A 115,000-nucleotide genomic window follows, 5' to 3' on the forward strand; every position below is an offset into this window, starting at 1 on the left:
AGCAGCAGGGAAGAGGGAAAAAGGAAAGACGGGGTGGGCGGGGAGAAAAAGAAGGGTGAAGAACGCAAGAGGGGGCAAGGCAAAATAGGGAGAGAAGGCAGGTCCCATTCTCACCAGCATTGGTGGGTGGGGTTCCCTTTCACCAACGCTTTCCCCTGGGCTCTCCTGCTTTGCGGCTGGGCAGAACACTGTGCACAGCTGGCCCCTGGCTCTCCTGCTGTGCAATAGAACAGCGCATCCCGGGGACCCACCAATTTTGTAAAAGTGAGTCCCAGCACTCTTTTGGTGTGAAGGCTGCTGGCACCGGGTGTGAAATGGAAGGAGGAAGGCTGCTGGTGCTGGGTGTGAAATATGGGGAGGACGCTGTGTGTGCAGGCTGCTAGCACCAGGTAGGAGATGAATGGAGGGGGCGGGCAGGGTGCAGGCGCCGGGTGTTGGATGGAGGAGGAGCTGTTGGGTGTCCAGGGAGAGTGAGAAGCGGATGGGGGTGTGCCGCCGGGTGAGAACGGGAGTGCCACACAGGGCAAGAACCAGGCGGTTTGGGGAGAAGCTTGCCACCGGGTGAGGACCATGGGGTGAGAAACAGGAAGCAAGAAGTGGTGGGGGGTGCCCACCGGTTGAGAAGCTGGGGGGGTGCCAGCCAGACAGGTGAGAAGTGGGGGTTGGTGGGAAGCAGGGAGTGCAAGGGGGGTAGTGTTCCCTCTAGAAATGAGAGCGGGCAGGGCGCCGCAGCGCAAGGGGGGCAGACCGGGCTCGTCGACGGCACAATTGTGGGCGGTCCCGGGCCGCGACGTCGCAAAAAGGGGCGTGCCCGGGCCACAATGTCGCAAAAAGGGGCGGGCCCGGGCCGCGACGTCGCAAAAAGGGGCGGGCCCGGCCGGCGCCATCACTAAAGGAGGCAGGGCTGGCACCACCGAAGTTACCGTGCTGCCGGGGAGGCGCTGGGAATCGCTGTCTAAGGCGGCGCTGCGCTTCCCCGTGCACACAGCCAGGGCAGGCACCACGCTGTTTTAGCGGGGCGCTGCTAGCAGGGCAGGGCGCATTTTGCCCTGTAAAAATCGGGCAGGGCGCAGCGCCCCGCTAAAACAGCCTAGCGGGAACACTAGGGGGTATGCCGCCGAGTAGGTAAGCAGGCAGGGGGTTTGAGATGCCCGCCGGGCGGGAGCGGGTGAAGCACGGGAGGGTGGTGGGGTGACCGCCAGACAGGTGAAAAGCAGGGGGGGGGGGGGGATGTGGGTGGTGAGAAGCAAGAGGTTCCACAGGGTAAGAACAGGGTGCGGGGGGTGTCACCGTGCAGGTGAGAGGCAAGAGGGATGCCTGGGTAAGTACGGTAGAAGCAGAGGGGGGATGCCACTGGAGGGGAGATAAGCAGGGGGTTTGGGGTGCCTGGGTAAGAAGGGAGGGGTTGCCGTCATATGGGTGAGAATCGCGGGGGGTAGCCGCGGGCTAGGAGATGCTGTCGGGCGAGAAGAGGGGAGTTGGTATGCCAGGTAAGAAGAGGGGAGGGGGTGCCCGTCGGGTCAGAAGAAGAGGGTGCCATAGGATAAGAATGGGGGGGCGTGGGGGGTGCTGCCCGGGGAGAAGCTGGTGGGGTGCCAACCGGACAGGAGAGAGGAAAGGGGGGGGGGGGAGAGCCCCTGGCTGAGAAGCAGGGAGGATGACAGGGTAAGGGGGGTGTCGCAGGGGGTGAGAAGCGCGTGGAGGGGGGTTAAAGCGTAGAGGTAGTCCCGCCAGGGGTGTTTTGATAAGTGCAGGGGGTGGCGGGGTGAGAAGGGCGGGGTACCATTCGGGAGCGTTGAGAAGCGCGGGGGGTACCCTTGGGCAAGAAGCAGGAAGGGGCCATGCCAGGTAAGAAAGGGGGGGGGGGGGGTGCCCTTCGGGCGGGAAGAAGGGGGTTCCACAGGGTAAAAAGGGGGTATGCTGCTGGGTTAAAAGCTGGTGGGGTGCTGCCAGCCGGACAGTATGGAGGCCACGTTGGAGCCCCCGTGCGATGCCCACCAGGTGGGTGAGAAGCAAGGAGGAGGGAGCACCTGGGTAAGTAAGGTAGAAGCAGTGAGGGGATGCCACTGGATGGGCGAGAAGCAGGGGGTTTGGGGTGGCTGGGTAAGTAGGGGGAGTGTGCTGCCAGGCAAGCGCGGGGGGTGTTGCCGGATGGGTGAGAAGCGTGTGGGGGGCAGTATGGGGGTATTTTGTGCAGGAGAGGGCAGTATGTGCAAGGGGGACAGTGCGTGCAAGGGGGACAGTGTGGGGTATTATGAGCAGAGGGGACAGTGTGGGGTATCATGCGCAGAGTGGACAGTGTGGGGTATCATGCGCAGAGGGGACAGTGTGGGGTATCATGCGCAGAGGGGACAGTGTGGGGTATCATGCGCAGAGGGGACAGTGGGGGGGGGCAGTATGCGCAGAGGGGACAGTGGGGGAGCAGTATGCGCAGAGGGGACAGTGGGGGGGGGGCAGTATGTGCAGAGGGGACAGTGGGGGGTGGTGTGCGGGGGGCGTCAGGCGGGAAGAAGGGGTCGCCACAGGGTAAGAAGGGGGATGTGTGCTGCCAGGTGAGGTGCTAGTGGGGATGCTGTCAGATGGGAACGAAGCAGAGGATTTGTGGGGTGCCTGGGTAAGTAAAGGGGGGGGGGGGGGTGCCGCCACATGGGCGAGAAGCTGGTGGGGTGCCAACCAGACAGGAGAGAGGTTAAGGGGGGGGGGGGGGGGCAAACCCCGGTCCAGTAAGAAGCAGGGAGGATGACCAGGTAAGTGGGGGGGGGGGGGGGGGCACAGGGGGTGAGAAGCGCATGGGAGTAGCCCCATCAGGGGTGTTTTGAGAAGTGTGGGGGCATTTTGAGCAGTGGGTGTAGTATGCGCAAGGGGGGCAGTATGGGGGTATTTTGTGCAGGAGAGGGCAGTATGTGCAAGGGGGACAGTGTGTGCAAGGGGGACAGTGTGTGCAAGGGGGACAGTGTGGGGTATCATGCGCAGAGGGGACAGTGGGGGGGCAGTATGCGCAGAGGGGACAGTGGGGGGGGCAGTATGCGCAGAGGGGACAGTGGGGGGTCAGTATGCGCAGAGGGGACAGTGTGGGGTATTATGCGCAGAGGGGACAGTGTGGGGTATTATGCGCAGAGGGGACAGTGTGGGGTATTATGCGCAGAGGGGACAGTGGGGGGTATCATGCGCAGAGGGGACAGTGGGGGGTATCATGCGCAGAGGGGACAGTGGGGTGTATCATGCGCAGAGGGGACAGTGGGGGGTATCATGCGCAGAGGGGACAGTGGGGGGGCAGTATGCGCAGAGGGGACAGTGGGGGGGCAGTATGCGCAGAGGGGACAGTGTGGGGTATTATGCGCAAAGGGGACAGTGTGGGGTATTATGCGCAGAGGGGACAGTGTGGGGTCAGTATGCGCAGAGGGGACAGTGTGGGGTCAGTATGCGCAGAGGGGACAGTGTGGGGTCAGTATGCGCAGAGGGGACAGTGTGGGGTCAGTATGCGCAGAGGGGACAGTGTGGGGTCAGTATGCGCAGAGGGGACAGTGTGGGGTCAGTATGCGCAGAGGGGACAGTGTGGGGTCATTATGCGCATAGGGGACAGTGTGGGGTATTATGCGCAGGGGGGAACAGTGTGGGGTATTATGCGCAGAGGGGACAGTGTGGGGTCATTATGCGCAGAGGGGACAGTGTGGGGTATTATGCGCAGGGGGGAACAGTGTGGGGTATTATGCGCAGAGGGGACAGTGTGGGGTATTATGCGCAGAGGGGACAGTGTGGGGGCAGTATGCGCAGAGGGGACAGTGTGGGGTATTATGCGCAGAGGGGACAGTGTGGGATATTATGCGCCGAGGGGACAGTGTGGGGTATTATGCGCAGAGGGGACAGTGTGGGGTATTATGCGCAGAGGGGACAGCGTGGGGTATTATGCGCAGAGGAGACAGCGCGGGGTATTATGCGCAGAGGGGACAGCGCGGGGTATTATGCGCAGAGGGGACAGCGCGGGGTATTATGCGCAGAGGAGACAGCGCGGGGTATTATGCGCAGAGGGGACAGCGCGGGGTATTATGCGCAGAGGGGACAGCGTGGGGTATTATGCGCAGAGGGGACAGCGTGGGTATTTTGCGCAGAGGGGACAGCGTGGGGTATTTTGCGCAGAGGGGACAGCGTGGGGTATTTTGCGCAGAGGGGACAGCGTGGGGTATTTTGCGCAGAGGGGACAGCGTGGGGTATTTTGCGCAGAGGGGACAGCGTGGGGTATTTTGCGCAGAGGGGACAGCGTGGGGTATTTTGCGCAGAGGGGACAGCGTGGGGTATTTTGCGCAGAGGGGACAGCGTGGGGTATTATGCGCAGAGGAGACAGTGTGGGGTATTATGGGCAGAGGAGACAGCGTGGGGTATTATGGGCAGAGGGGACAGCGTGGGGTATTATGGGCAGAGGGGACAGCGTGGGGTATTATGGGCAGAGGGGACAGCGTGGGGTATTATGGGCAGAGGGGACAGCGTGGGGTATTATGCGCAGAGGGGACAGCGTGGGGGCAGTATGCGCAGAGGGGACAGCGTGGGGTCAGTATGCGCAGAGGGGACAGCGTGGGGTCAGTATGCGCAGAGGGGACAGCGTGGGGTCAGTATGCGCAGAGGGGACAGCGTGGGGTCAGTATGCGCAGAGGGGACAGCGTGGGGTCAGTATGCGCAGAGGGGACAGCGTGAGGGCAGTATGCGCAGAGGGGACAGCGTGGGGTCAGTATGCGCAGAGGGGACAGCGTGGGGTCAGTATGCGCAGAGGGGACAGCGTGGGGTCAGTATGCGCAGAGGGGACAGCGTGGGGTCAGTATGCGCAGAGGGGACAGCGTGGGGTCAGTATGCGCAGAGGGGACAGCGTGGGGTCAGTATGCGCAGAGGGGACAGCGTGGGGTCAGTATGCGCAGAGGGGACAGCGTGGGGTCAGTATGCGCAGAGGGGACAGCGTGGGGTCAGTATGCGCAGAGGGGACAGCGTGGGGTCAGTATGCGCAGAGGGGACAGCGTGGGGTCAGTATGCGCAGAGGGGACAGCGTGGGGTCAGTATGCGCAGAGGGGACAGCGTGGGGTCAGTATGCGCAGAGGGGACAGTGTGGGGTCAGTATGCGCAGAGGGGACAGTGTGGGGTCAGTATGCGCAGAGGGGACAGTGTGGGGTCAGTATGCGCAGAGGGGACAGTGTGGGGTATTATGCGCAGAGGGGACAGTGTGGGGTATTATGCGCAGAGGGGACAGTGTGGGGTATTATGCGCAGAGGGGACAGTGCGGGGTATTATGCGCAGAGGGGACAGTGGGGGGTATCATGCGCAGAGGGGACAGTGGGGGGTATCATGCGCAGAGGGGACAGTGGGGTGTATCATGCGCAGAGGGGACAGTGGGGGGTATCATGCGCAGAGGGGACAGTGGGGGGGCAGTATGCGCAGAGGGGACAGTGGGGGGGCAGTATGCGCAGAGGGGACAGTGTGGGGTATTATGCGCAAAGGGGACAGTGTGGGGTATTATGTGCAGAGGGGACAGTGTGGGGTCAATATGCGCAGAGGGGACAGTGTGGGGTCAGTATGCGCAGAGGGGACAGTGTGGGGTCAGTATGCGCAGAGGGGACAGTGTGGGGTCAGTATGCGCAGAGGGGACAGTGTGGGGTCAGTATGCGCAGAGGGGACAGTGTGGGGTCAGTATGCGCAGAGGGGACAGTGTGGGGTCAGTATGCGCAGAGGGGACAGTGTGGGGTATTATGCGCAGAGGGGACAGTGTGGGGTATTATGCGCAGAGGGGACAGTGTGGGGTATTATGCGCAGAGGGGACAGTGCGGGGTATTATGCGCAGAGGGGACAGTGCAGGGTATTATGCGCAGAGGGGACAGTGCGGGGTATTATGCGCAGAGGAGACAGTGCGGGGTATTATGCGCAGAGGAGACAGTGCGGGGTATTATGCGCAGAGGGGACAGTGCGGGGTATTATGCGCAGAGGGGACAGTGTGGGGTCAGTATGCGCAGAGGGGACAGTGTGGGGTCAGTATGCGCAGAGGGGACAGTGTGGGGTCAGTATGCGCAGAGGGACAGTGTGGGGTCAGTATGCGCAGAGGGGACAGTGTGGGGTCAGTATGCGCAGAGGGGACAGTGTGGGGTCATTATGCGCATAGGGGACAGTGTGGGGTATTATGCGCAGGGGGGAACAGTGTGGGGTATTATGCGCAGAGGGGACAGTGTGGGGTCATTATGCGCAGAGGGGACAGTGTGGGGTATTATGCGCAGGGGGGAACAGTGTGGGGTATTATGCGCAGAGGGGACAGTGTGGGGTATTATGCGCAGAGGGGACAGTGTGGGGGCAGTATGCGCAGAGGGGACAGTGTGGGGTATTATGCGCAGAGGGGACAGTGTGGGATATTATGCGCCGAGGGGACAGTGTGGGGTATTATGCGCAGAGGGGACAGTGTGGGGTATTATGCGCAGAGGGGACAGCGTGGGGTATTATGCGCAGAGGAGACAGCGCGGGGTATTATGCGCAGAGGGGACAGCGCGGGGTATTATGCGCAGAGGGGACAGCGCGGGGTATTATGCGCAGAGGGGACAGCGTGGGGTATTTTGCGCAGAGGGGACAGCGTGGGGTATTTTGCGCAGAGGGGACAGCGTGGGGTATTTTGCGCAGAGGGGACAGCGTGGGGTATTTTGCGCAGAGGGGACAGCGTGGGGTATTTTGCGCAGAGGGGACAGCGTGGGGTATTTTGCGCAGAGGGGACAGCGTGGGGTATTTTGCGCAGAGGGGACAGCGTGGGGTATTTTGCGCAGAGGGGACAGCGTGGGGTATTATGCGCAGAGGAGACAGTGTGGGGTATTATGGGCAGAGGAGACAGCGTGGGGTATTATGGGCAGAGGGGACAGCGTGGGGTATTATGGGCAGAGGGGACAGCGTGGGGTATTATGGGCAGAGGGGACAGCGTGGGGTATTATGGGCAGAGGGGACAGCGTGGGGTATTATGCGCAGAGGGGACAGCGTGGGGGCAGTATGCGCAGAGGGGACAGCGTGGGGTCAGTATGCGCAGAGGGGACAGCGTGGGGTCAGTATGCGCAGAGGGGACAGCGTGGGGTCAGTATGCGCAGAGGGGACAGCGTGGGGTCAGTATGCGCAGAGGGGACAGCGTGGGGTCAGTATGCGCAGAGGGGACAGCGTGAGGTCAGTATGCGCAGAGGGGACAGCGTGAGGGCAGTATGCGCAGAGGGGACAGCGTGGGGTCAGTATGCGCAGAGGGGACAGCGTGGGGTCAGTATGCGCAGAGGGGACAGCGTGGGGTCAGTATGCGCAGAGGGGACAGCGTGGGGTCAGTATGCGCAGAGGGGACAGCGTGGGGTCAGTATGCGCAGAGGGGACAGCGTGGGGTCAGTATGCGCAGAGGGGACAGCGTGGGGTCAGTATGCGCAGAGGGGACAGCGTGGGGTCAGTATGCGCAGAGGGGACAGCGTGGGGTCAGTATGCGCAGAGGGGACAGCGTGGGGTCAGTATGCGCAGAGGGGACAGCGTGGGGTCAGTATGCGCAGAGGGGACAGCGTGGGGTCAGTATGCGCAGAGGGGACAGTGTGGGGTCAGTATGCGCAGAGGGGACAGCGTGGGGGCAGTATGCGCAGAGGGGACAGTGTGGGGTCAGTATGCGCAGAGGGGACAGTGTGGGGTCAGTATGCGCAGAGGGGACAGTGTGGGGTATTATGCGCAGGGGGGAACAGTGTGGGGTATTATGCGCAGAGGGGACAGTGTGGGGTATTATGCGCAGAGGGGACAGTGTGGGGACAGCGTGGGGTCAGTATGCGCAGAGGGGACAGCGTGGGGTCAGTATGCGCAGAGGGGACAGCGTGGGGTCAGTATGCGCAGAGGGGACAGCGTGGGGTCAGTATGCGCAGAGGGGACAGCGTGGGGTCAGTATGCGCAGAGGGGACAGCGTGGGGTCAGTATGCGCAGAGGGGACAGCGTGGGGTCAGTATGCGCAGAGGGGACAGCGTGGGGTCAGTATGCGCAGAGGGGACAGCGTGGGGTCAGTATGCGCAGAGGGGACAGCGTGGGGTCAGTATGCGCAGAGGGGACAGCGTGGGGTCAGTATGCGCAGAGGGGACAGTGTGGGGTCAGTATGCGCAGAGGGGACAGCGTGGGGGCAGTATGCGCAGAGGGGACAGTGTGGGGTCAGTATGCGCAGAGGGGACAGTGTGGGGTCAGTATGCGCAGAGGGGACAGTGTGGGGTATTATGCGCAGGGGGGAACAGTGTGGGGTATTATGCGCAGAGGGGACAGTGTGGGGTATTATGCGCAGAGGGGACAGTGTGGGGATAGTGTGGGGTATTATGCGCAGGGGGGAACAGTGTGGGGTATTATGCGCAGAGGGGACAGCGTGGGGGCAGTATGCGCAGAGGGGACAGCGTGGGGGCAGTATGCGCAGAGGGGACAGTGTGGGGTCAGTATGCGCAGAGGGGACAGTGTGGGGTCAGTATGCGCAGAGGGGACAGTGTGGGGTCAGTATGCGCAGAGGGGACAGTGTGGGGTCAGTATGCGCAGAGGGGACAGTGTGGGGTCAGTATGCGCAGAGGGGACAGTGTGGGGTATTATGCGCAGAGGAGACAGTGTGGGGTATTATGGGCAGAGGGGACAGCGTGGGGTATTATGCGCAGAGGGGACAGCGTGGGGGCAGTATGCGCAGAGGGGACAGTGTGGGGTCAGTATGCGCAGAGGGGACAGTGTGGGGTCAGTATGCGCAGAGGGGACAGTGTGGGGTCAGTATGCGCAGAGGGGACAGTGTGGGGTCATTATGCGCAGAGGGGACAGTGTGGGGTATTATGCGCAGGGGGGAACAGTGTGGGGTATTATGCGCAAAGGGGACAGTGTGGGGTATTATGCGCAGAGGGGACAGTGTGGGGGCAGTATGCGCAGAGGGGACAGTGTGGGGTATTATGCGCAGAGGGGACAGCGTGGGGGCAGTATGCGCAGAGGGGACAGTGTGGGGTCAGTATGCGCAGAGGGGACAGCGTGGGGTCAGTATGCGCAGAGGGGACAGCGTGGGGGCAGTATGCGCAGAGGGGACAGTGTGGGGTCAGTATGCGCAGAGGGGACAGTGTGGGGTCAGTATGCGCAGAGGGGACAGTGTGGGGTCAGTATGCGCAGAGGGGACAGTGTGGGGTCAGTATGCGCAGAGGGGACAGTGTGGGGTCAGTATGCGCAGAGGGGACAGTGTGGGGTCATTATGCGCAGAGGGGACAGTGTGGGGTATTATGCGCAGGGGGAACAGTGTGGGGTATTATGCGCAGAGGGGACAGTGTGGGGTATTATGCGCAGAGGGGACAGTGTGGGGATAGTGTGGGGTATTATGCGCAGGGGGGAACAGTGTGGGGTATTATGCGCAGAGGGGACAGCGTGGGGGCAGTATGCGCAGAGGGGACAGTGTGGGGTCAGTATGCGCAGAGGGGACAGTGTGGGGTCAGTATGCGCAGAGGGGACAGTGTGGGGTCAGTATGCGCAGAGGGGACAGTGTGGGGTCAGTATGCGCAGAGGGGACAGTGTGGGGTCATTATGCGCAGAGGGGACAGTGTGGGGTATTATGCGCAGGGGGGAACAGTGTGGGGTATTATGCGCAGAGGGGACAGTGTGGGGTATTATGCGCAGAGGGGACAGTGTGGGGGCAGTATGCGCAGAGGGGACAGTGTGGGGTATTATGCGCAGAGGGGACAGTGTGGGGTATTATGCGCCAAGGGGACAGTGTGGGGTATTATGCGCAGAGGAGACAGTGTGGGGTATTATGCGCAGAGGGGACAGTGTGGGGACAGTATGCGCAGAGGGGACAGTGTGGGGTATTATGCGCAGAGGGGACAGTGTGGGGGCAGTATGCGCAGAGGGGACAGTGTGGGGGCAGTATGCGCAGAGGGGACAGTGTGGGGGCAGTATGCGCAGAGGGGACAGTGTGGGGGCAGTATGGGCAGAGGGGACAGTGTGGGGTATTATGCGCAGAGGGGACAGTGTGGGGGCAGTATGCGCAGAGGGGACAGTGTGGGGGCAGTATGGGCAGAGGGGACAGTGTGGGGGCAGTATGCGCAGAGGGGACAGTGTGGGGTCAGTATGCGCAGGGGGGACAGTGTGGGGTCAGTGGTGGTAAGAACGGGGGTCGTGGGGGATGCCCACTGGGCTTGTGAGAGTGGAGGGGGTGCCGCTGGGTGTATGTGTACCTGATACGTGGGATGTCTCACACCCAGTCTGCAGCACATGCTGCTCAGAGCTCCTGCCTGCAGGAAAGGAAGGAGGAAATGGAGCTCAGTGTACTGACTCCGCCCACTGATGACCACGGGTCACGTGGGTGTGACGTCATCACAGGTCCTTTAGCCCACTATAATTTAGCATCTACCGTGTCATCACATGAGATTGAATCGATGGAAGACACTCTGTAATAAAGTACAGTAGTACACATGCAATGAGCTGGGCATCGCATAGTGACCGAGGGTTATGTCTCCAGACATGTGGGGTAAGTACAGGAGGTGTGAGTGACGTGTGAAAAGGGGGTACAGGATGAGCTGTGAGTGGCATGGTGGGAGTGGCAGGAGGAGCTGTGAGTGGCACAGGAGGAGCTGTGAGTGGCACAGGAGGAGGTGTGAGTGACGTGTGAAAAGGGGGTACAGGATGAAGTGTGAGTGGCATGGTGGGGGTAGCAGGAGGAGCTGTGAGTGGCACAGGAGGAGGTGTGAGTGGCATGGTAAGGGTAGCAGGAGGAGCTGTGAGTGGCACAGGAGGAGGTGTGAGTGGCATGGTGGGGGTGGCAGGATGAACTGTGAGTGGTACAGGAGGAGGTGTGAGTGGCATGGTGGGGGTAGCAGGAGGAGCTGTGAGTGGCACAGGAGGAGGTGTGAGTGGCATGGTGGGGTGGCAGGATGAGCTGTGAGTGGCATGGTGGGGGTGGCAGGATGAGCTGTGAGTGGCACAGGAGGAGGTGTGAGTGGCATGATGGGGGTGGCAGGATGAGCTGTGAGTGGCACAGGAGGAGGTGTTAGTGGCATGGTGGGGGTGGCAGGATGAACTGTGAGTGGCACAGGAGGAGGTGTGAGTGGCATGGTGGGGGTGGCAGGATGAACTGTGAGTGGCACAGGAGGAGGTGTGAGTGGCATTTTGGGGGTGGCAGGATGAGCTGTGAGTGGCACAGGAGTAGGTGTGAGTGGCATAGTGGGGGGGCAGGATGAGCTGTGAGTGGCACAGGTGTGAGTGGCATGGTGGGAGGAGCTGTGAGTGGCACAGGAGGAGGTGTGAGTGGCATGGTGGGGGTGGCAGGATAAGCTGTGAGTGGCACAGGATGAGGTGTGAGTGCCATGGTGCAAGTGGTAGGATGAGCTGTGAGTGGCACAGGAGGAGGTGTGAGTGGCATGGTGGGAGTGGCAGGATGAGCTATGAGTGGCACAGGAGGAGGTGTGAGTGGCATGGTGGGGGTGGTGGGAGGAGCTGTGAGTGGCACATGGGTTGGGCACAGGAGGTGTGAGTGGCACATGGGTTGGTCACAGGAGGTGTTAGTGGCATGGTGGGGGTGGTAGGATGAGCTGTGAGTGGCACAGGAGTAGGTGTGAGTGGCATGGTGGGGGTGGCAGGATGAGCTGTGAGTGGCATGGTGGGGGTGGCAGGGTGAGCTGTGAGTGGCATGGTGGGGGTGGCAGGATGATCTGTGAGTGGCACAGGAGGAGGTGTGAGTGGCATGGTGGGGGTGGCAGGGTGAGCTGTGAGTGGCATGGTGGGGGTGGCAGGATGATCTGTGAGTGGCACAGGAGGAGGTGTGAGTGGCATGGTGGGGGTGGCAGGATGAGCTGTGAGTGGCACAGGAGGAGGTGTGAGTGGCATGGTGGGGGTGGCAGGATGAGCTGTGATTGGCACAGGAGGAGGTGTAAGTGGCATGGTGGGGGTGGCGGGGGGCACACAGTTGGTCCTCACATCCTAATTTCTTTGGAATGTTGGGCCTCCTGAAGACATTTCCTAGGGTCTCACGATGCATGCAGGGTGCAGGAATCACAGGGCTTCGTATAATGCTGCAATACCTGCGCTCAGGTGTACAGGCAGTCACACTCACAGGCACCAGTTATAGTACCTCTATTAGGCTCTGCAGGGGCAGCTGCTGCAGGAGAGGAGTGCTCGGGGTGATGGAGCAAACAGGCTGGTGTCTCTTACACGTCCATGTATTACCGAGACTGTGTGGCCCTGATGTAGGTTACAGGGCCCCACATGGGACACTAAGTGTATACAGATGCCCATCATTGCCTCATGTGTATACCAGGCAGCTGCTACATCTTACATGATGCATACAGTGCCCCTGGGTCATGTGTCAGGTACCCCGTGGGTACAGGGACCAGGGATAGGTAATGTTTATCATACTTACCCTCTGGTATTAGGAACATGCCAGTCACACTGCATGTAACACATCACGCATAGAACATGTGCTGCTCCTAGTGTGTGGGGTCACTGGGACCAACAGCTTCCATCTGTACCACAGTATGGTTAGAGCCAGCGGGGCCCCAGGCAGGATAGTAATTTGGGCCCACTCTACCCTTCCTCTGTGTGACAGGGAATATACATAAACAGCTCTGAGTAATGTAGGGTACACACCACGACGACGACCCGCTCACGATGCACATTGTGAGCGGGTCGTCAGTGTTTCTTCAGACCCGCTCACGATGATGCGGGGGGGGGGGCACGACCCGCTCACGATGTGCACCGTGAGCGGGTCCGATCCAATGGCGACCCGCACCCGGCAGTATGGTCGTTATTCAGATCCTACCTGCAGCAGGTAGGATCTGAATAACGACCGACCGACCCGCGGGACCGCGCATCGGATCGGTATCGGTCCACACCAGGACAGAAAAGGGCCCAATCACCACACAATCTACATCCAATTGGTCGGAATTGGATCTAGATTGTGGGGATCGGGCCCTAGTCGTCCTGGTGTGTACCAGGCATTATCCAGGCCCCTCAGAAACTTAGGCTTCCTCTTGGCTGATCCAGCTCTGATCCCTATAGTTAGTACATAGACATGCTGTAGTAGGGATTCCTGACACCAGTAACATGTGGATTGTGGTGTTCCCATCGCCATGTCAGCTACTGTGGACTATATTAATAGTGTAATAAACCAATCTGACAGTATCCATACTCACCGCTTCAGTCTGTTACTCCACACAATGGGTACATGTGCCATCTTCTCATCATTAGGTCTACATGCATTAAGGTCGACATGGGTTAGGTCGACTGGGTCATTAGGTCAACATGGGAAAGGTTGACAGTAAAAAGGTCGACATGGGTTTAAAAAAAAAAAAAAATTCAGCCGACAGGCGGAATTTCATGCTCTACCATCCAGTAGGGCGTGGTGGGAGAATAAAATAGCGTAGCGAGCCATTCGAGGGGACGCGGTGCTACGTTTCAGTGCCCATGTCGACTGTGTCGAAATTCGGGACAATTTTTAAAAAAAAAACCCATGTGAACCTCCCCATGTCAACATAATGCTTGTGTCAACCTAATGACCCTGTCGACCTTCAGTCATGTCCACCTTAATGCATGTCGACCTAATGACTGTCAACATGCTGGAGACCTAATGATCCATTACCCCTCAGTCCATCTACCTCCAATGCCAAGAACTGAGTGACCGGTAACTGCCATGTTCCGTGCATGTAAGCCACAGCACCAGTGTAAAGGGAATCGGGACATCTGTCAGAATGAACATAGGTCTACAGTCATTAGGTCGACCCCACTAGGTCGACTGGCAGGAAGGTCGACCTGACTTAAGGTCGACATGGGCCAAGGTCGACATGACTTAAGGTCGAATTTGCATAAAGGTCGACATGAGGAAGGTCGACTGGTCATAAGGTCGACATGGGTTTTTCACTGTTTTTTGATCCGAATGTCGACACAGTCGGCAATGAGAATCGGACCCTCGCATCGCTCGCTGCACTCGCCTTGCTTCGGGCACGGTGCCTCGCTGCGCTCGGCACACTATTTTATTCTCCCACCACGCCCTAGTGGATGGTAGGGCATGAAATACCGCCTGTCGGCACATGTCGGCTCAAAAAACAGTGAAAAACCCATGTCGACCTTATGACCAGTCGACCTTCCTCATGTCGACCTTTATGCAAATTCGACCTTAAGTCATGTCGACCTTGGCCCATGTCGACCTTAAGTCAGGTCGACCTTCCTCCCAGTCGACCTAGTGGGGTCGACCTCATGACTGTAGACCTAAGTTCATTCTAATAGATGACCGCATCCCGTGTAAAGGTATGTACACACGGGGGCGATATTGGCTTAAATCGCTGGCAATATGGTCGCTGAGCGACCATATTGCCAGTGATTTGAAGTGCTGCTGGCGATAAATCGCCAGCTGCGTGCTCCCGTGTGAACTCCCTAATGGTCGCTGCGACCAGCGGCTTCCACCGGCGTTGTGCAGGAGGTCAGCGCCGGGGAGATCAGCGGCAGAAGGGCTCCCTCCCTCCTCCCTTCGCATCCCTCCCCCTTCCAAGTGACAGCAGCAGCGTCTGCTCACTCACTCCTCCCTTCGGGTCTCTCTCCCCCCCGCCCAGTGACTGTAGCAGTGTCTCCTTCTCATCGCTGATGAAAAGGAGACACTGATCAATATGATTGCTGGCGATAGATTGCTAGCAATAAATCGCCAGCAATCATATCCTTTAAGGTACACACCTTAAGGGTTTAGGTAATACTTAAATCAACTCTAGTCCTTCCCACTACTGGCATCTAAGAAGTTCAGCAGCGATCATCTGTATTAAGTACAATGGGGATGTCTTCCTCATAGACCTCTGTGTGAGAGACAGTCCCGATGGCGGGATGGGATACAGATAACGCATGTTCCGCCACAAGCTGCGGTGTACGGGTAGGAATTCGCTAACATTTATTAAACATTGGAGAGAGATAAAGTACTAACCAACCAGATCCTAACATTTTTATCAAACACAGATTGTAACATGGAAGATAGCAGCTGATTGGCTGGTACTTGAAGTCTTTCCAAGCTTTGATCTGCTCTATAGATAGAAATGAGATCCTTTCTGGATACAGAACAGTTGTACTCCCCCTAGCACAAAATCATACGAACGGCCAATGTGACCCCAATACTGGGGGCAGAGATAGTATTACTGCCTATTCTCTTTTAATTGAATTCTCAGGATCAGAGATACCGGACCTTATTCAGATCTGATCGCAGTACAAATTTGGGTACTCTTTACCTAGCACGGCGCCCACGATGTCCATCGCGGTCATCGGGGGTAAAAAATCGCGGCCATCGCATGCACTAAAAAAACGGGTGCGACGCGATGCCCGCGATTTCCCATAGGGATCAATGTTAAAAGTGTGATTGGACGCGATTTTACTGTTCAATGCCTCAATGCCCGCGATTTTTCCATAGGAAACAATGTTAAATGGGCTACAGAGCCCTAATAGTCCCCCTGAAGTCTGAAATGGCCCCCACAATTGTTAACGCCACCCCACGATCAACGTGAACCCAAAGCGTGGCGAGCGCAGCGAGCCCGCGAGGGGCGGGCGGTATGCGTCCTCCGACCTTTTCATACCCCCACTATCCACGTCGGCGTGGAGTTGAGAATAGAATAGTGCGGCGAGCGCAGCGAGCCCGAAGCGTGGCGAGCGCAGCGAGGGGACGCGGATACCTGTGAAGCCCGCGAAGGGACGCGTTTACCTGTGAAGGTATCCGCGTCCCCTCGCTGCGCTCGCCACGCTTCGGGCTCGGTGGCTCGCTGCGCTCGCCACACTATTCTATTCTCAACTCCACGCCGACGTGGATAGTGGGGGTATGAAAAGGTCGGAGGACGCGTACGGCCGCCGCTCGCCACGCTTCGGGTTCACGTTGATCGTGGGGTGGCGTTAACAATTGTGGGAGCCATTTCAGACTTCAGGGGGACTATTTGGGCTCTGTGGCCCATTTAACATTGTTTCCTGTGGAAAAATCGCGGGCATTGAGGCATTGAACAGTAAAATCGCGTCCAATCACACTTTTAACATTATTCCCTATGGGAAATCGCGGCCATCGCGTCGCACCCATTTTTTAGTGCATTTGATGGCCGCGATGGGCGCCGTGCTAGGTAAAGAGTACCCAAATTTGTTCTCAAAATGGGCAAAACCATGTGCACTGCATGTGGGGCAGATGTAACATGTGCAGAGAGTTACATTTGGGTGGGGTGTGTTGAAGCTGAAATCTAAGTTGCAGTGTAAAAACAATGCAGCCAGTATTTACCCTGCACAGAAACAAAATAACTCACCCAAATCTAACTCTCTCTGCACATGTTACATCTGCCCCACCTGCAGTGCACATGGTTTTGCCCATTTGGAGAACAAATTTGTACTGCGATCAGATCTGAATAAGGGCCACTATGTGTGTGTTAACGCATAATGGCCATTATTCTGGTTAACGCGTAAAGGCAAATTACATCTCAAATGGACAAAACCATGTGCACTGCAGGGGGAGCAGATGTAACATGTACAGGATGGGGGGGGGGGAATTTACATTCATACATAAAATAAATTATATATAAACACGTGGATGGTAATTATGACTTGGGACACATGATTCCATGGGAAAAGGTTGTTGTGTTCCCCATAGAAAGAGGTCACCCCCTTGTTCTGTGCTGGTGCCATACAGTGAGGGTAACAGAAGTGGAACGAGAACAGTTGGACACAACAGACCACTGTGTATCATCCAAAAGGCCACAAACAGTAAAGAAGGACGGTGTTTAAGGCAGATGTTTCCAAACAACATTATTGCAATCCAGGTTTTTAGGATATTCCTGCATGAGCACAGACGAGAAACAATGTGATATAATCTTCTGGACTTAAGCACCGATAGCCTTAAAACCTGAACTGTAAGGGTGAGCTTCTGCAAAGCTGTTCTTAAGAAGACTGGAGGTGGGAGCACTGCCCTACTCCCACAGGTGACATTTAACAATCCCTGCTACGTTGGCCCTTATTCTGATTCACTCAGAGGCAAATTCCTTCTCATATAGACAAAACCATGTGCACTGCAGGGGGGCAGATGTAACATGTGCAGAGATAATTAGATTTGGGTGTGGTTTTACTTCAAAGTGAGCTCTATATTGCAGTGTAAAAATAAAGCAGTCAGTATTTACCCTGCACAGAAACAAAATAACTTGCCCAAATCTAATTCTCTCTGCGCGTTTCATCTGCCCCACCTGCAGTGCACATGGTTTTGTCCATTTGAGAAGGAATTTGCCTCTGCGAGGCAATCAGAATAAGGGCCGTTGTGTGGAGACCGAACAGCATTACAGCACATAAATAAAAATAGCATGCCCCTCCTCAGAATAAAATTCCTGATTTTTTGACACCAAATGTAAAAAACAAAACACTTTATTTTAAAAGTTCACATTCCACTTCACCATAAAAAGATAGCGATTGCTACTCGGTGAATCATGGTGAAAAAACCTTGAAATGTATTCGCCATGTGGTCATTGAATAGGGTGATTCACCGTTTTAGTCAGAAATTCGCCAAACAGCACAAATTCGCCATAAAAACATGGCGAATCAGGCTCATTGAATACCACCCACTGTGTTATAGCACCTAACTTTTCCACTCTTTAGAAGGTTTTTGTACATCTCTCCCAGTGTCCCGACAGGACAGCCATCACTTGTAGGGACACTGGAAGCGCAGGCCGAGCACAGCTAGCAAGAGCTAATCTATAGTCTCCTGTAGAGAGTCTGTTCTTCAGAAAATCAATTAGAACCACGTTTGTATACTGCACACATGAGAAACCTTCCCTGGTGAATATACTGTATTATCAGCCAGAAATAAAGGTTACAATCTAGTAATTTATAGAAAAAATATCAGAAGCTTTTATTTAGCAGGATATAGGGAATAACACAACTCCCGTGCTCGGACAGACCGATCGCCAGCTGTTAGCACAAGGTGGTTTTCTGTAGGACGATTGTTTTATATGAAGATTTCCCACATTGCACTTCTTCTGTGCGTGCGTCCGCTGACCGGAAAGCCTGTAAAACTTCTGCAGCGATGATAGACCCCAGCCGACACAGTGTGAGCCACGGATGTCTGTGGAAGAACAGTAAGAGGCCACTGACCACACCCACTCGTCATGCCACGTGTAGATCACCAGTCTGTCCTAACATGTTACATGTACACTCCAGGAAAGCTAAATTAGTCAATATCTATGCCCACAGACAACACTAGAATCCTCCGATGTAAAAAAATTAAATAAAATTAAATTATCTTCTATTTTTTATTTATTTGACATTTTCCATGCATAATAATTTCAGATCCTGACCGACCAGAATTTCGGCCTCTCAACATATTTTGCTTTGTTCTGCAGTGTATGGGAACAAAAATATATAATCTGCGCAGAAGGGGGCAAACACAAGCCTGCAGGGGATCCGTGGCCAAACCCCGGACCAATCAGTTGTAACCTCAAACATTACAAAAAAACCCTGTACATAAAACGGTCACAAACATAAATATTACACAAAGCTCCCAGACGGAGCCTTCACAGTAGTCCATGAGACGAACTCTAATACTGGAATGCAAGGCCGCAACTCCTACCCGCAGTCCCAGCTCAAGGCGGCACAGTCCAGCATAGCCCTACTTCCAACTCAAGCTTCACAGGATTATCCTCAGTGCCGCTGGCGTCAATGACCAGTCAACGTGTTAGTGTGCAAAACACATCCCCGGGTCTCCTTAGAAAAAAATGGAGCAAACACAAGCGCTCCGAGATTGAAGTCATCGCTCTGGGTCCGGCTCGTACTGCGAAATTCGGATCTTCTCGCAACAGTGTTTTTTGTGAGCGGGCCAGTCTTTTTGTTGGCACTGGGTACCACAGTATCTTGCGAGTTGGCACCTGCCACATATGTTAAATTCACGTAACTGGAAGACAAGATAGAGACGGATGAGTACATTGAAAGGAGCTCCCCCACCACCACCCTTTCTCCGTAACATACGGTGATCGTGTGCCTGATCCAAGACAACAGTAAGACAGAGGTCCGCTTTCAGACAAGGCCCCCCCTCTTTATCAAATGCTCTCCGTATACTACGAGGCTCATCGGTGTTACCTGAAACGGAGCCATGTCTGGGAGCAGGTGTAGGGAGAGAGCCCTCCGTGATGGTGGACCTGTCCCAGGTATTCGCTCTGCTAGAACGTAATTGCACAGCAGATGCAGCACCTGAATGATTGGATGATGTAACTGTCCAATCAGGAGACACATTCGCTATACACCTCCAGGCTGGGCAGTTCCAATCTCTTGCCCAGTACCCGTGCCATCTATAAGAATAAAAAGGTTTATAATCTCTAGTATTTGAGGGGTACTGAATTGCCAGTCACATTCCAGCCGAAAAATGTGCAGGATTTCTGCACAAACAACACGAAAACTAACTTTGCAGCCACAAATGAGACACAGACACTTTGCAGCAAACTGAACAAGAATATGGATTAGTGCCAGGGTCTGACTAATGCCCCTTTCACATCACGGAAATAACCCAGGTTTTTGCCGGGTTGAGGTCCGGTGTGAAAGCACCAAACCTAATAACCTGGGTTGACCAACCTGGCAATTTGACCCGCGTTATAAAGAAGGGTTAAACCCAGGTCACCCTCTGTATAATGTGGGATCCAAAGTCCGAGACGGTTTTACCATGTGAAAGACAGAGGTAACCAAACCTCAAGGTCCAGGTTTCCGAGATAACCAAGTTTGGGGACAGGTAACTAATTAGTACCCCAAATAATTGAATAATCTATGCTCAGCCATGAGTAAACTGAAAACCTGGACCGTATAGCCCCATACACACTAAGCGAAATAGTAATATATGGTACTCTTTACCTAGAACGGCGCCCATCGCGACCATCGAATGCACTAAAAAACGGGTGCGATGCCCGCGATTTCCCATAGGGATCAATGTTAAAAGTGAGATTGGACGCGATTTTAGTGATCAATGCCCGCGATTTTTCCATAGGAAACAATGTTAAATGGGCCACAGAGCCCAAATAGTCACCCTAAAGTCTGAAATGGCCCCCACAATTGTTAACGCCACCCCACGATCAACGTGAACCCGAAGCGTGGCGAGCGCAGCGAGCCCGCGAGGGGCGGCGGTACGCGTCCTCCTACCTTTTCATACCCCCACTATCCACGTCGGCGTGGAGTTGAGAATAGAATAGTGTGGCGAGCGCACGCGGATACCTTCACAGGTATCCGCGTCCCCTCGTGGGGCTCGCTGCGCTCGCCACGCTTCGGGCTCGGTGGCTCGCTGCGCTCGCCACACTATTCTATTCTCAACTCCACGCCGACGTGGATAGTGGGGGTATGAAAAGGTCGGAGGACGCGTACCGCTGCACTCGCCACGCTTCGGGTTCACGTTGATCGTGGGGTGGCGTTAAAAATTGTGGGGGCCATTTAAGACTTCAGGGGGACTATTAGGGCTCTGTGGCCCATTTAACATTGTTTCCTATGTAAAAATCGCGGGCATTTAACACTAAAATCGCGTCCAATCTCACTTTTAACATTGATCCCTATGGGAAAATCGCGGGCATCGCGTCGCACCCGTTTTTTATGTGCATGCGATGGCCGCAATTTTTTACCCCCGACGCCCGCGATGCCAATCGCGGGCGCCGTTCTAGGTAAAGAGTACCTAATATATCACTCAGAAGGGCCGTAGTGTGTACACTGACTCATTAACGTCGCGTGCTCCCACCCATCATTAACAACCACTGGGCTAAGATAAAAAAATGTAAGCTCTAAAAAGGCCCATCTGACCGCCCCAACACCCGCATTTCCCAGAAGGCCCACATCCTGAAAAGCTGGCTTCACTATCCCGTGATGGCGTCTAGCGCGGCACAACTCTCTACGCACCTGTTTCTCTATCATCGTACAGGGAGGGTAATGACATTCATAGTAGGTGCAGGAATTCTCTTCTTCTCTGACAACCTCTCCATTGGCGTTATAGCAGCGAGTGACGTTCAGCAACGGAAACAAGTCTTCTATAGGATCTGTGGGAAGCTGCTGTATCGCCAGCCAGTATAAGGACTGCTCCCTAAAACACAAAGAGACAAATCTATAACCACGTATTCCCTCGTCCAGTGCATGGGAAGATCTTCTGATGGGACTATGCACTCCGGTACCCGCCATGTCTAACTTGACACATGAAGGAGACCGCGTTAGGTCATGTGAGGCCACATTTTCAGAAGGGATTGGAAGCCTGCGGTTATGCGGCCTCGTTTTTCATAGCACTGATCTGGCACATGCAACCCCTCAGTGTGCCGGTGCAGTATGCTACCCCTATCTCATTATTACCTTTGTTTGCTAGACACCTCTTCTACCTCAGGTCGCCAGCCCCAAGGAACCACTTGTAGATTATCCAATCGGTTGTCAACCGTAATGCCGTTTAAATGTAACACCTGGAATCCCGATGCAATCCCGCCTTTGTGCCGCTGCCTGGAAAATAGATCACCATGTTAAGTATTGAGCTCTGCTTTTGAAAATACCTGAAGCTCTACACTGCACCGATGGGAGGCAGATTCTAAACAGTGAGACCGGCAATAAAACAGGTAACAGCATACTGCGCTGCAGGGGGGCAGGGCTACCAGCCAGCTGTACCAGACCACCCAGCAAGTCACATGTTCCAGAGCACAATGGTGATGCATTGTAAATGGCAGGCAGATGTTTTACCACATAGCCATGAAACGAAGCAACAGATTACAGCACCAATATAATTCTGCAAATCTATGGACCAAGAACTTTAACTGTTATATGATGTTCCCTGCACAGACAGTGGCATCATACAAACAGGTCACTCGTAAAAGTGGTCTGCAATTAATATATAGATACGGTCGGACAGGACTGATCACTAGAACCACACAAGTAGCAGGTTCTGAATGCTTACCATAATAATTCATGAAGCAGACGCCCAGACCCTCTTCCTTTATACTTGTCAAATGCGTAAGCAAATATCTTTGCACCGTTGCCGTCCGCATCCACTTCCATGCGAGCCTGAAACGTTAAAGCGCGTTAGGGTCAGTGACAGATCGCTACGAGGCGCCGTTATGTTGGTGCACTTCTCACTAACCGCTGATTGTCATTTATAAATCAATACAGAAAACAGTACAGAACCTAGTTTCCACCAGCACAACAGCGCCAACACGCAATAGACATTGAATGTACAGATATGACACATGTATAAGTAAACACTCGTGTGCTTTCAACAAATGTCCGTAAAGGGAATTGTGCAGAATGGCGCTCGGTTGTGCCATTGGCTGAGGTTCTCCTCATTATAATGTGTACCCAGCGTTAGTCGTGGTTACTGCAGATGGGGAAATGACTGCAGCCAATGGGGGTGGACATCACAGGCTAGAATTCAGCGGTTCAGCGTTATCTATGTCATCGTGTCTGTGTGCAACATTGCAGAGCTATAATGGCATAAACGCATTGGTCGCCACCCTACGGTTTACTAACAGAGGAAACCCCAGAGGGTATCAATCATTGGGTACCAATGGAAATGTTCATTTGTTTTATTTACTCATCTCCATAAATGACACTACTTCCCATGAAAACGCCCTTTTACGCATTTCTCCAGGATTTAGGGCAGTGATGATTAACTGACACTCCAGCTGTTGTTGAACTAACATCCCAGCATGTCCTGCATCAGTTTTCCTATTTGGCCATGCTAAAACTGACGCAGGGCATGCTGGGAGATAATGGGTTATTCTGTATTTCAGAATATTTTTTATAAATAAATGAGATTTATGTTGTACAAACACATGAAATACATATTATATTTGTGCATGGAACAAGGTTTGTGTACAATATCAGGCACTACATTTGAATGCCTAGCAATCATTTTCCTGCACATATGTAGTGCCAGTTACAGATCATGTCCCAAGTAGGTAAAAAAAAATGGTGGAGCCATCATGACTACAGCATAACCCAGGGCTGGGCAATTGCGGCCCTCCAGATGTTGATGAACTACACATACCAGCATGCCTTACTTCAGTTTTAGCATGGCCACATAGCAAAACTAATGCAAAGCATCCTGGGATGTGTAGTTCATCAACATCTGGAGGGCCGCAATTGCCCAGCCCCGGCATAACCCATGGTAAGCAGGGATACACTCTGGCCACTGGCTACGTTTGGTTTGTATCTTGAATTCCCAGCTGCCTGTCACAGATGCCAGCGCTGCCAGTATGTTGGCACAGGAATAGTTACAATGGAAGGAAAACCATACTTACTTCGAACGAGTAGTTGTCCACCAGCGGGATGTCTTGCTCATCGATTAGTGTATACTTTATCTACAAGGGAAAAACAGAGATGTTTTTTAGACAAACCCTATAATGTGATGACCAATGGGGGATACACAACCTAATTGTGGTTTACAAACGACTGAACCATTTAGACTTCTATGAAGAGTCCCTTAAGAAAGACAAGGAGATGTAAGGGGGGGTACACACCAGAACGATTAGGGCTCAATTCCATCAATCTGGATCCAATTCCGACCGATTGGATGCAGATTGTATGTAGATTGGGCATGTTTAGGTCCAATTTCGATCCGATTCTAATCCGATGCGCGTCCCCGCTGTCGTTTGGTCGTTTTACAGATCCTACCTGCTGCAGTGAGGATCTGTAAAAGATCCATTCAACTGGATACAGACTCAGATCGGATTGGGATCAGATTGGATGCAGATCGTTAGCAGATTGTGTGGCTCCAACAGATCGTGCGAGCATCACACAATCTGCTAACGATCTACTAACAATCAGGATCGTTCTGGTGTGTACCAGGCCTAAGTGTATGGCACACCCATGTGCAGGAGTGCTGTTCGGACCTTGCACAACCACAAGCCGAGCACCACCCAGTAACGCTGCTAATTCCACCCTGGAGGCAGCGGAGGTTCCAGCATGAGAAAGTCATACACACTATAGGAAAGCCACAGCACGGATTATATGCATAGCAATATAATCCAGTCTGTTATCACACAGCACAAAGCAGCCATACCCTGCTGGCTAATCCACACTACACAAACATGACATTCACCAGCAGTATCTGAGCTGCCAGGAAGCCCCCTGCTATAAGGATACGCAAAGCTGGAAGCAGCCCTGATACAGAACGGCATCATCAGGCAATAACAGAGGCACAAAGAGGTCCAGCCAAGCTCATCCGGCTCTGCCCTATCCTATGGCGGAGCGACCAACAGCTTGGCAAACTTAGGGGCTCATTTATCAATGAGTGTATGATAAATAGTGCCCCAGCCAATCGGCTTCTGTTGTACGTTTGACAAGTGACAGTTGGGAGCTGATAGGCAACAAGTTCCATCGCTCGATTAATTGGCGCCTAAGCCGGCAGGAACTGAGGTGTACATTTACATAATTGGATTGGTGGCTACCAGCAAAATGGCCTCGTTTCGTTTTTAGAAGCTTTAGCAAATGTACCACTAAGTGTATGGATGGATAGGCAGAGTGCCCCCTGGTGGCAATGGGATGGAAGAGGCCATAATTCCTGACACTACAGAGTACAGGTAGAAGGCAGAGCGCCAATGGGGAAGGAGGGTAGAGTACAGGTAGAAGGCGGGGTACCCCAGGGGGCGGGGCACAGTACAGGGCGCCCCCCGAGTGGCGGGGCACAGTACAGGGCACCCCACCCCCGGCGGGGCACAGTACAGGGCATCCCCCCTTCCCCGGGTGGCGGGGCACAGTACAGGGCACCCCCCCCGGGTGGCGGGTCACAGTACAGGGCACCCCCCCCCCGGGTGGCGGGTCACAGTACAGGGCACCCCCCCCCCGGGTGGCGGGTCACAGTACAGGGCACCCCCCCCAGGTGGCGGGTCACAGTACAGGGCACCCCCCCCGGGTGTCGGGTCACAGTACAGGGCACCCCCCCCCCCGGGTGTCGGGTCACAGTACAGGGCACCCCCCCACCCGGGTGGCGGGTCACAGTACAGGGCCCCCCCCCCCACCCGGGTGGCGGGTCACAGTACAGGGCACCCCCCCCGGGTGGCTGGGGCACAGTACAGGGCACCCCCCCCCCCGGGTGGCGGGGCACAGTACAGGGCACCCCCCCCCCCGGGTGGCGGGGCACAGTACAGGGCACCCCCCCCGGGTGGCTGGGGCACAGTACAGGGCACCCCCCCCCCGGGTGGCGGGGCACAGTACAGGGCACCCCCCCCCCCGGGTGGCGGGGCACAGTACAGGGTGCCCCCATGTCCACCTTTTGACTTGTTGACCAAATGCTTGTGTCAACCTTCCAACCCAGTTGACCATTGCCATGTCGACCCAATGACCCATGGCGGGGTACAGTACAGGGCGCCCCCATGTCGACCTAATGCTTGTGTCAACTTTTCAACCCAGTTGACCATAGCCACCTTGACCCATACCGGGTGGTGGGGTACAGTACAGGGAGGGGTAGCAGTGTATTGCACAGGGCGCCCCCGGGTGGCGGGGCACAGTACATGGAGGCGCGCCCACGGGTGGCAGGGCACATTACAGTTCAGGGTGCCCAATTGTGACGGGACACACTACACGCGTTTAGGGGGACACAGCCATGCCGGGCAGGAGGCGGGACTCGGGTGCTCCGCCCAGCCAAGGGCGTGGCTGTGGACATACGTACTCCCGTGCTCTACACCGATCGTACAGGTACCTCATAGAAGCGCCTGTCTGGATGTATACGGGGCCCCGGGACCGGTCCTCACCTTTCCGGCCACCCGGCCCAGCCGCACGATGCCCAGCTTGAAGTCAGTCATGGCGGGAAGGGAGACACCGCGCCTGTCAGCAAGAGAGCCTTCTTTTCAGGTCCCGGCAGCTCTCCACCGGGCGTCACGTGGCCTCTTCCCCTCCGCGGGGTCTCAGCGGAGCGCGGGGGGATCCGCGGAACCGACCACCCCGAGCTCGCGCCGCCACACGCGGTAGACCAGGCAGGGGATGCCACGCGCCGCCTCTCCTCCCCCCGCCGCGCGCTCGGGCTACACCCATAATGGGCGGGGGCCGGGAGCCTGGAGAGCCGAATAGCCAATCCTCGTTGACAACGGGCGCCGGGCTGCTGCGTGCAGCCGGTACACGCCGACCAATCAGAACGGGTAGAGGGCGTGACAGAGTCGCCTCTCTCTGACGCTGAAGGGCGCGAGCCAGCATGTAGGCGGTCCTAATGACGTCAGTTTCGCGGGAACCGCTCTGCTCGCACGGTGACGTCAGGGCAGCTAGCGGACAGGTGACAGGATTTAAAGGGCCGGAGTCCGAGTCAGGTGCCAGACCATGGGGCGTAACCGTGTCTTACACTTACACAGTGTGCCTAGAACCATGGCATATATATAATGGAATGTGCCCAGTGCCAGGGTAGGTGGAGGCTGGCAATGGCATATATAATGCAGTAAACCAGTGCCAGGGCAGGCTGAGCCTGGCATATATAATACAGTGTGCCAGGGGAGGCTGAACATGACATATACAATACAGTGTTCCCAGTGGCAGGAAGGCTGCACTTGGCATATATATATAATATAGTGTGCCAGCCCAGGGCAGACATGAGCCACCCTGCTAATTTGTAACCCAGCAAAAGATGAGATAGGCCAATGGTGTGAATACATTGTATAGCCAATGTTGTTCAGGGAGTTTTTGGATGATGCTACTTATGTACACCATACAGTAAGTGTGCCATGCAGTGTTTTTTTTGTTTTGTTTTTTTAATGATTTTTATTAAAGTATTTCTATTACTTAGACATAAAATGTGAACATTACAAAGTATTATGTATACCAATCAGCAGTGGCGTAACTAGATACATGTGGGCCCCATAGCAAAAGTTTGTAAGGGCCCCTATTTATCAACTAATGCTGAAAAATGTATACAGCACATGATACTTTGACAGGAAAAGTGGGCCCCTCTTAGCTCTGGGCCCCATAGCAGCTGCACCCCCTGCACCTATGGTAGTTACGCCCTTGCCAATCAGTGCCATGCAGTGCTTACGCAGTCATGTAAGAGTGCCATGCAGTGACTGCATGGAGGGAGAATCTTTTTGCAATCGCCGATCCATTCGCAAATATCGGAAACGCCATCTTAGACGTTGCCATCAGTCACACAATCGAAACTTGCAGAAGCACTATGGATGGTTCAGTTTCCCACTCTCGCTACGACATCGTATGCCTATCTCTCCCGGGTGTGAGGTAGGTTGCTCGCCCATAGATGGTAAATGGCTTTAGGATCGGAAGCTAGGGTTGGAAGCACTGGAACCATAAAAGAACTCCACAGCACCGACGCGTTTCGGACCAGCAAGGTCCTTTTTCAACCTTGAAAAAGGACCTTGCTGGTCTGAAACGCGTCGGTGCTGTGGAGTTCTTTTATGGTTCCAGTGCTTCCAACCCTAGCTTCCGATCCTAAAGCCATTTACCATCTATGGGCGAGCAACCTACCTCACACCCGGGAGAGATAGGTATGGTGAAGGAGTAAAGGGGGAAGTGGCACGTGGATACCTTTCTTTTTAATATATTCGTTTTTTATCTGCATTTATTGGATCTTGGAATAAAACCCTGTTTTTCACTCGAATCAACACTGGTGTGAGATTCCATTGCTGTCATCCAGAGGTCCCAGGAGAGAAAGAAATCTTTACATGAATCTAGGGCCCAGTGCCAAGGTGAGCTCTTACTTTATGGGAATGTCTGGTGTGAACTGAAAAGAAAGAAACCTTTATGGGAACATAGGGCCTGTCATTCAGGTCAGTAAAGAGAAAACACGGTTTATCTAGAGGAAAGAAAGATTCATCCAGATTTTCTAAAACCTTTGTCTCTACCTTTATTATTTTATGTGTGGTATCCATCTTGGATCGACATCCTGACCAAGGAAAGGAAGGGACAGAACACCATTTTGTTTCCTGACAGCGCACTGTTGTCCACCATTTGTGTATTTTATATGATGTGCAGTGCTAGCCACCTCCCACTAATTGCCCAGGACACTCCCACTGACTGGTCCAACTATATGCTGTGCAGTGCTACCTCCCACTAGCTGCCCAGGACACTCCATAAAACACCCACTGACTGGTCGAACTATATGATTTTCATTGCTAGCCACCTCCCACTCACTTTCCAGGACACTCCCATATCACGTCCACTGACTTTATCCAACAATGGGGGTTATTTTGGTTCACTCTTTCTAACAAATTACTTCTTAGACTTAGAAGGACAAAACCATATGCACTGCAGGTGGGGCAGATGTAACATGAGCAGAGAGAATTAGATTTGGGTGGGGTTTTACTTCAAAGTGATATCTCTAATGCAGTGTAAAAATAAAGCAGTCAGTATTTTCCCTGAACAGAAACAAAATAACTCACCCAAATCTAATTCTGTATGCACGTTACATCTACAAGGAATTTGTCAGAAAGAGTGAACCAAAATAACCCCCAATATTTTCAGTGCTAGCCACCTTACACTCACTGCCCAGGACATTCCCGACTGGTCCAACTATATGATGTGTAGTGCTAGCCACCCCCCACTTACTGCTCAGGACACTCCCACTGACTGGTCTAACTGTATCAGGGATGGGAAACCTTCAGCCCTCCAGCTGTTGTTGAACTACACATCCCAGCATGCTATGCAACAGTTGTAGCATGGCCACATAACAAAACTGTAACAGAGCATGCTGGGATGTGTAGTTCTACAACAGCTGGTGGGCAGAAGGTTCCCCTTCCCTGAACTATGATGTGTAGTGCTAGCCACCTCCCACTCATGTTCAGGACACTCCCATAACAGGGCCACTGAGTGGTCCAACTATATGTGTACTGCTAGCCACCTCCCACTCATTGCCCAGGACACACTCACTGACTGAACCAGCCAGAGGCAGAACTGCCAATGGTGCAGAGCACCGGGGCCTCTGAGGACTAAGGAACCCACTGTTTTTTCCCGTCACTCCCTGATGTGTTGCATAGTGATCTTGGGTTGGGGTGAAGAAGTTGGAGCCCAAATTATAAATTTGCATCCAAACACACAATTTCTGATACCGAGTTCAACTATATGTGCATTTCTAGCCACCTCCCACTCACTACCCAGGCCACTCCCATCACTCGTCCAATGACTGGTCCAACTATACGTGCAGTTCTAGCCACCCCAGGACACTACAATAGCACGCCCACCTTAGCAAATATAAATCGCCACAAATTATTCCCACACCGCTGGCAGGAAGGACTTCTTTGTGGAGATTAACAGGGATTATTTGTCTGTCATTACATGGAGTAGGACCATATTAAAGGGATGGGGGTAACACGGACAGCCATCCTGGGGCTCCCACATTAGGGGGCTGTCCATCATGCTCTGTCAAGGTCTTCCAGCATCTCAAAAGTTCATTAGCAGCGGCTGCGAGAATCTCCAGATTTGTTGTGATTGGCAGTCCCCATGGATTAGAGGTCAGTTCTCCCCTGGTAATTCAGAATGCACCAGTCACCCAGATGCTGCTGACCCAGCAGGAATATCCTGCATAGCCCACTGATGTATACAGCCATACAGACTGCTGAGTACAGTGTTACTAACAGAGCCCCTGCCAGGCATAGCCCCATAAACCCTTATACCAGTTTGCACAATTCTGTATACACTGAATGATTTGTGCAACATGAAACCATCCCCCAGGGTGGTAACTACGAGAGGCACCTGAAATCACAGCCAGGAGCCGATTGGATGGATCAATGTATCATACTCTCTCTCTCTTAAAGAGTTTTTATCACTGGTTGATAAATAGGTCACAAATCATCAAGCACCGGGAAATCCAAATGATCAAGTATGCACCAAAGTCTCTATAGCTGGCCATGGATTGGAAAGGACCCCCAGAACCTTCCCGGGCAGCAGGATCACATGCAGTATTGCGGATGTGCTTCTTCTGCATGTGATCATAGCCAAGCCTGCAAAAGGGTTATTCTCAAGACGAGAAAGAGGAAAGGGTTGTCACTGGTGTGGTGCACCTGGAGGAATTTATTACAGTAAAATTTAACCTTTATTGATCATTTTTTAAAAATGCGAAATATAAGAACACACATAAGACAAAGAAATATAGATGTGATTGACAAAGATAGAACGGGTGTGTTTAAAATTCGGTGGCTTCCTGGCAATGGATATGTAATTGAAGTTGGTATCAGTATAATTTTATTATTCTTTACACAGGTATAATATTGACACCATGATGAAAGGAAATCGTTCTTGTACTGGTATTGTACTCAAAATGGTGTTACAACGTATTCAAGCTGCTACCTCTATTCTTGTACTGCTGTAGCACCAATCAATGAAATGTGGACTGTTTGTCCTCAGACTATTATGCTGAGATTGCAACAATGTATCTGCTGCAATTATGTCTCTTAAAAGTAGTGACACTTGTGGCGACCCCCAATATATTGGGGAGTGTAACAATTGCAAAGGATGATGTAATGGCTTGTTATAGAAATGCCATGATATTCAAAACACTATCCTTATGCGTTATATAGGCAATCTGGAGGAATGACAGCACGGTTTATAATAATAAAACCGTATTATTCAGGATTGTATTTTAGAGTGCTATACACATCCTGTTAGTACATACAGATTGTTATACAGTGTTTTGAGTGCTGAGAGATCCACTAATGTGTCTCAGGGTCACTCCCCCCCGATTCAGGACTTATTTCAAAAATGATTTAAAGATGTTAATCAAGTTAGTGCTCAGAGAGACACAGAAAATCCCTATTGTAATCACAGCTCTGTGGCTGTATAGGGACAATTTCTATAGAATGCAAGGTCACATACTTTCAGAGGCATAGACCTTATAGGGTAGGTATATACAGTGAGTGCTGCTACAGACACTTATTAACTCGTGGTATGCACTCTCTCCACCAGGTGCTCTATAGATACATTGAGTCAGTGGTGGTACGAGTGGTGCAGCTGATACCCTATGTAGGGATTTTTAGGAACCTGTGGAGAAATACAGTTCAAAATGCATTCCTATCAATATGCGTTGCCTGTCAGCGCACCACTAGCCGGCGCACGCTTCGCATTTAGCTTTTTCAAGGCCTTGAAAAAGCTAAATGCAAAGCGTGCGCCGGCTAGAGGGGAGCAGGCGGTGATCCTCTTCATGGGGAGCAGTGGGGCAGGCAGCGGGGGTACTGAGCGCTGACCTGGCCGGGCGGTGTGGTCAGTAGCAGCGCTCATCAGGGGGACGCCGGAGCGGGTCCTGGCGGTTTTACTAGCTGGCGGCGCCGGTGTGTGATGACCTGGCCGGGCACTGATCATTCACAGATATCATTCAGCAGCACTGCGGGTCGGACGGGGCCGGGCAGTGGCGGACTGGCAGGTATTCGATTTTTAAACCACCTGTCAAATGACTAGCCGTTCGCTGATTGGCTGAGAGCTCTTAGCCAATCAGGGAATGGCTAGTCATTTGACAGTTGTTTTAAAAATCGAATACCCGCCACTGCACTGCCCCGTCCATCCCGCAGCGCTGCTGAATGATATCTGTGAATGATCACAGCGCCCGGCCAGGTCATCACACACCGGTGCCGCCAGCTAGTTAAACCGTCATGACCCGCTGCCCGCGTCCCCCTGATGAGCGCTGCTGCTAACCACACCGCCCGCCCAGGTCAGCACTCACCGGCGCCGCCAGCTAACAGGGAGGTCGGACATGATCTTATCTGCTGGCTGACCGTCCGACCTCCCTGATCCGATGCGCACGGGCCCGCGCATCGGATCAGATGTCACACTCCTGCGATTTTGGGCCGATTTCACCCGCGGTTATGGGCCCAAAATCGCATAGTGTATGAGGGCCTTTAGACCATGTCAAAAAACAATATTATTGGAAACACCCCAAATATACATGTAAAAACAATGCAAATCAGGAAAGGGACCTTACACAGACAAATTTGATAACTGGATGGACAATGACCTGGGTGTGTTTGGATTCAGATAACCCACACAGATGAAATGGTCCAGGACGTCCCACTCAAGAGGATGAAGAGTAAGATCCTCCTTTCAATGTATGTCAATCCTCACGGGATCTTTTTCAAGGGGTTTTATTGTGATTATTGGGGGCAGGTGATCCTCTTGTTAGGTTTTTGAGTTAACCAGAGCAGCTGCACAAGAAAGTGAATGAGGTATACTACATTCTAGTAGACACTCTGCCTGCAGTTCATGGATCCTCAAGCCCTGATGAGATACACAGGAGACCACACATTGCAGCCGATTTAAATCTCACGCAAGTTATCACTGCAATTGCAGGAAGAGCGACTAAATTGCATAGGAATCATTGATATTAATGAAGGAGAGCATTTATTAAAGTTGGAAGAGCTAAAGTTAGGAGAGAAGGAACCAGCCAATACACTCGTCAAGTTCAGACAACCTGTAACATGATTGGCTGCTTTTTTCTCACAATTTTAATATCTCCCTCTCAGAGTTGTGTTTAATCCAGTTTAGGAACAGCTGAGGTAAGGCACACACAGAACATCAGAAACAATTCTGACAGGTCTGAGCTACAAAGCAAAAGTAATATGGGTCAACTGAGAGATGTACCAAGGCTTGAGAAAGCGGTGTATACAATAGCAAAACATGCCGGTTGTGAGGTGCAAGTTTGCCATTTTGAGACAGTCATCACCCATCCTTGGACTTTCAGCCCCTCAGCCAAACCTTTATTTATTCACCAGGTTTACACCTAACTATAACCCCCCCCTCACAGAACTGGTTTTAAGTTTCCCCACCCAGCCTCAGTGTCCAAAGCTTGGACAACCTAACACCATATACACAACACCCAGCGAGAGTCTTGTGTGTCTAGGTATAAAGGGGATGCAAACTTGCAGCTGTGGAACTACACATCCCAGCTTACCCTGCCATTGCTGCACTGCACACGTTCTTTAGTCCCACATGTGGTCTATTATTCCAGAACAGGATTACCAGTGTGTACATTACCCTCCCATTAAAGTAAGCCTGCACATGGAAGGTACCAATGCTGAAGTCCCATTGTTATCGGCCTCTAATGGAAACTACTATGAGCAGGAACATAACAGCGCCCCCACCTGATCCGAAATTGTAACTCCTGTGCAGTTTATAGAAAAGTGATGGCTAACTTTGACACTCCAGCTGTTACACATCTGTATCAGTTTTCACATGGCCAAATAGTAAAACTGATCCAGAGCATGCTGGGATGTGTAGTTCAACAGCTGGAGTGTCAAAGTTAGCCATCACTGGCTTAGGGCACAGATTATCCAGACCTGATTTAATTCATGCTACACATCAGTGCACTCCCCCTGCAGGACAAAAACACAAAACACTTCTGTCAATTCAACTTTTATTGAATATTTTAGTCCTCTTCATAGCAGGTTTAGCTCTGTGGAGAGAGATAGACACCAGTTAAGCACAGACTGAGGACAAGATCTCAGCCTCAAGTATACACAGTACTTACTGCTGGGCATTCCACCGCGCCGCTGTTAATATCTTCAATGATATCATGTGGGTGTCTGCCATCTACATTGCAGCCAACCGAGTGAGCTGTGCCCAGGATCTCCTTAATGGTCCCTGTGGGAGCAAAATGCAGATTAACCCCCAAGTCTATATTACCTGGCGGAGTGCTGCAGAGCTGCTCTGCACTAAAGGCTATGCAAGGTCTCACCTGAGAGTTCCCTGGCCAGGGATCGGTGCCTCATCTGACGGGCAATGCTGATGATCTCATCCATGGTGATGTTCCCGTTGTGTTTGACTGAGTGAATGGAACAGAATGAGACGGTTAGTACGGTCTAGGACTCACGTCACTGAATCTGTCTCCAGTCTATCGGCACAGGGTGACTCACGGGAAGAGTGAACCTGTTTCCTAAGACGGAGTCTGCTCTCAGCGCACCACTGGAATATACGCAGTCACGTCAGACTGTTATAGTGGCGGGTGGCTGCTCCCGACTCGTCCCCTATCTCCACGAACGGGAGCGATGGGGATACTTACTATTTTTAACCTTCTTCCTGTCGCGAGGAGGCTCCTTCAGGGCCTTGATGATCAGCGCAGAAGCAGATGGAACAACTTCAATCTGTAAAAGTAGAAGGATTTAGTGTATATTCAAGCAGCGTCCGTCCCCTCCAGACATCCACACCGTGGTAGTCATGTCCCCAGCCTTTCGGCACAGACCCGGTCATGTGAGGACAGAGCCTGTTTCCTAAGATGGGTTTTGCTCTTAGCGCACCACTGGATTACACCAGGCCATGGACAGACCAGTATAGTGGCGGGTGGCTAATAATCTCTACCTCCGTATTAAGAACCAACCTCCTATATCCTCCCACTGAAGCATATACAGTTAATGTATACCCCATTTCCACTGAAGGGACACTTCTCAAAACTTGAAGCTGCTTCTGGGTATCACTTTATCTAGAACAGCGATGGGGAACCTTCAGCTCTCCAACTACACATCCCAGAATGCTTTGCTACAATTTTAGTATGGCCAAATAGCAAAACTGTAGAAGTGCATGCTGGAATGTGTAGTTCAGCAACAGCTGGAGGGCATGAAGGATAAGGGCGACTATCTGCCTATGTCTCAAAGGTTACGTGTTCTCTCCAGCACCTCCCGAGGCATTACCTGAGCATTCCTGTTCTGGATGGTCAACTTGACGGTGATCCTCAGACCCTTCCAGTCACCGGTGGCCTTGGCAATGTCATCACCAACTTTTTTGGGAGACTAAAATAGAAATAAAATTCATTCAGTCATTTGCTATTTCTTTATAGTGGTTACAAGAGTAATACATCCCACCATGAGAATGTTCAAAGGGAAGACAGCCAAGAGGGGCGACAGACAGTTGTACAATGCTGTAGGACAGGGATTGGGAACCTTCGGCCCTGCAGCTGTTGAACTACACATCCCAGCATGCCTTGCTATTTGGCAATCCTTAAGACTGTCGCAGGGCATGTTGGGATGTGTAGTTTGACAACAGCCGGAGGGCCGAAAGTTCCCCATCCCTGCTGCAGGAGAACCAGGAATGTTAATACCCCATTGTCTATTTCTAGACATCTAAACCAGAGTGGGACAGCAGGTAAGAACCACAAGGCCCAGCTTCACACTAAGGTTATTGTTGGGAGTCGATAAACGAGAGATAAGCAAATTCAGTTTCAAGTCAGGTTTATTTGGTTCTGATGGCCATTTTGGATTTTTCTGATTGGCTATCGGCTGTCACGTGTTTTGGCTAGCCAATATGAACCTGGGAGGACCCACACAAGCAGAAAATACAAACTCACAGATCAGGCCATGGCGGGAACCAAACTAGTGGCCTCACCGCTGTGAGGCAGTAATGCTAACCATTACACCGTCCGTGCTGCCCCGTATATAGAACACATGGTGGGAATAGAACCCATGACCTCACCGCTGTGAGGCAGTAATGCTAACCATTACACCGTCCGTGCTGCCCCATATATAGAACACATGGTGGGAATAGAACCCATGACCTCAGTGCTGTGAGGCAGTAATGCTAACCATTACACCGTCCGTGCTGCGCAATTCTTACACACTGGATTGTTAGTGTTTAGGACCAAGGATATTAACAGATTGAGCACAGGTGACCATAAGCACCTAAACCATTTTCATTTAACCTGTGCTCAAGCATGGATATACTGTTTACTTGCCCTTTTGAGACGCACCACAAGCCCGCTACACCATAGGGCAATGAGCACTTCTAGGCTAATCGGGCATTCACGGACTAGGTGAAGGGGCAAATAGAGCCGCCTTTTGCAGCTATTTAGATACTGGTTTAACAATTTATTGGCTACACCCATAGCTGAATGCCCAATATATCATGGCTAATATAAATCTATACACTATATAAGCATAGTAAAAGCAGTATCGGTTGGGTAAGAGAACCCACAGTCATGTCCCCAGCCTTTCGGCACAGACCCAGTCACATGAGGACAGAGCCTGTTTCCTAAGATGGGTTTTGCTGTCAGCACACCACTGGATTACACCAGGCCACAGACAGACCAGTATAGTGGCGGGTGGCTATTCCCTTCCATTGTCGACCTCATAACATACATGTATACAGTACAGCCCTGACACCAGCTGCCGCAGGACGTATTCTGCTGGGTACACAAACTATTATGCTCTGGGACCCAATCATACAATACAAGTGACAGGACCACACAGCAAGTTACTGCAGAATGGCCGCCACACGTGGTCAGCAAACTGCACATGCAGAGGGACAACCCAAGTGACTGATGGTCAATGGCCATCTCTACATTGGCAATGATTCATAATCAACGGTTTATGGCTGATATCAAACACTTGCCATCAATGGGGGGGGGGGGGGGGGGGGAGCAGATATTTCCCTATCAATGTTACACTAACTAAATCCTTTTTCACAAGTGTCATGAAATAGAGCCCACTTTTGTGATTTCCTGCCCCCGAGGTCTTATTGGCCCATAGAACCAATCAGTCAAAAAACCCTATGGGATCATTGGTTGGTGAAATCATCAATACACATTGGCACCAACACAAAGATAACCACAATACTGAAGTGTCTGCACAGTTTCATTATTGGTAGAAGAGAACTTACCAAACCCAGAGGTCCAATTTTAGGGGCCAAAGCTGAGGTAGCTCCCACCTCTCCACCAGTGCATCTCAGAATCACTGGAATAAAACAGAAAGTCTTAGTAGCAGCAACACACCAGGTATATACATGGATTCATTGTGTAACGTGTTCTCTGCCTTACGGCACAGGGCAGCTCACACACAGAGGAGCCCTGTTTCCTAAGACGAGGTTGCTATAAGCGCACCACTGGAATATACCCAGACACAGAGACTGGTATAGTGGCGGGTGGCTACAGAAAACCCAACATGACCAAGGTATGGGGGAAGTACAGGATAGAACCCTATGGCCTAGGACGGAGGGGGGGCAGCTGGTCCTATAACCCCAGGGACAATCATTACATCACCGCACCATTACCTATATACAGTTTCTTATATAGCGCAGTATATTCAGAGAAAGACCATAAGCTTGTGTCATTCTTTTGTCATTGTCAACCTTAGATATGTCAACAATTGCAAAATGTCAGACCTAGTAATTGTCAACCATTGGTGGTCAACTTAGACATAGTCTACCCAGTGCCCACATACCATATGCCACCAGCAACTTACACACATCTGAATGTGTGTACCTATCCCCAGGTAGTTGTGGTGAGGGGTAGAGGTGGGTGTCACCTATGCCATATTGCCAGTTAAGGTGGGAATCACCATGGCAGTGAACCATACCCCCAGTAGGGGCTGGGGTGAGTGGTAACAGCCGCCAGGTTGGGGTGAGAGGTCACCAAGGCACAGTTGGCCATACCCCTGGGTAGGGGGTCACCATGGCCCCAATGAACCAACCTACAAACCTGGCAACAATAACCTAACCACCTGCCCCTGTACTACAGTAAACACGGTACCTCGCAGCGCTCGGCTAATCGGAGATTTAAGGAGTAGAGGACGGGGGTCACAGTCACCTCATGGCCCGGAGATCTCACACAACCACCCCGGAGACATGTACCATTAGAGCCGCCAGACGCCCGGCTCCAGCGCTGCGGCCTGCCCGGGGGTAGGAGGGGACACGGCCCGTCGGCTCACACTCCCCCGGTCCGGTCTCACCTACCAACTTTAATCTCGGTGGGATCGAATTTGGGCGGCATATCTGCGGCGTGCGGGGGGACTGCGGGTCACTACTGCCGGTGTTGGTGTCGGATGAACCCGGATTCGGGACGACCGAGGAGAGAGTTGCACCTTCACCAGCTAGGGAACGCCACGAGAGAGAGGGAGGAGCTGGGACCGCGCGCTCCTATATCAGCGCCCGGAATCTCGCGAGATTCCCGGTCAGCGCCCGGCCTCGGACGCCATCTTGCGTGTGGCGGGCAGAGCCGCAGGAGGAGGTGGCGCGGTGCGGGCCGCTGGGGTCACGTGACTGCGCTTGGATCCGGAAGCGCCTGGTGCCTGTCACTGGCTGTTTCTGTTCTGTTGTTGGTTGTTGCTGCTGTTGTTGTCTTGACTGCACTGCTGCTGCCGCATGTCCCTGAGGGTCCCCAGCCCGGAGCCCCCTCCCCAGAGCAGTGAGTACCGGCAGCCTGACACCCCCTCCTTTTTCTATTTTCATAGGTTACATAAACTGGCACCCCCATCCCCATTATGGGGCATACACCTGTAAACAGGATTGGGGGGGGGGGGGGGGGGGGCGGATTCTCCTGTTGCAGCTGTCATACAGGACAGGGGGTCCTGATCCCCCCCCCCCCCCCCCCCATAACCATGTGACAGGGTGACAGCTCCTGCTGTCATACTGTGTCCAGAGGGTGGGAGTTCAGCTCCTGCTGTCATGCTGTGTTTTTCAATGCAGCCTGTAGAGCTCTCCTAGACACTAGGGGCTTCTGAGCGATATCGGTCACAATGTCTTCTAGTGTGTACCCTCAATATCGTTAAAGAGGCGCGCTCTAACGTGCCGTTAATGATGATTAATGTCTTGTGAACATGCAGGTTAATTTGGCAATATAGTCAAATGACATGCATGTTTAGCTGGCTTTGGTGACGTCAATGAACAATATAGATGGCCGATATTTCAGTCATCCCCACAATATCGGCCGCCTGTGGCCAATAGGGTTAACTATATTGGCCGTGGGCAGTGTCGACTACTGTGTATGGGGCTTTACACGTCAGTTAGGAGCAGCTTAGTTGGTCCTTTGGGGTTATTCATACCTTATCGCACGGCTGCGAATTTGCTGATTCTATCGTAGCCGCTGAGTAAGTCCTGGGCTACGCACAGACTGCGCACACTGGGGAATCATTCCATGGTGAGCGGCTGTTATCTGGGAGTGTCAGGGATAATGCAGGTGTGGCCAGGTGTATGAGGGGAAGTCATGTGACATCAGCTCCGCCCCCGATCAGCCTGATTCTATCGTAGCCGCTGAGTAAGTCCTGGGCTAGGCACAGACTGCACACACTGGGGAATCATTACATGGTGCGCGGCTGTTATCTGGGAGTGTCAGGTAATACGCAGGCTTGGCCAGGTGTATGAGGGGAAGTCATGTGATGTCAGCTCCGCCCCTGATCAGCCTGATTCTATCGTAGCCGCTGAGTAATGGGCCCCATACATCAGCAATCACAATTTATGGATTTCCAGATACAGGGATTTTTTGGCCAGATAAATGGATTTTACAATCTATCTGACTTTGCCCACACATTACAGATTTATTTCAGTGATCGGCAGATTTTTCCATCTAAAGATTGCATCTTCATATCTGGAAATTGCCCAATCGATTTGTCATTTCAGCTGTTCATAATGTAAATAGATGAAGAAGACAAATTGGGAATGCCCACACATATAAAAGAGATCCGCAGATAATACCAGATTATTAAGCATGTTTAAAAATCTGATTAAGCAATCGATTGGCGATTTTGATTGGGATTGCCAAAAGGGGGAGCCCACACATCTAAAATTAATTGTGGCAATCCTCTCCATATCTGAAAATTGTCACAATTAATTGCTGATGTATGGGGCCCTTTAGTCCTGGGCTACGCACAGACTGCACACACTGGGGAATCATTCCATGGTGAGTGGCTGTTATCTGGGAGTGTCAGGGAAACCGCAGGTGTGTGAGGGGAAGTCATGTGACATTAGCTCCGCCTCCGATCAGCCTGATTCTGACGCAGCCGCTGAGTAAGTTCTGGGCTATGCACAGACTGCACACACTGGGGAATCATTACATGGTGAGATGGATTTGCAGCTAATTGTAGATCAGCATCATTTTCACAGGCTGGCAGAATTTCACTCTGGCGGGGCAGCGTATAGCAGAGCAGCGCTCAGGTCTGTATAACCCCCTTTATCACTCTCCAAGGCTTAGTACAAAGGTGTCATGCTATGTTGTTTATTGGTATTAGTTCTCAAAATGGGGGAAACCATGTGCACTGCAGGTGGGGCAGATGTAACATGTGCAGAGAGAGGTAGATTTGCGTGAGTTATTTTGTTTCTGTGCAAAATACTGGCTGCTTTATTCTTAAAGGATTGAACACAATGCGCTGATTATGACCGTAATGTTCTGAGTGACTCATAGACATCGGACACACTGATTAATAAAATATATACTTTATATGAAATTATAATAAAATAACCAGATCAATATAAAACACATATAAAAATAACATATCAATAAAAGAAAGTATAATGTAATAAAAACCACACCTGGATTAGTATTGGTTGTTTGTATCCCAGTTTGGGAGTATACACAGTGCAGTCAATTGGCCAGAGAGTTTCTATAGGAGCCAGCAGTTCTAATAGCTTATGCCTGAAGAACAGATATCAGTGAGATCATAGAAATGGCTTCAGCCAGTTTAACATGTAAGCAGAACACGCATAATGCAGTTAGTTGGCAGTGTAATTGTAGCAGCCCAGCTCACCCCTTGTGATGGCGCCACTGGCCACTCAAACGGTAGCTGGACAAAGCAGCAAGCTGGTTCGCTGTGGGCTGCACTGCACACCAGGATGGGGATTCCAGACGTGATGACAGAGAAAGCGACGTCAACGCGTTTCGTTTCCCAGGTAACCGGAAAGTTTTTCGAGACAGCTGGGAAACTAAACGCGTTAACGTCAGCTCCGCTTTCATCACGTCCTGAAAGACCCTCCTATTCTATACCCCCCCTGCTGTTTAGATTTTGTTTTACTCACACCCCACCCAAATCTTACTCTCTCTGCTCCTGTTACGTCTGCCCCCCTGCAGCACAGCATGATTTGGCCCATGTTAAGAACATTTTTGACCTGTGATCAGGTCTGAATTAGGCCCATTCACCAGGATCAGTATTTACATTCTAAACTTCCCCTGTTTTGTACCCAAGTTCTGCCCATTTATTGGCACAGCTGTCTTTCATTATACTGTACATATATTCCTGAATGCGACCCTAAAATGAATACTTTGGAAATCATATTCTCACTTAAACCTATGAGGAAGTCTTCTGATTATTTTCTCTGACTGAGCGTGGCAGTGTCATGACTGGAACAGTAGAGGCGTGTGCTGTTTGTGTGTACACAGGATAGGTTATATATTGTATTTCTTCCATAGAAACATGTATGGAATGTGCTGATCTTGTCATATACATACCACATGCAGAATGAGGAAGTATTTGGGGAAATACACAGGTACACAAATAGCAACTGCCGTGGGTTCTGTGCACGCTGGGAGTGTGGCCTGAGGTACAGGAAAGCCGACATATAATAATCAGTGTAATATTATTGTAACACATCACCAATGACTTGTGCAACATAACCTAAATAAACAATTACATTAAAGACAAAGTAATAAACGAATTACTCCAAAAGGAAATGACACCTGTGAAGTATTACTGTATAATGCATACATGGGCGTAAGAGTCCATCAATAATTAATGAGAAGCAATGTAATGTATCAGGAGACCTTTATATATAAATGCCTGTACTTCAGTGTTATGGAATACATATGGTTTGTTCTCTGCTATTGATGTAATCCGCTATCAGTACCAGATTACCCCTGACTGTCAGTGTGAGGATGCTCTGGCTGTGTCTCCGCTATCTGTACCAGATTACCCCTGACTGTCAGTGTGAGGATGCTCTGGCTGTGTCTCCGCTATCTGTACCAGATTACCCCTGACTGTCAGTATGAGGATGCTGTGGCTGTGTCTCCGCTATCTGTACCAGATTACCCCTGACTGTCAGTGTGAGGATGCTCCGGCTGTGTCTCCGCTATCTGTACCAGATTACCCCTGACTGTCAGTGTGAGGATGTGTCTCCGCTATCTGTACCATATTACCCCTAACTGTCAGTGTGAGGATGCTCCGGCTGTGTGTCTACTATCTGTACCAGGTTACCCCTGACTGTCAGTGTGAGGATGCTCCGGCTGTGTCTCTGCTATCTGTACTAGATCACCCCTCACTGTCAGTGTGAGGATGCTCCGGCTGTGTCTCCACTATCTGGTACCAGATTACCCCTGACTGTCAGTGTGAGGATGCTCCGGCTGTGTCTCCGCTATCTGGTACCAGATTACCCCTGACTGTCAGTGTGAGGATGCTCCGGCTGTGTCTACACTATCTGGTACCAGATTACCCCTGACTGTCAGTGTGAGGATGCTCCGGCTGTGTCTCCGCTATCTGTACCATATTACCCCTCACTGTCAGTGTGAGGATGCTCTGGCTGTGTCTCCGCTATCTGTACCAGATTACCCCTGACTGTCAGTGTGAGGATGCTCTGGCTGTGTCTCCGCTATCTGGTACCAGATTACCCCTGACTGTCAGTGTGAGGATGCTCCGGCTGTGTCTCCGCTATCTGGTACCAGATTACCCCTGACTGTCAGTGTGAGGATGCTCCGGCTGTGTCTCCACTATCTGGTACCAGATTACCCCTGACTGTCAGTGTGAGGATGCTGTGGCTGTGTCTCCACTATCTGGTACCAGATTACCTCTGACTGTCAGTGTGAGGATGCTCCGGCTGTGTCTCCGCTATCTGGTACCAGATTACCCCTGACTGTCAGTGTGAGGATGCTCCGGCTGTGTCTCCACTATCTGGTACCAGATTACCCCTGACTGTCAGTGTGAGGATGCTCGGGCTGTGTCTCCGCTATCTGTACCATATTACCCCTCACTGCCAGTGTGAGGATGCTCTGGCTGTGTCTCCGCTATCTGTACAGGATTACCCCTGACTGTCAGTGTGAGGATGCTCCGGCTGTGTCTCTGCTATCTGTACCAGATTACCCCTGACTGTCAGTGTGAGGATGCTCCGGCTGTGTCTCCGCTATCTGTAACATATTACCCCTCACTGTCAGTGTGAGGATGCTCCGGCTGTGTCTCCGCTATCTGTACAGGATAAACTCTGACTGTCAGTGTGAGGATGCTCCGGCTGTGTCTCCGCTATCTGTACCAGATTACCCCTCACTGTCAGTGTGAGGATGCTCCGGCTGTGTCTCCGCTATCTGTACCAGATTACCCCTGACTGTCAGTGTGAGGATGCTCCGGCTGTGTCTCTGCTATCTGTACCAGATTACCCCTGACTGTCAGTGTGAGGATGTGTCTCCGCTATCTGTACCAGATTACCCCTGACTGTCAGTGTGAGAATGCTCCGGCTGTGTCTCTGCTATCTGTACCAGATTACCCCTGACTGTCAGTATGAGGATGCTGTGGCTGTGTCTCCGCTATCTGTACCAGATTACCCCTGACTGTCAGTGTGAGGATGTGTCTCCGCTATCTGTACCATATTACCCCTAACTGTCAGTGTGAGGATGCTCCGGCTGTGTGTCTACTATCTGTACCAGGTTACCCCTGACTGTCAGTGTGAGGATGCTCCGGCTGTGTCTCTGCTATCTGTACTAGATCACCCCTCACTGTCAGTGTGAGGATGCTCCGGCTATGTCTCTGCTATCTGTACAGGATTAACTCTGACTGTCAGTGTGAGGATGCTCCGGCTGTGTCTCCGCTATCTGTACCAGATTACCCCTGACTGTCAGTGTGAGGATGTGTCTCCGCTATCTGTACCATATTACCCCTAACTGTCAGTGTGAGGATGCTCCGGCTGTGTGTCTACTATCTGTACCAGATTACCCCTGACTGTCAGTGTGAGGATGCTCCGGCTGTGTCTCTGCTATCTGTACCAGATTACCCCTGACTGTCAGTATGAGGATGCTGTGGCTGTGTCTCCGCTATCTGTACCATATTACCCCTCACTGTCAGTGTGAGGATGCTCCGGCTGTGTCTCTGCTATCTGTACCAGATTACCCCTGACTGTCAGTGTGAGGATGCTCCGGCTGTGTCTCTGCTATCTGTACTAGATCACCCCTCACTGTCAGTGTGAGGATGCTCCGGCTGTGTCTCTGCTATCTGTACAGGATTAACTCTGACTGTCAGTGTGAGGATGCTCCGGCTGTGTCTCCGCTATCTGTACCAGATTACCCCTGACTGTCAGTGTGAGGATGTGTCTCCGCTATCTGTACCATATTACCCCTCACTGTCAGTGTGAGGATGCTCCGGCTGTGTCTCTGCTATCTGTACCAGATTACCCCTGACTGTCAGTGTGAGGATGCTCCGGCTGTGTCTCTGCTATCTGTACCAGATTACCCCTGACTGTCAGTGTGAGGATGTGTCTCCGCTATCTGTACCAGATTACCCCTGACTGTCAGTGTGAGGATGCTCCGGCTTTGTCTCTGCTATCTGTACCAGATTACCCCTGACTGTCAGTGTGAGGATGCTCCAGCTGTGTCTCCGCTATCTGTACCAGATTACACCTGACTGTCAGTGTGAGGATGCTCCAGCTGTGTCTCCGCTATCTGTACCAGATTACCCCTGACTGTCAGTGTGAGGATGCTCCAGCTGTGTCTCCGCTATCTATACCAGATTACCCCTGACTGTCAGTGTGAGGATGCTCCGGCTGTGTCTTTGCTATCTGTACCAGATTACCCCTGACTGTCAGTGTGAGGATGCTCCGGCTGTGTCTCTGCTATCTGTACCAGATTACCCCTGACTGTCAGTGTGAGGATGCTCCGGCTGTGTCTCTGCTATCTGTACCAGATTACCCCTGACTGTCAGTGTGAGGATGCTCCAGCTGTGTCTCCGCTATCTGTACCAGATTACACCTGACTGTCAGTGTGAGGATGCTCCAGCTGTGTCTCCGCTATCTGTACCAGATTACCCCTGACTGTCAGTGTGAGGATGCTCCAGCTGTGTCTCCGCTATCTATACCAGATTACCCCTGACTGTCAGTGTGAGGATGCTCCGGCTGTGTCTTTGCTATCTGTACCAGATTACCCCTGACTGTCAGTGTGAGGATGCTCCGGCTGTGTCTCTGCTATCTGTACCAGATTACCCCTGACTGTCAGTGTGAGGATGCTCCTGCTGTGTCTCTGCTATCTGTACTAGATCACCCCTCACTGTCAGTGTGAGGATGCTCCGGCTGTGTCTCCACTATCTGGTACCAGATTACCCCTGACTGTCAGTGTGAGGATGCTCCGGCTGTGTCTCCGCTATCTGGTACCAGATTACCCCTGACTGTCAGTGTGAGGATGCTCCGGCTGTGTCTCCACTATCTGGTACCAGATTACCCCTGACTGTCAGTGTGAGGATGCTCCGGCTGTGTCTCCACTATCTGGTACCAGATTACCCCTGACTGTCAGTGTGAGGATGCTCCGGCTGTGTCTCCGCTATCTGTACCATATTACCCCTCACTGTCAGTGTGAGGATGCTCTGGCTGTGTCTCCGCTATCTGTACCAGATTACCCCTGACTGTCAGTGTGAGGATGCTCTGGCTGTGTCTCCGCTATCTGGTACCAGATTACCCCTGACTGTCAGTGTGAGGATGCTCCGGCTGTGTCTCCGCTATCTGGTACCAGATTACCCCTGACTGTCAGTGTGAGGATGCTCCGGCTGTGTCTCGATGCTCCGGCTGTGTCTCCACTATCTGGTACCAGATTACCCCTGACTGTCAGTGTGAGGATGCTGTGGCTGTGTCTCCACTATCTGGTACCAGATTACCTCTGACTGTCAGTGTGAGGATGCTCCGGCTGTGTCTCCGCTATCTGGTACCAGATTACCCCTGACTGTCAGTGTGAGGATGCTCCGGCTGTGTCTCCACTATCTGGTACCAGATTACCCCTGACTGTCAGTGTGAGGATGCTCCAGCTGTGTCTCCGCTATCTGTACCAGATTACACCTGACTGTCAGTGTGAGGATGCTCTAGCTGTGTCTCCGCTATCTGTACCAGATTACCCCTGACTGTCAGTGTGAGGATGCTCCAGCTGTGTCTCCGCTATCTATACCAGATTACCCCTGACTGTCAGTGTGAGGATACTCCGGCTGTGTCTTTGCTATCTGTACCAGATTACCCCTGACTGTCAGTGTGAGGATGCTCCGGCTGTGTCTCTGCTATCTGTACCAGATTACCCCTGACTGTCAGTGTGAGGATGCTCCTGCTGTGTCTCTGCTATCTGTACTAGATCACCCCTCACTGTCAGTGTGAGGATGCTCCGGCTGTGTCTCCACTATCTGGTACCAGATTACCCCTGACTGTCAGTGTGAGGATGCTCCGGCTGTGTCTCCGCTATCTGGTACCAGATTACCCCTGACTGTCAGTGTGAGGATGCTCCGGCTGTGTCTCCACTATCTGGTACCAGATTACCCCTGACTGTCAGTGTGAGGATGCTCCGGCTGTGTCTCCACTATCTGGTACCAGATTACCCCTGACTGTCAGTGTGAGGATGCTCCGGCTGTGTCTCCGCTATCTGTACCATATTACCCCTCACTGTCAGTGTGAGGATGCTCTGGCTGTGTCTCCGCTATCTGTACCAGATTACCCCTGACTGTCAGTGTGAGGATGCTCTGGCTGTGTCTCCGCTATCTGGTACCAGATTACCCCTGACTGTCAGTGTGAGGATGCTCCGGCTGTGTCTCCGCTATCTGGTACCAGATTACCCCTGACTGTCAGTGTGAGGATGCTCCGGCTGTGTCTCGATGCTCCGGCTGTGTCTCCACTATCTGGTACCAGATTACCCCTGACTGTCAGTGTGAGGATGCTGTGGCTGTGTCTCCACTATCTGGTACCAGATTACCTCTGACTGTCAGTGTGAGGATGCTCCGGCTGTGTCTCCGCTATCTGGTACCAGATTACCCCTGACTGTCAGTGTGAGGATGCTCCGGCTGTGTCTCCACTATCTGGTACCAGATTACCCCTGACTGTCAGTGTGAGGATGCTCCGGCTGTGTCTCTGCTATCTGTACCAGATTACCCCTGACTGTCAGTGTGAGGATGCTCCGGCTGTGTCTCCGCTATCTGTAACATATTACCCCTCACTGTCAGTGTGAGGATGCTCCGGCTGTGTCTCCGCTATCTGTACAGGATTAACTCTGACTGTCAGTGTGAGGATGCTCTGGCTGTGTCTCCGCTATCTGTACCAGATTACCCCTCACTGTCAGTGTGAGGATGCTCCGGCTGTGTCTCTGCTATCTGTACCAGATTACCCTTGACTGTCAGTGTGAGGATGCTCCGGCTGTGTCTCTGCTATCTGTACCAGATTACCCCTGACTGTCAGTGTGAGGATGTGTCTCCGCTATCTGTACCAGATTACCCCTGACTGTCAGTGTGAGGATGCTCCGGCTGTGTCTCTGCTATCTGTACCAGATTACCCCTGACTGTCAGTGTGAGGATGCTCCAGCTGTGTCTCCGCTATCTGTACCAGATTACACCTGACTGTCAGTGTGAGGATGCTCCAGCTGTGTCTCCGCTATCTGTACCAGATTACCCCTGACTGTCAGTGTGAGGATGCTCCAGCTGTGTCTCCGCTATCTATACCAGATTACCCCTGACTGTCAGTGTGAGGATGCTCCGGCTGTGTCTTTGCTATCTGTACCAGATTACCCCTGACTGTCAGTGTGAGGATGCTCCGGCTGTGTCTCTGCTATCTGTACCAGATTACCCCTGACTGTCAGTGTGAGGATGCTCCGGCGGTGTCTCCGGTATCTGTACCATATTACCCCCAACTGTCAGTGTGAGGATGCTCCGGCTGTGTCTCCGCTATCTGTACCAGATTACCCCCAACTGTCAGTGTGAGGATGCTCCGGCTGTGTCTCCGCTATCTGTACCAGATTACCCCTCACTGTCAGTGTGAGGATGCTCCGGCTGTGTCTCTGCTATCTGTACCAGATTACCCCTGACTGTCAGTGTGAGGATGCTCCGGCTGTGTCTCTGCTATCTGTACCAGATTACCCCTGACTGTCAGTGTGATGATGTGTCTCCGCTATCTGTACCAGATTACCCCTGACTGTCAGTGTGAGGATGCTCCGGCTGTGTCTCTGCTATCTGTACCAGATTACCCCTGACTGTCAGTGTGAGGATGCTCCAGCTGTGTCTCCGCTATCTGTACCAGATTACACCTGACTGTCAGTGTGAGGATGCTCCGGCTGTGTCTCCGCTATCTGTACCAGATTACCCCTGACTGTCAGTGTGAGTATGCTCCAGCTGTGTCTCCGCTATCTATACCAGATTACCCCTGACTGTCAGTGTGAGGATGTGTCTCTGCTATCTGTACCAGATTACCCCTGACTGTCAGTGTGAGGATGCTCCGGTTGTGTCTCCGCTATCTGTACCAGATTACCCCTGACTGTCAGTGTGAGGATGCTCCGGCTGTGTCTCCGCTATCTGTACCAGATTACCCCTGACGGTCAGTGTGAGGATGTGTCTCTGCTATCTGTACCATATTACCCCTGACTGTCAGTGCGAGGATGCTCCGGCTGTGTCTCCGCTATCTGTACCAGATTACCCCTGACTGTCAGTGTGAGGATGCTCTGGCTGTGTCTCCACTATCTGGTACCAGATTACCCCTGACTGTCAGTGTGAGGATGCTCCGGCTGTGTCTCCGCTATCTGGTACCAGATTACCCCTGACTGTCAGTGTGAGGATGCTCCGGCTGTGTCTCCACTATCTGGTACCAGATTACCCCTGACTGTCAGTGTGAGGATGCTCCAGCTGTGTCTCCGCTATCTGTACCAGATTACCCCTGACTGTCAGTGTGAGGATGCTCCGGCTGTGTCTCTGCTATCTGTACCAGATTACCCCTGACTGTCAGTGTGAGGATGTGTCTCCGCTATCTGTACCAGATTACCCCTGACTGTCAGTGTGAGGATGCTCCAGCTGTGTCTCCGCTATCTGTACCAGATTACACCTGACTGTCAGTGTGAGGATGCTCCAGCTGTGTCTCCGCTATCTGTACCAGATTACCCCTGACTGTCAGTGTGAGGATGCTCCAGCTGTGTCTCCGCTATCTATACCAGATTACCCCTGACTGTCAGTGTGAGGATGCTCCGGCTGTGTCTTTGCTATCTGTACCAGATTACCCCTGACTGTCAGTGTGAGGATGCTCCGGCTGTGTCTCTGCTATCTGTACCAGATTACCACTAACTGTCAGTGTGAGGATGCTCCGGCTGTGTCTCCGGTATCTGTACCATATTACCCCCAACTGTCAGTGTGAGGATGCTCCGGCTGTGTCTCCGCTATCTGTACCAGATTAGCCCCAACTGTCAGTGTGAGGATGCTCCGGCTGTGTCTCCGCTATCTGTACCAGATTACCCCTCACTGTCAGTGTGAGGATGCTCCGGCTGTGTCTCTGCTATCTGTACCAGATTACCCCTGACTGTCAGTGTGAGGATGCTCCGGCTGTGTCTCTGCTATCTGTACCAGATTACACCTGACTGTCAGTGTGAGGATGCTCCGGCTGTGTCTCCGCTATCTGTACCAGATTACCCCTGACTGTCAGTGTGAGGATGCTCCATCTGTGTCTCCGCTATCTATACCAGATTACCCCTGACTGTCAGTGTGAGGATGTGTCTCTGCTATCTGTACCAGATTACCCCTGACTGTCAATGTGAGGATGCTCCAGTTGTGTCTCCGCTATCTGTACCAGATTACCCCTGACTGTCAGTGTGAGGATGCTCCGGCTGTGTCTCCGCTATCTGTACCAGATTACCCCTGACGGTCAGTGTGAGGATGTGTCTCTGCTATCTATACCATATTACCCCTGACTGTCAGTGCGAGGATGCTCCGGCTGTGTCTCCGCTATCTGTACCAGATTACCCCTGACTGTCAGTGTGAGGATGCTCCGGCTGTGTCTCCTCTATCTGTACAGATTACCCCTTACTGTCAGTGTGAGGATGTGTCTCCGCTATCTGTACCAGATTACCCCTGACTGTCAGTGTTAGGATGCTCTGGCTGTGTCTCCGCTATCTGGTACCAGATTACCCCTGAATGTCAGTGTGAGGATGCTCCGGCTGTGTCTCCGCTATCTGTACCATATTACCCCTCACTGTCAGTGTGAGGATGCTCTGGCTGGGTCTCCGCTATCTGTACCAGATTACCCCTGACTGTCAGTGTGAGGATGCTCTGGCTGTGTCTCCACTATCTGGTACCAGATTACCCCTGACTGTCAGTGTGAGGATGCTCCGGCTGTGTCTCCGCTATCTGGTACCAGATTACCCCTGACTGTCAGTGTGAGGATGCTCCGGCTGTGTCTCCACTATCTGTACCATATTACCCCTCACTGTCAGTGTGAGGATGCTCTGGCTGTGTCTCCGCTATCTGTACCAGATTAACCCTCACTGTCAGTGTGAGGATGCTCCGGCTGTGTCTCCGCTATCTGTACAGGATTACCCCTGACTGTCAGTGTGAGAAAGCTCCGGCTGTGTCTCTGCTATCTGTACCAGATTACCCCTGACTGTCAGTGTGAGGATGCTCCGGCTGTGTCTTCGCTATCTGTACCAGATTACCCCTGACTGTCAGTGTGAGGATGCTCAGGCTGTGTCTCCGCTATCTGTACCAGATTACCCCTGACTGTCAGTGTGAGGATGTGTCTCCGCTATCTGTACCAGATTACCCCTGACTGTCAGTGTGAGGATGCTCCGGCTGTGTCTCTGCTATCTGTTACAGATTACCCCTGACTGTCAGTGTGAGGATGCTCCGGCTGTGTCTCTATCTGTACCAGATTACCCCTGACTGTCAGTGTGAGGATGCTCCAGCTGTGTCTCCGCTATCTGTACCAGATTACACCTGACTGTCAGTGTGAGGATGCTCCAGCTGTGTCTCCGCTATCTGTACCAGATTACCCCTGACTGTCAGTGTGAGGATGCTCCAGCTGTGTCTCCGCTATCTATACCAGATAACCCCTGACTGTCAGTGTGAGGATGCTCCGGCTGTGTCTTTGCTATCTGTATCAGATTACCCCTGACTGTCAGTGTGAGGATGCTCCGGCTGTGTCTCTACTATCTGTACCAGATTACCCCTAACTGTCAGTGTGAGGATGCTCCGGCTGTGTCTCCGCTATCTGTAACATATTACCCCCAACTGTCAGTGTGAGGATGCTCCGGCTGTGTCTCCGCTATCTGTACCAGATTACCCCTGACTGTCAGTGTGAGGATGCTGTGGCTGTGTCTCCGCTATCTGTACCAGATTACCCCTGGCTGTCAGTGTGAGGATGCTGTGGCTGTGTCTCCGCTATCTGTACCAGATTACCCCTGACTGTCAGTGTGAGGATGCTCCAGCTGTTACCCCTGACTGTCAGTGTGATGTTGTGTCTCCGCTATCTGTACCAGATTACCCCTGACTGTCAGTGTGAGGATGCTCCGGCTGTGTCTCCGCTATCTGTACCAGATTACCCCTGACTGTCAGTGTGAGGATGTGTCTCCGCTATCTGTACCAGATTACCCCTGACTGTCAGTGTGAGGATGCTCCGGCTGTGTCTCTGCTATCTGTACCAGATTACCCCTGACTGTCAGTGTGAGGATGCTCCAGCTGTGTCTCCGCTATCTGTACCAGATTACACCTGACTGTCAGTGTGAGGATGCTCCAGCTGTGTCTCCGCTATCTGTACCAGATTACCCCTGACTGTCAGTGTGAGGATGCTCCGGCTGTGTCTCCGCTATCTATACCAGATTACCCCTGACTGTCAGTGTGAGAATGCTCCGGCTGTGTCTCTGCTATCTGTACCAGATTACCCTTGACTGTCAGTGTGAGGATGCTCCGGCTGTGTCTCCGCTATCTGTACCAGATTACCCCTGACTGTCAGTGTGAGGATGCTCTGGCTGTGTCTCCGCTATCTGTACCAGATTACCCCTGACTGTCAGTGTGAGGATGTGTCTCCGCTATCTGTACCAGATTACCCCTGACTGTCAGTGTGAGGATGCTCCGGCTGTGTCTCCGCTATCTGTACCAGATTACACCTGACTGTCAGTGTGAGGATGCTCCAGCTGTGTCTCCGCTATCTGTACCAGATTACCCCTGACTGTCAGTGTGAGGATGCTCCGGCTGTGTCTCCGCTATCTATACCAGATTACCCCTGACTGTCAGTGTGAGAATGCTCCGGCTGTGTCTCTGCTATCTGTACCAGATTACCCTTGACTGTCAGTGTGAGGATGCTCCGGCTGTGTCTCCGCTATCTGTACCAGATTACCCCTGACTGTCAGTGTGAGGATGCTGTGGCTGTGTCTCCGCTATCTGTACCAGGTTACCCCTGACTGTCAGTGTGAGGATGCTCCGGCTGTGTCTCCGCTATCTGTACCAGGTTACCCCTCACTGTCAGTGTGAGGATGCTGTGGCTGTGTCTCCGCTATCTGTACCAGATTACCCCTGACTGTCAGTGTGAGGATGCTCCGGCTGTGTCTCTGCTATCTGTACCAGATTACCCCTGACTGTCAGTGTGAGGATGTGTCTCCGCTATCTGTACCAGATTACCCCTGACTGTCAGTGTGAGGATGCTCCAGCTGTGTCTCCGCTATCTGTACCAGATTACACCTGACTGTCAGTGTGAGGATGCTCCAGCTGTGTCTCCGCTATCTGTACCAGATTACCCCTGACTGTCAGTGTGAGGATGCTCCAGCTGTGTCTCCGCTATCTATACCAGATTACCCCTGACTGTCAGTGTGAGGATGCTCCGGCTGTGTCTTTGCTATCTGTACCAGATTACCCCTGACTGTCAGTGTGAGGATGCTCCGGCTGTGTCTCTGCTATCTGTACCAGATTACCCCTAACTGTCAGTGTGAGGATGCTCCGGCTGTGTCTCCGGTATCTGTACCATATTACCCCCAACTGTCAGTGTGAGGATGCTCCGGCTGTGTCTCCGCTATCTGTACCAGATTAGCCCCAACTGTCAGTGTGAGGATGCTCCGGCTGTGTCTCCGCTATCTGTACCAGATTACCCCTCACTGTCAGTGTGAGGATGCTCCGGCTGTGTCTCTGCTATCTGTACCAGATTACCCCTGACTGTCAGTGTGAGGATGCTCCGGCTGTGTCTCTGCTATCTGTACCAGATTACACCTGACTGTCAGTGTGAGGATGCTCCGGCTGTGTCTCCGCTATCTGTACCAGATTACCCCTGACTGTCAGTGTGAGGATGCTCCATCTGTGTCTCCGCTATCTATACCAGATTACCCCTGACTGTCAGTGTGAGGATGTGTCTCTGCTATCTGTACCAGATTACCCCTGACTGTCAATGTGAGGATGCTCCAGTTGTGTCTCCGCTATCTGTACCAGATTACCCCTGACTGTCAGTGTGAGGATGCTCCGGCTGTGTCTCCGCTATCTGTACCAGATTACCCCTGACGGTCAGTGTGAGGATGTGTCTCTGCTATCTATACCATATTACCCCTGACTGTCAGTGCGAGGATGCTCCGGCTGTGTCTCCGCTATCTGTACCAGATTACCCCTGACTGTCAGTGTGAGGATGCTCCGGCTGTGTCTCCGCTATCTGTACAGATTACCCCTTACTGTCAGTGTGAGGATGTGTCTCCGCTATCTGTACCAGATTACCCCTGACTGTCAGTGTGAGGATGCTCCGGCTGTGTCTCCGCTATCTGGTACCAGATTACCCCTGAATGTCAGTGTGAGGATGCTCCGGCTGTGTCTCCGCTATCTGTACCATATTACCCCTCACTGTCAGTGTGAGGATGCTCTGGCTGGGTCTCCGCTATCTGTACCAGATTACCCCTGACTGTCAGTGTGAGGATGCTCTGGCTGTGTCTCCACTATCTGGTACCAGATTACCCCTGACTGTCAGTGTGAGGATGCTCCGGCTGTGTCTCCGCTATCTGGTACCAGATTACCCCTGACTGTCAGTGTGAGGATGCTCCGGCTGTGTCTCCACTATCTGTACCATATTACCCCTCACTGTCAGTGTGAGGATGCTCTGGCTGTGTCTCCGCTATCTGTACCAGATTAACCCTCACTGTCAGTGTGAGGATGCTCCGGCTGTGTCTCCGCTATCTGTACAGGATTACCCCTGACTGTCAGTGTGAGAAAGCTCCGGCTGTGTCTCTGCTATCTGTACCAGATTACCCCTGACTGTCAGTGTGAGGATGCTCCGGCTGTGTCTTCGCTATCTGTACCAGATTACCCCTGACTGTCAGTGTGAGGATGCTCAGGCTGTGTCTCCGCTATCTGTACCAGATTACCCCTGACTGTCAGTGTGAGGATGTGTCTCCGCTATCTGTACCAGATTACCCCTGACTGTCAGTGTGAGGATGCTCCGGCTGTGTCTCTGCTATCTGTTACAGATTACCCCTGACTGTCAGTGTGAGGATGCTCCGGCTGTGTCTCTATCTGTACCAGATTACCCCTGACTGTCAGTGTGAGGATGCTCCAGCTGTGTCTCCGCTATCTGTACCAGATTACACCTGACTGTCAGTGTGAGGATGCTCCAGCTGTGTCTCCGCTATCTGTACCAGATTACCCCTGACTGTCAGTGTGAGGATGCTCCAGCTGTGTCTCCGCTATCTATACCAGATAACCCCTGACTGTCAGTGTGAGGATGCTCCGGCTGTGTCTTTGCTATCTGTATCAGATTACCCCTGACTGTCAGTGTGAGGATGCTCCGGCTGTGTCTCTACTATCTGTACCAGATTACCCCTAACTGTCAGTGTGAGGATGCTCCGGCTGTGTCTCCGCTATCTGTACCATATTACCCCCAACTGTCAGTGTGAGGATGCTCCGGCTGTGTCTCCGCTATCTGTACCAGATTACCCCTGACTGTCAGTGTGAGGATGCTGTGGCTGTGTCTCCGCTATCTGTACCAGATTACCCCTGGCTGTCAGTGTGAGGATGCTGTGGCTGTGTCTCCGCTATCTGTACCAGATTACCCCTGACTGTCAGTGTGAGGATGCTCCAGCTGTTACCCCTGACTGTCAGTGTGATGTTGTGTCTCCGCTATCTGTACCAGATTACCCCTGACTGTCAGTGTGAGGATGCTCTGGCTGTGTCTCCGCTATCTGTACCAGATTACCCCTGACTGTCAGTGTGAGGATGTGTCTCCGCTATCTGTACCAGATTACCCCTGACTGTCAGTGTGAGGATGCTCCGGCTGTGTCTCTGCTATCTGTACCAGATTACCCCTGACTGTCAGTGTGAGGATGCTCCAGCTGTGTCTCCGCTATCTGTACCAGATTACACCTGACTGTCAGTGTGAGGATGCTCCAGCTGTGTCTCCGCTATCTGTACCAGATTACCCCTGACTGTCAGTGTGAGGATGCTCCGGCTGTGTCTCCGCTATCTATACCAGATTACCCCTGACTGTCAGTGTGAGAATGCTCCGGCTGTGTCTCTGCTATCTGTACCAGATTACCCTTGACTGTCAGTGTGAGGATGCTCCGGCTGTGTCTCCGCTATCTGTACCAGATTACCCCTGACTGTCAGTGTGAGGATGCTGTGGCTGTGTCTCCGCTATCTGTACCAGGTTACCCCTGACTGTCAGTGTGAGGATGCTCCGGCTGTGTCTCCGCTATCTGTACCAGGTTACCCCTCACTGTCAGTGTGAGGATGCTGTGGCTGTGTCTCCGCTATCTGTACCAGATTACCCCTGACTGTCAGTGTGAGGATGCTCCGGCTGTGTCTCCGCTATCTGTACCAGATTACCCCTGACTGTCAGTGTGAGGATGCTCCGGCTGTGTCTCCGCTATCTGTACCAGATTACCCCTGACTGTCAGTGTGAGGATGCTCCGGCTGTGTCTCCGCTATCTGTACCAGATTACCCCTGACTGTCAGTGTGAGGATGCTCCGGCTGTGTCTCCGCTATCTGTACCAGATTACCCCTGACTGTCAGTGTGAGGATGCTCCGGCTGTGTCTCCGCTATCTGTACCAGATTACCCCTGACTGTCAGTGTGAGGATGCTCCGGCTGTGTCTCCGCTATCTGTACCAGGTTACCCCTGACTGTCAGTGTGAGGATGCTCCGGCTGTGTCTCCGCTATCTGTACCAGGTTACCCCTGACTGTCAGTGTGAGGATGCTCCGGCTGTGTCTCCGCTATCTGTACCAGATTACCCCTGACTGTCAGTGTGAGGATGCTCCGGCTGTGTCTCCGCTATCTGTACCAGATTACCCATGACTGTCAGTGTGAGGATGCTCCGGCTGTGTCTCCGCTATCTGTACCAGATTACCCCTGACTGTCAGTGTGAGGATGCTCCAGCTGTGTCTCCACTATCTGTACCAGATTACCCCTGACTGTCAGTGTGAGGATGCTCCGGCTGTGTCTCCGCTATCTGTACCAGATTACCCCTGACTGTCAGTGTGAGGATGCTCCGGCTGTGTCTCCGCTATCTGTACCAGATTACCCCTGACTGTCAGTGTGAGGATGCTCCGGCTGTGTCTCCGCTATCTGTACCAGATTACCCCTGACTGTCAGTGTGAGGATGCTCCGGCTGTGTCTCCGCTATCTGTACCAGATTACCCCTGACTGTCAGTGTGAGGATGCTCCAGCTGTTACCCCTGACTGTCAGTGTGATGTTGTGTCTCCGCTATCTGTACCAGATTACCCCTGACTGTCAGTGTGAGGATGCTCCGGCTGTGTGTCCGCTATCTGTACCAGATTACCCCTGACTGTCAGTGTGAGGATGCTCCGGCTGTGTCTCTGCTATCTGTACCAGATTACCCCTGACTGTCAGTGTGAGGATGCTCCAGCTTTGTCTCTGCTATCTGTACCAGATTACCCCTGACTGTCAGTGTGAGGATGCTCCGGCTGTGTCTCCGCTATCTGTACCATATTACCCCTCACTGTCAGTGTGAGGATGCTCTGGCTGTGTCTCCGCTATCTGTACCAGATTACCCCTGACTGTCAGTGTGAGGATGCTCTGGCTGTGTCTCCGCTATCTGTACCAGATTACCCCTGACTGTCAGTGTGAGGATGCTCCAGCTTTGTCTCTGCTATCTGTACCAGATTACCCCTGACTGTCAGTGTGAGGATGCTCCGGCTGTGTCTCTGCTATCTGTACCAGATTACCCCTGACTGTCAGTGTGAGGATGCTCCGGCTGTGTCTCCACTATCTGTACCAGATTACCCCTGACTGTCAGTGTGAGGATGCTCTGGCTGTGTCTCCGCTATCTGTACCAGATTACTCCTGACTGTCAGTGTGAGGATGCTCCGGCTGTGTCTCCGCTATCTGTACCATATTACCCCTGACTGTCAGTGTGAGGATGCTCCAGCTGTGTCTCCGCTATCTGTACCAGATTACCCCTGACTGTCAGTGTGAGGATGCTCCGGCTGTGTCTCTGCTATCTGTACCAGATTACCCCTGACTGTCAGTGTGAGGATGCTCCGGCTGTGTCTCCGCTATCTGTACCATATTACCCCTCACTGTCAGTGTGAGGATGCTCTGGCTGTGTCTCCGCTATCTGTACCAGATTACCCCTGACTGTCAGTGTGAGGATGCTCCGGCTGTGTCTCTGCTATCTGTACCAGATTACCCCTGACTGTCAGTGTGAGGATGCTCCGGCTGTGTCTCCGCTATCTGTACCAGATTACCCCTGATTGTCAGTGTGAGGATGCTCCAGCTGTGTCTCTGCTATCTGTACCAGATTACCCCTGACTGTCAGTGTGAGGATGCTCCGGCTGTGTCTCCGCTATCTGTACTAGATTACCCCTGACTGTCAGTGTGAGGATGCTCCGGCTGTGTCTCCGCTATCTGTACCAGATTACCCCTGACTGTCAGTGTGAGGATGCTCCGGCTGTGGCTCCGCTATCTGTACCAGATTACCCCTGACTGTCAGTGTGAGGATGCTGTGGCTGTGTCTCCGCTATCTGTACCAGATTACCCCTGACTGTCAGTGTGAGGATGCTCCGGCTGTGTCTCCGCTATCTGTACCAGACTGTTCCCAGCAGTGTCTCCTCCTCTGCACGAGCTGTCGCCTGCAGCATGAGGCAGGGAGCGGTTGCTTAGCGTATATGACTGTGTGACCTGATAGACTGGGCCGTCTAGAAGATCCGGCCCTGCTTGACTGAGGTGTCTTGTGTTGCAGCTACACTGTGTTGCAGAGACGCGGGGTGCGGGATGCCTCTGTTCTTCAGGAAGCAGAAGCAGAGCGGCGAGGCCAGGAAGCGCCTGGAGTATCAGATGTGCCTGGTAAGAGCCGAGCATCGGATCCGTCTGGTAGCTGCAGGTTGCATTGATTGAGGAGGTCACAGTATGGACCCTGCTGATCCTGTGCCTCCGGCTGACGTCATATGACTTCCTGTGTGGTATAACGTGGGGACGTCACAGTATGGACCCTTCTGATCCTGTGCCTCCGGCTGACGTCATATGACTTCCTGTGTGGTATAACGTGGGGAGGTCACAGTATGGACCCTTCTGATCCTGTGCCTCCGGCTGACCTCATATGACTTCCTGTGTGGTATAACGTGGGGACGTCTGGGGCATTGCAGACACAGGAATATTATACATAATCTAATGGATGCTGAGACAAGGCACCTGTGCCTTGGGGGATGCTTCCCAAATGTCTCCCAGGCGTGATTACTGAATGTGTACGGGCGGAGGTCATTTACTAATGTACTAAAGGGGTTATTCGGAGTCACTCGGAAAGACACAATCATTCTCTAATGGACAAAACCATGCTGCACTGCAGGTGGGGCTGATGTAACAGGTGCAGAGAGAGTTACATTTGAGTGTTTTATTGTTTCTGTGCAGGGTAAATACTGGCTGCTTTATTTTTACACTGCAAAATAGATATGAATTTGAAGTACACCCTGACCCAAATGTAACTCTATCTGCACATGTAACATCAGCCCCACCTGCAGTGCACATGGTTTTGTACATGAGGGAGTGATTATGACGGAGGTGCCCCATCTGGCGCTGTGTGCTTCTCTGGCTGTGACTACGCAGGGGCATCATGGGGCCCGGGTCAGAACTCAGTTCTGATCTTTTAGGCTTGCCAACTGTTACAGCACCCATGTACAGCATGGCAGAGAGAGTGTTGGGACACAGACTGGCACTATGTGTGCTGTGAGGTCACAGGCTGGCACCACAACTACTTATGATCAACTAACCTTCTGCCACTATTAGGGTGGTATGGCACAGACTGGCACAATAAGTGTGATGAGATGAGGTCATAGGCTGGCATTGTAAGTGTGATGGGGCACAGGGTGGCACTATAAGTGTGATGGGGCACAGGATGGCACTATAAGTGTAATGGGGCACAGACTAGCTCTGTAAATTATGAGAGCACTGGTTGGTACAAAGTGTGATGAGGTCACCGGCTGGCATTATTAGTCTGATGTGACACAGATCATCTATATATATATATATATATATATATGTCTATTGTCTGTGTGTCACTGAAACACTGCCATCTTTTGGCAGCATCTTAAACTACAACTAGCTTTCGAAGCACTTGCTTTGAGCGGGCTTACCCTACCATCTTTTGGCAGCAAGTGAAACGACATCTAGCTTTCAAAGCATTTGCTTCGAGCGTGCTTACTAGTTTTATTTTAATATAGATCTATATAAAGCTTAAGAGTGACAGCAGGGCATCATATAATAAATCGAAGCTGTTGATCCGTAGATAAGCCATATTAAATCAGCGTTGTAATCAGATGACTCATTTCGCAGTTATGTGGCAAATACACCCATCAGCCACCTACAATGCATCACCATTGTGCTCTGGAATATGTGACAGCTGGTGAACTCTCCCTGTTTGTACACTCCAGAGCACGTTCTGTACTTGCAACCTACCCAATAGTTGCATCTGAGTGAGCGTGAGCCAGGATATAAGTGTCATGCTGATGATGTCAGTGTGATGAGACACAGGCCCGCAATGTAAATCTGGGGGTTATTAGTATTTGGGATAATTACATGCTGATCATTATGGCAGATGATGAAATGCATTCTAGTACATCACCACAGCAGCTTCTGCTGATTAAAATGATATGCAGCATGCCTATAATTAATGTAGGGCTGAGGCTGTGTCAGCCCTACATGGAACGTAACAGTATATTTTCCAGGAATACAATATTACTTTACAAAACCTGGCTTACCGGCTCTCCCGGTATGTTGGGGAGACTCCTGAAACTTGCTGAGCTCTCCTGGACTCTGGAAAGAGTAGACCAATCCCAGGTCTGTGCAGAAAGTGGACAGTCCAGGACTCTGACTGTTTGAGCTATGCTGAGGTGTATATCCACAGTCGCCAGGGGCTATGTACTAAGAAGGATATACATTTCAATATTGTTGTTTTCACCATTCTGCGGAGAAACAAATGAATCAGTTGCACTATTCTCTCTCTTTGTCCCAGGCCAAGGAAGCCGGAGCGGATGACATACTGGACATCTCAAAATGTGAACTATCAGAGGTAAGGGGGTCTCCTTCTGCATGTTCTATGTGTAGGTATAATGCTTATCCTGTACCGCATCCACACTGACTCCCATTGTCTGATTCCAGGCCCCCGATGCTGCATTCTCCACCTGCCGTGTCCTGCAGAAGAAGGTCAGTATTACAGAGCACATTGCTTTTCCTCTGCGGGGGATATGCTGTGGTTCTTTCTTCCCCTGTCTGTATATGCCTGAGGAAGAGATGCAGATGGTATGACGCAGATCCACAGACTAAGAGTTATATAGTGGGAGGAGCAGGGTCCCCAGCAGCACAGAGTATATCAGGAGATGAGTGATGTGTCAGTGAGGACAGGGCTGCATGTGACAGGGGCATTGACATGATGTGAGGAGGGGAATGGAGGCAGCAGGAAGCCAGAGACTGACAGTTATATAGTGGGAAGAACCGGGTCCCCAGCAGCACAGAGTATATCAGGAGATGGGTGATCTGTCAAGGAGGACAGGGCTGCATGTGACAGGTGTAGTGACATGATGTGAGGAGGGGAATGGAGGCAGCAGGAAGCCACAGACTGAGAGTTATATAGTGGGAGGAGCAGGGTCCCCAGCAGCACAGAGTATATCAGGAGATGAGTGATCTATCAGTGAGTACAGGGCTGCATGTGACAGGGGCAGTGACATGATGTGAGGAGGGGAATGGAGGCAGCAGGAAGCCACAGACTGAGAGTTATATAGTGGGAGGAGCAGGGTCCCCAGCAGCACAGAGTATATCAGGAGATGAGTGATCTATCAGTGAGTACAGGGCTGCATGTGACAGGGGCAGTGACATGATGTGAGGAGGGGAATGGAGGCAGCAGGAAGCCACAGACTGAGAGTTATATAGTGGGAGTAGCAGGGTCCCCAGCAGCACAGAGTATATCAGGAGATGGGTGATCTGTCAGTGAGGACAGGGCTGCATGTGACAGGGGCAGTGACATGATGTGAGGAGGGGAATGGGGGAAGGGAGGAAGCCACAGACTGAGAGTTATATAGTGGGACGAGCAGGGTCACCAGCAGCACAGAGTATTTCAGGATATGAGTGATGTGTCAATGAGGTCAATGCTGCAGGGGAGTGAAGCAACCAGAATAACCTATCAATTTGCGTTGTTTGATAAATTGACGTTATGTTTCATTGTAATCCCTTGTGAATGCCGCACTTAAATGAATGCCGCCTTCCTTCAGATATTCCCCAGTTTCGTTTGGTCGTGTCATGTCTCTGCTGTTGTATTGTGGGAATTTGCTTCCACAGCAGAGGATTCTGGGAATCCAGACACTGCTTATGTCCACATCGGATTATATCTGGTCGATCTGTCTTTTCAGGTGCTGATTCTTCACAGCAATTATTTAACTCAGCTGGTCCCCAAGTCCTGCCAGATACTGGACTTGGCCACACTAAAGGTAAATACAGATTATTATTATTTTACCGCATCTCTGCGTTATTTATGGGGGCAGCTTTTACTTCAGCGCAGTGGCTGCAGAGCACCTCCTGACAAGGACACCTCACTGATGCCCCATTCACACAGCAACTAAATCCCGGGTTATTGCCTGGTTGTTGCCTGGTTGACCCGGGTCGAGGTGCGATGTGAAAGCATCAAACCTTATAACCCAGGTCAACCAACCCAGCAATTGGACCCCTTTAATTAGAAGGGTTAAACCCGGTCACCCTGTGTATAATGGGTGACCCGGTTTGTGGATTACTCCTACTGATCTGAATTTGGCTCCTGCCCCCATGGCCGGGTGTTGCACATATGCGCGCGAACAGCCACAGAGGGGAGGGAAGGGCGATGGTGGCGTTGGGCCATGGGAATGCCTAGCATGTCATGGGAGTCCCTATGAAAACCCTTGGCGTTTCCATGGATACGCGGGTGGGCCGATGTCTTCCGGGGGCGGGTGGTTGACACATGGCGTCAACCGCCTGCCCGGTCTCGCCCCCGCGGCCACATATATAAGTAATTTGAGACTGACTTATATTTGGGAAAGCTGCTCGGTGAATGATTTCTCCTGCGGCGGCGGCGTGGGAGGGGATGTCTTCGTTACACATCTGCCTCGCATGTTTGTGAGGGGAAATGGCGGTGGAGATTCAGCGGCGGGGCGGCGACACTGGTGCTCGGTAAGGTGCGAGCTTGGCAGCTTACCGAGCTGATTACAATCACCCCCTTAATGTGAAAGGATTACACTCAGGCCTGGCTTTAGCGATGTGAAAAAAAACCATGTGCACTGCAGGTGGGGCAGATGTAACAAGTGCAGAGAGAATTAGATTTGGGTGGGGGTGTACTTCAAACTGATATCTATATTGCAGTGTCAAAATAAAGCAGGCAGTATTTACCCTGCACAGAAACCATAAAACACCCAAACCTCACTCTCTCTGCACATGTTACATCAGCCCCACCTGCAGTGCAGCATGGTTTTTGTCCATTAGAGAGTGATTGTGCGTTTCCGAGTGAACCAGAATAACCCCCTAAACCTGGGTCCCTCATTATACACAGGGCAACCTAGGGTTAACCCTTATATCCAGGGTCCAACTGTCGGTTTGGCAGTCCCGGGTTATTAGGTTTGGTGCTTTCACACCGCACCTCGACCAGCAATATCCCGGGTTACTTGTGCAATGTGAAAGGGGTGTTATTTTACCCTGTAGACATACACAAGGAATTTAGCGCTGTTTGGCTACGGTAGTACACGCTCATGTGCACAGCCAATGCCGTGGTGTATTGTCCAGAGTATTATAGACGATGGGAATCATGATTTCAATATACAATGTATGCAGTTATTAATGACACAGCCTGTAATGTAAATTAGTAATAAATTGCAAATGTGTCTTTTTGTTTAGGTTCTGGATCTCCACGACAACCAGATTACATCACTTCCTGCCAACATTGGTCAGCTGACATCATTACGGGTACAGTGACCAACGCCTGTAGTGTATGCATGGGCTGCGGAGTGCAGGGCTGCCTGGGCAAATTACCTGTAGACACAGGCTTATTGTTACACATATTGAACTTCATAACTTGTCTACAGGTGAAGCAGGATTGGGTGCGATTAGTGGTAATTGATGGAGTGTAAGTTCTGGTTACTGACAGCAGGGGGCAGTCTTGTTGCTTTCTATGATTCACAACACATTTAGCAACAGCATTTCGAGCAGGTTAATCAAATAACTTGGTTTGAATCAAAGGGTCGATGGTGTCTATGTTGACAGGCACATGGTCAACGCAAACAAGGTCGACATGAAAAAAAAGGACAAAAGGTTAAGATGGAAATAGCCATTGTTGACACAAGGTAGACAGGAAAAAGAGAGACACATGACAGGTCAGCATGAGTTAATCAATGTCAATGTCGACACCTGTTGACATGGCCCCCCATTAGTGCAGTGTGCACCATTGTATGGTTGCTCTCCATATTTCATTAATGAAAATGCCATAATTGAGTCTCTTGTCACTGCCCGGCTTCTGCCGCTCTCTGTAATACAGTTAATACAGGAGGGTAAAACAAATGATTGATGATCTAGGTAGATTAGAGGAATGATCAAGAGCATGGCAACTACAGTTTAATGCCAAAAAATGCAAAATCATGCACTTGGGTTGCAAAAATCCAAAGACTAAATATAGTATAAATGGCACTATAATGGAAACTACTGAGGAAGAGCGGGGTCTAGGTGTTACTATTTCAGGGGAATTAAAGGCAGGTAGGCAATGTAACAAAGCAATGAAGAAGGCAAGTCAGATGCTTGGTTGCAGAGGGAGAGGTATCAGCAGTAGAAAGAAAGAAGTAATAATGCCACTGTATAGGTCATTGGTACGACCTCATCTAGAGTATTGTGTTCAGCTCTGGAGGCCATATCTCCAGAAGGACATAAATACATTAGAGACTGTACAAAGAAGGGCAACTAAAATGGTGCATGGCCTACATCACAAAACGTACCAGGAAAGACTAAAAGATCTTAATATGTATACTTTAGAGCAGAGAAGGGAAAGGGGGGACATGATAGAAACTTTCAAATATATCAAGGGTTTTAACAAGGTACAGGTGGGAGACATTCTTCACAGGAAGAGGAGCAGCAGAACACGAGGACATGCACTGACACTGGGGGGAGAGAGGTACAGGTGGGAGACATTCTACACAGGAAGAGGAGCAGCAGAACACGAGGACATGCACTGAAACTAGAGGGAGGAAGATTCAGGGGAAATTTGAGGAAGAATTACTTCACAGAAAGAGTAGTAGATAAGTGGAATAGCCTCCCATCAGAGGTGGTAGAGGCAAATACAGTAGTACAATTTAAACATGCTTGGGATAGGCATAGTGATATCTTTACAAAAAAATAAGGATCAAATATGGTTTGAGGTAACATGTTTAAAAAAGGGGCAGACTAGATGGGCCAAGTGGTTCTTATCTGCAGTCACATTCTATGTTTCTATGTTTCTATGGCTTTCTCCCTACTGCATTCACCACATTATGGCGGTGGGTCACTGCGGCATCAGCCGTCACAGTACTAAATACGCTGCTGAACCCAAAGGCTCGGTGCTGCTGGTGGCACTGTGGAAGCGATAATGATATAAGTGAGGGCAGGAAGAGAGGGTCCTGCTCGTGAGCTTACACTCTAATCTTCATTTTCTTTCCTTCAGGTACTAAATGTAGAACACAACGTCATCCGTTCTCTCCCCGACTCCATCGGAAACTTGGTCCAACTACAGACCCTTAATGTCAAAGGCAAGTGTCTGTGTCTGTAGGAGGCTTATGCTACGCACTGGTGGTTGTGGCATGTTGTTATATTGCATGTAGTAATCATTATCCCCATATCCCTAGCCTCGGGGGGAATTGCCCCAATCCATGGCTGATGTATGGGGCTTATTGGGAAAGCAGAGGATTTTTCCTTATATTTGTTCAGCTTTTCTTTGTCCTAATGTATTCAACTGAGTCCATCTAATATAATAAATCAGCGCTACAGACAATAACCGGCCACATGGTCACAGAATGCGCTGCCATGTATTACTCACAGCTTGATCGTTTGTATTCATTTAACACATTAGTCACTCAATAATCAGGTGTAATGCTGTTATCCCCGCATAGATGTATCCAAGCGCTAACGCGGCTGTGTGTAATGGATTGCCAGCACTAATGCTTTATGGTGGCAGTATTCAGTGATCAGTGTTACATAGGATTCTCCTTGTTCTCAAACATCTGACAAATGTGGGAGAGTTCTGTACAGTTCTATTCTGTAACGTTCACCTATTGTTTAACACTCTCGCTGCACACGTTATTGTGTTCTATGATCTCATACTGATGCTGTTGGATGTGTTACTATGTAACGTGTCAGTTACTATGTAGCACTGCTGGGATGCTGTTAGATGTGTTACTATGTCATGTGTCAGTTACTATGTAGCACTGCTGGGATGTTGTTGCTGTTAGAGGTGTTACTATGTAATGTGTCAGTTACTATGTAGCACTGCTGGGATGCTGTTGCTGTTAGATGTGTTACTATGTAATGTGTCAGTTACTATGTAGCACTGCTGGGATGCTGTTAGATGTGTTACTATGTCATGTGTCAGTTACTATGTAGCACTGCTGGGATGTTGTTGCTGTTAGTAACTGACACGTTACATAGTAACACATCTAACAGCAACAACATCCCAGCAGTGCTACATAGTAACTGACACATTACATAGTAACACCTCTAACAGCAACAGCATCCCAGCAGTGCAACATAGTAACTGACACGTTACATAGTAACACATCTATGTTGCACTGCTGGGATGCTGTTGCTGTTAGAGGTGTTACTATGTAATGTGTCAGTTACTATGTAGCACTGCTGGGATGTTGTTGCTGTTAGAGGTGTTACTATGTAATGTGTCAGTTACTATGTAGCACTGCTGGGATGCTGTTGCTGTTAGATGTGTTACTATGTAATGTGTCAGTTACTATGTAGCACTGCTGGGATGCTGTTAGATGTGTTACTATGTAATGTGTCAGTTACTATGTAGCACTGCTGGGATGTTGTTGCTGTTAGATGTGTTACTATGTAATGTGTAATTTTCTATGTAGCACTGCTGGGATGTTGTTGCTGTTAGATGTGTTACTATGTCATGTGTCAGTTACTATGTAGCACTGCTGGGATGCTGTTGCTGTTAGATGTGTTACTATGTAATGTGTCAGTTACTATGCAGCACTGCTGGGATGCTGTTGCTGTTAGATGTGTGACTATGTAATGTGTCAGTTACTATGTAGCACTGCTGGGATGCTGTTAGATGTGTTACTATGTAATGTGTCAGTTACTATGTAGCACTGCTGGGATGCTGTTGCTGTTAGATGTGTTACTATGTAATGTGTCGGTTACTATGCAGCACTGCTGGGATGCTGTTGCTGTTAGATGTGTTACTATGTAACGTGTCAGCTACTATGTAGCACTGCTGGGATGCTGTTGCTGTTAGATGTGTTACTATGTAATGTGTCAGTTACTATGTAGCACTGCTGGGATGCTGTTGCTGTTAGATGTGTTACTATGTAATGTGTCAGTTACTATGTAGCACTACTGGGATGCTGTTGCTGTTGGATGTGTTACTATGTAATGTGTCAGTTACTATGTAGCACTGCTGGGATGCTGTTGCTGTTAGATGTGTTACTATGTAATGTGTCAGTTACTATGTAGCACTGCTGAGATGCTGTTAGATGTGTTACTATGTAATGAGTCAGTTACTATGTAGCACTGCTGGGATGCTGTTAGATGTGTTACTATGTAATGTGTCAGTTACTATGTAGCACTGCTGGGATGCTGTTGATGTTAAATGTGTTACTATGTAATGTGTCAGTTACTATGTAGCACTGCTGGGATGCTGTTAGATGTGTTACTATGTAATGTGTCAGTTACTATGTAGCACTGCTGGGATGCTGTTGCTGTTAGATGTGTTACTATGTAATGTGTCAGTTACTATGTAGCACTGCTGGGATGTTGTTGCTGTTAGAGGTGTTACTATGTAATGTGTCAGTTACTATGTAGCACTGCTGGGATGCTGTTGCTGTTAGATGTGTTACTATGTAATGTGTCAGTTACTATGTAGCACTGCTGGGATGCTGTTAGATGTGTTACTATGTAATGTGTCAGTTACTATGTAGCACTGCTGGGATGTTGTTGCTGTTAGATGTGTTACTATGTAATGTGTCATTTTCTATGTAGCACTGCTGGGATGTTGTTGCTGTTAGATTTGTTACTATGTCATGTGTCAGTTACTATGTAGCACTGCTGGGATGCTGTTGCTGTTAGATGTGTTACTATGTAATGTGTCAGTTACTATGCAGCACTGCTGGGATGCTGTTGCTGTTAGATGTGTGACTATGTAATGTGTCAGTTACTATGTAGCACTGCTGGGATGCTGTTGCTGTTAGATGTGTTACTATGTAATGTGTCAGTTACTATGCAGCACTGCTGGGATGCTGTTGCTGTTAGATGTGTTACTATGTAACGTGTCAGTTACTATGTAGCACTGCTGGGATGCTGTTGCTGTTAGATGTGTTACTATGTAATGTGTCAGTTACTATGTAGCACTGCTGGGATGCTGTTGCTGTTAGATGTGTTACTATGTAATGTGTCAGTTACTATGTAGCACTACTGGGATGCTGTTGCTGTTGGATGTGTTACTATGTAATGTGTCAGTTACTATGTAGCACTGCTGGGATGCTGTTGCTGTTAGATGTGTTACTATGTAATGTGTCAGTTACTATGTAGCACTGCTGAGATGCTGTTAGATGTGTTACTATGTAATGAGTCAGTTACTATGTAGCACTGCTGGGATGCTGTTAGATGTGTTACTATGTAATGTGTCAGTTACTATGTAGCACTGCTGGGATGCTGTTGATGTTAAATGTGTTACTATGTAATGTGTCAGTTACTATGTAGCACTGCTGGGATGCTGTTAGATGTGTTACTATGTAATGTGTCAGTTACTATGTAGCACTGCTGGGATGCTGTTGCTGTTAGATGTGTTACTATGTAATGTGTCAGTTACTATGTAGCACTGCTGGGATGCTGTTAGATGTGTTACTATGTAATGTGTCAGTTACTATGTAGCACTGCTGGGATGCTGTTGCTGTTAGATGTGTTACTATGTAACATGTCAGTTACTATGTAGCACTGCTGGGAAGCTGTTGCTGTTAGATGTGTTACTATGTAATGTGTCAGTTACTATGTAGCACTGCTGGGATGCTGTTAGATGTGTTACTATATAACGTGTCAGTTACTATGTAGCACTGCTGGGATGCTGTTGCTGTTAGATGTGTTACTATGTAATGTGTCAGTTACTATGTAGCACTACTGGGATGCTGTTGCTGTTGGATGTGTTAGTATGTAATGTGTCAGTTACTATGTAGCACTGCTGGGATGCTGTTGCTGTTAGATGTGTTACTATGTAATGTGTCAGTTACTATGTAGCACTGCTGGGATGCTGTTGCTGTTAGATGTGTTACTATGTAATGTGTCAGTTACTATGTAGCACTACTGGGATGCTGTTGCTGTTGGATGTGTTAGTATGTAATGTGTCAGTTACTATTGCTGCTTTCAGACCGCAAAACTGTCTTTGAGCCTGTATTTGGAAACGTTTCCAAAAACGGGTCTGCCAGGTAAAACCCCTTTCACACCGCATCTCTTAAACGGTATATTACCGTTTAAGTGCGTTTTTTTTTTACACTGGCAGACCCATTTTTGGAAACTTTCCCAAAACAGTGTCAAAGCCAGTCTTCAGCGTGCGCCGCCCCCGCCCCCCCTCCCCCGGGGGTTAACACCCCCAAATCCCCCCCACCCCAGGGCTAACAACCCCCCCCCCTCCCCTGTGCAGTCTTTCAGAAAATGGCTGCCCCATAGGAAAACCAGTTTTAAAAAACTGTCTTTCGTATGGGGGCAGCCATTTTCCGAAAGTCACTTTTCTTATAAGAAAGGCGCTGCATGAAGAAGCCTGTCGTAGGCGAAACACGTGTCCAGCGGCACCCCGCGTCATTCTCTGCGACCAACAGTAGGACGACTCCCAAGCCAGCCTCCCCGACCAGCCCCCCGCAGGACTTGCTGCACAGCTTTTTTTTTTTGTTTGCTATGTACGGCGCTGCAGACACTTTGCGGCGCCTTATAAATAAACGTACTACTACTACTACGGACGTCACTCAGCCCCATCTAAACCACACCAGCTCAGCGCAGGACACCACGGATACCTGCCGGGATCTCAGCAGGTTCAGGTACGGGAGTAATCTCGGACGGCACAGCCTCTGAGCTCTGCTCCTCAACATATGTACCCTCTCTATCCCGGTTGCGCTTAACATGCTAATGACCTAGTTACGTATGTGAGGTATTTAGTTGCAAAAAGTATAGCGCACCTACCACACTCTGTGATAGAGATTGCCTGCAGCATTTTCTTAGGGGAGGATCTAATGGAATAGATTGATTCACATCACAAACTGTCCAGTTGGCTATACTGGTGGAACGGAGCTACCCAGAATAACATAATTTGATCAGTAAGACTGGTATTACTAACTATTGTAAAATATCACTCAGCCTAAGAGCTTTCTCATTACACTGTGAGTGAGTGTGTTCTCTCTGTTATTAAAACTTGGAATTTCAACTCAGATGAACTGATCACAAGTGTGACTGTGTATATTTGAACCCAATCAAGTTTATTACGCTATACCAGCCTTTCAATTGTAATTTTTTGGATACCATCAAGGTACAATATACGCGTCAGCACTGTGCTATAATATCCACTTTTTTTCATTACCAATTTAACTATAGTATGCTATTACTGTTTGAGTTGCGTTCTAAAATCACAATTCTGTGTAATTTTCTATGATACTGATAGTCAACTGGAGCAGCTGTCTGTGACTTGCACCCCTATTTTTTATACCACCATACCTCACTGGTCTGCCCAAAACCCTTCCGAACTTGGAAGCCAAGCAGTGAAGGGCCTGGGCAGTATCCAGGTGGGAGACCCCTGGAGAAGTCCAGATGTGGTATTACCCATTTGGGGTTGCATTTTCATTAGATAAGCAGCTTTGGAGCCGCCTACTATCTGTGTCCTAAGATCAGCTATTAGGCATAATAATTTTGATATACAAGTGACGTGGGGCAGCCTAATCCCCTTTGAATAAATCCCTACCCCTGGGGATCAACTCATTTTTGCAGCCTACTGTCACTCAGGTCCATATACCTGAGTTGATTACATGCAGTAAATGATACATAAAATGTGTGGTGTAAATTGATTTATTTTGACAATAATATCTAACTACTATATATATGACCACACAACAAAACCAACATTATATAAATTAAAAATTCCCATCGCGCCCAATTCTTTCTAAGCAAGTTCCTTATAAAAGCTAAGTTTTAAAATAATTCCATTATACAAAATCTAAATTATTATTTAATAAAAGAGTGCGCCCACAAAGCGTTTACTGTCCTTGGTTTGCCTCTTTGCAAACACAGGAAAAAAAACCCACTTTCAGTTTAGTTACTGAACGCTGGGCGCACCACCAACACCACAACTACCCGCACCAGCAAGCAGTAGTTTACACGTTGGTCCAAGAATCTTCAACTGAATATCCAAACCACCTATTTTCAGCTGTCGCGGGTCCACCCCCTGTTTTCCCAGATGTGTTACTATGTAACATGTCAGTTACTATGTAGCACTGCTGGGATGCTGTTAGATGTGTTACTATGTAATGTGTCAGTTACTATGTAGCACTGCTGGGATGCTGTTAGATGTGTTACTATGTAATGTGTCCGTTACTATGTAGCACTGCTGGGATGCTGTTGCTGTTAGATGTGTTAGAATGTTATGTGTCAGTTACTATGTAGCACTGCTGGGATGCTGTTAGATGTGTTACTATGTAATGTGTCAGTTACTATGTTGCACTGCTGGGATGCTGTTAGATGTGTTACTATGTAATGTGTCAGTTACTATGTAGCACTGCTGGGATGCTGTTAGATGTGTTACTATGTAATGTGTCAGTTACTATGTAGCACTGCTGGGATGCTGTTTCTGTTAGATGTGTTACTATGTAACGTGTCGGTTACTATGTAGCACTGCTGGGATGCTGTTAGATGTGTTACTATGTAATGTGTCAGTTACTATGTAGCACTGCTGGGATGTGTCAGGGTAATAAGTCCAGCAAGGGGAAGTAATAACCAGTTCCGTGTAAAGTTGATAGTGATGAAGCACAACGCCCTGAAGTCGCTTCCCCTATTACACACGGTGGGGAGCTGGAAGTCCAGCTGGATGAAGGCATTACCAATAAGTCCCTTGAGTGGTTTGAGAATGTCGTGCTAATGCCAACTGACGCGTTTCGCTGTTGTAAGATTTCAGCTTCTTCAAAGGTCCTCACAGTATTCCTGCACCTTCTAAACGGATTGCTGCAATTCTATACATGATTTTAGCCTTTTATCTACTATGTGTTTGTGAGGATTTAGTATTTTATTTATTTATTAATAAATATATTTGTCATTCAATCTGACTTTATGAATGTCCATTATCTATATTGTCACCATCTGTGCGTTTGATTACTTATCAGCTATTAGGTCATTGTATTGCTGTTTTCCTATTGTGTTATTTCATTATGACTGTCAACATTTTTACTGTCGTTATTGTGACCGTGTTGACATTTTGCCAGTTGGCTATTTCATTTTCTTAAGTCTTTCCTGGCTATATCTGTACCGCATCCCATGTCACTGGTTCCCAGTGAATAGATTGGCTGCATTCTCAGGAATAGTGGCTCAGCCGCCAGGACTGCCGCCGCCTCCGTCTCGTACAGGTTGTGTTTAATGCCCTCTTACATGATTTTACTAGGAAATAAGCTGAATGTGCTTCCGGTGACGATCGGCGGGCTGCGCTGCCTGCGCACTCTGAACATCAGCGAAAACAGGATTACGGAGCTGCCCCCTTCTCTGGCCAATGTCCGGACATTAGAGGTGAGCTACAATGTACATTCCTACTCCTTACAGTATAAAGGATCACGTAACTAACACTGCCGAGGGCGGCTTGTGGGTGAGAGAAAGGTTTCATCTGATTACCCAAGTATAGTGTTCATTCCACCACCCTGCACCTTTCAAAACCCATGTAGTTCGTCCCTCCTGCTGGATATGGATCATTTGGTCTCAACCACTTAGGTCGACATGCATTGGGTTGACACCATTATGTCGACATGCAGAAAGGTCAACATGGGTGTAGGTCGACATGGGCAAGGTCGACAGTCAAAAGGTTGACATGGGGTTTATCACAGTTTTTTTACCCGAATGTCAACACAGTCGACATGGACACTGACACGTAGCACCACGTCCCCTCGCACGGTTCGCTGCGCTCTCCATGCTTCGGGCACACTATTTTATTCCCCCACCACGCCACAGTGGATGGTAGGGCATGAAATACCGCCTGTCAGCACATGTCGGCTCAAAAACCAGTGAAAAACCCCATGTCGACCTTTTCGCTGTTGACCTTGCCCAAGCCGACCTAATGCTTGTCGACCTAATGACATGCCGGCCTACACCCATGTCGACCTTTCTGAATTAATGACACCGACCCTATGCATGTCGACTTAATGACCATATCCCCTCCTGCCTGGGGTGTCGCTCTCTGCTGTGATACTTCTAGCATACTCTGGTCGATAACTCTGCATTGAAATACAGACCAGAGTGTGCTATAAGCACCAAAGCGACAACTCAAGGCAGGAAGGAGGAACTACATGGTCTCTGAAAGGTGCCGGAATGAACACTGCAAGTATGTTATATCTGCTAAACGTACCAGCAAATCCACGGCTGGGTCCTGTTGAGCGGCCGCACAGAGACATTAATGCAGGGTAATATGTACAAATGTAGTTATTATTCTCTGTGCTTTTATCTGTCTTCATCTTTTAACATTTCTATAATACCTACATATTACTCAGGACTTTGGTAATCATTAACACCGCTCTCTGTATTAGCGGAGATTGCAGTCTATGGGCAGAATTCAGCATGCATTGCTAATCGGAGCAATTTGGTCGATTTATCGAAGAACTGAGCGGAAATGTGCAGCGTTCACATTGCGCATGTACGATGGCAATTAGCGAATAAATATCCGTACGCGTAGCTGTCGCAGTATGATTGAGGAGAAGCCGGCTGTTAGGGGTAGAAGCATGTCGTTTTGTGCGTGTGATGACGCAGGCGTGTTTCGTCTGACGTCAGCGATGACCACTGTCAGATTCCTGAGCAGATTACCGGAGGCCCTAGACTGGCGCAGATGGGAAAAACTGTACCGCGGTTCGGTTTTTGCCAATGGATCTGCGAATACGGAGGCTATTACAGCATTCTCAGTTTTTCACGGAGCGGTTCTTCTTTTTGTCTGGGCGGAGGCTTCCTTTTTGCAGACCATAGCGAATCCTCTCATTAGTGATCCCTGCTGAATTACGCCCAATATTCCCTGTGCCATACACACTAGGGCTTAATTAGAATCCAACAGGGGAGAACATACAAACTTCACATATGTCGTCCTTGGTTGAAATTTAATTTGACCCTATTGCTGTCCGTTATTTTGCGTTGCGCAGGAACACAATGGCACTTTCACTGCGCAGTTCTACGCTGCCTGTATTTTATGTAGATATTATTATTGTCACCACATGTCACATCTCATCCTTTCCACTGGTTTTTAGACCCTGTCTCTAAACACCTCTGAGATGATCTATCCTCCAGCTCCCGTGTGCAGCAAAGGAACAGAAGCCATCCAGCAGTTCCTGTGCAAGGGTAACCACACGTGTCACTTAGTAATAACTATATAATATAAACCATTGTGTGCGTCTTTTATGTCATTGTCTGTCTGGTGGAGCAGTACAAGTCTTCACCGTGTCCTCCATTGTTCCCCAGCCCTCGGCATTGAGTACTGTCCACCCTCCCAGTACTTACTCTCTGTCCTGGAAAATGACGCATGCGGCGGGGCGGCAGATGAAGTGGATGGGGCTCTTCTGACGTCCTTGAGGGAGGAGTCTGAGTGGCAGGTCAGTTATGGCCTAATGTGACCAGGAAGCCTTTGTCGCTTATTGAGGGATGTTCTGTAGCCACACAGGACTCGATGCTGAGTTGACAGCTACTGGGCATGACTATAAATGGGTACATGATACGCAGACTGGTACGTATGGGAGAGCAGACTGGTAAGCATGGAGGAACAGATGCAATTACAATTGCGCTCAGTGCTAGCCTGTAGAAGTGCATTCAGATTCCCATTGCGTGTTTTGTTCTCTTCCTTGGTACATTATTGTCTTATTCTCTGTCACATGGTACAGTTTCAAAATGGCTGCCACGATAATCAGCTTAGCATCTCTTTAGGGGCTGCTGGCCAGGCAGAGCTGTGCTCAGGAATTTCCTACATCTCCTGGCGATGATGACTGGAATATTTTATATTATGGTCAGACGGGGCATGCCACCCTTTTTTACCTCAGCTCTCCCATCATACATTGTGGAAAATATCAGTTTAATTCCACAATGGCGACTCCTTGTATGGCTCCAGGATGCACCATGTTCTAGTGTTTGGAATACTGTGAAATGTATAGATATTCAAAATAATAGAGAAAGTTCCTTCAAATTTTCTTTTCACTTTGTTTACAGAACAAATTTTCCGAATACGAGAAGAGAAAGGTGAGTTGTGAAGGTATATTTGGCACAGGTATACAGGAGGGGGGTTATGATATGTATAAGGCAGAAGCAGCCCACAATTTAGCATCAAACCGCTGGCATAGCGAAGAGAGACTGATTTATTACCTCTGCACGTGCAACATGGGGGGGGGGGGGGGGCACTGCGCATTCATTTAGGTGGATAACACCTTTTGGAGATCATTACAGATCCACTAGGTATCCCTGGATGGTGACTCAAGTCCTTGGCCATGTTGGTGGCGGTCAGAAATGCTGTTCCTGCAGAGAAATACTGTTGGCATGTCCGAACGATGGTGCACCGCTGTACGCGATGCTGCGGATTGCAGCTGCAGCTGATGGCCATCCCAGTAGACACGCCTTCGGATGCAGCATTATCAGTTACCGCTCAGCGTCCACCTCCCGGTTCAGTCCTAAAGTTATCACAACTTTCTGCTCTTTTCTGTGACTTTATATGTGACCTTCTCCTTAATCTAGCTAAATGGCTAACGTGATGAATGTGTAATACATTCCAGTACAAGTCCTAATCCGCACAATTGCTTTACTTTAGGAACAGAAGATGCTGGAGAAACTGGACTTTGAGCGCCGCCTGGACCTGGGCCAGAGGGAACACACGCAGCTCCTGCAGCAGAACAACTCTCAGAAGGATGAGATGCTTCAGACCGTGCGAGAGGTGAGGTCGCAGAACCGCCAGGGTGGGATTGGTTGTATGGCGTTGGGGGCTGGTGCAGGCCTGGAATGAAATGGGCATGCATTTCTCGTAAGACGTGTGCACCTCTACACCAGCAACATCCATTTGCCAAACGTCCTCTTCATATGAGGGTACTTGCACATGCCCTTAACATGCGTGTGTATGCTGACAGGCTGGTCTGTGCGTGCTGCATTGGATTCAGTATGAAATCCCGGCGGTCGGGATCCCGGCGTTCAAAATCCCGACCGCCGAAATCCCAACAAGGGGGGGACGTGGATCGCCCCCCTTGCGGGCTCCCTGTGCTCGCCACGCAGCTGGTCCGTTGCCTCGCTACGCTCGGCACGCTAATTTATTCTCCCTCCAGGGGTGTCGTGGACACCCACAGAGGGAGAAAGTGTCGGGATTTCGGCGGTCGGGATTTTAACTGCATCCCGCTGCATATATGTGGAGGTGTCCCTTATGGAACTTTGCTCATGTGAGAATGACCTGTCATTCCACCGTTTGCCCTGTCATTCCCCCTTTTGCCCTGCCTCTCCCTTGTTTGCCCTGCCATTCCCCCGTTGGCCCTGTCATTCCCCCGTTTGCCCTGTCCCTCCCTTGTTTGCCCTGTCCCTCCCTCGTTGGCCCTGTCATTCCCCCCGTTGGCCCTGTCATTCCCCCCGTTGGCCCTGTCATTCCCCCCGTTGGCCCTGTCATTCCCCCATTTGCCCTGCCTCTCCCTTGTTTGCCCTGCCATTCCCCCTTTGGCCCTCTCATTCCCCCGTTTGCCCTGTCCCTCCCTCGTTTACCCTGTCCCTCCCTCGTTTGCCCTGTCCCTCCCTCGTTTGCCCTGTCCCTCCCTCGTGCCCTGTCATTCCCCCTGTTGGCCCTGTCATTCCCCCCGTTGGCCCTGTCATTCCCCCCGTTTGTCTCGTACTTGCATAAAATATTAATAGTGATTAAGCTCCGGCGAGTTACCAGGACACTATGTAAACTGGTTTCTGTTCAGCTGTAAATAAGCCCCATATACAGTAGCCTGACAAATTCTGTCGCTGTGTTACCCAGGAACAGTCCAGGATGGAGAAAGGGCTGAACGAACATCACCGCCAGCTGCAGAGCGACCGCCAGAGACTTCAAGATCAGCTGAAACAGATGGAGAAGGGAATATCGTACCGTATCTCCCATCTGCTGGAGGAGAACCGCAGGTCAGGCTCCGCCCTGTGCGCACAGTGCCGCGGTACCACTGTGAAAGCTAATGCCTATATACAGACTGTAATCTTACATTTTACATCCGCTCCTTTCTGCTGAATGTATTAAAGGGTGAATGTATAAAATAATGACTGTACCTAGGGCCTGATTCTAAGATGTAGGTAACCCGATGGTTTACGGTCATCCCCGATCATCTTCCGATGCATTGTGAACAGTTCCGAACGGCCATCCTGCGCAATCTGCGCATGAATCACATGGCCGATGAGCAAGTGATGTGACGCTGCATCTTTGGACGCAGCAGCGGATCCCACAGGCTGGCAGGACTTCTGCGTATTTGTGCACAGCAGGCGCATCTTAGTTCATTTGCTCACTAGTCAGTACAGTGACCATTATTTGCCTTCTGTTCCCCTTAATGTCTAGTCAGCCTTATTAAAATCCTGTTACAATACAATTGTGGCATGGCGCGTAGCATTATTTGTTACGTGAGTTGACCCAGCTAACTGTTTGCGGGTGCCCACTCTTAAACAGTAACAGCCTGATTGGCTACTTGTCCCTTGCTACTGATGATTGGCTACTTGTCCCTTGCTACCGGTGATTGGCTACTTGTCCCTTGCTACTGATGATTGGCTACTTGTCCCTTGCTACAGGTGATTGGCTACTTGTCTGTTGCTACCGATGATTGGCTACTTGTCCCTTGCTACTGGTGATTGGCTACTTGTCCCCTGTTACATGTGATTGGCTACTTGTCCCTTGCTAACGGTGATTGGCTACTTGTCCCTTGCTACCGGTGATTGGCTACTTGTCCCTTGCTACCGGTGATTGGCTACTTGTCCCTTGTTACCGGTGATTGGCTACTTGTCCCTTGCTACCGGTGATTGGCTACTTGTCCCTTGCTACCGGTGATTGGCTACTTGTCCCTTGCTACCGGTGATTGGCTACTTGTCCCTTGCTACCGGTGATTGGCTACTTGTCCCTTGTTACCGGTGATTGGCTACTTGTCCCTTGCTACCGGTGATTGGCTACTTGTCCCTTGCTACCGGTGATTGGCTACTTGTCCCTTGCTACCGGTGATTGGCTACTTGTCCCCTGTTACATGTGATTGGCTACTTGTCCCTTGCTACCGGTAATCGGCTACTTGTCCCTTGCTACCGGTGATTGGCTACTTGTCCCTTGCTACCGGTGATTGGCTACTTGTCCCTTGCTACCGGTAATCGGCTACTTGTCCCTTGCTACCGGTGATTGGGTACTTGTCCCTTGCTACCGGTGATTGGCTACTTGTTCCTCACTGTTAGCATTGTATTATTGTTTGCATTGTGCTATTTTGGCTGATCTTGGATACTAAGTAAATACTCATTAACTTACAGACAGAGGCAGAACTCTTCCACGCTGAAGTCCCTGGAGGATGAGCGGTAAGTGGCAATAATAAAAGATTAATAATGTCATTATGAAGCATTAACATCCCGATAAATAATGAATAACGTCCTTACTGTTCTAATAAAGATTGAATAACTTAATTACTGCTTTCTGTCCATTTGCCACTTGTCACGGTCCATTTGCCACTTGTCTTTCTCATTGTTCCCCGTTTGTGAATGTCGCTGTTGTGGTGTCTGTGGTGCGTTCTGCGCCCGGATTAAGGCCAGCACAGCCGCGCTGACGAGTCAAGGATCACGTTATGCTCTAATGTAATATCTCGTACATTACAGGATTAAAATGGAGCACCTCATGGCAATCACGCAGGAGGAGGCGGACAACCTGCGCCGGAAGGAAGTGGCGTGTAAGTACTACGTCTCCAGGTTGTAGCTGTCTGTTAGATTTTACTGATTGTGTGCTGCTGCTGCTGCTGCTGCTGCTCTGCATCCTCCTTGTTAGCTAAGCAGTGTACATTGTGAAGAGGGACTGGGAGTGTCTCTAGCCGCCAAGCTGGAGGTCTGCTGTGAGCACTGGCCACCAGGCTGGAGGTCTGCTGTGAGCACTGGCCGCCAGGCTGGAGGTCTGCTGTGAGCACTGGCCGCCAGGCTGGAGGTCTGCTGTGAGCACTGGTCGCCAGGCTGGAGGTTTGCTGTGAGCACTAGCCGCCAGGCTGGAGGTCTACTAGGAGCACTAGCCGCCAAGCTAGTCTGCTGTGAGCACTGCCCGCCAGGCTGGAGGTCTGCTGGGAGCACTAGCCACCAGGCTGGAGGTCTGCTGTGAGCAATAGCCACCAATCTGGAGGTCTGCTGTGAGCAATAGCCACCAATCTGGAGGTCTGCTGTGAGCAATAGCCACCAATCTGGAGGTCTGCTGTGAGCAATAGCCACCAATCTGGAGGTCTGCTGTGAGCACTAGCCACCAAGCTGGAGGTCTGCTGTGAGCACTGGCCGCCAGGCTGGAGGTCTAGTAGGAGCACTAGCCGCCAAGCTAGTCTGCTGTGAGCACTGGCCGCCAAGCTAGTCTGCTGTGAGCACTGGCCGCCAAGCTGGAGGTTTGCTGTGAGCACTGGCTGCCAAGCTGGAGGTTTGCTGTGAGCACTGGCCGCCAAGCTGGAGGTCTGCTGTGAGCACTGGCCCCCAAGCTGGAGGTCTGCTGTGAGCACTGGCCGCCAGGCTGAGGGTCTGCTGTGAGCACTGGCCGCCAGGCTGAGGGTCTGCTGTGAGCACTGGCCACCAGGCTGAGGGTCTGCTGTGAGCACTGGCCACCACGCTGAGGGTCTGCTGTGAGCACTGGCCACCAGGCTGAGTGTCTGCTGTGAGCACTGGCCACCAGGCTGAGGGTCTGCTGTGAGCACTGGCCACCAGGCTGAGGGTCTGCTGTGAGCACTGGCCACCAGGCTGAGGGTCTGCTGTGAGCACTGGCCACCAGGCTGAGGGTCTGCTGTGAGCACTGGCCACCAGGCTGAGGGTCTGCTGTGAGCACTGGCCGCCAAGCTGGAGGTCTGCTATGAGCACTGGCCGCCAGGCTGGAGGTCTGCTGGGAGCACTAGCCACCAGGCTGGAGGTCTGCTGTGAGCAATAGCCACCAATCTGGAGGTCTGCTGTGAGCACTAGCCATCAGGCTGGAGGTCTGCTGTGAGCACTGGCCGCCAGGCTGGAGGTCTAGTAGGAGCACTAGCCACCAAGCTAGTCTGCTGTGAGCACTGGCCCCCAGGCTTGAGGTCTGCTGTGAGCACTAGCCGCCAGGCTAGAGGTCTGCTGTGAGCACTGGCCACCAGGCTGGAGGTCTGCTGTGAGCACTGGCTGCCAAGCTGGAGGTCTGCTGTGAGCACTGGTCACCAGGCTGGAGGTCTGCTGTGAGCACTGGCCGCCAGGCTGGAGGTCTGCTGTGAGCACTGGCCGCCAGGCTGGAGGTCTGCTGTGAGCACGGGCCGCCAGGCTGGAGGTCTGCTGTGAGCACGGGCCGCCAGGCTGGAGGTCTGCTGTGAGCACGGGCCGCCAGGCTGGAGGTCTGCTGTGAGCACGGGCCGCCAGGCTGGAGGTCTGCTGTGAGCACTAGCCACCAGGCTGGGGGTCTGCCATAACCTGCTTAGCAGGTTTCAGGATGCCCAGTGACGTGAGATGCTGTCTCTAGTATCCTGGTATTGGGAGTTATACCAGTACATTGTATTGTTGAGTTGCATTACCCTGCCCAGAGTGTTATAACTGGCATAGTAACGCTATCAGCCTGCACATCGCTGTAAATCCCATCTGTACTTCTAAGAACCAGCTTGCCACAGACACAACTTGTTACAGGATGTTAATAAACCAGTGTGAGTTGTTTGGCGGGCGCGTGACTCTGCCAGTCCTAATGTACCATCCCCCCCCTCTGTCTCCCCAGCCGCCATGCAGCAAATGCTGACGGAAAGTTACAAGAACAAGTACCTGCAGATGGCCTACGAGTCCCGGCGGCAGGAGATGGTGTATCAGACCTGCTCCAGGTGAGACAGCGGCAAACACACAGGAGCTGTCAATCATTGCGCAGATGTGCGTCATAGGTCACACAGTAACAGAGCAGCGGGTGGAGATCGCTAATTATTACATATGAAAATTACGCCTGAATTAATCATTTGCCATTAGGACGTTCCGGTATCCTGAGCGTCGCGTTTAGAGATGGATGATCTATACACATGGTTTACTGTCACAGAAGTACGGGATATTGTGGGCACCCTTGGGGACAATGGATTAGCTAAATAGATATAATTCATTGTAATACACAATAAAGTATAATAATATGAGCAGAACCTGGATGGGTGGGGTTATCGCTGGCGTCAGAGACTGTTCTCGCAATCACACCCAGAAAACGCAGTGTTTCCGCCCCTAAATGCCAGCTTCTGTCAATCAAACAGCGACATTTAAGCGACTACTTGTTTACAGACATTTATTTGGTAATTGCGGCCCCGCACGTGATCACCGGCTTGTGAATTCTGCCACTAGCGATCCATGCTGAATTAGACCCTCAGTTCTACACCGCGAGTACCTGAAGGGTTTATAGAGGGCTAAATAAATACACCATGCTCTCCGCCACTCGCCCGTTGGAGGATTCTCTAGCTCAGACGTCTCCGAGTCTCTGATCGAAATGCATTGTGTGATCGGGTTGGTGCAATCCCAGGGCAGGAACATAATGTCACAGCAGCTCAACTTACTGCATTTTCCGCTTCACTCACCTGAAGAGGGGAAATCAGCCTCACCTGTCTATAAGGAGGAAGTGGGGGTGGGCGGATATTGCGGCTTAGAGATATTGGCCCTCATTCTGATTGACCCGCAAAGCTGCAAAATTCGTAGCTTTGCGAGTCATCTAGACGCCGCCCGCACAAAGGTCTGCATGCTGCGCGCACCGCGACTCTCTATGCAAGCATGCGAATGGACATCCATTGGTCATTTGCGTGCGGGGCAGAATTCATTCGATGGTCGCCAACCATTGAACGGTTTCTCCCACGCTCACAGATCTAAGACACTCTGTTGTTCTAGATCTGCTGCACCCCGTACGGGAAGAGGGTGATGTCATCCGGTGATGTCAGCTGCCCGCCCCCGCGTCATGGCCGCATTAGCATGGGAAATCCCAGTGTGTTCATGGGGACGCCCATGAAACTGTGGGTGTTCTTATTGGCGCTACCTGTCCACACGCCCCCCACCCACACTGCTCCGCACCCGCTCGCAAACGGAGCCTGCAGACGCGCATAACTGCACATGCACAGTCCCAAGCCATTGCTCCCCTATGGATCAGAATGAGGGCTATTGTGTATGGCAGGCTTGCCTACCCTCCCGGGGGGGCCGGGAGTAGGACCCGATTTTCGAGGGGCTCTCGGCCATTCCGGGAGGGTAGGCAAGGTGGGCAAGTCTCCTGCTTTCTGGTGATAGCCCCCGCTCCCCCCTTGCCCGCTGGTTTAATTACCGTAAATCGCGGGTCCACGGTGAGGGAACGGGGCTTAAATGACGTGATTGCGGCATTTCGCAGCATTTAAGCCCCGCCCCCTCTCCGTGGCCCGGGAATCATGCCGTTTTCCGGCATGGGGGGGGGGGGGGGGGGGGCAAGTGATGACAGCCTTGCCCCTGCGCCCCTGACGTGTTGCCTTTCTGGGCTTCTCCCGGAGAGGTGAAAGTAGGCGAGTATGGTGTATTGTGAAGGGGTAGGGTTACATTCATCAGTGCATTTTTTTCTTTACGGTTCACATTTCATATGAACGACAACTTTCTGTCCTCTTTATGTTGCCGGCAGTCTGGCTAATATGGATCGCAAGCTCCAACAAATCCAGGCCTGGCAGCAGCTGGATCAGAGTAAAGCCATCAGCCAGATTCTGCAGGAGGTGAGTGCGTACCCCAGAAACGACCCCGTCACCCTCTCGCTGCCGATGTGACTAATCCCTGCAACCTGTCCACTCTCCCCCTCCAGTCGGAAATCCAGAAGGCCGCCTTCGAGGCCTTGCAGCTGAAGAAGGATCTCATGCACCGCCAGATACGGGAACAGGTGTGTGTGTGAGCGGCGGGCGACTGCTGGGGGTCACCCGGGATGTTACACTAATATTTAGCAGCGCTTATACACATAGCCGAGTCATTTTGTGGACTTAGCCAAAATCCAGCCAAGGATGAGGCATCGGACACTGTGTGCCTCATGCCTCAGGATTGTCGCCGGTTCCTCCTGAATATTGGGGCACAAAGTGGCTCTGAGCGTTGTGTATGCGACAAGTGCATTGTAAATATGATCTAATTTTATCTATTTTAAAACAGCATTTCATTTTGTAGCGGGAGAAGAGAGCGTTGTACAGAAAGCTTGCACTCTATATCGTGGCACCGAGCATTGTACAGGGACTTCATGGCTCATGTAAAACAGAGCACTGTGCTCGGTGAATATTACTGGGCTGAGGCCTCCTGCTTGGATTAAACTCACATTTAACCTAATCACAGTAAATAATTGGCTAGCTCATCCCAATTGGTTAGTCTTATGACCATTCCACCCCCTCTTCCTCCTCCCCTCTCGCCCAATCAGTTTCTGATTACACTTGGCTTGCTGTAATGCCGCCTTATGATTTTATTTATACAGCAAGATACCATGGAAAAAATAACTATTATAGGGATAAACAAGTTTGGACCTCCGAGACGTTTCCCAAATCCAGTGTTCTGGTTGTGCCCTTTAAAGGGCTGTTAGTTCTAAAAAGTATCTTTGCTTACACATATCTAGATGTCCTATAGACATAGGTTTGTCATAGCTCTGTACCCGACCCCAGAGATATCACACGTTTCCCTTATCATCCCATTATATTGTGTCATGGGGAAGAGAAGGTAAATAATGGAACTGAAAGAAATGATGATCTTATTTATAGAGTAGCGTATATTGATGAGCGCCGTCTTCTAAAATAATACATTTTTGGGACAGTCTTCCCTTAATTAATTTATATTAAATTCAGAAAGAAATTATACAGCCTCCTGCTAGACTGGTCCTCCTCTTGCTAGACTGGCCCTCCCCTTGCTAGACTGGCCCTCCCCTTGCTAGACTGCCACCACCCCCCCCCCCCCCCCCCTTCTAAACTGTCTCTCTCCTGCTAGACTGACGCCCCCCACTACACTGGCCCTCCTCTTGCTAGACTGGCCCTCCCCTTGGTAGACTGCCCCCCCCCATTCTAAACTGTCCCCCTCCCGCTAGACTTCCCCCCCCCCACTAGACTGGCCCTCCCCTTGTTAGACTGGCCCTCCCTTTGCTACACTGGCCCTCTCTCTATGGTTACACTATGGTTAGCTCCGTGTATAAGCTACAATGTGAAATGCTGTTTTATTCTAGCGTTTTCTGATCTGTATCTTCCGCCACGGTTTCTGATATGAATACATGAGGTCTCACTGACGCAGGACAGAGAAATTCTCCATCCTAACCATTGCCAACACCGCAGCATGTAATTCCGCCTTTATCCCCTCCTTCCTGCCTGGCTTTGCTATTTCTTTTGATATTCCGCCCTATCAGTTTGCTTTCACATTTCGGTGGGGGAGGCGCGGTACATGTAGTGTAACATGGACATTGCCGGTGGTAATTACGCGTGCAAAGAATGGAAGATGTAAGCACGCCACTAATGTCACCAGCCTGGTATCCTCATTCTGATGGGACATCTCTGTACAGAGCATGGGGACAATTTGGGGACATCCTCGCTGAAATGCATGAACACAACTGGCTCACAGCTGGGCAGACTGCAACTAGCGAGACACTCCACCTGCAATATAAGATGGGGTTCTTTTTAACCATTAAAAGAATAACGTAGTAATACATGAAGGGGAACATCTCGTAGGGATGGGTTACTGAAGGCAATTACGAGGATATCAATTAAACTATGGGAAGGTTTCCCACCTGGTGGGATAGTGATTGTGGGGGAAGAGAAGGGTTGAGATGTAACATAAGAAGGAGAGGGTGAAGTGGGGGGTAGAAGGGGGTGAACTGAAACCTGTAAGAAGGTGTGGTGAGGGGCACTTGTTAGGGGTCAGAGAGCAGTCTAGTAGGTCAAGGTGAGTGAGGGCGGGCATACCATATATGGGGAGCAGCACGGGAGAAGTCTCAGAGGCAGGACTGGGCTGTGGTTATTGGTGGAGAGGCAGAGGTCACCAGCTGATCAGAAGGGCGAAGATCATTGGTCTTGTTACCGAAGGTTGAGCAGTTTGAGTTGGGTTCTGTATGGAATAGGGATCCAGAGGAGAGATTGGCAGAGGTAGGAGAACATTTGGGATTGGCAAAGGTGAGAGGAAAGAGAGGTGGATGAGAGGGTAGATGGGTGGTTGAGGTGAAACCAGAAAGGGGAAGGTAGCAATAGTCAACGATAAAGATGAGCGTAGACAAAAGCTTTGTTAGAGTTGACGGAAAGGAGGTGATTCTAATCCCAGTAATGTCTCGGAGATGTGAGTAGGAGAACATAGTCCAGTTGGTGCCCAAGCAGGACTGATGAGTTTGTTGTATTGCCAACAGTAAGGGAGGCTGAAGAAGAGTGGAAGGCAATGTATTCTCTTGAACACCATAAGCTTGAGCAATATTGTCACATTGGAACGTTTGTCATTAGAGGTGGGAAGGAAAGAGGTCAGGTGAGAATACATAGAGTTGGGTATCTCTAACCCTAGAAATGTTATCCAAGAAGCTGTTCAGATCTCCTTAAGAGGAAGTGAATAGTATTAAGGGTCAAGGATGGAGCCATGTGGGACCCCAACTGGGAGAAGCAGAGATTGTAGACGATACAGAGCAGGATCATTTTTTAGAGATCGTACAAAGCACAAGTGTCGCAAAGACCAAAGTAGAAGATGGGTCATTTACATTATCAGAAGCTGCGGAGAGGCTGATAAGAATATGCCAAGGAGAAAAAGGCTCATAAGATTTAACAGATGGATCATTTGGCTCAATATGAGGGCCAGGAATGGGAGAACCAGGGAGTAAAATTATCTTGGCACTAGGAAACGGGGTCCGAAGAGCGGTGAAGGGCTATGACGCAGAGGTGGAAAGGAAATTAATAGAGTGAGGGGAGGGCAAATGAGGGGGGAATTGAAGCTGGAATAGATATGGAGGGCATCCACCTGGTTAGTGTCCAGGTCTGGTGGAGCTGGTGAAGGAGGCCCCCATAGGAAAGCGTTTGTAGAGTGGTGTCAGATGGGGAAGACTCAACCTTCAATGACAACAGGAAGTTAAAGGAGAATAGGTCACGGATAGAGGTCAGACTATTAAAGATGAATCTTGCATTGCAGGGGACACAGGTTGGGAGGGAGGTAAGCCAGGAGAAGGGAATGAAGTTAGTGAAACATAGAGAGGGCGATGGTTTGAAGTAGAGAGATGTGCGAGGTGGAGTTTGGGGGTTGGATGGGGTCCAGAGTTGGGGGAGATGTCATGAATATTGAGGTGGAGGCTGCTGAGTCAGAGAGAAAAGAAGTAGAGAGCCGAGGGCAATGGGTAAGAGGAGGATTGAGGGAAGGATGGCAGCTTATGTCTGTGGAAGATGGGGTGAGGGTGGAATGGTCAAGAGAAGGGGGCTAAATTTAATTGTTAGGACACAAAATTCTGAAAACCTGCGGTCGCATTTTAATAACTGGTTAAATAAACTATGGATAAGTTACCATCCGTCAGTAAACTTTCTGTATTGATCTTGAAAAATGAAGTAAAAAATTTGAGGGCAGTTGTTACTTTGCGTGTGGTCCTCACAGCCGGGCAGTGGTCCTCACAGCCGATCCCACTGGAGGTTCTTGGGACCGGGCATTGATGAGGACACTCTGTATCTTCTTCAGCAGCCTTCCAGTAGGCAGTACCTCTTCTATACCCTTGGGCCCAATGACATTCATGAAAATGCAGCACACCCTCTCCCTAAGTACCGCCTACACTGAGGCACGAAGTTCTGCTTCCTAAAGAACATTGTCTCCTTCTCTGTAATAGATGTGCAGTATGGTAATGGCACAGGTAGGGGCCTGGATGCCCATGTATTCAGTGCTAAATGGTTGCTATTGTCTGCCCTCTGTCATTTTGACTTTGCTGAAACGATTGGCATATTATACCGTTTTTATCATGTTGCCCTTTAATAATCGCCTGTTAATCGCCTGTTTTGGGCATCTCCATCCCGGTAACTTGTGATTTAAAGCAATTTACGGATGCTCATTTCTAGCTTTTAATCCCAGAACGTGGCACGTGTGTTATATAACGGATTTGCAGGCTGTGTCGGAACACCGCTAAGTCTCAGTGCATGTATTGTGGTATCGTATACTGACGCCATGCCTGCCGCAGAGGCCACGCTACCTCCCCTGGCTTCGCTCCGGCATCACAGTAGCTTGTCATAGTGAGAGTCTATTCATCCAAACCCTCCTGTCTCATCTTCTGTCTAGATTTTATTAATAGAAGCTGAGTTAATGCAACTGACTCAGCTGGAGGTAAAGAGGAAAGAGCTGGACACAGAGACGCTTCAGGTATGTGGTTACCCCTAAGTCTGTCCCTGGAGGGTCCTTGTATGATAGCTCAGGGGTGGGGGTAATAGAGGGATCTCAGAGCACTGTTAAATCCAACTTCTCCACGCACAAGACCCCAGAGTGGCCAAATCTTGTTCTTTGTCCTCGCTGCACCAGGCCGCTAAAAGTGCACTGATTAAAGTTTTACTGCGGCATTGAGGACCGTGTACAAAATGAGCGCTCACACAAAACTCCATGTCCCAGCCCATTATTTGACATCATTTCCTGGATTTTAAGCACACAACGCGTTTCACATGCTTTGAAAAATGCATTGAACATTTAAACTTAATTTAATCCAATTCCAGCGTAATTATATGAATGTAAAACAAGCTCAGATTACAATCTTCCTTCCTTCGGAGTTATTAGACAATAATCAAATAAAATCTAAAATTACGTTGATAATAAACCTGCTGCAATCGTTGTGTGATTTTTACAATGATTCTCTGCCAATTTAGAGTAAGGTTTTTAGTTTGTGGTCCTAACTCTGTCTCTTCGGTTTGTCCTTGTTCGTCTTTCTATTGGCGTCTCCTGCGTGTTCCTGGCAGGGAGACACATTACTTATTGTTGTGTCACTAACACTGTGTGTCAGGTTGGGGTTCCTGTGTCTCTCGTCTGTGTGTCCCCCGAACATTTAAGAAATACGTGAAGGTTTATTTATTGTCTCGAAATCTATAGACACAATGCATTTCATGTTGACCACATAGACACACACACAGAGTAAAGGCAGCCATATTGGTCCAACAGTTGCTCGGTAACCAGTAACAACAATGAGGAGCACAAAATGGCGTCTCTCTATATGCTCTGTGAATTTATTTTTCTCCACTTCATGGATTTTAGAGAAGCTCACAATTAATTGTGCGTGGTGTGGGTGGACAATGTCTGTGTCTATTTTTTTTTAAAGTATGAAAGAAACTGACGCATCCTATTCTGTAAACGTCTTATTTGTGTATTCCTTACTCCTCTTGGAGATTTGTGTTTGTTCGTGTTCACTGGGACCTCACTTACAACACGCTTTTGCAAATAGCCCTGGATTTACATTGGTGCGCCAAGATGGATGCTAGCGCTCCGCAGTCTAGAATTGCTCTCAGGGGAGCAGAGTTGCAGAAAAAAACACTTGAATGATTGGGTGCACAAGGCAAATAAATAGTAGTTTTAAGTCCTACCTCACACCATGAAAGGACCACCCCTTTCATTCAAAAAAAGCTCTTTACTTTTTTTCTGCTAGTTTACCCTCATTTATGACAGAAGGGCCATCATTATTTATTACATGTGGAATTTGTCTTTGAAAATTTGTTTTACGTTGGGCAATGAAGCGCACACATAGAAACGCGTTTCTCCACCACATCTCAAAAAATGGTTCCCATTAAAAGTATAGTGCTTGACCTCATCTCCACCATCTATGTGTCCTTTTGGGGAGAGAAAATGGTGGTACATCCTACGACCAGCCCTCTACTCTTGATTGATTTCAGTATTTGCCCTCACATAATTTTGTTTTTGGACAACTTGGCACTTTCCCGTACATTGCCGAGGACGCCCTCTCACTCCACAAATTTCTGCTTTGCTGCGAGTGCCGCCATCTCTTAGGCTTACTTTATTAAATATACGTGCGCTGCACTGTCATTGAAAACTATGTGCTGCACCCCAGTCATTAAGCGTCTGGTAAATGAGGCCCTCCTTGTATTGTTCTGTGTCACTGGTGGAGGTAGGCCAAATCCAACAATCGTGTGTCATCTCAATACTACTTGGCATGTTACAGTGATGAGAGAATGCTTTAGAACCTTATTTGTTGTATTTTATATTAATTTGACCTAAACCTGTTCAGATCTCCAGTTTACAGTAAGCCCTAAGCACAGATAAATATTATCTTATGTAACAAGCATCACCATTGGCTAGGAGGTCCTGTTTGGCAGCGATTGCAGTCTTCTGGTCATGGTGGACTGAGGTCTTCTATGATTACGTCATTGGGGGATTACGTTTAGGGGGGGACTATTCCCCTGTACTCAGTCTGGCCTCCCTGTCCCAACATCTCCCCTTATCCAGGATCCTGACCTCCTCCGTACCCAGTGCCAGATTAATCCTTCGAGGGGCCCGGGGCACTTTAGACAGGCGGCCCCCTTGCACTTGTCATTACTGGTCGCAAACATATTACACTGTCAAAACACAGTAAAGGCAGTATAAACTTGGTCAATGGTAACTGCAGGGGGAGATATTCATCTGTCTGTCTATATATACCACGTGAAAATCCTGTGTTTGTCCCTCTGCACCTTACTCTGTAGGAGACCTCCCAGTGCTGACTCTGATTAAAAACCCTCCCATGACTAGGCTGCTGCTGCTGTCCTCCATGGACCTGAGAAGCATGTAATGAGCTACACCATCCGAGCTCAGCACAAACCTCTCTGCCTCTTGTGCAATGTGTCATGGGACTTAGTCAACTCCCAGTAATGCACTGCACACTTGTGCAGTCAGTGTGCCTTTTTTTTTTTTTTAAATACATGCCAACCACAGGGGGGCCCCTAGCTAGAGGGGGTCCAGGGGCACTGACCCCTTTTGCCCCTGCTTTAATCCGTCCCTGTCCGTACCACAACCCCATGGCCCTCATCCAATCACCGGTTGTGTACCTTTTCCCAATATCTCCGCTAAATAACCCTAAAGGTGCCCACACACGCACCGATGCCGGCGGTGCGATGCTGTACAATGGGGTGCGCGCTCCCGCGGCACCTCATCGCAGAGTACAAAAAGTATGTGCTGCACATACTTTTTGTACTAGCTTTTTCTAGCATAGCATCGCATGCACATCGTATGCACAAGGCATACGATGCGATGCTATGTGTGCTAGTTAAGCCCACAACGCACGCCGGAATCGGTGCGTGTGTGGGCACCTTAAGACAGCAGCCGGTCCAGTGTTTTTTGTACATCCGATCCATAGACCTTAAACCCCCAGACATACCTATCAAAAGGTATTGCACCATGTCCTGTGTATCCCAACACACCAGCCTCAAAAAGCAAGTCACCCAAATCCCATCCTGGTGTCCAGGCAAGTCTTAATTCCCACCCACCTGCTGACCACCTGCCCTATGTACCAAAGAATTCAGAACCTGCACCAACCGACCAGATGCCTGTCCATTAAATGCCAGGTGGGGTAGTAAGGAGAAGGGGTCATTTCATTGCTCATTTTTGGTTTCTTGCTCCTTTGCTTCCCCCCAGCAGAGGTAGATCCATTTTGCTCTTTCCCACTCATAGATCACACCCGCCCTGCTGCTGCCGCCGCCCTGGTTTTTTTCATCTCCTATACGAGCAACGTTGTCCGAATTTTGACTGATGTCTTAAGAACTTTTGGGCCACCTATCCCATTCATTTTTGTCCCTAAGGCATTCAGACCTCAGTTGACACCTAGTTCTGACACTCGGCGCTGTCCTACCCCCATTTTCTCTCGTAAGTGACTATTTTCTCATTAATTGCGTCAGGAGATGATTTCGGAGCAGCGCAGGGCATTGAGTGACCTCCTGCAGCAACTGCTGAAGGACAAGAAGCAGAGAGAAGAGGAACTCTTGGCCGTGCTGGTGAGTCCTATATTTGGTGGAGATCTCGGCTGGACATAAGAATAATTGTGAACATGTTACACGTATTTATGGGGCGTTGGAAGCCTCCATTATCCCATATTGTTCCTAAAGACAAAAAGTATGTGCTGGCGGCACTAGTCACCCTGTGACCACTGATGTTCAACATCTAAGAGACCTTCTCCATCTGGCTCTGTTGGTTGATAGTCTTGTTTTTTAAAGTGCGATTTGCTTCTTCCTTTAGCTGGAGTTGGACGCAAAGAGTGAAGCCAAGCAGGAAAACTACTGGTTGATCCAGTACCAGCGCCTGTTGAACCAGAAGCCGCTGTCTCTCAGACTCCAGGTCATTGCCCGATCACCTTGTAGACCTCACTCCTCATCAATATGCCATGACACTCATCTTCTCTCTTCTGTTTTTCAGGAGGAAGGTCTGGAAAAGGAGCTGGTGGATCTTCTCAAAGAGCTTTCGGCAGAGAAGTATTTGCCGATATTCGCTCACCATAGGTTTTCTCTGGAGATGTTGGAGAAGATGGCACCTGCAGATCTTAAGAAGGTAGGTATTTTTTAGGTGAAGGGCTAGAGATCTTGCCTATTTGCCAGTTGTTGTGGATGCCAGCTGGCCATGGCTTTGGACATAACGGCTTTCTGGTCTTCTTTTGAATGCCCAAAGCAAAACATCTTGAGGCAACAAACCTACTCAGCCTGCTTTCTTTTACTACAGGTAGGAGTGGAGGAAATTGGCCTGCAGATAGCCATCATCGAACGAGCCCGAGAGATTCTAAGGCTTAGGACGGGTAATGTCTTAACTGTCCTAGAAACAGTATATTCATTTAATTTCTTATATGAGTTACTCACTAACAAGAACCAGGGCCAAATAGCTGCTCTGTTCTCCAGGTTTCTTAGATCACTTTGTACATATGTATTTTTTGTGCGTGTTGGTCTGTTCTTTCTCTATACAACAATTGTTTATATTTTATTTCATATTAATGCAGAACTGCCCAAATCTTTGGATAAATTGAGACCTCTTGAGCCGGAACCCAGTTCCCCTGCAGCCAACCAGCCCAGCCCGACAGCAACCAAGTTTCCCTTACCAGACATGGCTAACAGGAACTCTGAATGTGTGGTGTGCATGGAGCAAGAGGTTTGTATTAATGTGTAAATATAGCTATTTATTTAATCCAGAAGTTCTTCCAGTAGTGGGGATTGCTGTCATTCCTGGTACTGTGAGAGTAGGCTTATGGGCTCTGATGTAGCTGGGGCAGGAGGCTGGCGGGCTCTGATGTAGCTGGGGCAGGAGGCTGGTGGGCTCTGATGTAGCTGGGGCAGGAGGCTGGTGGGCTCTGATGTAGCTGGGGCAGGAGGCTGGTGGGCTCTGATGTAGCTGGGGCAGGAGGCTGGCGGGCTCTGATGTAGCTGGGGCGGGAGGCTGGCGGGCTCTGATGTAGCTGGGGCGGGAGGCTGGCGGGCTCTGATGTAACTGGGGCGGGAGGCTGGCGGGCTCTGATGTAACTGGGGCGGGAGGCTGGCGGGCTGTGATGTAGGTGGGGCGGGAGGTTGGCGGGCTCTGATGTAGGTGGGGCGGGAGGCTGGCGGGCTCTGATGTAGGTGGGGCGGGAGGCTGGCGGGCTCTGATGTAGGTGGGGCGGGAGGCTGGCGGACTCTGATGTAGGTGGGGCGGGAGGCTGGCGGGCTCTGATGTAGGTGGGGCGGGAGGCTGGCGGGCTCTGATGTAGGTGGGGCGGGAGGCTGGCGGGCTCTGATGTAGGTGGGGCGGGAGGCTGGCGGGCTCTGATGTAGGTGGGGCGGGAGGCTGGCGGGCTCTGATGTAGGTGAGGCGGAAGGCTGGCGGGCTCTGATGTCGGTGGGGCGGGAGGCTGGCGGGCTCTGATGTCGGTGGGGCGGGAGGCTGGCGGGCTCCGATGTAGGTGGGGCGGGAGGCTGGCGGGCTCTGATGTAGGTGGGGCGGGAGGCTGGCGGGCTCTGATGTAGGTGGTACGGGAAGCTGGTGGGCTCTGATGTAGGTGGGATACTGGTGTGCTGTAATGAGGGTGATGTCACTCGCTCCTAGTAATCCAATCAGGAGGCTGATTGTTAGCCCCACCCCCACAATGGCTGCCTACACCGCACAAGTGTATCTTTCTAACTCTGGTCCTGCTTTTTAGGCTCAGTCCATTTTCCTGCCCTGCGGGCACGTGTGCTGCTGCTCGAACTGCGGAGACGCCCTACAAACGTGCCCCTTGTGTCGCACTGACATCAAGCAACGCATTCGCATCTACCACAGCACTTAGGAGAGAGAGCGAGGATGTGGCTGCTCATCGGGGTAAAATGAAGGAGCCAGATTGGTTGTTTGGAGATGGGTCTGCGGAGTAATGATCTGCGACTTCCCTACTCACGCTGTGGAATAGACTGGCGCTGTGCACAACCACCTCTGATGCTTATTAGGTTGCTTCCTCTGTGCGCCCCCTGATGGTTACACACGGAAACACACACCCAGCCACCGCCTGCAGCATCGCGAGGCCATAGAGGCTTGTTACCTGTATACTCATTCCGCCTAACATCTCACTTCGCTGCTGCACCCAGTGACGCAGAGTATCTCAGGTGTGACCAGGAATTCTCCTCTGGATCATTGCTATACCGGCGGCGGCGTATACTGATACTGAGCATAACGACATATTCTGAACGATGAGCTGTTTGCACACATTTTATTTCTCATGTAAATATACGTATAGCAGAGATTAATTTATTGTAGTATATATGATAGATATTTCCATACAGTGCTCCTGCTCCTCTCCTGCCTGCGTACATCCGTTGCTGTCCTTGTGGGCCGGGATGGGCCGTATATCTGGGTATAGTGTAGGTTACAAGGTTTAGTCTCTGTATGTGTTGGTATGGACCCGTACTGATGAAATCCCCCTAGATGGTCCATGCCCAGGACCCCTGCCACCCTGATATACCAGTCCCTATAATGCCCCCTCGAGGTGCGGTTTATGCGCACCGTGAGTTGAATCTGCCCATTAATGTGTTTGTTCTGCACTTCCCTCACACATCCTGTATGCAAATGAGGGGGTGGGGTCCTGCTACGTACTGACTCCAAGGCGGCTCTCAGTCCCCTCCCCTACTGGGTCTGCCATGAGTGTGCATCTTATGGCCGACAGTGGTTAGGTCTACCCCAAAAGGTCAACATTAGTTATTCACTTTTTTTGGTGTCAGTTTGAGCACATGAACCCCAAAAATTAGTGTACCTCGTCTTCCCGAGTGGCTCACTTTGCACACCATGCTTTGAGGCAGGTTCCTCGCTCCCCTGCGCACTGGGTAGTGTCACTGAGTGCTGCTGGGTAGTGGTAATGTCACTGAGCACTGCGGCTGCCATATTGTGCACTGCCTAAGGATTCACAAAGATGCAGCCTAGTCATATGCTAGTAATATACACCCCCCCAAGTAATAGGAACGTTAACCAATTACCTGTGAAGTATGTATAACGTGAAGCAATCCTATTTGCTGTGTACACGTGTTCTTCCTGTCAGAAATGGCAGGGACTCTGCCCTTACCCTTACCTCAGACTAAAGGTATTGATAACAGAGAACAATGGTTTTGCGCACTAACTGCAAATAGCTCCGTTTCCGCATAGTATGATGACTGGACTCCTATGGGCCTGCAGGCTGCGAATGGAAGTTTATGTAAAACTTCCATATGCAACCAGTGTGGAGGAACGCGCCTTGTGAATGTTGGGCCGGCGTACCATTCACAAGGAGGTTGACTCGCAAGGATGCGAATTCGCATCCTGAGCATATCAACCAGAATAACCCCCTATATGTAACTGTAGCATCAGCACTTATTATACCCCTTTCACACCAGAAAATGCATGGACTTACCAGGGAATTTGGTCCCGGGATCATGCCGAGGCATTCCCGGATTGGCCCCTTTCACACCAGCCTAGCTTCCCGGGTCTAGCGCTGGTGTGAATGGGTCCCGGGCCACAAATCCCGGGTCTTTGTCTAGGCACTTCAATCCTGCTGGCATTTCTGTACTTTAACACTAATGGAGTGTGCAGAATCGGGGCGACGCGTCAGCAAGGATGGGGCGAGTGACTGGTCTGCTGCGCATGGCTCTTGTAGGTACACGGTGTACAGGACGACTCCAAACCAACAATATTGTCCTGCACAGCAAAACCTAAACCAGCCCCTTCTTGTTCATGTCCTCTGAATACACATCACAAAGCGTAGATCCCGGCTATATTGTGCACTGTCACAGCCAAGGATTATATTAGGCTATTAAACGCTGACCGAACTGTGGACCCCCTCCTAGGGTGACGGGCAAATCATTACCTGGCTGGTTAACCTGTACAGGGAGAAGCAGGGACACCGGTCACCTGCTGTCTGTTAACCTGTGACTGACTAGTAAATGTGATGGATATATATATATATATATATATATATATATATAATGACACGTGTTGTGGGGGGTTTATATGTTTTTATACATTCATTTTATATGTTTTATCTTTCCACCCTGGGCCAGAGATAATTCTACGTAATCATTTATTTTGGATAGAATTGCACCCAATCCAGAGCCGGCTTATAGACCAGCGTAAGATCGTTAAACAATGCTGCCTGTCTCACACAACGGGTAATAAACCCGGTCCGGCATTTACTAAGAGCAGCAGGGGGGTGGCTGTACGTAACATGGTCTGGAGGAGAATGTAGCCGCGGCACACTGATTGCTATATAACGCACTGTTGTGCATCATCTTCCGTTCCCTGCCTGCACAGTAGTGATTCTGCCCCTCGGCGTATAAACCGTACGCGTTTCACTCCAGGAACCCATGAAACGCGCCAGCACTAAGCAGCTGTTCTGGGATAATGAAAGGTATATGTACGGTACACACTACAGGGCTATTACCTTGGTACTCTTTACGTAGAACGGCGCCCATCGCGGTGATCGCGACATCGCGGGCAGTACATAAACGGCCGAGACGCGATGACTGCGATCACTGCGATTTTCCCATAGGGAACAATGTTAAAAAGCCTGATTGACCGCGATTTTGCATTCAATGCCTCAATGCCCGCGATTTTCACATAGGAATCAATGTTAAATGGGCTACAGAGCCCAAATAGGCAGAATTAACCCTTAAATGTCCCCCCAATTTTTGTACACCACCCCACGATCCACGCCAACCCGAAGCGCGGCGAGCGCGGCGAGCCCGCGAGGGGCGGCGGTACGCGTCCTCCGACCTTTTCATGCCCTACTATCCACGTCGGCGTGGAGTTGAGAATAGAATAGTGTAGCGAGCCACCGAGCCCGAAGCGTGGCGAGCGGACGCGGATACCTTCACAGGTAAACGCGTCCCCTCGCGGGCTTCACAGGTGTCCGCTTTTCGCCACGGATACCTGTGAAGCCCGCGAGGGGACGCGTATAACTGTGAAGGTATCCGCGTCCGCTCGCCACGCTTCGGGCTCGGTGGCTCGCTGCGCTCGCCACACTATTCTATTCTCAACTCCACGCCGACGTGGATAGTAGGGCATGAAAAGGTCGGAGGACACGTACCGCCGCCGCTCGCCACGCTTCGGGTTGGCGTGGATCGTGGGGTGGCGTACAAAAATTGGGGTGACATTTAAGGGTTAATTGTGACTATTTGGGCTCTGTAGCCCATTTAACATTGATTCCTATGTGAAAATCGCGGGCATTGAGGCATTTTAAAGTAAAATCGCGGTCAATCAGGCTTTTTAACATTGTTCCCTATGGGAAAATCGCGGTGATCGCGGGTACACGATTTTTATGTACCCACGATGACCGCGATTTTTTACCCCCGACGCCCGCGATTCTAATCGCGGGCGCCGTTCTAGGTAAAGAGTACCATTACCTTATATACATATGTATCATTTTGTATCTCGTCTCCACCCCTAGTACATTGTGTGATATTACTGTGTAACACTGCTAGAATTGTATACTGTGAACACCGTGCTGTTATTGTCTGTTCTTACTGTGTACTCTGTGCTGTGCCATTGATCCATTGCATGGGGATGAACCGGACTCCTCCCCAGGACTGGAATTATAATAAAGTGCCTTTGCATGGACATCGGACCAACGTCTTATCGCTCTCTGATTTATTGGGGATGGGTACGAAGGGATCTGAGAGTACCTCAGTCACCTGAAAGCAGGCGGTATCATTTTATGGCTTACCTGCACTACAAGTCCCAGCAAGGTCGACGCTCAAGCAAATGGTTGACATGGGAAAAAGGTGGACATATGGTTTCCTAGCACGGCGCCTGTCGGGTTCCATCGCATACCATAACTTAAGGTATGCGATGGGACCCGACAGACCCAATTTTCGGGTTTTGAAGACCTTCCCATACAATTTAAAAATCGGTCGCATTGCATGCCATTACAATGGCATGGCATGCGATGCGACGCGACCGACCCGAATTTACATTGTACCCAATGTTAAATGCCCCCCCCCCCCACAGATTTTTAATTGTATACCCACATGAAGGTTAATTATGTCAAATGCCCCCCCTTTAATAACGCAACGCCACGATAAACGTCAACCCGAAGCATCGCGAGCACAGCGGTACGCGTCCTCCGACCTTTTCATACCCCCACTATCCACGTCGGCGTGGAGTTGATTTTATATAGTGTGGCGAGCAGACGCAGAATACATGTGAAGTATACCGCGTCCCCTCGGCTCGGTGACGATTTGGTCGCATGTGATGCGATCAACCCGATGACATACAATAGAAAATCGGTGGCGCCGTGCTAGGAAACAAGTACCAAAAAAAAAAAAAAAAATGAGGTGTATATCGGCATGGAAACCGTGTTAGTGTAACGCCGCGCTTACGGCACGTTTATATTGTCCCTCTATGCCCACTTGGATGGTAAGGTATGATCATGTCTTTCCATGTTAACCTTTTTAATCTGTCAACCTTTGGCCTGTTGACAAATAGTGGTCAACCTATTCATTATTGACCTAATGAGCGTATGCCACCAAAAAACAGGTTCTAGGCCCTGCCACGTCCACGTTGTAACTAGGGTGGCCAATCCCTGGATTGACTGCATTTTCACTGTAGTGAACGGGATCTGGGTCACGCTGACCCGGAATACCCGTTCACACTCACCGCATCCCGTGTCGATTCCGGAATCTACCCAGGTAGAAATCCCGGAATGCTGAATACGGGATGCGGTGACAAGACCCTTTCACACTGACCTAAATCCAGGGTTGTTGCGCGTTCATGTGCAAAAACCCGGCATATTTTTGCAAGGATTGAAAAAATGGGTACTTGTGTACTTTCACGGCTGCCATCGCATGCCATATGTAGTGGGATGTGATGCAATGGGATTTTCCCATGTTTTTATGCATTTTTGGTAAAAATCGCATGAGATCTGATGCGATGTCATTTTTCACAGAAATTATGGACATGAGTTGAAATCATGTAAAATGCAACCCAAATGTCATTTTTCACACTGTACCACCCCCACTATGAACGCCAACCCGAAGCGTGGCTAGCACAGCGAGGCTGCAAGGGGCGGCGGTACGCGTCCTACGACCTTTTCATACCCCACTATCCACGTTGGCGTGGAGTTGAGAATAGAAAGTGTGGCGAGCGCAGCGAGGGGACACGGATACCTTCACAGGTATCCGTGTCCCCTCGCGGGCTTCACAGGTATCCGTGTCCGCTCGCCACATTTCGGGCTCGGTGCGCTCGCCACACTTTCTATTCTCAACTCCACGCCGACGTGGATAGTGGGGGTATGAAAAGGTCGTAGGACACGTACCGCCGCCGCTCGCCACGCTTCAGTTTGGCGTTGATAGTGGGGGTGGTACAGTGTGAAAAATGACATTTGGGGTGCATTTTACATGATTTCAACTCATGTCCATAATCTCTGTGAAAAATGACATCGCATGCGATCTGATGCGATGCGATTTTTCCCTGTACGATGCACATCGTGGGAGCCGTGAATGTACACAAGTACCAAAAAATGCCCCAGGATTGGCTTCTCTAGTTGTAACAGATGGTCGGCCTGTGTCATCGGCGTAAGGCACATCTGTCTATAGGTGACCGGGTCTTACAGGGGGAGGAGCTAGGACAGGTTTAAAAAAAAAGAATTAAAAATTTAAATAAATGAATGTGTAAATATCCTGCAGGTCTTACATCTTATGGGCGATGTCATGGAAGCAGCCAGGATCGGTGTCCTAACTACATACACACAGGTCAGGGAAACATACATGGGATGTGTAACCTGTAGTTCTCCTCAGAATAGACGCTAACAGATTTGGGGGTCTATGTACGAAGACGTGGAGAGAGATAAAGTACCCATCAGCTCCTGTCAGTCTCCAAACAGCCTGTAACATGGCAGTTAGGAGCGGATTAGCTGCTACTTTATCTCTCTCTATCTCTCTCCCTCTCCAAGGCTTAGTTCATAGACCCCAAATCTTCCATCACGTTCTGTACACCCACAGTGGCTTTCTGGCGCCTTCCTATCCTGCGCAGACCTGCACCCAGCATTTCCTTCAACGGTTTGAGGCACTAGCTGTTGTGAACTACAGGCCCCAGCATTCAGACCACTACCACGGTCTCAAATCCAGCCAATTACTGTCCCAGCTGGCCTGGGCCGAGCCACGTAGGTCAGATGCTGGGTGTACAATTGACGTGCATCACGTTGCCGTTGACAAGTGGTCGACATGTTTTCTGCAATCTTTCTATACTTTTCCACCCACGTGGAACGGTAAAATGCCCTTGCCCAAAACATGGTGAGTGTCGAGAGCCACGTGAGTGGACACGGTCCACGGATTTGGAGTCCACGCGACGAAATCTACAAATTGACACCAAAAAGGAAAATCATGGGTACTTGTGGATTATCACGGCTCCTATCGCATGCCATATATAGTGGCATGCGATGCGATTTTTACCGGTTTTTGACAAAATCGCATGCGATCGCGTACGATTTTGCACTGAAAAGCATCCAAATGCATTGGAATTAGTATTAAACATGTTCAATGGCCCCCAAATGGCATTTTTGAGGCTGTACCACCCCCACTATCAACGCGAACCCGAAGCGTGGCGAGCGCAGCGAGCCCGCGGTACGCGTCTTACGACCTTTTCATACCCCCACTATCCACGTCGGTGTGGAGTTGAGAATAGAAAGTGTGGCGAGCCCGAAGCGTGGCGAGCGGACGCAGACACCTGTGAAGCCCGTGAGGGGACGCGGATACCTGTTAAGGTATCCGCGTCCCCTCGCAGGGCTCGCCACGCTTCGGGCTCGCCACACTTTCTATTCTCATCTCCACGCCGACGTGGATAGTGGGGGTATGAAAAGGTCGTAGGACGCGTACCACTGCGCTCACCACGCTCCGGGTTCGCGTTGATAGTGGGGGTGGTACAGCCTCAAAAATGCCATTTGGGGGCCATTGAACATGTTTAATACTAATTCCAATGCATTTGGATGCTTTTCAGTGCAAAATCGTATGCGATCGCATGCGATTTTTTAGCATACGATGCCCATCGTGGGAGCCGTGATAATCCACAAGTACCAAATCATGAATAACTCATGTCAACCTTTTGCCTATGTCAACCCTTTAAACTATAAACCGGCACTGCGGGCCCCCTGCTGTCCAAAATAAAAGGGTCACAATGCACCTTGCATGCAGTAATGGGATAACTTGCTTTGACCCCACTGTTTAACTTGGGTTCTGAAGGAGCAGCCAGGGGCCGCAGTGCGCTCAGGAGCCTGGACAAAGTTCAACCATCAGCACCCTCTGCTTCCACCCTTATTCAACTTCTGCACAATTACTCGCCCCGCCGCAGCACAAACATTTACATTAGTTAGTAACAAAACCACCGACCGTGCCCTGTATATGGTCTCGAAGTCCATCAGCCGCTGGATAAAACGAGCCTTGCAGAGATGCTGCATCATACACTCGCTCTGCCATAGAAGGCAAAGGGTCTGGAACATTGCAGCAGAGCCCCAGCCCGGACCTCCTGCCGTTACTGCACCCAAACTTTGCTGGTGCTGCAGGTCTTCGTAGCTGGAAAGCCGAAAGAGATCTGGAGTTTCGCAAGTTTACCGGGGAATCCTTTGGAGGACACTGGTTTGGACATTGAACATTTGGCTGGCGGAAAACTCTCGTCACAGACGGGCAAGTTGGCGGCGGCTGTGTGATAATTAATTTCCCCAGCTATCCCACGGAAATTGGTCGCAAGAGATTGGCTCCTAGCCCGCCAGCTGCTCGGCCATCTACTGTGTAATCATCGGCTCATCAAAGCCTTGTTTATGGGACTTCGTAGCCCTCATCTGAGAATTTGGAACTGAAGGTTTCTTCTTCAGTCCTTTGGTCTCGTTTCCACCATCCAGCCTCTCAATAAATATATATGAACTTGCATTGAAATCTGGCGTGGAAAAAAGCACGACCCATACATTAAAAGCTAAAAGAGGCTTCCCACAATGGCCGTCTGAAAGGTAGAAGTTCACGAGTGTTGAGTATTCCGTGGTCCCCTCATCATAGTACAAGGCATGGTGACATGTATATGCAGGGCCTCAGATGCATGCAATGAATGGGACGTTCATTAAATAAGTTAGAATCAGTTTTTACGGTTTGGGCATCGAGAAGAACCTGAGCACCCTCCGGATCCATGGATCTGCCGTCCCTCCAGGTTTCGGACAGTCCAGGAGAGTGTGCCATCTGCTATGAGGCCTACAAGACCTGCTCCAAGTCCAGAGCACCAAAGACCTTACACTGCGGTCACAGCCTCTGCCTGCACTGTCTCCGGAAGCTGGTGTGCCACACTTTGCTGATGACCTTCGTGGTGTGTCCTTTCTGCCGTAGAGTCGCCGTTATACCAGAGGATGGGGTCCAGGCCTTGAAGACCGATGAGGAGACCTTAGATCCAGAGTCCCTGAGGGCAGCGAACGGCATCCACTTGGAGGACCTCCAGTCCGAGAGCTCCGGTTTCTCCAGTGGCAGAGCTTCGCCCTCGCTTTCTGAGGTCCACACCCACTCTCCTCGCTCATCCATTTTCACCATTAGCGATGTTCTGCTCCCCGACGAAGGCCAGCTGTGGGGTGGTCGGTACATGCGAGAGATCAGGAGTACCTACCTGCTAGGAATCTCCCGCAGGGTGGAGATATCAGAGGCCACTCACCCAACTCCAACCCCCATGCCTTTCTCAGCAGATAGTATGAGGCTTTGCTTCGCCCTGGGCCTGGTCATCTGCCTCGCCTGCATCTTCTTCATCTTCATCTTCTTTAAGTAGCCTATCGAGGTCAATGGGTCCTTACTGCCCGGTGGCTGTGACTGTTACAGAAAGAAGGTGGGTCTAGAAATCACAGCACAATAAAATATGGACACATTTCTGATGGAATTGGTACATTTCTGATTGTTTTATAGGACGTTCCTGCCCTGTGTGGTCTTTAAATGTCAGAGAGAAGGAACAATGTGCCTCTATTTGTTATATAGACACAAAGGTGTTTATTTATCAATATGGGTTGTTGCTACAGGCAACCAGATTCTATGATCTTCTAGAACAGGGTTGGGGAACCTTCGTCCCTCCAGATGTTGTTGAACTGCACATCCCAGCATGCCCTGCTACAGTTTTGCTATTTGGCCATGCAAAAACTGTTGCAAAGCACGCTGGGATGTTAAGTTCAACCACAGCTGGAGGGCCAAAGGTTCCCCGTTCCTGTTCTAGAAGATGCTAAATAAATAAGTAGAGCTTAATTCATTGCCCATAGCAACTTACCATCTTAAATAGAACTCCTATCTTAGTCATTAAACCCCCAAGAGTTTGTAGGATAGCCCTAACCTGAGAACTTGGTTTGTCAAGAACATCTCTGAATTTACCGTCTACAGACTAAACATTGACAGTCACCAGGCCGGTGGCAGAACTAGTGGCTTTAACTTGTTGGTCATCCGAGACTGTTACAGGGACTATTTTGACTACAAGATAAACTTCCCAGGACTGCGGCTGTACCAGGGAAGGACGGTGTTCTGTGTCTGGTGGAGAGGACACATCGGTCAGTATTGCAGTCTGTATACTCATTTGCACTAATATAAGCGGTATGTAATAATATAATGGTAATAAATCCACGTTCTGCTTGCCTCACCCATGCGGTGTCAGATATATGGTAGCAATCCGCACGTTATGAAACGCCATTCTACAGACCGTTCGCTGCTACAAATCCTCCCCTGGGGATAGTGTTAGGTTCGGCCTGGTGTGAGATACATGCCCTTAATCTGTTATATTGCACTTGTGTTCTGCCCCTTGTTATGCGGAGGGGTAACACCGCCCCGGTTTACTGAACAATAAAAATGAATGCATGCAATGTGTTTTTTTCTGTAATGATTTGGTCTTAGATTAACATTATTTTGAATGAGAAATACAAGAGTTAGACAAAAGAACATATCAGTATAACAAAGGTGCGGTATCAAAGGTCAACATTCAGGATGTCGACATAGAAGTGTGGTCAGCAATGGGCATGTCAACATTGCACTCTTCAGGTATTTGAGCCCTAACCCTTACTGCGGCCTGACTTGAACCCAGTCACCATCCACAATTATATTGTTAGGTCCACGTCGACATTTCTACTGTTGACATTTTAACCATGTAGACACTGAATATTGCAGCTTGTATGGTCTTGCAGATTTGAGGCTGTACAATAAAGTCCTATGGCTCGGCTGTCTAATCCTGTATCATGAAAGGCTAACCCTGCTCCTCACCACTATGGGGGGACATTCAAGTGCTGTTTGTGCTGGGGGTTTTTGATGGGGGGGGGGGGGGGTTGGCAGGTCATAGGGGAAATAATGGAAATATCACATGGACCGTTACTTTTTCCTCGTGAATGGAGCAATACTGTATTCAATAGATTTTATATATACACTATAACTAAACGTTTCCCAAAAGTGGTCCCACCCCCAACGGGCCTGGTTTTAACCCTTTGAGTGCCAAGTGAATTTATCAAAAATAGGTGTGCCAATTGCCAAGCAAACCGTTTTATTAACCCTTCAAGTGCCAACGTTGCTGCGACAGATCCTTTAAAAATGGTGGCACCGCCCACTACTACTGTTCTTTTTTTTGGGTGCAATATTTAACTTTACTTCAATGAATTGGCTCGTCTGTATTTATTTATCGCCGTGGGCGACGCCGGCATTTTAAGAAATCTCACAGCAACATTGCCGCTCGAAGGGTTAAGTATATCCCTGGGTCAGCACCGATGGTTCAATCAAACTGACCGAGGTGCTAAATAATTCACCTGTGGTCAAGCATGGATATACTTAAAACCTGGCCATTCGGGTGCTTTGAAGCATGCATTTGGAAACCTCTGATATACCCTGTGCCGGTCTGTCTGGAAATCTGGGGCAATGCGAGCCATTCACGTTAGATAAGGTAATAGCGCTCACTATGGGGGTTATTTTGGTTCACTCTTTCTGAAAAATTAATTCTTAGATGGACAAAATGATGTGCACGGCAGGGGGGCAGATGTAACATGTGCAGAGAGAATTAGATTTGGGTGAGTTATTTTATTTCTGTGCAGGGTAAATACTGACTGCTTTATTTTTATGCTGCAATATAGATCTCGCTTTGAAGTAAAACCCCACCCAAATCTAACTCTCTCTGCACAAGTAACATCTGCCCCACCTGCAGTGCACATGGTTTTGTCCATCTAAGAAGGAATTTGTCAGAAAGAGTGAACCAAAATAACCCCCTATGTCTCAGTAGAAGCTCAGTGGAACGTCCCTTACCTCATCTCACTGAAACAGGGGTATGCCTGGCTGGGATCAGTCTCCCAGGCTAAGGAGCTGCCAATTTGTCACCATTAATACCGCACCAGAAATGGCCGCCGGCACACGGTGCAGTGATTGGGATCACGGTGTCCAGCCAAGAATTGCTGAGTGTGTACGCAGCACCCCGGGGTGTCGATCGCTCCTGCGGCCCAATTCTGCATAAACATACGCAGTTATTTCACATGGACCCTGCGCTACTACCATCATCATCATCGCCCCCGTACTACCCTGAGCCTGAGGTCATCTATGCAAGTCCTCCCCTAGGTTAGGAGTCATTGGATTGACCTCTGAAGGTCGACAGGCCTAAGGTCAACACCCAAAATAGGTAGACATGGCAAAGGTTGACAGTGAAAAGGTCAACATGAGTTTCCCTTTTTTTGTCCCAAATATCGACATGGATAGTGTCTAACTATACCGTGTCCCCTTACATGGGTCGCTGTACATTACTATATCCTCACACCATGCCATAGTGGATAGTAGGGCATGAAATAACGCCTGTCGGCACGTTAGCTCAAAGAGAAAAAGGTGAAAAAAAAATCATGTCGAACTTCTGTTAACCTTCCTATTGTCAACCTAATGTTTGTGTCGACTGTCCAACCCTGTCATCCTATTTCAGATGTCGACCCAAGACCTGTCAACCTTAAACAGAGCCAACTAATGATCATATCCCAGCAGACAATTGGGCATATTTGGTGAGACATGTATAAACCATGGCTGTAGAAGGGTCAGCGTGATGCTGGTTCAAGCCCCTGAACAACAGACAGGAAACCCCTCCATCAGAGCACCTAATCCGGCCACATGTGGAGGCAGCAGGAAGTGTTAGTGTCGCCTTGTTTTATTACAACATAAGGTACTTGTTGCTCCTATAGAGTATTTAAAAAAAATCTGAAGCAATTAGTAGAGCGTCCTAATACGGATGTAATCAGTAACATGTTAATTCCAGCGACGGACAGACAGGGAGAGCCGGCGTGCTGCACAGCACAGAGGCAATTAACACTGAAACAATGCATTGTGGGTCAAGTCCTGCTCGCTGCATTGCATTGTGGGTCCTCCTGCCAGAACCAGCTGTCCATCACAAGTACAGATTTCACTCTGCCCTGAATAAAGATGGCGGAATTATGCAGAACCCAGCGGCACCATTAACATGAAACATTACGGTAACGAGCAGAGCTCTTGGCCGCAACGTCAGCCGGGAGACACAAATGATTTGGTCTTTCTTCAATTTACCGCCATCAGGTACTTTTGGTGACCACGCTTCTGAAGGTTGAAGGGTCATGATTGTAAAGTCTTTTCATCAGGTTCCCCCTACTCCAAATCCCAGGGGCTTTTGTGAGAGTTACCCCAACCAGTCAACATCATCTTCATCGTCATCCCCAAATAAAGGCGTCGGGGGCGGGCGTCCTTTCAGGCACTAAAGATGGAGGACAGAGACAATTAGTAGTTGTTAGTGGCCTATTTACAGTAGCTAGAGGGCAGATTTATCACAGCGTGGAGAGAGATAAAGAACCAGCCAATCAGCTCCTATCATGTCACAGGCCTGGTTTGAATACTGAAAGCCAGGAGTTGATTGGTTGGTACTTTCATATGAATAGTGGACCAGTCGTCAAAATGGCCGACTCTACTACTATGTGACAGGAAGCTGTTCCTGCTCCCTGTGGTACTGGAACGGTCCCCAAAAGGGCAGACAGATAAATATTATGCATTTTCCCAATGTTCTGAGAAAGCCACTCCCTCCGCGCAGACTGCCTCATTCAAAGATGGACGGAAACCAGATATTGGGAGTGATTACTATTAGACGGTTTTGCGATAGAGCAATCAATTTGCAAGGTAGCAGTCAGGGACCGTTTGTGGGGTGGTTTTGGGGAGTGGAGGCAGAAACGCAGGCGTATTGCGTCCATTTGTGGGCATGTAAGAGGTGGTGACTGCGATCCCGTACGCAGGTGTAACGTCCCAGCTTCTTACTTTCTACGGCCATAAGGACCCAGAACTGTATAGTCTTAAGGTGCCCATACGTCTACGCTGAATTGGGGCAATACCCTGATGGTCGCGTCAGGGGATTGAGCGATATTAACAATGATTAAAAATCCCGATCCGGACGGGTGTCACGGAAACTGGACATTTATAAAGAGTTACATTTCCCCAAACTGCCGACTGGCGCATCCCGTCTGTGGACGGGCACTCCCGGCGGGTCAGCGGTTATATGGGCACCTTTACTACAAGTCCTGGTGGCAGCGACATTGGCATATTCTCACACAGCTGCTGCGCACAGCTCTGAATCAGGCCCAGTGCAGCAGGTATTGGGGGGGGGGAGCTAAGTCTTACCACATCCTCATCCTCCTCCTCCTCGTGTTTCGGCTTACTGGTAGGAGGGATTTTAAATAGATCCTCGTCTTCCTCAGCATCATCCAGACTGAAAGGGAAACGAGAGACGTTCAGTGAGCGCGGGGCCACAGGTTTCCTCCCGTGGCATCAACATACTGTAGTTCCTCACCGCCGTGCATCAGCTCACAGACAATGTCTAGGCAGACGGTCAACATTGAGAAAAAGTTGACATGCACTAGGTTGACACAAGAAAGGGCAACATGAGTTTTTCCGTTTGTTTTGGTGTCAAATGTCGACACTTGAGCACATGGACCCCAATTAGCGCACCGCTTAGTTTGCTGGGAACACTTTTCCATTCCCATAAAAAAAAAAAAAAAAAAACACACCTCATGTCAACCTTTCCATGTCAACCATTGTCACGTCAACCCTGTGTATGTCAACATTTTAGTGTCGACCTATTGACTGTCAACCTAGACCTACCCGGACACCGGACAGCCCGCGGCCTTCCACTAACCTCAAAAGGTTTTTATTTTTGCATCACCTCCAGGTCCGGAAGATCAAGGGACAAGTGGAGTTCTTGCCGAAAATAACCAGATTCTGGTCGTTATTTACCTAGTGCATTCCTCAGTCTGATTGGTTGCTAAAGACAACTAACCCAAACCCCCCTCCTCCTCTTACCCAGCAGGGGATAGAAGATCATGGCTGTCCTCTAAAACGGGCTACTAAAAGATGGCAGCCATCGATCAGGACTGGGAGCTCCTTTCCCAGGAGCCTTAGGAGCTGGACAGTGGGAAAACGTGGGGCGTAGAGCGTATTGGGGTACATCCCATTAGATAAATCAAGCTGCTATAAAAGCCAGGGCCACTTGATTGAATTTGGACACCCCCCCCCCCCCTGCCTAACAGACCCAAATGTGTTCGTAGTGGACCTTTAAGAGACCCACAAACAAGGACTGATCTATTGGGGGCCTTTGCTGGGACTAGAAAGTGGGGGTGCACCTTGATAGCAACCAGGGCACAAACGGACAAATTATAAACAATTATATTTAATTTTTACCGTGAGTGAATGAGTTACTGTAGCAGATGTTCATTAGCAGGACAGATACCTCCCCAAATGTTCCCTTACATTCCTCCTGGACCCAAAGGGCCATATTCAGTGATAAAAATTTGACGTGTTTTATGGCGAGTTTGTGCTATTTTCGCGTTGGAAGGAGCATTTTGCTCTCCAAAAGTGAACCACCCTATTCAATGTGATATTTTCGCCGTCTTTCTAAGTGATTTTCACCGTGTCTCTCCGTGTAGCAATTCTCCATCTTTTCATGGAGAACTGGAATGTGAACTTTTAAACTAAAAGGTTTTTTTTTTTAATTTTGGTGTAAGAAAAAAAAAATCAGGATTTTTTTTCTGTGAAGGGGCATGTTATTTTTATTCATGTGCTTATAGCACATGAATATATATTTAATAAAAAAAAAATTACATTTTTTTTTTACACAGAGCAGCCAGCAGGGGGCAGGAGCTCTCGAGCCGCTCATTAGATATTCATATATTCACTGCACCCGATCATTACATATGCACGATCGGGTGCAGTGAATACTGGGTCCCCCGCTGGCTATAGGGGGGGGGGCAGCTTGTGCTGCCTGGGTCCCGGGGAGCCCTCCTCCCCTCCACATATGTTCTGGGGCAGCCAGGGAGACTTTAATCTCCCTGGCTGCCACCGTCCCCCGGCTCCCTGCCAGCTCCCTGCCGCGGACGCTCGTCTGCTGCAGGGGTTAAGACTCGCCGCGAGTGTCGGCGAGTCTTAACCACATTGAATAGTGGGAGCAGGAGTGGCAGCGAGCCTTTCGGAGCAGGGCGAGTGCATGGCGAGAGAAAAAAAATCTCTCGCCATGCACGGTGAATTTTTCTCATTGAATATGGCCCAAAGCATCAGTTGCCACCTAACCTGAAATGGGTGGTCTTCTTCTCCTGGTGGGACTTGGCAGCGCTGACCGGACTCTCTTTCCGTGGTGGTGGCATTCCTGCTGCGCTGGGGGCTGGAATAGCTTTCTTTAGAGGAAGAGGGCTGCTACCTTCCTCATCACTTCCGAGTGGTGGTGGGGCTTCTGGCTTGTCGTCCTCTACGTCACTCGCCATTGGCAGGGCTGCGACTTCTTCGGCCACAGGCAAGTCTTCCTGTACTGTAAGGTCTTCATGAGTGGCTCCGGCCTCGCAGGAGGCGGCCTGATTGGCTGACAGCTGGGATTCATCATGCACAGTGGTCTCACATTTCTCTGGGGAACTCTTCTCCTCCACATACGTGCTGGACTCCGGCGTGTCGCTAGAGATCATGTGGACGAGAGCGGATGGACAATCTAAATCCTCCTGGATAACCTTCACATGTATGGTCTCTTCAGTCTCAGCCGGCTTGACGGATGGAGGTGGCGTTCCTTCATTTCTGGCCTGGCTTTCTGTCCCTGTAGGTCCATTAACTTCTTCATACTTCTCCTCAAGATCCAAGGTCTCCTCCTCAGCCATATGATCAGGTTCCTCTATTTCTTCATGGTCTACTAAGTTGGCTTCGCTTAGAGTGGGATTTGCTGAGTCAGACTTGGGTCCAAGAGGACCAGGACCTTCTTTGTCATCACCCTCCTCCTCATCGCTGCTGCTTCCCGCTGGCTCTTCCTCCTGTGGCTTGTTCAGTAACTGTAGTGTAGTTGCCTGAGAAGAGACCACACTGCAAATATTTAGCCACATCACAAATCGCACAGTCTCCCCCCTCCTTTGTACGGACTTGTTAGCTTGAACGTGTAGCAATTACACAGCGGAGGTAGCAATTTCATAATCTGAAGTCATGAAAGACGGCCCATCTATGAACCAGTGACATCATTGAAAATGCAGCCAATGAATTCACTACTTTTCAGTGAAAACCCTGAGAATGCAGCCTATCCAGTCACTAAGAGCAAGTGACATCACTGAGAATGCAGCCTATCCAGTCATTAGGAACCAGTGACATCATTGATAATGCAACGTATCCAGTCACTAGGTGCCAGTGACATCACTGAGAATGCAGCCTATCCAGTCATTAGGAACCAATGACATCATTGATAATGCAACGTGTCCAGTAACTAGGAGCCAGTGACATCACTGAGTTCAGTCTATCCAGTCACGTGAGAACGTCACTCATCCACTCACTAGGTGCCAGTGACATCACTGAGAATGCAGCCTATCCAGTCATTAGGAACCAGTGACATCATTGATAATGCAACGTATCCAGTCACTAGGTGCCAGTGACATCACTGAGAATGCAGCCTATCCAGTCATTAGGAACCAATGACATCATTGATAATGCAACGTATCCAGTCACTAGGAGCCAGTGACATCACTGAGTTCAGTCTATCCAGTCACGTGAGAACGTCTCTCATCCACTCATTGGGGTACAGTGACATTATGAAGAATGTATCCTATCAATTTTCCGGAAACCCAGAGAAATAACATGGAAAGCCAACCATCCATTACTAGGAACTAGCTTGTTATGATTATCTGGCCAGAAATTGCCTCAGCGAGGACAGTGCTTCCTAATGAGTGGATAGTGTCTTCACTCAGGAATACCTACAAAATGTCTGCCCTCATTCCGCATAGCCGGCCATTAGCTGTACCTCAGCAGCCAGTAACACAGAACGCTCTCCTGACTGACTGACCAACTTCACAAATATGGTTAATAAAAACCTGACTGGATTCAACAGACTGATAACCCTATTTCCTGAGTGCATTCAATCACCCATGCCAGAGTGGAGACAAGGTGCATACATAGATCTGGTTGCTGGAGACGCCGACCCTCAGACGGGTGGGTATGTGGTTTACCTTAATTGTGCTCATGATGATGCCCAGAATCACTCGTCCACTGTACGACTCCTCCAGATCAAACTCCTTCCTCAGGGACTGAAACACCCCATTCATGATCTTCTTTACCTGGGGGTGAGACAACAATGTCATACGAAGGCGAATGTGCCGCTTAGTCACATTTGAGTACTGCGCTTATAAGGCATGAGATATAGGCCAATAAATCCACAAGGAAACCGCGAGCCGTGAGCGTAAGCTGGAACCAGACGAACACAGGCCAGGTGGCGCCTCAGTGATGTCACTGGGCCCTGGTAGGTAAATAGAGGGCACACTAGATCTTCCCACAAAATGGAGGCCTCAGCTGCATAGGCTATGGGCAAAACCTTTGACAGTATTTTTAAAATGTTCCCAAGTTCATGGAAACGCACGTACCCATAGTAATGCCAATTGTATAAACCCGGGCTTGTGTAAGCACTTGTAGCACTACACCTCCCAGCATGCCCGACAGCTGAGGGACAGAGTCTGCCAATCTGTGAAACTTAAGTGTGTTCTGCTCTGGATTTACCTGCAAATTAATACCCTTTGTCACGAAACTGACTCAATACACAGAGAGAGGGGAAACCGGTGCTCAACAGAACGTGGGCTTCTGTGTCGTACGTCTGCGAATCATGCTAAAGCGAGCAGCAAAAGTAGCGCACTGCCCCAATTCGACCACTAGGTGTCGCCACACTACCACATGAGACCCTCACCTCCTCTGCAATGTCAGCAGCTGGACTTCCACCTCCTTCCCTCACACAAGCATCTCTAAGCTGTTCCGTCAGAGAGGTGACCTGCGCCTGAAGCTGTGCGCACTGGGCGGGGACAAAAGGAAAAGCAATAATGATTAACAAAAATAACACTCCCACCAATCTGCTGTGGTCGGTACTGGGGGTGGGAGATAAACTCACTTCCTGTCTCAGGGGCTGGAGCTGGGCCGCCTGTTCCTGAAGCTGGGCCAGTTTCTGCTCAGCGCCATTCCCCATCACGTAATCAGGAATGGGCGCAATTGGGGTTTTAGAACAAAAAATAAAGAAAAATATTTCATGCAATAAACGTCATAAAAGAAATCTACGAGACCCATTACAAGATAAAATTGGGACATTATATGGTTATCGTTACCAGAGGAGCCCCAATGGCTGCAGCGATTCGCTCACCTCAACGCTTTGGTCTTGGGCAGAATTCCGGTCTCTCTCCTTGGCACAGACATCGGTGAGTTGTTGCGTGAGAGAAGAGATTTGGCTCTGCAGCAGGGAGCACTGGGGAGGGAACACAGAATGATCTATTGATAGAGCCTCTGCGCCCCCACCCCTGGATCCTTCTGTGGCCACTATTCCCAGCACACTGCTCTGCATACAGTCATCATGTGCTGCAATAACGCAGCACGCACCATCTACAACAGTCAGTGGGGCGCATCCAGATTACTAAGCCTAATTAAAGTATAGAGCGGTTTTGTCCCTTCCTGAGTCGTACATCAAAAATTTTATAAAATACATGTTTTGGAACACAAATGAAAGCCGGGAAGACTTTGGGGTACAATTCTGGAGGAAGCGGTAAATATGGTAAAATAGGGGCAACTGTTCTTTGCACTCCCGCCTGTTTCTCTCTTGGTTATTAGAGTCTCTCTTGAAGGAGGACGTACCTTGTCCCTAAGCGGCTGAAGCTGCGCAGCCTGTTCCTGGAGCTCCGAGATCTGCTCGTCGCGGCCCCGAGAGGACGACAGCTGCACAACAAGGGGACAAAAACGATAAATAACATATCTATCTATAACCGTAGGTTCTAGCCTTGATGGGTCGTAACCAGTAGCAACCTTCAGATTTATCGGCCTAATCATCGTCTTCTCTGTTCTGATTGTACAGTATGTGTTATTCTGTGTTTACGCCTCGCTCTCGATGCATTTTTCTAACACAGTCTGTAACGCGGCGGCAGGAGCGTCCCAGAAGGACTTTACATCATCGCGCTATTCCCTACAGACCTGCTCCGTGGCTGCCTGCTCGCGGGTCTTCTTCAGGAGCTGCCTCAGGTTCTCAGTCTCCTCCTGGAAGGTTCTCCGTAGCTCTTCCCGCTCCTCCTCTGCCCGCTGCCGCTCCTGCTGCGCCTTCCGCTTTCGCTCCGCTAGATTCTGCGGCCAAATGAGGCGGTTAGTGTACAAACCCACCATAGATCTCATCGCAATATCCTGGTTTGCAGATTAACCTTTTTGGGTTGATGCATCAAGCAGTGATCCACTCCTCCGCTCTCCTTACTGCTCGATACATCGCCCCCTTTGTTCAGTAACCAGCACTGCGATGTCCCCCGTGCCCAATTCTCTCATGGTTCTGGGTGACCCAGTATGAAGGAGTACACTGGTTAGTATATCGCATCAATGATGTTTACCGGCTAAGCCAAGGCAGCCACCCCATTAGTTATAGGGACACACCACAACAAGCAGTGACGGCAAACGTTTCCTTGGCGATCACCCCAAGGTCACCCTACCAACACAGTCTTAGAACCTCATTGACGCTTCCAATTAGGAAGCAAGGGTGGTTCTTCTTGGGAGGAGAACATCTCGGGCGATTTCGTAGCTGGCCCACAGGAACCCAGAAACCAAAGTACAATTACTATGCACCTGGGTCAGTCTCACCATAGAGTATTTATCAGAACCCTCTGGCTATAGAACCGTTGACCCCACTGAAGAACTTTCCACAATGCCACCAGAGTTCCATCAGATGAGGCCCAGCACCCAATGATCAGGATGAGGACAGTCACCTTTTCCAAATTCTCCTTCTCCACCTTCAAGTCGGAGATCTCTTCCTCCAGAGCCGCCAGCCTGAGTTCGAGGCTGCGCCGGCTGTCCTTTTCCGTCTTGACGCGTGTCCTGGTCTGCTCAGATGTTTCTTTGACCTCTGAGGAACAAAGAGGTTGGAGAATTCAGCAAACCCGCCTGGCAGGGGTCTTCAGACTTTCGCCTGGAGTTGAGCATGCACTCACCTATCAGCTGCACCTGCATGGAGCCAAGTTCTGTGCGAAACTTGTCTGCTTCCTGCTGCGCCGCTACCAGCTGCGTCTGAAGATCCATCTGCCTCTTCTGATAATCGGTGATCTCCAGCTGCAGCCGCGACACCTGGCCGGTCGCAGCCGTCAGCTCCTCCGCCACCTTAGCCTGCGAAGGGAGGGGGAACCAGGTTATCGTACGGCCAGAGAGGGTGTCTGGACCTATGGCTAGTGATGGAACTAAATGAAAAGGGCATTAATACTTAATATTACATTGCATCTAGGGCGATGAAACAAAACAAACGTGGTTCCGATTTGGCCAAACCGGGGGGGGGGGGGGGGGGGGGGAGGGAAGAGAGAGAGAGAGAGAGAGAGAGAGAGAGAGAGAGAGAGAGAGAGAGAGAGAGAGAGAGAGAGAGAGAGAGAGAGAGAGAGAGAGAGAGAGAGAGAGAGAGAGAGAGAACGGAACACACCATACTTTTAAAATGTATAGAAGATTCTATTAACCCCTTGAGTGGTATGCCCGGAAATTTTCCGGGCTCAGCTGCGCTGCTGCAGCGGGCTGTCCCGGAAAATTTCCAGGCATACCACTAATATACAATAGGTGCGCACCAGTGGTGTCCAGGTGTGCACCACTGGCGCAGCACCTCTAGAGCCCACCCCCATCACCTTTGGTCCGGCGATCGGCACACAGGAGCTCCCCATACCTGCCACCAGCCGTCACTTATTTTACAGTGACGTTGGCAGCAGGCTCGGGTATGGTCGGCGCGGCTCGGGAGTGCTCAGGCACCCGAGTCCTCCCGAGCGGCCGTGAACATCCCCCAGCCTGCCGCCGACGTCACTGCTGAATGTGACAGGCGGCCGGCGAATGCAGCGGGGACAGCGGCGGCAGGGATAACGCCAGAGCAGAGGTGTGGGGGGGGGGCTTATAACTTCCTGTGGTGGGTTTTGCTGGGGCAGGACAAACCTGCCCTGGTAGGTTTGTCCTGCCCCAGCAAAACCAACCATTCAAGGGGTTAAAAGCCCTCTCTCAACAACTGGGAATTTGGTAAATCATATATGTCCTATGTATATTATAATCTTAATTTACAAAGCTTGTAACAGAAGATAAATAAGTAGAAAGAGAGGCCCCAAAGACCTCACCTGGTACCTGCCCAGATCCGTGTGCAAGGCATGCTGGGAAAGATAGCGACAGTCAGAACAAGCCAGCAAACCAGAATACAAGGGAGAGACAACAGATTACGGAATCAACGTCGGGACTCTACTGGATTTCCATCAAGCGGGCCGCACTAAGGGATGAAACGGCTAGCTGGATAGCCCAGGCCAGTTATGGAGGCATGGCATGGCAAATATGGGCATGGACTGCTCCGGAGATAGGCCACAGCGGGCGGCATTGCCATTTGCCGACAACCATTGGCATGCCCAGGTTAATGTGGACCAGAGCAAGTAGCTATGACATCATACTAAGATTGACCAACGTGTGAGCAAAGTTCATCATAGACGAAAAAGGGTATTCTGCGTAACACACCAACTGCACGGAACACGTAAAGATCATGTGATTAGCCGT

The 115,000-nt window shown here is 50.5% G+C and overlaps 4 protein-coding genes and 4 non-coding genes across 12 annotated transcripts in view; 1 reads left to right on the forward strand and 7 right to left on the reverse strand.

Annotated features, from left to right (window-relative positions):
* Nucleotides 1-17,820: 17,820 nt before the first annotated feature.
* Nucleotides 17,821-25,984, reverse strand: ZMYND19 (zinc finger MYND-type containing 19). 2 transcript variants are annotated; one of them, XR_014468516.1, is made up of 7 exons: nt 25,680-25,984; nt 23,229-23,288; nt 21,887-21,993; nt 21,298-21,438; nt 20,857-21,037; nt 19,069-19,277; nt 18,747-18,883 (listed from the first exon to the last, which is right to left on the reverse strand). XR_014468516.1 is itself a non-coding variant. In XM_083168203.1 (6 exons), exons 1-6 carry the CDS (start codon nt 25,728-25,730, stop codon nt 18,740-18,742), a joined length of 684 nt encoding a protein of 227 aa, XP_083024329.1. In that variant the 5' UTR covers nt 25,731-25,976; the 3' UTR covers nt 17,821-18,739. The 2 variants fall into 2 exon arrangements, 1 of the variants encoding a protein (XP_083024329.1); XM_083168203.1 differs by lacking the exon at nt 19,069-19,277 and having other exon boundaries at nt 17,821-18,883; nt 25,680-25,976.
* Nucleotides 25,985-33,239: 7,255 nt separating this feature from the next.
* On the reverse strand, nt 33,240-37,730 carry RPL12 (ribosomal protein L12). Its single transcript, XM_083168206.1, has 7 exons — nt 37,558-37,730; nt 36,487-36,560; nt 34,527-34,625; nt 33,902-33,983; nt 33,578-33,664; nt 33,371-33,483; nt 33,240-33,295 (listed from the first exon to the last, which is right to left on the reverse strand). Exons 1-7 carry the CDS (start codon nt 37,592-37,594, stop codon nt 33,290-33,292), a joined length of 498 nt encoding a protein of 165 aa, XP_083024332.1. The 5' UTR covers nt 37,595-37,730; the 3' UTR covers nt 33,240-33,289.
* LOC146055199 (small nucleolar RNA SNORA65) lies at nt 33,721-33,845 on the reverse strand. The gene has a single exon (XR_014468520.1). It is a non-coding gene; the product is annotated as a small nucleolar RNA SNORA65 (small nucleolar RNA).
* On the reverse strand, nt 34,055-34,180 carry LOC146055198 (small nucleolar RNA SNORA65). The gene has a single exon (XR_014468519.1). It is a non-coding gene; the product is annotated as a small nucleolar RNA SNORA65 (small nucleolar RNA).
* On the reverse strand, nt 35,805-35,930 carry LOC146055196 (small nucleolar RNA SNORA65). The gene has a single exon (XR_014468517.1). It is a non-coding gene; the product is annotated as a small nucleolar RNA SNORA65 (small nucleolar RNA).
* Nucleotides 36,626-36,748, reverse strand: LOC146055197 (small nucleolar RNA SNORA65). Its single transcript, XR_014468518.1, has one exon. It is a non-coding gene; the product is annotated as a small nucleolar RNA SNORA65 (small nucleolar RNA).
* Nucleotides 37,731-37,837: 107 nt separating the features above from the next.
* On the forward strand, nt 37,838-95,560 carry LRSAM1 (leucine rich repeat and sterile alpha motif containing 1). 2 transcript variants are annotated; one of them, XM_083168204.1, is made up of 25 exons: nt 37,839-38,008; nt 57,715-57,818; nt 59,980-60,036; nt 60,126-60,170; nt 61,370-61,447; nt 62,877-62,945; nt 64,666-64,750; nt 71,857-71,978; nt 73,691-73,781; nt 73,902-74,032; nt 74,640-74,669; nt 75,232-75,354; nt 76,417-76,556; nt 77,925-77,969; nt 78,264-78,334; nt 80,350-80,449; nt 82,228-82,315; nt 82,402-82,476; nt 86,835-86,915; nt 90,419-90,514; nt 90,756-90,854; nt 90,933-91,064; nt 91,233-91,305; nt 91,504-91,652; nt 92,674-95,560. In XM_083168204.1, the coding sequence occupies exons 1-25, from the start codon at nt 37,966-37,968 to the stop codon at nt 92,797-92,799; spliced, it is 2,253 nt and encodes a 750-aa protein (XP_083024330.1). In that variant the 5' UTR covers nt 37,839-37,965; the 3' UTR covers nt 92,800-95,560. The 2 variants fall into 2 exon arrangements, with proteins under 2 accessions (XP_083024331.1, XP_083024330.1); XM_083168205.1 differs by lacking the exon at nt 86,835-86,915 and having other exon boundaries at nt 37,838-38,008.
* A 7,265-nt stretch (nt 95,561-102,825) lies between these two features.
* The window catches only part of LOC146055195 (uncharacterized), a 14,348-nt gene continuing 2,173 nt past the window's right edge, over nt 102,826-115,000 (reverse strand). Inside the window, exons 3-14 of one of the 3 annotated variants that reach the window (XM_083168207.1) lie at nt 114,577-114,609; nt 113,431-113,602; nt 113,209-113,345; nt 112,436-112,582; nt 112,103-112,183; nt 111,618-111,719; nt 111,372-111,425; nt 111,174-111,275; nt 110,446-110,553; nt 108,548-109,302; nt 106,607-106,694; nt 102,826-105,695 (exon numbers count right to left, since the gene is read on the reverse strand). In XM_083168207.1, the coding sequence (XP_083024333.1) occupies nt 105,621-105,695; nt 106,607-106,694; nt 108,548-109,302; nt 110,446-110,553; nt 111,174-111,275; nt 111,372-111,425; nt 111,618-111,719; nt 112,103-112,183; nt 112,436-112,582; nt 113,209-113,345; nt 113,431-113,602; nt 114,577-114,609 (1,854 nt within the window). In that variant the 3' untranslated portion in view covers nt 102,826-105,620. The remainder of the gene's footprint in view (nt 105,696-106,606; nt 106,695-108,547; nt 109,303-110,445; nt 110,554-111,173; nt 111,276-111,371; nt 111,426-111,617; nt 111,720-112,102; nt 112,184-112,435; nt 112,583-113,208; nt 113,346-113,430; nt 113,603-114,576; nt 114,610-115,000) is intronic. The other 2 variants (XM_083168209.1, XM_083168208.1) reach the window with 2 other exon arrangements.

This window comes from Crinia signifera, unplaced genomic scaffold, assembly GCF_055691185.1.
Source record: "Crinia signifera unplaced genomic scaffold, ASM5569118v1 HAP2_SCAFFOLD_343, whole genome shotgun sequence".
NCBI classification, from domain to species: Eukaryota; Metazoa; Chordata; class Amphibia; order Anura; family Myobatrachidae; genus Crinia; species Crinia signifera.

What these genes read in the sequence shown, in the direction of transcription:
- LRSAM1 (XM_083168204.1), top strand. Translation starts at nt 37,966, where the DNA reads ATGTCCCTGAGGGTCCCCAGCCCGGAGCCCCCTCCCCAGAGCA. An exon ending in ACAGACCCTTAATGTCAAAG is followed by an intron (nt 64,751 to 71,856) that starts GCAAGTGTCTGT and finishes TGATTTTACTAG; the next exon opens with GAAATAAGCTGAATGTGCTT. An exon ending in CCAGCAGTTCCTGTGCAAGG is followed by an intron (nt 73,782 to 73,901) that starts GTAACCACACGT and finishes ATTGTTCCCCAG; the next exon opens with CCCTCGGCATTGAGTACTGT.
- RPL12 (XM_083168206.1), bottom strand. Translation starts at nt 37,594, where the DNA reads ATGCCGCCCAAATTCGATCCCACCGAGATTAAAGTTG. An exon ending in CAGGAAGAAGGTTAAAAATA is followed by an intron (nt 33,665 to 33,901) that starts GTAAGTATCCCC and finishes CCATTCACTCAG; the next exon opens with TCAAACACAACGGGAACATC. An exon ending in CCTGGCCAGGGAACTCTCAG is followed by an intron (nt 33,484 to 33,577) that starts GTGAGACCTTGC and finishes TTGCTCCCACAG; the next exon opens with GGACCATTAAGGAGATCCTG.
- ZMYND19 (XM_083168203.1), bottom strand. Translation starts at nt 25,730, where the DNA reads ATGACTGACTTCAAGCTGGGCATCGTGCGGCTGGGCCGGGTGGCCGGA. An exon ending in CTGCTTCATGAATTATTATG is followed by an intron (nt 21,439 to 21,886) that starts GTAAGCATTCAG and finishes TCTATTTTCCAG; the next exon opens with GCAGCGGCACAAAGGCGGGA. An exon ending in GTACGATGATAGAGAAACAG is followed by an intron (nt 18,884 to 20,856) that starts GTGCGTAGAGAG and finishes CTTGTCTTCCAG; the next exon opens with TTACGTGAATTTAACATATG.